Source organism: Acanthopagrus latus, chromosome 14, assembly GCF_904848185.1.
Source record: "Acanthopagrus latus isolate v.2019 chromosome 14, fAcaLat1.1, whole genome shotgun sequence".
In the NCBI taxonomy this organism is placed as follows: Eukaryota; Metazoa; Chordata; class Actinopteri; order Spariformes; family Sparidae; genus Acanthopagrus; species Acanthopagrus latus.
In genome coordinates, this window is record NC_051052.1 from 7,834,121 (window position 1) to 7,955,298 (window position 121,178).

The window sequence follows — 121,178 nt, forward strand, 5'->3', positions numbered from 1 at the left end:
TTTTTGATTGAGTTGTCTAAATTTGTCCCAAACGTTTCCAGTAACGTTCAAAGACAATCCTTCTTTTAAGCGTTATCTCATCTGGGGACATTGGATCGATTTCTATCAGCAGTGGAGGTTGTTAAAGGGATGTTCTTGTTTACGTTGCTTGTGTGAGTGTTCGTTTGAAACCAAACAGCCAGATTACTTCGCTGTGCATTTCAGGGTGTGTGTTTAACTTCAGGTCAACTCTCACTAAACTCAGCACTCACCAGAGACTCTGGTTCTCTCTTTTCGTTCCCCCTCCCCTCTCTGTACTGTTGTTTGTGTAGGGAAGAATGGTTTCGCTCCATGAAACAACTGACAGTGGAGGTCAGCTCCGCAGATCGCTGCTGCAGTCAGGTTGATAAACAGCAGCGGCGTGATTCCGGGTGTTAACTCCTCCAGGAGGTCTGGCTCTACGCTCCACTCCCTCCTCGCTGGCCGACTCTGTAGACAACTCTTGGTAAACTCTTTTGATTGTTTGTCTGTTGTTTGTTTTTGATAGAGAGACCCATTGTGGCAGATATTCCACTTTGTGTGTTTGAAAGACAGGTCAAATGTGCTGTTACCCAAGACATAGTCCAAATCATGCGACAAAATGCGACAATTACTCTTGTTTGAGAAAAAAAAATTACAGCTCCCAGCTGTGTTAGCAAATCACCCAGTCAGTTTTAATGAATTTATTTTTAGAACAAACAGCAGACTAGCTAACAGAGAGATGCCTCATGGATAACAGCAGGGGGGGTCATTCAGTGTCAGATCGCCCATATTCACAGTTAACCTGTTATCATCAGGCAACACTTGTTGTTTGGAGGTGTGGGCGACATCATGCTCAAGAAAGAAACGTGATGTTATATAACTTACATGAACACACAAACTTGAACTCGAGCTGCAGATATTATCGTCTTCCGTAATGAGATTCTCACTGTGCTGTCCATGTTTTTCTCTCTCTCCTCCTCCTCATCCTCTCCCCCACCTCCATCCTTTCTCCTCCTAATTATCTTTCTGCTGCCGCAGCTCCCTCTATAACCCCGGTGAATGATTAAGTAACTCTGATTGCATTTTAAAAACAAATCTATCTCGGTGACTTTCCGTGTTGTCATGTCCTCACCTCTGGCTCCAGAAAAAAAAAACATAGAACAAATGTCTCTCTCTCGAAGCTCCTCTTCAGATGAATTGCTCCGAGCCTCGGATGTTTGCGTGAGCTGAAGCCTGGGAGAGGAAGAGCTGCTCCGGCGGTGTGCGGCGCTGTCTGCAGCCGCCTGGAACGTGCAAATACACACCGAGGGACGGTGTTGATGAGCGGAAAGGTCGAGGACACAGAAAACGCGAAAACAATGCGGTTCCGTAACGAGCAAATCAGGAACAAACGTGCCTTTAAAAGACTTTTAACTAGTGCGGCACATGTTGCATGGAAGCTCATTACTGACAAAACTATAACCCCCATTACAGTGGTTAAGCTCAGTGCAAATTTTCATGCCGCCCAAAATCAGCATTAACATTCTTGATATTTCTTCCCTTAATTAATACAAATACAAACCTATTAACAATTAAATGTGATGCTGACTTTTTCCTCTGTAAAAGCTAACTGTGTTTCCAGTTTAACTTAACCACAAGAATGAAGTTGCTCACCCCCTTGGATTTGTCAAATGTTGCCTTTAAAGGGTACCTCCACCAATTTTAGACATGTGTATATAATGTATATCTGAAAAAAGTAGTATAAAGCCTTTTGTGGTGTCACTCTGTGGCGAAGAGAAGAAGAATACGTGGAATAAAAAATGTGATCGTTACTCAAACAACTCATCAAAGTTGAGCAAAACTGTATTAAAGGAATGTGATGCCAGACCAGTAGGCTGCTCTCCAAAACCCGTTGCGTACATTACCCACAATGCCACAATCCCACAATTCATACATGCAGTAGTACTCCCCGGGACTGCGCAACATTGGTGGTGTTACCCTTTAAAGAACTTCCTTGTTCTCCAGGCAAATCAGTGTAATCCTCGAACTTGAGTGGGGATCCATCATTTTACTGTTTTTTTTTTTCCCAAATGTGCTGCATCATGAAATAAAACACCTCTCTGATGGATGGCAGCGCCTCCCTCTTAAGGCTGTAACTTTTCAGAACGCCCGAGCACATCGGGGAGAAGGACTAATTGGTACTTTCATCACCCCCGAAGTGGAAATCAATGAGACAGTGGAAAAGGGAAAAAGACGTATCGGGGAGGTTGAGAAAAGCCGGGATACAAAATAAATGACATGTTGCAAGTCCAGGTGATTCTCGCCCTAAACGCTCTCTACAAAAGCCAACAGCAGGTTTATCTGCAACAGCTCGAGATGTCCAATCAACGTCTGTGTAATCATCCCAGTTTGATTCTATTAAAGTCTCTCCTGTGGGCCGGCCTCGCACTGCTTGACGTTTTCGGAGCGCAGTGGCAGGAAAAAAGAAGGTTTCGACTTCAAAGTAAAGACGACCGCTGTGAAATTACCAGAGCCGTCGATGTCAGAACGCTCTGATCGAATCTGGCTGTTTCTTCTTTGTTTGTCTCTGTCGGCCTGTAGTTTAATTTCACCTGAGAGCGCCGGCCTCAGAGCTGAGAGCAGCTGATGATTTGGAACAATATGAAAGGAAAGTGTCCTCCAGGCTTAATGAGGCATTACATTTATCTGCTGCTCAGCTGTGAGAGCATCAGTCAGGGCTACAGTGTTGAATTTAGAACGCGTTTTGATTTATTCGCTTCATCTTCAAGTAGTAACTCTGTTTTTAGGAATGTGTAGCTTTGTCTTACAGCGCCCCCTAGTGTCTGAGCTGTTGACTAGGACAGTTGCATCAAAACTCTCCTCATCATCTGCAGAATATTTACAGCCAAATCCTTTTATTTCCTTGCTGACACTGTTTCTGGATACAAAAGGTAACTCGATAAACACCATTAATACTCCATACTCCAATTTATAGTTAATCAGATTATAATTATATCACTGTTAGGAAACGATGAAATTCTTTATAAAACATTATAATGCAACTGTTGCAATGTCACAAATGATGTTCATAGACTTAGAGTTAATGAATACACGCCTTAATTAAATGTTGTTTTAAAGCATTTACGGGAGATGGGTAAAATTACTGCAGTCTAAAGTTAACATAACGCAACATAAAAGTCGGATAAAAGCAGATACAACGAGCTCCACAAACCTGAAAACGAATACTTCTTGATTTGATCAAAATCTGTTGGTATACGGCCGATGTAACTGGTCTGTCCATGCAAATCTCATTCTCTATCAATCATTTTATTATGCTCTTCATACTCTTGTTGTATATACTATATATCTGCACTCAAAACAAACTTGACGTGAGACTTTATTTTCACAAGAATCATTTTATTCAAAAGGTGCACACACGATTGAGACGGCAGAGGAGCAGTAAACAGCTGGATGGACACTGAGTTTGTAACATAAGCGAGACAAGGACACTCTTGCAGACTGATACAAGTGGACAGGACCTCCTCGTGATGAATAAAGTCCGTATATGTTGAATTACAGAATCGCATGAACTTAAACAAAGTTCTTCAGCTCTGAGTAAAAAGCAAACCTGTGATGGGAGCGAGATTAACTTTGTGATTCGATTTGTATGGATCTACACACAGACGCATCAGGCACAGTCATATAAACAACAGAAGGGGGAAACATACAAATAGGCAGGATTACATCAATCTGTTACAGTTAAAAACACAAAGAGCACAAAATACACTTAATGAAAAACAGACATTTTTGAATCACATCCAGTTGATCTTTATGGCTTTGATCAAAGTAAAAAAAAAAAAGAAGTTTATCTTTAATTTAGTCCCACGATTCTTAAGTTGTCGTTGGTTCAAGTTGTTACAAAAAACATTCCATACCGCACAAACTGTGAGCGTTTACAATATGGCTGTCATTTTTGGTCTCTTTAAATCACATTTACAGCTCATGTCAATGATCCGCCAATGATCCGTTCATCGGACTGTGTACAGTATTTACATTTAAAGTACAAAAACAGCTGGCCGTAGAAAAAAACCCCCAAACACAACGCTTTGTCAACCTGCAGAAAATGTCGCAATACACAATTATTTTTCCACCCTGGAACAGGAAAAAACACTTCCCCCGAAAAAGGTTTATCTACAGTAGAAACAGCTTTTATATACAATCAATTTGAATCAAAACAGACCATTATAATTCAGACCATTACCACTGATTTACAACACTGACGCCACCACTCTATTATCTAAGCCAAAAACTGTAAGAATCTTTACATAATGATTTGTATTTTGTGGGCTGACTCACAGTAACCTGACGACCCCTTTGTGCTGCAGAACTCAACCCTGAACACCTTCAACATCAACATCAGGTTTAAAGGTGCAGTGTGTAGGATTCAGAGGGGTCTAGGTTAGGTGAGGGGTATTCAGTTGGCTGCAATCTCTGATCTCACCACTAGAAGCCACTAAAAACACTACACACTGGACCTTTAAAAGAGATTGTTTGCAGAATATCACCAGAGTAACAGACACCTCCTGCACTTTGCTAGCCATCCTTGGCTGAAACTAGCTAATGTTAGCTAATAGGCTCATGGAACAGGTAGCTGTGTGGCTGGCTGAGAGTTTGTCTGGACCGGGTCCTCGAATCATAAGGGGAGTCACTATGGGTGACAGGGCCCTCAGTGAATTAATGATTAATTTCAACCAAACCAGAGTTGATTGTAGAAAAACCAACCAAGGCTGTGGTGGTCAGTTTTATTGTGTTTCCCAATGAGTTAACAAGACATCTAAGCTTGTCTTAGTTAAGTAAACAAGAGAAAGTTGAATTCAGAAGGTGTAAGGTTCAATTGAATTAAGAATTACATTTATTTTTTGTTCATTTATTACACCAACAGCTGGCATGTATCGTCCAGCTGAAACTAGTCTCTCCTCTTGCCTGTTCAAAGTGATACAATGAGACAGCATCTGAAAGGGCTAGCTGGTTAGCATGCTAACTTCAGTAGACATCTCTGTAACACAGTACGTGGACGTCTGTGACATGAGGTCCACTCTGTTGTTTCTTCACATTCTGTTGATAATCTTAATTCTTTTTTTTTTTTTATCTTATAAATTGCTCTTTCACCGCCACCTGTCACATTAACGGCCTGTTTTCAGTCTGGGAACACCTCATATCAGACTCTTCCCTTCTGTCTTTTGTTCACCACATGAACCTCTGTGTGGCTGTGCTGTCCGGCCAGTGGAAGGTCTTACTGATGAAGATGTAAAGTGTGGCGGCGTTGACCGCCGTGTACAGAAGAAACTCCACAATGAGTCTGGTGAGAGAGGGGAGAGGCATGTGCAGGCGGTACATCAGGTAGGGGACGATGAAGTACCTGAACTCCAGCAGCTTCTGGGGCACGGTGGCAGCCAGGAGGCACGCCAGGAACGCCAGACTCCAGAACAGTGAGCGCGACTTGAAGGAGTCGAGAAAATTCCACCCAGCGAACACGTACGCCGGGACGAGGAGGAAGCGCACCAGCTCGTGCCTCTGGAAGAGCCTTTTCCACACGTAGAAGGGGAAATGGCGGTTATCGGCGAGGAGGTACTTGTGGACGAAGGTGAACTTCCACACCAGGAGCAAGGCGGCGCAAGTGAGGAAGAGGAAGAACAGCGGCTGTTTCTTCAGAGCCTGGAGGAAGCGAAGAACGCGGTGGTAGCACAGCGAGACGGGGAGGGAGAAGAAGAGGGCGAAGGAGAAGAAATAGAAGAGCTGGGGGAAGTTAAGGCAGGCCTCGTGGCTCGTCCTGTCGCCCACCACTATCCCATCATTCAACACTACGAACACCAGGAAACCCACACCGACTGCTGCGTAAGGCCAGGCCACCAGCAGCACCGCCTTCACGTGACTGGGTGACGTGAGGAACTCCAGCGTGAAGAGCAGCACCTTCTTAGCGCCGCTGATCGACAGAGGGACCTGGGACGGAGGGGACTTCTCGTCCCTCTTCTTCGAATGCTCCACCTTCCAGGCCTCGTCCATTTTGGCGGCCACCAACGTGCCCGCGCAGAAGGCCACCCAGATGATGTTGGTCTGGCGGAAGAGCACTGAGCAGACGCCGAGGAACGCCGAGGCCTTGTGGCAGCCGTAGAGCGTCATGAGGTAGGTGAAGAGGATGAAGAAAGTAGATCCGGCATCGGTGTAGTAGAGGAAGTTGAAGAAGTAGAGCACGGGGAAGGTGGACAGAGAGAGCGCTGAGAGGACTCGGCGTGAGGTTGTTCGTGTCTGGAAGAGAGAAAACGTGATGTCAGAGGACAGGAAACTGACAAGCCAAACCACGCGTGATCGTCTCCAGCGTCTGGAAATACCTTCTCCCTGAGGTGCAGCTTGCAGATGAGCAGATAGAGCAGGTAAAGGTTGCCGCAGTTGAAGAGCAGGTTGATGAAGCGCAGCATGGCCGTGGAGCACACCACCGCGCCTGTCAGGTCAGCGAGCCACACCACGGGCTTGATGACTCCCACGGAGACAAGGTAGAGGCCTGGCAGAGTGGTGATCATTGGATCCCACTGTGCAAAAAAATCAAAACCATGTTAAAGGGGCACTCCACTAATTTAACACAGAGAAAAGCTTACTAGTGTCGGTTAGTGCTTATCAGTAGGGTTGAGCGATTGGATGGATATATCGATTATCAGCTATTGGAATTGTATTTGTTTTTTGTGTGGATTTTCTCATTTTAGTTTAGTTAGTTAGTTTGTTAAATTTAGTGATCTGCGTCTGGAGACGATAATGTATTCTGTGTTTCAGAATCAGAGTCCCTTTATTGTCCCACAAAGGCGGGAGGATCTTTCTCAAGTCTAATAAATTAGCCCTGATGATGTCATGGTGACATCATCATAGTTGCCTCTGATACTTGAGGAAAGTCTGTATCACAAACTGGGGGCAATGTTTATAAGGTAGGGAAGGTCTAAATGCTTCCAAAGTGCATCATGGGAAATAAAGTAGAACAGAGCTTGACCCCATGCTAGCAAGTTAAATTCAGTATATCTTGGCTTCTGTATATTCTTAATTTAACAATTACTGCACCAATATAGCTAGTTTCGTGCCATACCTGAAAGGTATATTTAAAAAAATAAAACATGGTTTACTTTGAAAGAAAACGAAAATAAAATATAAAAACAACGTGAGCAGTACAATATTTGGATAAAATAAAATTTAAAAAATAACCGATATTAATGACCCTTTAATCTCTTTCCTTGATAAAGCTAGCTGACATGGATACTACAATACTTCTATGCTCATAAACCTCCGCTAAAGCCACTCTATATGTCCGACATCGAGATTAAAAGGTCAGCAAGCTGCTACATCATTTTAAATGACAAAAGCTCCGCTGTTAGCTAACCCTAATCCGCTAAACAACAACGGGACGCTCTCTTTCATGGCCACCCCGTCCAACAACTCCCATTTTACCTCGTTGAATTTCCCACTGCAGTACTTCTGAGCTTGTGGGACGTGAAAAACCTCGTCCATGTACGGCTCCCTTTGCTCCCGAGTGACTCTGGAGAACAGCAGGCAAGATATCAAAAAGTTGGTGCTGCAGAGAGCAGTGAAGATGTAGCCCTCAAATTTCTCCATGTTTGATGATGAAATCCGATGTAAAAGTGGAATCGGTTCAAAGCTAGCCTCGATAATGTCGTGAGAATCGCATTACGGTGGGATCCGCGTTTTAAAACCGCCGTAAAATCTCAAATTCGAGTGAAACTGATTGAACTCTGTGCAGTTTCAATAAACGGAAGAGTTTTTAATTTTGACAGCTGGCGGTCCGTTACAGAAACATGCCCGGTACGAAAACTCTTGTACTTTTGAGAGTTCCTGGGTTGGACTAAATTGTGTATCACCATATTTCTAGCAAATAGCTATCATCAAAATGACACAGATGGTAATTATTTAAATACTAATGCCTTAAGGTGCCATTTTATTGCTTTATTCAAACAGTGTAACAAAAAGGAACTTTACTCCTGAGTGGTGTCACCGTGTTATGGTTCCCCTTGTGTGGACGTTCACGTGAAGCGCGGTTAATCGTGATTTCTTATTTGTTCGTTAACCAATTGTCCAACATGCATTTAACTCACGAGCTAGAGCTTTTTCCCGACCAAAAAGTGACACAAATGCTTTTCAAGGAGGTGAAAAATGCCGCAGAGTTGAGACAGAGCGCTATGGAGGGTAAAATAAACGGTGCCTTGATCAACCCGACGATGGTGAGACATTTTCATTCATCTTTAGTGACATTTTATTCGAGTTAATCTACATAAGGGACATTCTTGTGTATATCTTTTTAGCTATCATGTGTTTTATATCAAATGGGAAGTACGGTAAATAGCGTGAAACATGAAGGTCATTTTGGTTTTCATTTGCAGCTGGTGGATCCTTTCCAAGTGCTAGTCGCTGCCAACAAGGCTGTCCACTTACAGAAAACTGGGAAAATGAAGACCAGAAGTCTATATTCAGAAATAATCTTCAACCTGTCACCTAACAATAATGTGAGTTCACAAAATCTCATTTCATTGTCTTCATCTGAAATTCTTATTTTAGTTAGGAAAACAAACTTATATTTGGAAAAAAAATAATGCATACAATGCACATGCATAAACTCGGAGCAGAAATGTATCGTACGTGTATGAACTGTCCTCTCTGATACAGATCTCTGAGGCGTTTAAAAAGTTTGGAATCTCTGACGGCGACAGCTCTGTCATGGTGGTCCTGGTTCACAGCGAAGACGAGTCCCAGCTCCTGTCAGACATTACTGCCAGGGTGAACGGACGGCAGGTTCCAGTCGAAGATGTTTCCTCTCTGTCTGACCAGGCAAAGATCAAAAAGGTTCTTCTTCTCTTTCATTTTAATGGACTCATTCTATATCATTGCATGAGCATGTGTGTGTGTATTTTGCTTTACAACTAATATAGTGAAATCTAGGACATGTGCGACTATAACATAGGTACTTCATTGCCTGAATGGGTGTCCATAAGCTGTTGATCAAAAAGGATATTTTTTAGATGCTCATTGAAAAATGATGAGTGATTCCAAAATGACATTTCTTGCTTTTTGAAAGACCTAACACCTTTCATGAGCTTGTTTTGCTCACCTTCTGCCCTTTTTATCTCTGTTTCAGCTGTATAAAGTCACTCCCCAGGAGGAGAAGAGCGGGACTCTGCTCGATGCAGTTGTATGCAGGATGGCCATCAAGGACGTCATGTAGCCACAGCAGGAAAAAGGACCAGCACTGGACTTTTCTAAAAGAAATAGTGGCCTTTTTCCCACAAGATGTGGAGTTTTCTGCTTTTGTGCTGATGTTATTCCACCATATTGTGAATTCCCAAAACTATAGACATTGTCTTTTGTGCACTCCAAGCCCAAATCAAAGTAAAAGTCACATTTTAAGTACATCAAGCTTATTTTTTTTATGTATCTTTTCCCCCCTGCTTGAATTTTCTATGATAATTGGACTCCGACATGTGTGGAGGAAGTTTGACAGGCAGTTGGAGAAGTCCTGTCACTTTATTTTGCATCAGCATTGAGTTCCTGCAGCAACTTTGAATGCCTCTCAGTCTGTCCTTTGAACCTTTTTGGTGACATTTATTTTTGTCCCTTAACATTTAAGGCATGCTTTTTTTGTCGGAAGTAGGGGACAGTGATGTAAAGCTACTCTCGTGCCAGCAGTTGGTGAATAATGATTTCAAAGTGCTCACGGCCAGATATCAAGGTAGATCTCAAGAGGATTAAAAGCATCCACAAACACTGACATGAAAGGTGTCAAGCCAAATTTCAGTCAAACTCTGTCAGACCAAAAACACAAGAATATTAAATGTACTGGTTTTCTAAAACTTTCAGCTTGGTTCTTCGCCTTTCTATCACCTTTAATGACTTTGTTCATCCAAATCAGAAGACCTGAATGTGTTTTCATCTTCACAGCATGTTAACCAGAGACAAGGGACAACATGTACAGTACATGAAGAAAAGGAGAGACGTATAAGAAAAGTCACATTATTGTAAAGTAGTGTACATTTTTCAGTCTTTGAAGTTGGCAAGCTCATCTTTTCCGATGTTCCCCCCGCTGAGGATGCACACCACATTCTTCTCCTCCAGGTCGGGTATCTTGTTGTTCACAATGGCGGCGAAGGCGGCAGAGCCCGACGGCTCCACCACGAGTCCGGACCTGTAGAGGGTAGACACGGCTGCCTTGATCTCCTCGTCGTTTATAAGGACGATCCCCTCCACGTACCGCTGGCACAAGTCGAAAGGCAGTTTGCCTGAGGTGTCAAATAAGGGAGCGTGACAAACATAAAACGGGTAAAAAAGGAATAATTTTTGTGGTCAATTATGCCACTGAATTCTGCCAGAGAAATTAAATCCTCTGGTGTTTTACCAGAAAAAACAACACTGCCAAACTAGAGTCTTATCCGAAGCAATGGAGCAGCAGGAAGAGCTTGAATCATACCTGTAAAGGGTGGTGCAAGTCCTGAGGCAATGCTCTTTGTGTTCATGCCCACCGGCTTCTTCTCGATGAAACTCCTGTACATGGTGCAGGCTGAAACAAAAAACGCACACTCACAACAAGTCCACTGAGCTGACAGGATGTGTGGTGGATCTTCATGTCAAGTTTTGTTTAGTTTTACCTCCTTCTGGTTCCACACCGTAGATTCTGGTCTTATCGCAGCCCGACAGTTTGATGGCAGCCGCCACGCCAGCCAGCAGCCCCCCTCCACCGCAGCACACCACCACCACATCAGGCTCGGGCACCACCTCCAGCACCTCCATACCTAGACTGAACACACACACAGTTGCTCAGCTTAAATAAAGTTAAGCCCTGAATCTGACTGCTTCTTTTACCTGACATGTTATTGTTTTGTTCTAAAAGTTTGAATTATGAAATAGTAATCCACCATCAGCCCTCAGTGCACCTGGCGTGTCCTGCTATCAGATCCAAGTCGTCGTAGGAGTGCAGGAAGGTCATGTTGTCCTCCTGAACGCAGCGGTTCACCACATTCATCAGACAGGTGGTGGGAACACGCTCCACCTCCACCCCAAAACTCTGAGGATGAGAGCAACACCTTCATTACCAAATACAGCTCCAGATAAACAGAGCTGAATGCATCTGTGTCCTCTGACCTGTATGAGGATCGATCTGGACACCGGGGCAGTTTCAGGCATCACCACCTTCCCTTTTGTCCCGTAGTGTTTTGAGGCATACGCAAAAGACTTCCCATAGTTCCCAGCAGACATGGTGACAAAATGTCCACCCTTCGGTCTCCTGGCAAACTGATTGGCCACTCCTCTGATCTTAAATGACCCTGTCAATGAACATTAGCACAACGATCAAGCTGGAGAACTGCAAGGTGTGGTCCTGTGATGTGATGTGAAATGAAATGCGTCGTACCCGTTCTCTGCATGTTCTCCAGTTTGATGTGGATGTTGCAGCGGATGTCTAGGGGAAGGGTCGTCTGGCACCAGGGGATCATGGGAGTGTTGATGACAGCAAGGGGGCTGCCTCTCACTGTCTCCCTGGCTTCTCTCAGCAGATCCATGGTGATGGCGTCTGCAGACACCTCACCCATCTGTGTCAGGAGACAGTTTAATGTTTAATGTTTGTGTTGTGTAGCCACCATCTTAAGCTGGTTAAAAATATAGCTTTCTTACATTAATGCTCTATATCAGAGCTGCCCAACGTATCAAATATATATGAGTCACTGTTTATGCTAACATAACTGAATAAACAAGCTGTTATCAGAGGAAAATAAGGTCCCCAGAACACTGTTTGAAGGTAGAAAGGTGGCAGGGTCCGCCACATATAAAGAAAGTAAAACAGTATGAAATTTTGTTGTCCTTTAAGGTCAGTTTGTTTATTTGGTTTGTTTAGGCATAAAACAAGATTTTTTCTTCTCTTCTGATTAAAATTTCTTGTCTAAAACTTCATTGTGCATCTTTAAAATATATCTTACATACATTACAAGGTAATGTATGGTATTTTGTTTTATTTTTTTACAATATATGAAAAATAAGCAAAAATTGGCAAATTTGTCGATATGTACTCATACACTTACTCAGTGTATTCATTTATATGTTGCGAATATATTACTAAATATTTATAGACACACACACACATAAATTTGACACTGATTTCAAACATCACCTGTCAGCTTTTCATGACAGTGTAATATGTAACTGCAGGGTGGAATTATTGTCTTAAAAATCTTTGGTTGACACAAATAATACAAAAAAAAGAGTTAATATTGTAGATACAGGTACTTATGTGGAAGACATGATTCCGCTGCATAAAGAGGTTTTAATGATTATTTAGAGGATTTCAAATCAGCCATGAACGCCACTAGTACTGACATTCATCTTGAGCTCAAATTACAAAATTAAATGGCATATAGTTATGACGTTAGCGAGCAATTATTTATAAAATGACAATAAAAAGGCTTCAGCAGGTCTGCTGATACTGGACATGAGGTCAGTCCACGCAGCTCTTACAGATTTAAGCAGAAAAAAATCAAAAACGTCGAATTACAAAACATACTTTGAACTAAAGAGTCGTTAAGTTATCCAAAAAGATATGTTTCGCACTTTAGGCGTATTTTCCCCACTAACCTTATTATGTGTTTGTTTTCTTCAGTTACTCTAAAGACTGACAGCCCCGTGATGTTTACCGTCTTACATTTTTTTGCTCCTCCCAGCAGAATAGTTCTTCCTGTTTGAAACGCGTTTCCAGTCGGACTGTTTATGAAACGGACCGCAGACATGGCTGCCCGTGCAGGTGGCACTGAAGTACATTCAGTACAGTGAGCGAACTTTTCTTCGTCGTACAAGAAAAACAGTAACAGTAGATAGAACTATAATTTTAAGCCATGGGTTTTATTCGACACGTCGTGTGCGCCATGTCAGGCGGCGTCGACAGTTCCGTCGCAGCGCTGTTACTGAAGAGAAGAGGTGAGAAAACGCAGGAACACACCTGAACTGACCCGACACTGATGAATGTTGAGCTAATGCTACATTAATAAAAGTCCTGACATACACCTTTTTCCCTCGCGCATGTCCTGCTTCCGGTGCTAAATCTGCTAGCATAAGCACACCTTCGCCTTGTTTTGGTGTCTTTTCTGTGTGAAGGTTACAGTGTCACAGGGGTTTTTATGAAAAACTGGGACCTGGTTGATGAGACAGGGGTGTGTACGACAGAGAGAGATTGTGAGGACGCCTACAGAGTGTGTCAGAGCCTGGACATCCCCTTCCATCAAGTGTCTTTTATCAAAGAGTACTGGAACGAAGTCTTTAGGTATGTATGGCTGCTGTGCATTAACCATGAATATAATGTTTAATCTAAAATGTTTTTGTTTTTTATCTGTCTCTTGCCTCTGTCAGCAACCTACTGAATGAATATGAGAAGGGCCGGACACCAGTCCCTGACATACTATGCAACAAGCTCATTAAATTCAACCATTTCCACAAGTATGCTGTCAAAACTCTGGGTATGTCCTCATGATGTGGTCATACACTAACATAAACTAATTAAAAGCTGATTGATATTGGTTTACCCGGGACACAATACAAATGTCTTATTAAGCAGGACTTGTAATTAGTGGTTCTGTTGTTGACCAAGGTGCTGATGCCATGGCAACAGGCCACTACGCCAGGACGTCACAGGAAGACGAAGAGGTTTTCCAACAGACGCACGCGGCTCCGCCTACCACGCTCTTCAGAGATCGGTTTGAAATCAGAAATCGTAAGAGTTTGACTCCTTTACTCCCAAATGTGTGATCATAGTGCACCTCCATGCTACCTTCGGGATTGAATTTGGACCACAAAACTGTCTTCCTCATCACTTTTCTCTTCCCTCTGCCCAGCGGTGAGGTTGTACAAAGGAGCCGACCTCCTCAAAGACCAAACCTTCTTCCTCAGTCAGATCCCCCAGGATGCCTTGCGACAAACCATGTTCCCACTGGCCGGACTCACCAAAGACTTTGTCAAAAAGATTGCTGCAGAGGCTGGGTTTCACCATGTGCTGAAGAAGAAAGAGGTAGCGCCATAAACACACACACACACACACACACACACACACACTCTAAAGATAGACATTAACTTCTTGTTTAAGTGACATCAGAAGAGCAACAGTATGCTGTGGTAATGTTTTCCAGAGCATGGGCATCTGCTTCATTGGAGAGAGACACTTTGAAGAGTTTATTTTGGAGGTAAGAATACAAACTTGGAGTATTTGCTCCACATACTTTGGGTGGTTTTCTGTACTTTTCCAGTGTTTATAGCTATCATTTATTTAGAGATACATATGAACTTAAATTGTGTTCTTCTGTTTCCAGTATCTGGAACCTAAACCAGGGAACTTTGTCTCCATTGAGGATGGATCTGTGAGGGGAACACACAAAGGTAAGTTTCTGCTTTTTCCTCTGATGATGTTCCTTTATTACATTCTCTTACAGACAGATTGTAATGTTATATGTGAGAATTGAAAGTACCAAACGTTACTATTTTTTGTTTATTGTCAACTCTCATCCTCATGAATCCTTCAAACCAACACTTAAGACAACTCATGGTGTACTTCCTGTTTTCGTCTCTGCGTGTGTCTGTCCATCCAGGCTGGTTCACTCTGACGCTGGGTCAGAGGGCGAGGATCAGAGGGCAGAGACATGCGTGGTACGTGGTGGACAAAGACATCGCTACCGGAGACGTGTTTGTGGTGAGAAAGTCTGTCTCTGTTGTTAAAGTTGAAGCATCTTTCTAATCTTATGTCTTATCTGGAATTATGACTGCCCTTATTTAAAGTTACTTCTTAGAAGGCTACCTCAAATGTCCCGCAAAGAGTATACGCAACCACTTTTAGGTCTTAACATTATGTTAACTAATCTTTTCAGGGTAGTTAATCATGTTACACAGTTTGAAACTCGACTTATTTTTTGCTGTTACTTTATTCCTTACATTCTCTCCGATCAGGCTCCAACTACCAATCACCCGTCTCTTTTCCGCGACACGGTGCGGACCGACCGTTTCCACTGGGTGACAGTCGACCCACCTCCTGAACTCGCCAGGACGCAGATGATGGAGTGTCACTTCCGCTTCATCCATCAGATGCCGCTCAGTGAGTTCAAATTCATCAGTGCCTGAATGATGAATGAGAAAAGGTGAAATGCAGCGAGTGCAATAAACACTGAAACTGTGTGTTACAGTTCCCTGTACAGTGACACTGAACATGGACGGCTCTGTGTGGATCTCACTCTCCCAGCCAGTCAGAGCTCTGACACCTGGACAGGTAATGTCTTACACACTACAACAACCTATAATTCAACTGCATTGGCCTGTTCTGACACACATAATGAGTATTTGTATGTCCTTCTCTTCCCACTCCTCCCCCAGTTTGCTGTGCTCTACAAAGGAGACGAGTGTCTGGGTAGTGGGAAGATGATCCAACTGGGGCCCAGTGAATACACACTCCAGCGAGGAAGGGAGCGACTGATAGCAGCCACTCAGCACAAAGAGCAGCAGACGCCTGAACCAACGACCTGAGGCGATGCAGAAACAAGCTCTGTCCGGTACAATAGGTAGAGCACTCTGTGATTGAAAGTTAACTGTGTTTCCTGATCTAGAGGCCATATTGGAGGCTGTAAACAGTTGATTTTTAAACCTCTCCATGTCAATAGCACTGATGACACAAGGACAAAAGGGTTTAATTTCAGTGTTTTTATGATCTATTAGCTGCTCAGTTTAACCATCAGCATCCAAACCAAAGTGTGTTTTAAAGTGGAGACTAGATAATAATTAGATGGTTTACTGAGTAACAGTAACCTGATTTTGAAAAGGTTTTCTGACAGTTCATTTTTCAGGAACAGTCTGTTTTATTCTGCTTGTAATATAAACAGTTTACAACTGAAGGCTCATGATGACATCAGGTTATTAAGGCAAAAACATCAGAAAAGATAATCTGGTGCATGTTTTTAAGAAGGGCTGGATGTCTCTGTTTTGTCATGTAAGAAAACAAATCAAGCTCATCAAGCTGAAAAAAGTATTCCATTTTAAAATGTGTCATCATGTATTTGCCGAGTTTTTGTACTCACACAGTCAGTCAGTACTCGATGCTATGGCCTGTGGTCTGGAACAAAGGCTGGCAGTCTGAGCCCTTCATTGTTGTTCTCTGTAATAGTAGGAAAACTGTCACTGACCCAGGGAGACTGAGGCATACAGTAGGAGGTTATGTTGGGATTTGATTCCAAGCTAGCAGAGTGAACTGCTCATGTCCATCTGAGATGGGATGCCACAAACATTTTACTGTCTTGACTGTGAATGAAAGGGACTCTAATATTTTCTTGTTTTTTTTTTTTCAGTATAAAAAATGTCTCATTGTTTTCCATGCATTTCTCTCCTGTCCTTGGCTATAAATCAACTGTCACTCAGAATCAGAATCCTTTTATTGTCATCACACAGTGTACAACAAAATTCTAGCAGCATCCGAGTCTTTCACACAACATAAACTAGATGTTTATGTTTTATGAACACTCATGTTCATCTTTCCTCTGTGCTGACTGCCGATGTACAGTACATTAGTAACGATGTTAATCTGTGACTGTACTTGGTTCTTTGAAGCATCATCAGAGAAGTTCTTTTTTGTTTATGCTTTGATAACTTAACGTAAATACTTTTGTACAAAAGAAAAAATAACTATTTGTGTTATTTTTCAGCTTTCTCCACTAAGGAGAAAATACATTTTAAAGCCATTTGATGGTGAACATTATTAGGGAAATGGTTTCCTTAAAGCATGCCAAGTTAGAGACTGCAAATAAATATGATGTAAAGAAACAAATACAGTGTTATTTGTTATTTTACACATTTTGAGACAGTTTGCCAGTTGGTTCAATGAACAATTAAACTGTTAGACTTGTCATTGCTCAACTGTTTCATACTTCCATATATGTTGTTCGAAAACATCCTATTGGAAAACTTGAAGTGCCTTTTCTTTTAAGAGGGCATTGTTGTTGGTTGTGGAACATGAGTTCTTCCTCATGCACAAACAGTAAATACTTGAACATTTATAAATGAGTGAATAAACCTAAGAAATTATGTGTTGACTTGTTTGTCTTTGGCCTGTAGAACAAATCTTAAATATCCCTGCAGGCAAGTTTAGTTTTACAGACAGTATACAAACACAAATACATTCGAAAATATCATGCAAAAGCACAGCACAAGATCCAGATCACATACACTTTTACCGTAGATCATGGCGGTTATAGTTTGTTTAAAAAGCCAGTAGCAGATGGAAGAAGTATCTGTTGGGGGAGACTGAACCTCTGCCATGATGAAACTCAAAGAATGTTGAGGATTTAAAACAAAAGCCTTGACCCTCAGATGGCCCTCCTGTCATACATGTGCTGTCATGAAGGGTAACACCAATAATCACCGGTTTAGAAATGAAGACTGCCAAACCAGCAAATCATACTAAAAAAAGGGGCAGAGTCAATAAAAGCACTCCTGAGTCAATTTGTCTGTTTTGCATTAGTTGTTCTACAGTTATTGATCCACAAGGGGGCGCTAATATACAAGATTAACCTCCAGGATGAACCTGTTACTCTACATTCTACATATTTTGTTGTTTTTTTACACACACACTACATTATTTTAATAAATCCTAATAACCGCCAAATGACCTTTAAGCCTAGTTACACAAATCTAATGTTTGTTTTCCTAGAAGAAATTTTATTTTTAGTATTTTTTAAGTTTCCAGTTCGGCATGAGACGGGTTATCTTGTTATCTTGTGTTCTAAAAGAACAAACTCTTTGTTTGTCATGACTGAATAAAGAAACTGACCTTAAAGGGGCGACACAACCTGTCGTTTACGTGTGGCGGACTCCGCCACTTTTCTGACTTCAAACAGTGTTTTCCTCTAACAACGGCTTGTCTAATAATTAATGGAAACAACATATAACTGAGTTTGTATTGTTACCTCATTAATATTGTAAATATTAAAACCCTGAGTTTCAATTTCTTCTGCAAACTACATAATGCCCCTTTAAGCTTATTTAGAAGAAGCCATACTTATTGTGTTTTTTAGAGGGACAACATGTCATCCTAAAATGATTGCAATGTAATGTCCATTTACCAGTGTTGCCATAAACAAAAGTAATAACCAATTGATAATCTTGCCTGTAACACTATAGTAAAGGTATGACTGGCTGGAAACGGTAACTGAAGATGCATTTAGATCAGCTGTCCAGCTTTATTACATTAACACATCAGTAGTGGCTGATTTAAGTTGTGTGACTCCAGAGCTGAACACCATTTTCTAAAAAAACTGAGCACTTGTGGTTTCAATTTGGCTCCCTGTAGTGTCTATTTATAACAGCCCATCACTGCCGACAACTACCTCAACAAACACAAGTTAAGGAGGGAGCGATACTGTAGACAGGCATCAGCAGTCCTCCCCAGCTCTCACCTTATTGTAATAACAATGCAATTGCGCGCATTGGTCAGAGAGCCACTTCCTAAATCTCCATGAGAAAAAAAAGCCCCCCCTGTGAAAGCGTCCCAGAGGGGGAACACAGCAGGTTTATGGTAATAAGCCTCTGAGGAGGAGGAGGAGGAGGAGGAGGAGGAGAGCCACGGAGCCATTTTGTACTCATTTTAAACTCAGTGTGGGTTAACGCAGCCGCTGCGCGCCGTGGATACACCGACACTATGGATACCGAGCGCCTTTCCCCACGTTAAAACTTCACCATGAGGGATAAAAGTAAAACGCGGTGCTGGGAGAGGGAGAGTTAATGCTTTTCTGGCGGACTTTCGGTGAAGTTGACTGGGATCTGGCAGGTTTAACAGCATGGATCTGTCGCTGTGCTGGATTTGGGTCTGTGTCCTGTTCGGCGTGCCGCTTGCGGGATGTTTGGAGATGCACCTTTCGGAGGCTTTACAGCCCGGGACCGTTTTGGCGAACCTGTCCCTCGGCCCCGGCTGGACTTATAAACTTGACAGGACTTTATCCGCTCAATCCATTCAGGGCTTTTTCCAAGTGGAGAGGCATGATGGAGTTATCCGTCTGAACCGCAAAGTTCAGTGTGCGCACACGCCGAGGAACCCAGCGCCTGTTTACTTCAGGACAGGTTCCGCCACATCTGGGGACGCTGTCCTGACACAGTTCAATGTGTTCGTGCACGGCCAGGACTGCTTTATTAAATACAGGAGAAAGAAGGCGTCAGGTGAGCCAGACATTCACATTAAACACCTCTCAAAACTGGAGGCGACTTCCTGCTTGCCCGCAGGTACGCTGCTTTTGAATGTAACAGAACTTTTGCCTGCCTTTACGCGGAGCACCAACTTGTTGGACAGCGTGTGCGTTGGAGAAGAGTTGATCGCGGTGTTCAGACGCGGGGATTTGTTCCTGGCCAGTGACTTATGTGTTGAGCGCGCAGGAGAGCCCGAGGTGAGTTTGCAGTGCGCGCTGCAGAGCTCTCCGGGCGGCAGGCTCTCCGTGCGGCTCAGCCTGACGCTTGTGAAAGTGCCCAAACATCACAGATCCCTCTCGGAAACTCAGAGAAAGTCTGGCAAGTTGATCCGCAGGGGTAAGCGGCAGGTGAACACGGCTCCCCAGTTCCAGCTCCCGAACTATCAGGTGTCTGTGCCCGAGAACGAGCCCGCGGGCACGCGGGTCATCACCCTGAAAGCCACTGACCCGGATGATGGAGAGGCAGGGAGGCTGGAGTACAGCATGGAGGCTCTGTTTGACAGCAGGTCCAATGACTTCTTCGACATCGACTCTCAGACAGGGAGCATCACGACCGTCCAGTCACTGGACAGAGAAGTCAAAGACACGCATGTTTTCAAAGTCACCGTGTCTGACAACGGCTCCCCCAGGAGAGTTGCCACTTCTTACCTCACCGTCACTGTGAGTGACACCAACGACCACAGCCCTGTGTTCGAGCAAACCGAGTACCGTGTGAGCATCCGGGAGAATGTAGAAGTGGGGTTTGAAGTGTTGACAATCCGGGCCACAGACGGAGACGCTCCCTCCAACGCCAACATGATTTATAAGATTGTGAACGGCGATGGAGTTAACTCCGTGTTCGAAATCGACCCCCGGAACGGCCTGGTGAGGATCAGGGAGCGCCCTGACAGGGAGACCTGGGCCAAGTACCAGCTGATTGTTGAGGCTAACGACCAGGGCAAAGACCCAGGTCCCCGCAGTGCCACCGCCACGGTCCACATCTCTGTGGAGGATGAGAATGACAACTACCCGCAGTTCAGTGAGAAGAGGTATGTCGTGCAGGTTCCAGAGAACGTGGCGGTCAACACCCAGGTCATCCAGGTGGAGGCTACAGACAGAGACGAGGGCAACAACGCCAAAGTTCATTACAGCATCATCAGTGGAAACGTTAAAGGACAGTTCTACATTCACTCCCCCACCGGTGTGATCGACGTCATCAATCCTCTGGACTATGAGATTATTCGGGAGTATAATTTGCGGATTAAAGCTCAGGATGGTGGCAGGCCTCCTCTGATAAACGGCACGGGGATGGTGGTGGTGCAAGTGGTGGACGTGAACGACAACTCCCCCATGTTTGTCAGCACACCTTTCCAGGCCACCGTGTTGGAAAATGTTGCGATTGGTTACTCCGTGATCCACATTCAAGCAATCGATGGTGATTCAGGGGAAAACGCCCGGTTGGAATACCGCTTGACCGACATCACTCCTGGTTTTCCTTTCACCATCAACAACAGCACGGGCTGGATTACAGTGAGTGAGGAGCTGGACAGGGAGACCACTGACTTCTACACCTTCGGCGTGCAGGCGAGAGATAACGGGATACCTGTGATGTCCTCCTCAGCCAGCGTCAGCATCACAGTGCTTGACGTGAACGACAACGTGCCTACATTTACGGAGAAGATCTACTCGCTGAAGATCAATGAAGACGCCGTTGTTGGGACCAGCGTACTGACAATGACGGCCGTGGATAGGGACGTTAACAGTGTGGTGACCTATCAGATCTCCAGTGGCAACACCAGGAACCGCTTTGCCATCACGAGCCAGAGCGGCGGCGGCCTGATCACCTTAGCCCTCCCTTTGGACTACAAGCAGGAGCGCCAGTATGTCCTGACGGTCACTGCCAGTGATGGAACGCGCTATGACACTGCCCAGGTGTTCATCAATGTGACGGACGCCAACACACACCGGCCCGTCTTCCAAAGTGCCAACTACCAGGTGATGCTAAGTGAAGAGAAACCAGTGGGCTCCACTGTGGTGGTGATCAGCGCGTCGGACGAGGATACGGGAGAAAATGCTCGCATCACATACGTGATGGAGGATAATGTTCCACAGTTTAAAATCGACCCGGATTCTGGCGCCATCACCACACAAATGGAGATTGATTACGAAGACCAAGCCTCCTACACGTTAGCCATCATTGCCAGAGACAATGGCATTCCTCAGAAATCTGACACCACCTATGTGGAGATAATCATCCTCGATGCCAACGATAATGCTCCCCAGTTTCTTCGGGATATGTACCAGGGGACTGTATTTGAAGATGCACCTCTCTACACGAGTGTTCTCCAGATCTCTGCCTCGGATAGAGATTCTGGCTCTAATGGCAGGGTGAGCTATACCTTTCAGGGTGGCGATGACGGAGAGGGGGACTTCATCATAGAGACTTACTCTGGCATCATCAGAACAGCTCGCAAACTGGACCGCGAGAATGTACCCGTTTACAACCTGAAGGCCTTCGCTGTCGATAGGGGGGTTCCGCCGCTGAAAGTAGCCGTTCCTATTCATGTGGTGGTCCAAGACATAAATGACAATGCGCCAGTGTTTGAGAAGGATGAGCTGTTCTATGACGTGGAGGAGAACAGCGCAGTGGGGTCCGTCGTGGCCCAGATCACTGCCACCGACCCTGACGAGGGCACCAACGCTCAGATCATGTACCAGATCGTGGAGGGGAATATTCCAGAGGTTTTCCAGCTTGACATTTTTAACGGCGACCTCACTGCCCTCACAGACCTGGATTATGAGACTAAAACAGAGTATGTGATTGTGGTCCAGGCCACCTCAGCGCCGCTGGTGAGTCGGGCCACCGTGCACATCCGCCTTGTAGACATGAATGACAACATGCCGGTGCTGCAGAACTTTGAGATCATTTTCAACAACTACATCACCAACAAGTCCAACAGCTTTCCATCAGGGATAATTGGAAAGGTACCGGCTCATGACCCAGATGTGTCGGATAAGCTGCGGTACAAGTTTGAATCTGGGAATGAGCTCAATCTGCTGCTGCTGAACGAGGACACGGGGGATCTGAGGCTGAGCAGGGACCTGGACAACGACAGGCCCCTGGAAGCACCCATGACCATTTCCGTCACAGGTGAGAAAATCTCCAAAAATACTCCTTTCGTCTCTTTCACGCTGTTTCTCTTTGAGGAAATTCTGACTTTTCGCGACAGTTACATGTGTCGGCACATGCACACGAGGTGACACATGCGCTAAAGACAGAGATCTGAGTCACCAGGTGCGATGCATCCTCACACTGCTGAGTCAGTGCAGAGTTGAACAGAGACGGAGAGCAGGTTTGCGCTGTGGTGTTGACTGTATGTTCAGTAGGTGTTTGCTGCAGGCTCTGTGCAGGATCCGGTTGTGCTGCTTCTGTGCCATTTGGGTGATGAATGTATTGTGTGTAAGTGGTCGGGTGAGGTGATAAAAAGGTGCTATTAGAAGGGCACCCACATAACCAGGGTGCTTTGTTGTTGCAGATATGTGGGTTTCTGTCACAGGTAGGAACACACACATGCATAGAGTGCAGGCTCATGCACACACATGATTTCCTTCGAGCATATACAGTCTAGACTGCACTCTTTGAAGTGCGGCGGCTGAAGGTTTTTCTGTAGGTGATCGAACATCTTGTGGCAAGATGTCTCACAGGATCTCACCAAAGTCTGCACAAGTTCTGTCCGCAAGTTCACACTTGAACTGCTTCGACTTTGGGTGAAAGAGAAGTTTCATATCTGAGGTTTTGGGTTTTGGGGAGGAAACTGTCAAAAAGGACAAAATGCAGGTTTCGATCTCAGTGCTTGGGCGTTACATATCACAAGGTCATGCACAAAGAATTTGCGTGAAGTTGCCTTTTTTTCTTTTTCTTTTTTTCCTCTTTTCCACGACAGAAGCAGACTTTGTTCTTTCAAGTTAAAGATTAGACAAATGCAAACACTTGGACATTCACACCTAAATTGGCAGGGTGCAGGCTACACTGGAGGAAAGCGCGTGCGCATGCACACACACACACGCACACACGCACACACACACACACACACACTTTGCAAGAAAGCACTGTGACATTAATCAGGCAGTTGGGCAGGCAGGATAAATCTAATACCCTGACAGAGTAACTACCCTGTCACCTATTGACAGCTGGTTGCTCAACCCTCTCGCTTTCTTTCTTTTTCTCTTTTTTCTCTTTTTCTTATTCTTCTCTCCCTCTCCCTTCCCTGCTCTCTCTGTTTGTTGATCTCTTATAGCACATTAAGCCCTGAAATGGGCAAACAGCCCAACGCAGCCAGATTTTTTTCAGCTCGCCCTCACTCTGTGTCACCCTGTCACCTCCCCGAGCTCTGAAATGCCGGCGTATCACACATACTGAGGGAATATTAATGAGCTGCTATGAACCAGGCTCCACCAGGGCAAGACCGCATTCCCAGTCCATCAATCTAATCAAATTTGTGGTTGTGGGAACTGTGAGCGCTGGAGCGTAGTGCTCGTAGCTTTTTGCACGAGAGCATTTGATCAGTTCATTTCGGGGGCATTTCTTCCTTTTTGGACATTGATAGGATAATAAAGTAGTTCTTTAGCTGGACTTAAACTTGGGATTGTCAAAAGTTAATAATACACACTGTGGTTCATCAGCTTTCCCCAGATGTTTCCCCAGATGTTTCTCCTCGTTTTCTTGTCTTTGTCCTGGACCAAAGGCAGACCGTCACCTTATCTAAGTGCTTTATTGCCATTATAGACGACCTGCAGAGCATCTGAGGAGGCAGCGACTGACCACAATAGTTAACAGCCGCCATTTATCGCTGCGGGATTCACAACGGCTGACAGCTCTTGCAGTATCCCTGACAACGATGACCTCATGATGGTCCCAAAGGGGACTGGACCTCACTTTATTACTTGTAGTCATGTGCACACACACTAATATAAGTAAGCATGTGTTCATGCACAATTAAACAGATGAACAAACTCCAACCCCCTCTTTTTTTAGAGGTCCACACTGATGTCAAGTGTTAGGTAACCATTGCGACTGATGTCTTGACCTTCTAACCCCGGGCTCTCAGGAGAGGAAGGCCTGAGGGGATTGGTGAGCTAATAGGACCTTTACAAGCACAAGACACAAGACTCTGATTGTGTCTCGCTCCTGAATTCAGTCTTTCTCCCATTCTGGTTTCCCATATTCTCTTTTGGAGTATTTAGTTTTATTCTGTTGTTTTGACCTCTTCTCTGTCACTTTCTTGTTTAGTGGTCACAATGTGTCCACAAAGATCCAAAACCCAACTGGGGGACACATGTCGTACCCGGCCAAAATCATGCTCAGTCTGGGATAGGGTCCGGTTTTACTTCCAAGGATCATGAGTCTCATTAATTCTTGCATTATGAAGCTACCTCTCCATGAGGGTGATTGACATACTCTGTCCACGATCGATGTGATTGAGCTGAGTGCTTTAGCTCTGTCCTGCCTGTTTAGCCCTGACTATTATGCCTGATCAATCAAACAAACGACAGTCGATATATCACAGTGGGTATTGATCTGTCGTGGCTGTAGAGGACCCACAACAAAATAGAGATGAAGATGTGCCATCTGTCGCAAAGAGAGACGCATTTTCTTCCTTACTTCCTCCCAATCAGGGCTCTTCTTTAAAGCTGTGATCGAGGTGTACCGGTGCTTCTACAGTGGCCAACAGAAGACCTGAGAATGTTTCTTTGGCCCTCTGCTGAAACACAAGAATGTCCTGATAACTCTCCTGAGATACACTCGCTTAACACACTCTGCTAGTCACAACACTGTTCCATCTGTCCTCGTTCTCTCTCCTTCTGTGCTTGTGTGTGTGTGTGTGTGTGTGTGTGTGTGTGTGTGTGTGTGTGTGTGTGAGACTGTTGCGCCGGGGCACGGTGTTGTCATTGTAAGAGCTCTCAACCTAGCTTGTCAAATTTCACTTGAACCTTTGGGGTTTCCACTCTGTTCTCTCAAAGATGTGTATCTGTCAATTTTCTGACCGTCACAAAGGCTGAGTCGTACAGTATTTCAGCGTAATGCACCTTTATCCCTGCTCTGTTTACTGAGCCCCAGCGTCTGCTGACTGGTCTGTGATTTCTCACAAATGAAAGCATGCCTGCAGTGGTTCAGTGGAAACATTTCAATCACAGTTTCACCAATTTGTTACACTAGTTAGTACATAATAAGACTCTCAGCTGGTTTGTATCCAGAACTGACAGTCAGACCAACCATCTTAAGCCAAGATTTGCCAGCGTTTGGCTGGCTCGTGTTGTTAAAAGTGCCGCGGCTGTCAGCAATCAGTGTAATTAGTCATTTCCTAAAGTGGCATGGAAAGGAATGCTTGATTTGAACCACACGTGATTCGGCTTTTGCCCGTTGGGAGCGACAGAAGTTTGAATTGATCTCAAGGAACCAATCTGAGCCGACGCAATTCACGGCTTCTGACCGAGCGTTCGTTGTCAAAATGATGTTTTGGTAGCAAAAAAAGGAACAATGTGTGGCATGTGACGGGAAGAACTGTGTGCCTCCTCCATTCATCCTGGGGCACAATTTTTTTGCGATGTGTCAGGCACAGGTGGCATTAGTTGGCCCTTGTTAGCGACCGACTAAGCTTTTAGAAATGAAAATGAATCGAAAAATTGTGTAATTGTGTGTTTCCGTATTCCCTCTTTGAATGACAAATACAAACTATTGTCTCCTTGTTTTATGGAGAGGTATCATCTCCCCCTCGTCATCCGTAGTCTATGTGGTGTGTTGGAGTGCAGCCTTCTGGCTAGGACACAGGTGATGCAAGGTGACACAACAATTAACTTTCATCGCCGCTGGTTCTTTGATGCTGCTTTGTGAGCATCTGGGCAGGAAGGGCATTGATCGGACAGGTTACTGTCACTGTTTCTGGCTTATCTGTCCACGTAGCCGCCACTCTCTCCATTCGCTTCCTGATATGCAAAAAGACATTACCTAACGTGCCACCTAATGGAAACCTCTGCCTGTCAGGGGTTGAAGTTTAAGCCTGCTCAGACTAGCTATAGGTGGAGTTGTGTGATATCATTCACTGATGCGGCATAGCAAATGTTACTTAAATGATTAGAAATGATTGATGCTTAATCGTCTTTTTCCACCCTGGCTCTGATCTTTCTCCTTACCTTGTGCGAGCGGGACGGCATGCAGCTACACGCACCCACGCACACACACACACACAGACACACACCTTCTCCCTCCCCCCTTCTCCCTGTCCTCCCTCGCCTTTTCCCCATGGGGCTTTTGCTGAGCTTCCATGCCTTTGCTCTGGCTCTGACGATCCCGTTGGAGGAGTTGCATAGCTCAGCTTTTTAACATTTCTGTTCCCGTCCGCCCGCCCCCTTCTAACACACACTTTCTCTTTCTTTCTCCCGCTTCTCTCCTCCCTCTCTCATGTACACATAATTAGATTTTCTGCTGTGACACAAGAACCTCAGCTCTGTGCTTATTTTATCAGATCAAATCCAATCTTCGGACGAACTCGCTGAACTTCCACAATAGACGTTGTGGTGTGATGTCCTTTTATTGTGAGGCGCAATTAGACTTGTGCAACACTCAGCAGACTATAGGGCGTGATCTGGATTAATTTTGTGGCCTTTTCATTCATTCTCTTGTGCGGAGAGGTTAAGAAATATTCCCCTGTTCTGTCGGCCGTGGCATTCTTTTGGTTTCTAATCATTATTCGGCCGTGAAGTGTTGCTTCACAGGGGGAGACAGGAACGCATATTGAGAAAGACAAATTACCCGTCGTGTGAGTCAAGGGGCAGCCATCTTCCTGTCAGGCTTCTGTTCCCGCTTTCCCGTATTTTTCCAGGCCGTTTGCGTCTGACGGGAGAAACGCGACTCCTCTCTTGAGTGCAGGTGTGTCAGTGACGCACACACACGGCGATGACCTCTCGACCCCTGAGATCAAAGCGGGACATGGGCTTTTAAACACACACTCAGTGGTGAGAAATGACCCTGTGCTCGTCTACACATGACTTCTGACCTCTCGACATGATGGATGCGTGGGGAGACGGCGGGAGCCCGAGGAATAACCTGCATAGCCCAGGGATGTCAGTGCTGGCTTTATTAAGGCGGCTGGTATCAGATGAGCAACCTCACTCCCAGGCAACAGAGTCTGAGGTGTGCTCAGACGGAGCCTGTGCACTTCAGTCCTGTCTGCGGCAGCTCATATGTTTTTCGTGCAGTCGTGTTTGAGATACGCTGCCATTCCCAGGCTTGGCACCCTCGGTAACTGATATTAGGAGATCCCATTCATTCCTAAGATATCTCACACTCCTGGCTTTAAACTCTCCCTCCCCACCAGATTCCTCCTCCTCCTCCTCCTCCTATCTCACTGTTCTTTCCTCTCACCTTCGGTCTCATTGTCTCCCCGCTCGTCTTCCTTTGTCTCGCTGTGCTTTTCTTAAGAGTGCACCCGTTGCGCGACCATGTGCCTGAAGAGTGTTGCCTCCCCTGGCACGTGGCCGTCGAGGCTAAATTTGTCTTGAGTGGTCATAGAAACTTATTAGATTACTGTCCTTTAGGGTTTCTCTATCTGTCTGCATGCCTGTCTGCCACCATGTGCCCCTCTTGTCGGTCTGCCTGTCCACATTTTTATGTGCTGTTAGTTGTAGTATGCTGGTTTGACAGGTATACAGCAGTATGCAAATTGATGATTATCACATTATTTAGTTTGCTTCTCCATAGTATTGACTACTACTGTCATACCATGCTAGGCTAACCCGAGCCGCTCTCCCACCAGCATTGTAGAAGTGTGTTTTAGCAAAAGTTAGCATACTAACTAAGATGGTCAATGTGGTAAACCTAATATCTGCTTAACATCGGCCTGTTAGCATGCTGATATTAGCATTTAGCTTAAAGTCCTGCTTTGCAGAGCCGCTAACAAGTCTGGTGTACTCACCATTTGCACACTGGCAAGCTAATATCCATCACCAGTCAATAAATAGGCATTAATGGCAGATGTTAGATATTAGATGATCATTCTTTTTCTCTTGTGGTCAGTCATGTTGCACCTGACCTCATTTTGGTCCCTAGTCTAACCTAATGGAAAGATCTTATGGTGCATTCATTAACAGTCATTAAATGTTGCCTCTTTTGTAATTCAAACTTAAAACAAAAAAGTATCTATGGCCTAACTTCTGCATTTGAAACACAAAGGTTGGCCTTTTTCCAAAATAAGTCATTGTGAAGAGGCTTGTCTGCAAAATCTGTTATCCCACTTTTCACTGTCTGCAAAATGTTTGTGGCACCTCCTGTATCAGCACTGATAAACTTAATTGAATGACATGATCCTCTTTTGTCCTGAGGCAGGGTAGAGAGGACGATCCTGTGCAGGTGTAATAACAGTGTTCACGTCTCCATGTCTCTGTTTGTGTGTCCGATGAGCAGGAAAGAAATCCCATTCGTGCTTAATCTTGCACATCCACAACTGGGCTTTAATGTTTGGCTGTGTGTGTGTGTGTGTGTGTGTGTGTGTGTGTGTGTGTGTGTGTGTGTGTGTGTGTGTGTGCCTCCAGGCTGGAGGCAAGAGTTTGAAGTGTAAATACCAGTGGATCAGGACCGGTCACTGTTTGACTCCACTGATGTCTGAACACTCAATTACAGGTTAGAAAGACAAGTAATGTTTAGGGACCCAAGGCTACCTGCAGATGCCGTCACCACTCCCTTTGACTTTTAAGAGTATAAGATGCTAGAATCATCCTTTATTCCGAGAAAAGATGGTTATATTTACACCCATTTTGTTTGGCACTGTCCGTATTTTCCAAATTCATCCACCCTTTGTTACTTGGGCTGTCGTTCCTCCTGCACTCTTCATCCATTTGCTGCTTTTTCAAAATTGGTGTTTAGTTCTCTCTTGGGAAATCTCTGTGTTGCTGGCTTTGAGAGTGAGCTAGTAAGTGAGGTGTCTTCCCATGATGCAAGTGTGTTTGCTGTGGGATTTCAAAGAGGGGCCATTTCTTTACAAACACCTATGTTTCCAGCCCGGGTTGAATAAGATAGTGTAAGTGTAAAGATGGGGGTATTCGGTGGAGGTTGTAATGTTGATCTTGCATGGTTGCTTTACACATGTGATCGATAATTGTATTTTCAGTGTGTGTTGATGTGCTGTTTGGTGACAGCATCCTACTGCCATCCAGATGATCCACACCCCCCTGACAGGAAGGGTTATCTCTCGTTTACATGCTGCAGGACAGCCATTTCACCACTCAGACTCCCAACAGGTTTTGGGTGGTGGTGGGGTCGTATTTGATTGTAACCCGACACACCTCTCCCAGTCTTTCTCATTCTCTCTCCCTCAGACGACACAATACTCGCCTTTGTCTCGCCGGGCCGAGGAGGCAGGGAGAGCATCGCGGCTCGCCGACGGCTCACGAGTGTGACATTACATGCGTCATGATGTGCGATGACCAGCTGCAGGAATGTTAAGTGGCGCTGGGGTGGGGGCAGGTGGGGGGGGGGGTGTATATACAGTTTCTCGCCAGAGTGAATGACGTGTGACAGTGAAGAAGAAGGTGGCAAAAGAAGAGGAGAAGGAGGAGATGATATGGGGGATAATAGCTGGAGCCTCCCTCCACTTGTTGCCTGTGGCTCATGTCTGCTTTTGTGGGATGTATTTTAGGGTTCCTGTAGGAACCTGCAAGGAGTCTAACGATGCATTAGTAACAACAACACGAGACATCATCTTTTTGTTCCTGATAGTCTGGTTTATGTGTGTCTAAGCTTTTGGATTTGTCTCCATTGTTGCGTTCTGGCTCTGACAGGCCTCTCCTGGTGCCAAGTTATGGCAACAGCCTCGTGTGAATGACGTGACATTTACTTGTTGTCACAGCAACACTGACAAATTTAGATTTGAGCCTTCGAATGCCAGTCATGTGTAGGTTGCATGCCATGAGGTCAGATTTTTTTCTTTTACTGATATACTGTTTCTGCTCATGGTGAACGTGGGAACTTAACTCATGTGACTCCATTCAACTATGAATCTTTCACGACAAATTGTCGCATTATATAACTCCTTCAGTTGAATGTATGCAACCCTAGTTTTAGAATATTTTTTTTAGGTTACTTAGAGAGCACAGTTTGGTCTTTGGCTGCACTGTTGACCTTTTAACTCTTTAACTCAAAGATTTAAGGTGTCTTTATGTTGAAAACTAAAATCTTAAATCTTACACTAATGTTAAAGGGGCAATATGTAAGAATTGGTCATGTATCGAATTAGTTCTCAAAATGAAAATCATATTAGCAGAGTAGCCGCTAATTGCTTCCAACTGCTGTTGTTGCTGCCATTACCTGGTTGGCTCATTTAGCCATGCAGTCAGTGGTCCAGACTATGAGCTTGGAGTACTGAGGGAGTGTTGGTGCTCTGCCGCTTGCATAAGAGCTTTGGATTGAGACAGGACAAACGCTGGTTAGCATGCTAACGTGCTAACTTCAGTAAATGGCTCTTCAACATAATACATAGACCCCACAATGTCAAAACTGTTACTTCTTTATGTTCTGTTGATAATTTTAGTTGATTTTTCAACCAGGCTAGCCATTTAAAACTGCTCTTGGTCTTCATGCTAGGCTAAGCTAACCATCTGATTTGGCATACAGTTGTGAGAGTCGTGTCAATCTTCTGATGGAACTTTTGGCAAGAAATTGAATAAGAGCATGTCCCACAGTGTGAACTATTCTTTTGAGACGGAAGACATTTTAGCTAAAATTAGCCTTTCTTTGAGTGCATATCTCAATCTGTTATGAGTTTGAATATCAATTTGCTTCCATTTTAAAAGTTTAAAAACACCACTGTTGGCAGTGTCCTCTGCTCCCTATGGCCTAATCCGGTCCTATGTCACTACTTCCATCACGCACCGTAACTTCATATCTTTCCCATTACGAAGGATCAACCCTTGCTCCCTGTGTAATAGTCCTTTATGTAAAGCTCTGGGCTACGATCCTCACAGCTATTAAGACTGGGCACTGGCACTGACAATGCAGATGAAATGTCAAACGGCTTAAATGGATTCAGTTCACTGGCACAAACAGACCAATATCTGTTCAACGGTGACGTCGGTTGCGTAATCCCGAGCTAAACAAAAAGGTTCCCTTCTGCGGAAACCCTTTTCATGGAGGTATCCTTAAAGGACCAACATAGCTTTTAAAACAAATAATGGCACTTTGCGATCGGGAAAATATGTGTCTAATAGACTTTTTTGGCACAGTTTTGATCAAAACATTTCTGTTAACGCCTTTCTTGAAAACTGACACCATCTGTAATTGCCCTTTTATAAGAACTCCTTGATTGGGGCTTGAACCCCCTGTGAGTGCTGAAGTTTGCCTCCGCAGAGGTGTCAGTTTTAGTCATTTCCCCATCAGCCGGGGAAGGAGCTGGTGACAGGTATAATCTTGACAGTTAATAGCTTGTGTGTGGGAACTTGCTGATGCACGCTTAGCTCCCAAACTGTTGTCCCTTTGTTTCTCACTGCCTGTCAGGCAGCACTTGACTTCCCCCGAAATGTTATCTTTTCGATTAACTCGCTGCCGTGTATAGGTAACAGGTGGTGTTGATGCATCTATAGTTTCCTGCCGTACAAGTGGCTGGCAGCATGATAGACAGCCCATGCTAGCAGTCTAATTTCGAAGCCTTTAATTATACACTGGCTAGTTGTCCTACCTGAGGACTGAGTGGAAACAACCTCTCCTCACCAGGTAAATTGCTGTGTACCCTCCAGATTTTTAGTGACAGTAATTTTAGTGTACGGCTATTTTAATACTGAAATAGCCCAATAACTGTGAGATGTATTGCTATGACATTTTGAATGTTTAATACTTGAATGCTCGAGCTGGATCAAGCTTCAGGCTGCGCACTTGTGGCCGAACCACAGTGGTTTGAACTAAACGGCATCTGTTTTATTAGGTGTGTTGTCCAGCAGGGAAACTCTTGGATAGATTGCGGTCTTGATTATGACAAATATAACTTTATAACACATTATAGATTATATATAGCGAGTTCGTCCGAAGATTATATATAATGTGTTATGACTTTTGTGACTCTGTTCCCAGGGAGGATAAACATGTTTCCTTCTGATGAGGTCAGCCCCAGAGAGATTTAATATCTCGCTCTGGGCCACTTCAGGAGCCTGGATGTTTACCGGATTTAAACCCTGAAGTGAGGAAAACAAGATTTTTGCGAATACCCCCATAGCGACGTTTTTTTTTTTTTTTCTGTCTTTCAGTCAGACATCGCTGTCATCACGGGTGTCACCTTACAACCCCCTGACAAGCTTCTGCTCTGCTCTGACAGCAGCTTTCTTTTGTCAGGTTTGAGGGTAAATACATGTGCGCAAAGTGAGCGCCTTGTGTATGCATCAACACACAAACATGAGAGCGCCACGGCGTTAGCAGGGCGAAGCGCTCACCACACCCTGGGTCACACTTGGCTCCTACAGGCGGAGCGGCTTAGGCCTCTGTAAGCATTTCAAAGGAAGAGACTAAGACGTGCGGATTGAAGCTCTGTGTGTTTTCTCCGACGCTCCAGGCCTCGTCTTTTAGCAGAGAGTTAGAGACGGATACGTGGATGCAGACAGAGGGAGCTCCGAGGCGTATTGGGTTTGCTCTGCCTTTTTGATAGGGTGTCAAGGCGCTTCTTTGAACTGAAACGTCCTCCTGTTACATTTTGGACGGGGTAGCTCACACACGCACAGAAACTCAGCCGTAACCCACATATAAGCAGGCATTTGCATACCTGCGCATGCACGCAACAGTTACAGTCGCACACCATCCGCAGAGCTGGCAGCGGCCGACCTTCCCCTGGAGTGTCAAGGCCAAGTTTCACACAAGGATCCCTTCCACCTTTTATACGGCACACAAACAAAGTGCCTCACCCCTCACACAATGTCTTCAGTTACATGTGTATCAAAGTAGAGGCAACTTTATTAACAGTTTGGTTAGGTGTTTTTAACGTGTGTGTGTGTGTGTGTGTGTGTGTGCTGATCCAGCACATTGAGCTGATACCAGGCAACACTTTATTTTAAGCTTCCCATTAATCAACTATATGCCAACATATAGTAAGTTGTTTGTATCACATTATGATGTAAGTATAATCAGCTCAAGTGACTATTCATACAATAATAGTTCCTCCTATGAAGAGGATAAAGCATCCATTTATTGATGGTAGTATATATGTATGTTATTATATTGTATTTATGTACTGTATACGTTCTTATATCTGCTTACAGCTGCATTATCATGTTTTATGAACCGCGTGTTAAAGGAGAATTTTATCCAAACACAAAAATTCAGTCATTGTATATTCATCCCCCTGCCAACAGAAAGTGAGGTGAAGTTTCTTGGTCCACATTAAACATTCTGGAGCCTCACAGCAAAACAGTGTTGTAGCATTCACTTAAACAACTGAAGTAGATGGGGACTTGTTTTAAAAACTGAAATAAACAACTAAAATAAATAAATAAATTAAAAAACATATGTGTGTATATATATATGTATATATATATGTATATATATATGTATATATATATGTTTTTTAATTTATTTATTTATTTTAGTTGTTTATTTCAGTTTTTAAAACAAGTCCCCATCTACTATAGTCCCCATCTATATATATATATATATATATATATATATATATATATATATATATATATGTTTTATATTTTATTTATTTTTTGCATCAGCATCTGCGCCAGTTCAGGAAAATGCTGTGAGACTGTTTTGCTGTGAAGCTCCAGAAATGTTTTGCGGACTATGAAATTTCCCCAGACTTTTCCATCAAGTTTCATTTTTGGGTGATTTTTTGGGTGATTTGAGAGCGTCTAAAAAAGGAAATTGTTTTGATCCACATAAATCCAGATGATCCCGCCCGTCTTCCTGCCTTTGCTAAATTTAATTAGTTTGGAAAGTGGGGCATTCGTGTTGTCGTATTTCCGACGAAGAAGAAGTTCTTTGAGACGCTCGGCTGCACTCCTGACACCTCCATTATGGGCCAGAACCGGGACCCACAATGCCTCTCTGTGTCCCGGCTCATCCCATGTGATGTTAGAAAATGACATACGTGCTGCTGTCTACCTTCAGCGGCGCCTTATCAAATTACACACTGTGTTAACGTTGAGGAGCTGTTTGCGAGAAGTGTGTGTGCGTGAGGTAGCGTGTATAGAGTGTGTGCTACCTAAGCTGATTTAAAAAAAAAATGCCCCTGAATCAAGTGGATGCCAAGAATCAGCTCATTAAGTCTCCTCAGTGATAGAAGGTGTAATAAGGAGACTTTGTGATCGGGGGTAGAAAACTAAAGACGGACTAAAGATGCAACTTGAGGAACTTGGACTTCTGTGACCTCCACTTGTTCGGCTCCCTCTCGCTCAAAGTGTCGATACAGATGCACCGCAGCAAAGTGGGATGCCTTCTAATGCTGCTTCCGCTTGTACTTGTGTGTTACAAGGCCGTTTGCCAGCTCCTAATCCTCCCTGAATGCTGTTAGACACTGATAGCAGGGCTTCGCTTGTCCGACCACAGACGGTCCTGACAGCAAACTGACAGGCTGCTGGGCGGGCGCCCCACACTCTGCTCAAGATCCTCTAAAACGCCGCCAGAATCGATTTCCATGTTGTTTCAGCTGCGTCGATAATGTAGCCATTAGGTTCTTAACGGCCTCTTACGCTGCTTTGATGCCCGTGCGTGAACTGTGTTTGCCACAAAGTGCAATGAGGCAAGACAGGCCGAAGTCATTTTCAGATCGGAGATGTGAGTGTATTGCGGTGACTGGTCAGGCGCAGTATTATTTGCGGTATTTCGTTCTCACACACGTTCTTTTTGTCAGGCAAGCTGAGCCTCTGTTCAGCGTCTGCTGTCCGTCAGGGACGATGAAATGACCTGATGAGGCAGCGCAGGTTCAGGGGCCGCGACCTCTGAATGTGGTCACTTCACCTCTGGGCCCCCCAGACAAAGTAGAGGGCTCAGTGGCTCTAAACACAGGCCTTATCTGAGTAAACCTCCACTTACCGCAGGGTCGTCTGGACTGTCACTCTGTCTTACCTCCTGTGGGTCGCAGATAATGTTCGTCTTTCGCGGGAAACATGGGAAGAGACAGAAGCCCCTTCTTGTCATATGGAGAATAAGTAACATGGGTGGTTTCACGTCCTCTTCTCACCCGGACATGAGTAACGTAAATGGTGGTTATTGTTTCAAGCTAAGCAACAATGCTCGCATGATGTTTTGACACCTGTTGTGCATGAGAGGTGGCGGTACCTTTAATACGATTCGATACGATACAACTTTATTTAAATTGGAGAGCAATTGTAAGTTAAAAGGCTAAAGGCATCATTTGTGGAATACGCCCAGAATTTTATTAAGACAAACTGTGTTTTTCCAGAAGTTAACAAGGCAGTCTAGCTCGTCTTAACTCAGACAAAATACAGAAACTTGAATTCTGACAGTGTGCGGTTGTATTCGGCGAAGAAAATAGAAGTAAGGGTATTTCATTTCTTGACATTTTGTTCATTAAAGATGCTACAGCTAGCATATATCTCCCAGCTGAAGCTACAAGGGCTGTCGGACTATCGCTTCTTGCAGGTCCTCACTGGGGCTAGCTGGTTAGCATGCTAACTTATGTGGGCATCTCTGCACTCAACACACAGACGTCTTTGTCATAAAGCCTATTCGCACTTTTGTTTCTCCACATTGATAAGGTTGACACTTTTTTAAAAAAAAAAAATGTTTGTTTAAATGACACGAAGGAAGAAAAGTTTCTTCTGTTCTCTTACAGGCGGCATCAGTGATGGATTTAGACTTGACTAAAGCAGACTTGCTGTGCTCACGGATTACAGATTTAAATTCTAACCGCACAAAAACAATTAATGGTTAGACAAAGATAATGATTTACGCATCGGGATAATGATTCACAGGCTCGTGTTTCTCTCTCTCTGTCTGAATGAGGAAATTCATGTTCAGGGATTTTTGCCAAAGCAAGCGGAGAATTCACATTTCAGTCTGAGGCGACCACGCCTCAGAGGCTTCACACAAACAAAAGGTCACAGAGCCGGCAGCCGATCCTCCAGGCCTTCGTTTGCATTTTATCTCGTCGTACACAACCCTGCTTTCCCTCTATACAATGCGCTCCCCCCTAAGCTAACATGAGCTGCTTTAGCATGAAAAGCGCAGGTGAGGAACAGGCTTAGTTTTTAACACGTCAAAAGTGTGGATCTGTGTGAGTGTGTCTTCAGATGCTGATGTGACGCCAGCCGCGAGCTTTGTGTCGCATGTGTGAAGTGATTGTCTCGACGTGTCGAGAGTCACACAGGTTATAATGGGCTCGCAGGACGAGGCATTTCAATGTGGACCTCAATGGAAGCCTCTTTTGAGTACAGAGTACTTTTAAGCACATGTCTTTGGGGCAGAGGTGGGTTGTGACACTTCCAACCTTTGTATTCACCCATATAAGCTTTTAACATGATTCTGTTGTGCTTTATATGTGGAATAAATCTTATAGTTCTAGGATTTTCACTCCCTTTTCATCTCAGCTTGTTTGTTGGTCTTCAGTCAAGTCTGGTATCTTGTGACATGAGATCTTGGTGCTGCAGGATCAGGAGTCCTCCATCTTTGAAGGTTTTGAGACCCTGAGCGCCCCCCACGCCGCCGGTCATGTATCCTGAGTGCTTCGCGTCTGCATGAGTCTGGGTTCTTAGGTATTCGACGGTTGATGTTTTGGAGCGGTTTTCCAGTCCGCAGCCATACATCTGACACCGCATGTGGATTACGGACTGTTGGGTTGTAGAGCTCCGATACCGCGGGGGGGCCCGAGAGAAGCCATGTGTGTGATGCGAGGAATGAGTTGGTTCAGCTCCAGAGTCTGGTGCGCCGCGGTTCCTCTTACCGAGGGTCCGGGGTCGACAGCTGGCCCTCCATGCCTGGCATACTGATGCTCCCCGACACATTCATCACACATACACACACGTAGGCCTTCACATTGCTCGGCTGCTGGAGAATAGCTGCCACACTGAGCCTAATAGTTAGGGACGATAGCATTGATTAATTGATTATTCTTAATGTGGGTAAAATGTATTTGGCAATTAAAGTGATTGTGCTTTTGCTCTGATGTGAAACTGCATGTGCACAAATAGACATATTGTACACTAGAGCTGAAACTGTTAGTCAAACAATAGATCCTCTAACAGAAATTGAAACAGCAACAAAAATAAAGTAATATTCTCTTAATTGTTTATAGGTTACATAGGTGCTGTGTTCTGTCTAGGTTCTGGATTCTATGACAGTTAACTGAGTACATTTTAGGAATAAATTACAACCCAACTAATGGCGGGGTGCTGATGCCCATGCTGATTTTACCTACAAATATTCTTCCACACCCAGAATATGTACATAAACACACATTTCTTGCAATGGTCCCGCAAATGTGGTTAGCAAACACTTAAAGATAATGATATTTTACAGCTTCACAATAAGCTTCATCGTCCGCAGTGGGAGGAGAGGTGAAAGGAGAGATTCAGTACGTACCATAAGCTTAGCTCTTAATAATCTGTATCCTTCTTTGACCTTCGCTGTCATTTGCCTAAAAGTTACACACAGTGACGACTGCAGAAGCTGATCTGAACGACACTTTCCTACGCTGTCCTGCGAGCTTTCGAGGTTTCCAGACAATCAGGCTAAGTTTGGCTGATTGCTCAGCTCTATAGGAAATGAATAGATTTCCTGTGACTGTGTGTTGTGCGTTGCTCCTTTCTAGTATTTACTATCGAAAGGTGTGTTTCAAGGTCAGGGGCAGGCATCTTTAAGCAGACTTTAGCATTTCCTACTCCGCCCTGTTTCCCTTTGTGCGCTCTTCCATTACTAACTTTACACCCAAACAAACCATGTTTGCGCTCGTGACGCGTCTCTCCCCTAAACGCTGCGAGTGCAGAGGACACACTGATATGAGTCAGGGCCTGTCAGACTTGTAAGACAGAATCAATAAAAAAATTTTTTTAAAAAGACGAAAGAGGAGAGCTGTGGTTGGCTGTGGTTTGGCCCCGGGGCGTCCTTTGCCACACATACACGATCGCATGCGCGCAACATATAAACAGTGTTGTGTTCCCCCGTCCATACCTGCTCTCTGTAGTCACTCAGTCAGTGGGGTCCAGGAGGCTGCAGGGCTCTATGAAGTAGAAATGGCCTGTTATTACTAAAGCGATGACAGTGTCTGAGGGCAGGCATCAAAACGCTGGCATTCCTCTGGCGGTGCGTAACCAGCGCTGCTTTGTGTTGCGCGTAAATACTCCATATTTTACACTTATTCTCATCTATTTATGTCTTTTTTTTCTACCTCTGTGGATGTTATGCATGCTTTGTGTGATCTATTATCCATATTTATCCATATCAACTCTCTTGTTTTTCTCTTGTTTTCTCTTGATGCTTTGCTGAGATAACAAATCGTCACTTTATCTAATCTTTGTACCCTTATTTTTTAGCTGTTCACAGGTAACAAACGAAAGAGAGAGAAAGAGAATCAGTATCTAAGCTACGGAGAGGAAAACGTGCCTCACATTTTGATTTCTATTTAACACGCACTCAGTTTGCTGGAAGTAAATCACTGCATGTTGATGATGTTGATTCTAGCCTTGCTAGCGGCGCGGCTCCCTGGACGGTCCCTCAAATGTCCTCCGACTTTTCATCTCTAGGTTTTTTGTTTATGACTTCGTTTTATGACCAAATATGAAACCACGAAACTAATTACATTCCCATCAGCCTCAGCCATTACTTTAATGATCATAATTACAATGTAGATACACAAAGAGCATCGCTGGCTAAATAGCGTCGTCATAGCTGGTGTGGATTACAGCAGTTTTCTTTCACATGCACGCACACATGCTCGCTGTGAGCGTTCAAACTACACACACTCGCAAGTATCATCATTCCCTCTTCTTGTCTGGAAAACTGCAGACCCCCCAGCAGGATTAAACCGCATCTTGTTAACCAGCACAGATTGAGGATCGATAACACACACTTTGTTTCTCTGACAGACACACACACACACACACACACACACACACACACACACACACACACACACACACACGCTCGGTCTCGTTTGTGTCTTATGAGAACTCTCATCTCTTCCTATTTAATAGTCTCCACATTCCAGCCTCCGCCGCAGGAATGGCTTCACCTGCGAGCAAAACCAAGAAACATCCCTATAATTGAGTAAGACTGAGAGCTGCTTATAAATGTGTGTGTGTGTGTGTTTGTGTGTGTGTGTGTACTTCTATGCCACCTGTTGGTCGTTAAATTCACACTCCAGATACGTAACATTGAGCAAATTGGCCTGCAGAAATTACTGAGGCACCTGATAAAGCCATCACAACCTCCTCAACACACACATGCACACACACACACACACACACGTACAAATGCACTGATCCAGTAGAGCTAATGGTCCTTTATTACTGTGACCCCGCTCCTCCTCTCGTTCCCGCCCTTCTTAAAGCATCGAAACGTGTCATGACACAACCCCAAACTTCAGTAACCTCAGTATTCTTTTTCTTTTCTTTTTCATATTCTGTATATTTGAGTGATTGATGTAAAGTGCTGAGACAGTAACTCATGGCACTATTAAAAATTTGTCTCTCTGGGGGTGGTTTAAATATCTGTGTGATGTCGGGGCGTGTACCTGCAGGTCGAGCTGAAGTCATAATTTACCGTTTGCCCCGCCCTGATAAATCCCCCTTTAAGAGAGGAGGGAACGGGGCGAGAGAGTAGCGGGATTGAAGAGGGAGAGAGAGAGTAATTTAAGGTGACAGGATTCATGTGGTCTCCTAAAAAGCTCTATGATTTTTTTTAAAGATGCTGGAAGACATTTGCCAAGATGTGGCTGTTTGTTGTTGCAGCCTTCAGGGTGAATGGAAGAGACAGGAGAATCCCTTCAACTTAACTTATGCAACTTATGTTGTAACCTATGTTGCGAAGATATGCATGTTACAGACATAAGTTACATTATGTTCTGGTATATTTGAACTATGTCTGTAAGTAGACATAACTTGAACCCGTTTGTCCACCTCAGCTCACTTCCTCTGCTGACTTCTTCGCACTTTTTCCTGCTTCACCTGACTTCCTCCTTTGCTGCCGTAATAGTTGCTACTGCTGAGGTCGCCACCTAACAAGAGTCGTAAACATGGGTCATGATTAATTAATTCGTAATTAGTCGTCTCTCTTATGAGGATGGCCTCCATCCTCAACGAGGCCCCCCTAGATTCCACCGGGCCGATCTTTACTGCAGTACAGCTGCTAGGATCGAGTGCATCCCATCAGTTTTCAAAATAAAACACAGTGCGCGTATTTGGTATCTATATCAAGACAAAGTGGCAACGATGAACACACATAAAACAGACACATAATGAATACAGTTTAACTATGTAGATGACCCAGCCACAGTAGAAGAATTAAAATGAAAATAAAATTATTATGTATCTACGTGTTAAATGTACAATAACATCTTTGTTCGAGTTGAGGATTTTGTTGAAGGACGTTCAGTAGGTACAGCCCCCAGAGTCTGAAGATGGCCTGAAGTCCTTCATAATGAGAAGCTAGACGTGCTTTTATCAGCCAGTCTGCGTGCTGACAGTAATTGCTACCTTAATTTCAGCCAGGAATGCTGTCAATTTGTCAACGCTGGTGAGAACTAGCAGGACCACCCATGCTAAAAATCTTCAGTAGTGTGAGTAGGGACAAATTTCTTATATGGTTCCCCTCAGAGGGCCTGTTTAGGTTTGATGCCGGACAACTGACCTGTTCTGTTTGTGTTTTTCAAACTGATGCAGGCAACAATAACTTTGGATTTAATCAGGATCGGTAGAGTGAAGGTTAGTGGACTAGGCAGGTTTGGCCTCCTTCCCTCATAAGGTAAATGCACGGAGATGGTGTCTAGGAGGAAAGTAAGAAACTGGTAAGTTGTTGGAATCTGATACCTCTCCCTGCCTCCCTCCTTTTCTTCTCCTGAAGCTGACTCATTATCACACACCATTCTTGTCAGCCGTGTCACCAAGCACAATACGTTGACATTTAACTGACCCTCCGGAGGAGGAGAGGAGGAGAGGAGGAGAGAAGCAAACAGGAGAGAAGAGGGAAGAGGGCGATACAGGGCGAGGGGATGCCAGTTCTGGCTATGATAAGAGCTTGAGTCGGGGGAGATAGACGAATCTTGAGAGGAAAGGCGTAAACCGAGGTAGAGGAATAAGGAGAAAGGAAGGAAGGGGAGAGGATGGAGGAAAGAGGTGGAGGGGGGCATCTTCCCTTTTTTCTACCCTCGCGTTCCCTCTTTTTCTGACTTCAAAGAACCTCCCGGTGAGAAGGAATTATTCCCCTCCGCTCAACCATACCGCTTTGTTACACCGCTGTTTTCTTCCCACTGGTCCTCCACCTCTACAACCCCCGTCGAGACCTTATTTATTTATAGCTTCCAAAGAGAATAGGTCTTGTAAATGGGTTGTTTAGGGGCTCTATTTAAATAGTGGTGCCATTAGCTGATGCATTCAGGGTATGAGTTCTACTGTGTCGTTTCCTTCTGATTATGAAAGCGTAGTTTTCTACTCTCCCTTTAGCTTTAGGCACTAGTTTTCTGTCTTAATTTTCCCGTCTCAGAAGCACACAAGCCACGTAGGGAGTTACTGGGAACCCTGGAGATTAACATGATGAAGGCCCAGACCGGTAAAACCCAGTAAGGGCCCATAAAACTCAAACACATGTGGAGCACAAACAGTCTTTGTCAAATGCACCTGAGCCTACTTTGTAATTGTAAAGTAAGTAAGTAAGGTCGTTCAAATGTGGCTCATCCGGGCCGAACCGGTGACTGCCAGGGACGGATAGAAACATCAAGCGGTCAGCTGGCAGCCAGCAGCTCCAGGTGGGCCGAGTCCGCCCAACATTCAGACATCTGTGTCAGTATCAGCACGGTTCAATCTGCTGACTAACCAACGGACCGAATGCATGAATGAATCAATGAATCTGACTGCCTGAGTGACTGCCTGGCTGACTGAATTAATGACTCGGTGATTGAACAAATGTTTGGCTGGGCGACCAACTGGCCAACAGCATCTGAACAGCTGATACGCTACATGTGCTAACACGGTGCGTCAGGCAGGGCAATCAGCCAAACGTTTGGAATGCAGTCTCAGCCTCCCGGTTTGTCGTTGTTCGTTTGTCATTGCTGTTCGTAAATGAAGCGTCTTTAGGTTTAGGGTCCTTTTTTTGGACAAAAGAAGCAACTTAAAGGGGCATTATGTTAGGATTTTTGCTTTAAATACTCAAAAATGAACTAAAAGTATCGACAGAATGTGAATAATAATATGACCTCTAGCTGTACAGTTAACTGAGCTACCTAGCTTACGGCAGCTACTGTTTGCAGCGGTTAGCGGTAACGTCTGGGATATGCTGCCTCCTACTTGTTTGGAGTACAACTTTGATACGTGGCCAATTCTTACTGCACTTTTAAATGCATCAGTTTCAGCTCTGACAAATTGTAATTTGCCATTTTTTGCCATTTGTTAGACGAAAAGGTTCATCGGTTAATGGTGCTAATTGTCAGATTATCAATAATGAAAACATTAGTTGCACCTCAGCAGTCATTGATGAGAGTTTGATGGGAATGTTTTTTAAGTTTTATCCATTTAAAAGACTTAAAATGTCAGAATATACTAACAAATTAAGTTCAGAGTTTCCTGTTGCTCACAAAAAATATGGCACAAAAGCACAGAACATGGCGGACAGACTGTAAAAACATTGAATGACAGTTGCCTAAATACCAAACACAGATATGACCAGAACCTGTGAATTTATTTAATGAAAGTCGTCAGGGTTGTGACTTTACGGAACGCCACACTCGCTCAGTGAAGCTCGATTTCAGTTGAAGACGCCCCCATTTATTAAAGAAAACATCTTTAAAGACAGCTTACAAGCCACGGTGTATGAATGTGTCCGCTCAGCGTTTACTGTGCCATCATCCTCTCATAATTGTTAGCTTTCACTCCCCCACTGACAGCCTCAAAGTTCCGGCTACCACATTAACAATTTATAGTGTTTCTTCTAGACTTCCTGAAGTTGACAGCAGGTCTGAAAGCGAGCCTCCAGGCCTCGAACACTCGACAGGAGAATAGAGGGTGAGGTAGCCGAGGTAGCGTGGCTAATTAGGACTGAAAACTAACAATTATAGCAGGCTGCTTTTGTGGAAATCGTTCTCGTCCTCCCGTTTGATTCGCTTTTTACAGCCGCGGTGGGCTGACAGGAGGCATAAAGTGAGAAATGGCAGGTATTCTTTACATCCAGTGGCTAACTTTGTGTCTAGCAGACCTGCCACTTACTGAGGGGAAGTCAACCAGCAAAGGGGAGGATCTGTCTGACGTCACTACTGTCTGAATAATGAGAAAGTGGAGATGAGTTCGCATGCTGGACTGAGGAGCGTGATTACAAATGCTCCTGCAGCCCTTTATTTAACTTTTAATGTTATTGAATTATTTTTGCCCGACACCTTTTAATTAAAATTACTTGGTCAAAGGCACATTGCCAATGTAATGTCAGTGTATTCACTGCATGTAGATACTTTACATTAATTGTCCATTTAAACCTTAAAGGTGCAACATGTCAAAATTTCAGTTTTAAACAAAAATTGAAAAAAGAAAAGTGAAGATTTAACAGTTTTGTCCACATGTCAAAGACAATTAGATATTGTATTGGAGAGATATCTACTCATGTAGCATGCTAACCAGCTAGCCACCTTGTACGTAGTAGTACTGAATGTAACAGCTGGCAAATTCTTACATACTGCACCTTTAAAATGATAGAAGGGAAGATTTACATCGCTAAAGTTTTGCTTCATGATTTGAAACATAGCAATTTATTTACAAAACAATATTAATCATTATTACATTTTATTAATCTTTTGTGTGATACTAGACGTGATATTTTTTTCTTCAATTTACATTATGATATAATAACATTATGATTGTTTTGAGCTTGAGTGACAAAACTTAAATGTTAAATTGCACATGCACTGTTTTCCACTTGAAGTAGGACCATTTAGTGTGATGATGAGATCATATCCAGCCCAGCTCTCTCTCTCCCTGTGGAGCCCAGGTCTTTGTGGGGAGGCGGAGTTTTGGCAGAGCGCCGATTTAATGCCAGCAGGGGTGCAAGCGGGATGGGGGTATTCAGCGGGCATTCAGCTGGTGTCGGCGGGGTATTCAGGGGGGTGTCGGAAGGGTCGGTGTCTCCCGAGCTTTGTGTGAGCAAAGCGACCGCGAAAAACAAACCCAATGCATGCATGCATCCGCACACTTGAGCACACACGCACAAACGTCTTGAAGATTTGCCCAAATCTCTATTTGAATTGACACAAGTCTCATGGTTTCCCAGGGCGACCTCACTACACCACCGCCGCCCCTCCTCTCCCCTCTTTTTTTTTTTTTCTCCCTCTTTTGTTGAGAGGAGCCAATCGTGCCTCGGCTGGTAACTAGGCACCCTATTTATCAGTAACCAGCACCAACAATAACTGTAACCCGACACCTCCTCGGAGAGAAAGAGACGGAGGAAAGTAAAGAGCTGGAATGAGACGGAGAAAGACGGGTAAACAGGATGTCGGGAAACACAGGAAAAAGAACAAGTTAAAGTTTTTGTTTACAATATTCCTTTTATAATGGACTATATATTTTATATTCGCATTTATATATAGTTCAATCAGATTTGTTACTTTTGTAAACTAACTTTACTACAATCATAAAAATTGGCCAAACACCGTTATGGTGTAGAACCAAATAAAAAGAATACAAATGTGCAAGCGAGGGCGAGGATGAGCGAGCGAAGAGAGCAGCTAACGACGGAGGCAGGCAGAGGATCCAGTGTCGCTGTAATGGATCCTCCGGTCCTATTAGGCCATTCATGGCTGGGTAGCTCTTAAGAGAGCGGTGCAGGCCGACCTGTGAGGAGGCTTTTGATCAGCGCGCGCCCCCACCGACCCAACTATTTGTCCACTGTTGGCTTATCAAGAGGGGATCAATGCCGGAGGGTGCAGGGTTTGGAGGAGGAGCAGTGTGTGCATATGTTGCATGTATATATGGGTCAGCGTTTATACATTTGAATGTGTGTGTGTGTACACATGTTTGTTTGTATGGGCAGCTGTGAATGTGAACCCTCGCCTGTATCTGAGGATGTTGTGTGCTGGGAGCAGCAGAGCGTGACCAACTGTTGACGAAGCCGGCCGGCCTTTAAATTGTGTGTGTGTGTATGTGTGTGTGCATGTGTGTGTGTGTGTGTGCATTCCTGGTTATAGTTGAGTGATTTGCCCCAGCGAAACCGTGAATGGCTCATTTGACTCTTCACCTCCCCCGTGATCTCTTGAATAAAGATCTAATGGTGCTAATACTAATCAGACGACCACACGCGCGCGACTCCCATGCACCACGCTGACATCAGACGTCAGCTGTCCTGCATTTAGGTGTTTGTGTGCGTGTACATCTAAAAAAAAAAAAAAGTCCAAACCTACATATGCATCATGATTTAATGTGTAGTTTGATGATATATATTTCATCTACACCTGTAGATTGGGTCATTTGGTTCAGACCAAGGAGAAAAAAAGATGCCCTGTTGTCTTAAAGTACTTGTGTCTCATTCATTGGCCAGCTGTCATCCTGCATCATCGTGATAAATAGACTAGCAAGACGTCACACTTCTTACCACATTTTCACTGCCACGAAGAGCTCATGGTCAAATTAATCAATCATATGTCAATAATGAGGAACTGGAGAAGAACAAAAGCGAAATACAAAAATTGTTTGAACTCTTCTTCACTCACTGATTGTTTGATTTGAAACCCTCTATTTGAAAAAAATAAAAAGTTTTTTGTCTCTTGTTATTCTGCAAATTAGATCCGCTTAACTAACTTCAGTGATTGAATAGATTGCTTATGGCTTCCCTGGAAGTTTCCCATAACCGGGAGGAGAATTAATAAATCATATTTATTATAAATCACATATCTACTGTCGTCAAATCCTGTGGTTGGTCAGCTTTGCTTTCACACCACAAATGAATCGCCGCCAAAACGGAGGAGGACTGACGCCTTCCTTTTCAGGCTGGTCTCAGTTCAGCTGACAGCACCCATAGTTTGTCTCTGTCCATCCCGCCGCTCTGACAGGCTGGACTGATGTTGTTCTAGTTTTGTAGCTGAAGTCACGGGCTAATGAGTTGGATTGATCCTGGCTGTTTTTCTTTCCTCATCCTGTGGGTTCCGTCCCACCTGTGGAGGTTTAAGTGTCTCTTAGTGTCTGGTGAACTCCTCTGTCAGCCGTTCTTCTTCAGCCTGTCCTCGTCCATCCTCAAGACAAAGGAAGCTTTAAGTTCTTAAATTACAGATATCACTCAAAACAAATCGGAGGAATCTGTTGAAGGTCTCTTAAGGAAAACATGATGACACTTTTCCCACTGGATCTTTGAGAAATACTTAATTAAAATTGACGGTTAAATTACATTGTTGCAATAGACGTCTTCAATTAGACTGTCTCCTGGTTGTCAAACCGGGACTGAGGAGCGGTTCCCGGATCGTTGTTTTTCTGTCTCATTAAATTACCTTTTCGGAGCGCGTGGGGTAAAACCGGGCCCTCATCTTTGCCTGAAAGGGAAATGTTTTCTCTCAAAGTCTTAACTTGAAAACAGAGCCAGACAACACCTGGAAGCTGTGACCTTTGAGCCTTTAATGGGAAGAAGTGGAGGGCTTTAAGTTCAAAAGAGAGAGGGAGTGAGAGGGCTGACGCAGCCAAAGAGGCCGAGTGCCGGGGCGGAACAGCTGAGTGAGTTTAGTAGCGTTTCAAAATCAATTATGAAAGCGCCGCTGCGGTGATAGAGATGCGATAGTGCCTCCGATCGCCTGCACATTCAGAGAGCGCTCGATCGAGCTTCTCCTCGGGCCTGCTGCTGTCCCGAACAAGCGGTGTTGTGTGAGTCGAGCACAGTAGGCATCGCATGACACTCGGCTAATTTAGTGGAATTTACTTCTCATTGATTCACAAAGCTCGGATTGCTTAATCCACTTTCACGCAACTTTCACCCCCCTCTCTCTTTCTCTCTTTCTCACTTCCCTGTTTCTCCTTCTCCCTTCTCCGACTTCCCGACAACGGAATGTGATGTTCGCCACCGGTTGCTCCGTCTACCGTCAGAAATCCTGTCACAACAACAAGCCCGACGGCCTCCCCTCCCTCCATCTCCGTTTTCAATCTCGTGTCCACATCTGTCTCTCTTGTATCTCCGTGATTAATTGCCTTCTTTGGCAAAGGCCTGGCAGGCAATGAGCTAACAAGTGCACTAATACTAGTCCACCCTCAGGCACTAAAACAAGCCAGGCGTTTCTTTTTCTTTTTTTTTTTTGCATTGTCTGGCCTCCTCATCCGGGCTCGTTTAGTATTGTCTGGGCACGAACAGTGCCTCTATTCTTCGCGGCCGTCTCTCCCAGGGATCCTAAATGGGACGTAGATATTCTAGCCGGGTCGGTTCTTGGCCTGGCACTCGATGCCCCTGAGTGCTCTGCTTAAGTACAGCCACTAAGGGCACTTGTGGAGGCCTTGTGAAAGTCCATTCTGCTTAAAGGTGAAGGTGGAGGAGAAGTCGATACAGCAGCGGAGGCTTCTGAACTCCCTCGTGTGCCAAGCCAAAGGTTTCGGGTTATCGCGGTGTGTGGATTGTTTCTAACCGCTTGCCTACACCAGATTAGACTCACAACGATTAGGTGATTAATTGATTTAGTTGGTCGACAGTGAAGTTTCAATAGTTGATTTATCATTTAAGTCATTTCCAAGCAAAAATCTGAAACATTTGCTGGTTCCAGCTTCTTAAATACAAGGATTTGCTCCTTTTCTTTGTCATTTATGGTAGCAAGTGAAAAGTTGTTGGGTTCTGGACGGTTGGCTGGACAAATAAGCCTAATTTTGACGTCATTTTAACAATTTTCTATTTGTTTTGACATTTCATGGACCAAATGACTGATCCATTAATTGTGACTGTGATAAGCAGATTAATCTATATTAGCTGCAGCCCTATGCCAGATGGGTTTGCCCAAATTTGGTCTGATGGAAAAGATATATCACAATTCTGATTCCTACTGCTGTCCATACTAATAGTGTAGCAGCTTGCAGTGTTTCCCACACGTAGACTTTACCTGTGCAGGCCCCCGTGTTATATTAACAGCCTGCTCATTTTGTCATGTTCTACCTTTTATTTTTATATCTGTCTGAGAGAACAACACAAACCCCTGTCCATCACAGGATCTGGATCTGCCCTCGCTCCACTTTTTCCCGTTTACAGATATTCCCATGCAGCTACCAGTGAGAGAGGGAAGTGTGATCGAGGACGGCGGGTTTTAGCAATAGATCCCCGAGTCGGAAGGCTTCTCTGACGCCGCAACACGGTTGTCAACAATACTACAAGGAGAGGATTTAATAACCCCGCAGCTCTGCCAGTTGAGATCCAGCGTTCATGTTACAGTACGTAACCTGCTGCCAGGAATGTGCACCTCCATGTGTTGAGCAGTGGCAAAAGTGGAGCCAGGTTCAACTTATTCGCAGATGTTTCCGCATTTGTTTGCCTCTGTGCCAGCAGTCCAGCTAAGCCAACGCAGCTGTCCAATCCAAATGAACAAGGGGGTTACTGCAGGTTTTTATATATAATGCTGATGTGTGTGTGTGCGTGTGTGTGAACATGGCCTAAGGCAAAGTCCAAAGTGGAGTCCACCCTCGCAAAGGGCTTGTGGTAATAAGATGATTTCTCGAATATGGTGTGCATCGACATGGTTGAGCTCATGCAGTGATTGTACGATAAGTCTTGCAAAACCAGCCTAAATCTCTTCAGTATTGTTGGGTTTTGCTAAAATATGAACTCTGAAAGACATCAAGTGAGATCTGGATGAGCCCTGTACCTGGAAACTGAACTGTGGTGACTGGTCTGCAACCACTTGGGCCTTTCAAACTACCAGAACATTATAAAATGAAGCACGTTCAGCATTTACATGGTTCATTTCTCAGCTTAAACTCATTCAAAACGTGTGTTCCAGCTGCAGTTGTCTGACGTGAGATGTTCTCAAATCGTTGAGAGAGCGAAGGGTTTTTGGTTTGACCGAGGAGCAGCCGCCCCACCTGTTCCCGGGGCTGTTTGACTGCTCCAGTCTCTGATCCCGGTTCACTCAGAGTGTCTGTGTGTAATCCCACCTGTTCTCGGGGATGTTATCCTTCTGACAACCCCCCACCCCACCGGCCCACGTGCACCCACCCGGCACCCAGAACTCACCGACCAACACTCCCTCTTCCCTCCTCTAACCACTCACTCTGAGGGTGAAAGGAGCCTTTTGTGTGCCTGCTGCCACTTTTTTTTTTTTTTTTTACCCCGCATGAAGGCTCGAAAAGAGAATGAGAAAGGAGAGTGAGCTAATCCCGCCGGTGTGGTCACTCCAGTGAGAGGAGGATGAAGAGGGGAAGAAGGGGAAAAGAGGGGAGGTCTTCGGTTTATTTAGCCTCCCTGAAGGGCTGCAGGTGTTGCGGGGAAATTGGACTGCAACAGCTGTGTGTTGAAGTGTGTGTGTAGGCTTGATGATAGTCGGTCACACACTGTTTGCAACTCCTGAACTACAGTTAATCAGCCTCCTGTATTATCAGATGGAGGAGAAATACACACACACACACACACACACACACTGATTTGTTGGCCCTCCGTGTCTCCTTCCAGTTCTTTACTGCTGTTTTCATTCCCCGTATCTCACTCACACCACATATTAGATAACCAACAGTATATAACTTCCATCCACTGGCTGTCAACCTCCATAGTTTCCCCTCCCTTTTTCCAAAATTTCACCCTCATCCGACTGGCCGGCGCTCCTCACGTCGGTCAAGTTAATCTCCATGTGTCTGGATGAGTGTTCAAAGCTTAGCCTGCCTCCCTCAGGAAGTGGGGGGGGGGAATACCTGAGAAAAAATATGGCCAGCAGCTTGTGGAAGGAGTTGAGAGGGTCTTTCGATGAGTGCTTCCAGATATGAGCAAACACATGCATCAGCAGATGGGCGCCAGCAGATAGGAGCTCTCCGGTGTTGAGTGTAAGCCGACAGAGGTCGTACGGTAGAATCGTGCCTCTGTCAGTCCCTGTGGATATCGAGGCGCTCCAAGCTGCCGTCGCGCCTGTGCGACGTCTTGACGTTTTGCGCTACCGCTCCTTCAGAAATTGGATTTTTCTGATTGCTGGAACTGCTTGATGTGGAAAGAGATGCCATGGAACGTAACACAGCGGGAGTCCGCTCCGTTTATTTCGGAGAACCTTGTCAATCTCTTTCTTCTCTCTCGTCTTTATCTGTTAACCTGTCGCCTCTGGCATTCCTGTGGTTAATCATCTACCTTCGGTTAGCCTTTGTTTGCTCTTGAAATCGGCACTGAGTCGTGGCCAAACAAGCTCAAGAATTAACACGCAGGCGTTATGATGGGACTATGTGAAGCAGTGTTGCACTGAACGCTGTTACACCCCACAATCTGAATGTTTTCACTCCTGCTTGACAGTTCAGCTCCAGACCAACTGGAGGATGGGATTCATTACCGACTGATTAATTTCCTATCAACAGTGTTGACAAGGGATAAAATAGACGAATAATAAACCCTGCAGCTCCTCAACACACAAGCACTTCTGTTGGAGTGAGCCCTATCGCGATCCCGGATCCACACTATCGCTATTGCACATCCCCCAGGAGGCTAATTCTGACTGTCACTCTCTAACTATTCACTATTGTAATCTGCTTCCCGGTCCCTGAGACAGTTCTCCCTCATTTCCTGCTCTCATTAATCACCTCTGTTCTGTCCATCTTCCACTTCTGCAGAGATAGCTGTACGACTTTTGATTGATGATGCTTTGATTGAGCTGATTTCAGTGTGATTCCTGCGGGGTGGTTTCCCCTCAGCTCTCAGCGCACAGGATGTCTGTCAGTGTGTCTGCAGGCTGCTGATACGTGAGGGGAAGAAGGGGAAAAAAAAGGGAAAGAAAAGGGAGATGAGGACTTGACGTTTTGTTGGACCCCGAACAGAACAGTAGGAATTACTATTGGGGGGCAATGCTTCCTTTGAGGAAAGCTGAAATGTTTAAATGGTGTCTGGGCTCACAAAAGGGAGATTAAAGAGACGGGAAAGAAAGTTTTTTTGTTTTTTTTTATTGAAGTCAGCTCAGATCGGTTGACAGTTATTGTTTTGGGCAGAGTTGGGTTGTTGAGGAAGGAAAAAAAAAGGAGCAAGAGAAGGAAAAATGTTGCCAGGTTGTACTTCTCAAAGAGAGGTTGTGTTTGATCACCTCTAAAGTCAAGTCCTCTGTTTGTTTGCCTGTCCTGATAGGCTCGAGGTGCTCAGGTGTGTCCAATAAGGTGGAGCTGGCAGTTGAGTTTCTGCCCGGGGATTGGCTGGAAGCCAGGGCTTTGTATTGATTCAAACATTCGAAACCTTTCCCCCTTCAAAAGAGGTAGAGAGAGGGGGGGGAGTTGTCTGCTTCCGTCCAGGATTCACCGTGCAGCCTGTTTTCACCGGCTGCTCCGCTGTAAAACTTTTAACTGTGCAGTAAAAAGTGTTGCGGGGTGAAAAAAGGCAGAGAAATTATTTTTACAATGCCCCGCCGTATAGGCTTCCTGCCTTTATAACGGCAGACCTCCCTTTAGGTTGTAACATTTTCAGCTCTCAATTACCCCGCTCTTTAGTCATGATGAATGTCAACAGGATGGAAATCAGTTGGTCAGCTGAGGAAGGGCTGCTGAAGGAAGGGATGGTTCCAGGATCTGAGAAAAAAACTGGGGTTTTCTGTGGATCCCTTGCACATAAAAAAAAAAAAATCTAGGATGGTCTGAAAACATGAAGATGGACACGATTAGAGAAGGTTGGTCAGCCTGGGTTTTACCTCAAAGTAGGGCAGTAGGAGGGCGTGAAAGGATTGAAGTGTCTCTCTCTCTGGTGGGCTCGTCACCTCCCTGAAACCTGTCACAGATACAAATGCCTCGTTTGTTTTGCCGTCCCTCTCGCTAACTGACTAAACAGTGCTGTTGACGTTACACAGTGGAGTCGGGCCACCAGAGTTGTCTCCCATGTGTTGGGCTACAGGCCGGTACAAATACATTACAAAAGGGAGCTCAAATTTGAATTGTGACGGTTGTATTTTCAGAGATGTGGATGACCAATTACTATTTTTGTTCTTATTATTTTCTTTTTTTTTACATTTTTGTAAGGACCTAGGCCATGTAGGATGTTAGTAGGGGGCTTGTTCTCAAAGGAACTATGAGGAGATTTAATTAGAAGTCCTTTGAGGGGCACCATGTTGTTTTGGAGAAGAAATTCCAACACAGAATTTTAATGTTTACAATATTAATGAGGTAAAAATCCATTGCCACAACTAAATGAACAACTGAATGAAAGATTTTCTCAGAGCAAAACAAGGTCCCCAGGATACTGAAGCTGGTGTGCCGTTGGGAGCTGTGTGTGCTTGTCACTCACAGTGACAGCTGGACGCAGTGTGTGTGTGGGTGTGTGTGTGTGTGTGTGTCAACGATTTTAAGTCAGTTACGACGAGCGCAAACCACAGACCTCTGTGTGTTTGTGTGTGTTCTCTGTTTGTGTGTGTGTGTGTGTGATAGAACTATGTGGTCAGCAGAGCACAGTGAAGGTTGATAGAGAAATGTATTAGCTGTGTGTGTGTGTGTGGTCATTTGTCCTCATGCAGAAACGCGAGCGTGTCGTTGGCGTGTCTTGCTTCACAGCTCATTAACAGCTCTTATCACCTCTGCGGCCCTCGCCACCTACAAGGCAGGACTCTAAATGTGTGGCCTATTCTCATATCTCCTTTTATTATACATCTTTCACAACTCAATCAGTACAAATCACCTGATTCTAATGAATGTGTGACAGATCTAATTCACAAGATTAATTTATCAGCACTTTAGGGCCGTAAAAGTGCAATCACCGAATCTTAACGTGCTATAAAGTACTACAGATCTTTACAACGGCCATCCAGCGAGTGTGCGTGCTTGTAAATATGTTGAATAAACTGAGATAAGGGAATAAGCGATCTACCCTTCATACTTCTAAAGTGTTGAGATTACACTGCAGCTTTGATGGCTCCGCTTCTTGTTTTTGCTCACAGGGTCGTCCATTTAACATTCCTAGTTGTAATAAGTCCTGTTGGTGCCTATATGTGTGTGTGTGGGTGCACGTGTGTGTAATGGCATTACTTACACGCATAGAATGTTTTTTTTTCCGCGGCGTCCGCCTGTGACGCACCCTTTCCACGGTTCAACCCATCCTCTGCACGTATGTGTGATCCCATGTTAGCAGCTGGTGGGCTCTATAAATAGTAATGGTCTGGATGCCCCCAGAAAGAGAAAGACAAACAAACAACTATCTTTTTAACAGTCTCTGAGAACTAAGATATTAATGATTTTATTCATTTTTTTTTGTTTGGTTATTCATGAGTGATAAATATAAGAGATATGCCTTCCTCTTGCAGTGTTTAAAAAATTGAAAGGACACTTCTTTGGTTGTACTCGGCACCACATGATTGGATATCCGATATAATCGCAATTGGATTTTCCCTGCACCGTCCTGGTCTTTTTCTATTTCTTCACCCTATGATCATTTCAGTTACGGTCCTCCATTTTTGGATCCAGCAGCAGTCCGTGTCTCTCAGTGTACTTTTCCCACCGTCCTATCCACTGCCAATTAGACTGTCCCGACGGTGCAAGGCCTTCCCAGTCTGAGTGCTAATCTGCTGTAGTTTATTTAGTCGCGAAATAGCTCCACTTGGGTGCAGAATAGGTGCTGATGTCTGATGTCAGTCATCGTGTGAGCGCCATGCTCTGCGCGATGCTTTCATCATGTAGTCTGTGTGTTTGGGTGTGAAACGGCAAGGAATAAATGTGAATGAAAGGGGCTATGCTGTGGTGTTTTATATAGGCTGAGTGGTAAGAGATTGTGTCAGGACCTACTCAGTTACAGAAGTTATGATGTGACTTTTTGTCTCCTATACTACATGTAGGATGTGTGTGTGAGTGTATGTAGTGAGTAGGATCACATTGTTTCCCCCCCGACCTGCAGGGAGAGACAGGTGCAGAGTGCTGCAGGGAAGTAAACACACAGTAGCCGACAGATCCGTCTGTTAGCGCTGCGTTGAATGAGCACCTCCATTGCCACATATTACGGCGGCCCATCGTGCCGCAGCTGCTGCTTAATGTCACCGTCCTGCGGAGTGACTTGTTAATGTGCGTCTGCATTTCTATGTGCGCGCCCTGATTTATGTCCCCGGCAGCAGTAGCCTGGCTTGCACTGAGCTAATTGACCTTCTTGCCATGTCCCATTGTGAGTGATTTGTCCCAAGTGCTGTTGGAGATGACCTCCAGCCTGCTTAGCAGTTAGCTTGAGGCTAGCCCGATGAGCCGGCCTGTCCACACCCTGCTGTGATTGACTGTGCGTCTGTGTTTGTGTGTATGTGTGTGTGTGTGTGTGAGGCGACTTGAGGGTCCTGAGAAATGACCTCATCTGGGTCTGAGAGTGACAGGGCACCTGTGACCGAACCTCACCGTGACTCTTTCACCCCGCACCCCACCCACGCACGCTTGAAGATGTGCTCAGTATGGTGCGGTAAAGCTGTGCAACCTGACCCATCACCCAGCTCTGCTTCAACGGTATTATCCCCCCCTGCGAATTTCATCTGGCCTCACCACCTGTTGTCAGCTGTATTTCAGCCAGGCCATGCCCTCTGCAGCGTATAGCCTTCTGTTTCCCTCCATAGGCACCAGAGCTTACAGTTGTGCCAGAAGTAGCTATGAGACCAGACCCAACCCGCCGTCGGGGGCAGAAATCCTAGACTGATCCAATTACTCCCAGTCGGGGCTTGAATCACACCGAATCCACTCCGACTGGCAACCACTTAATTCAATCTTGTGGCAAAAGTGTTGCAAAATAAACAAGTCGAGCTGTTAAGCTGCAGCGTAGAAAGGGTAGATGAGATAGGACAGGGTCCAACAAGTATGTGTACCACTGGTGCTGGGTTGTACCGGTGATGTTAGGTGCTATTAAGCTCTGTTTTAGAGCGGAGGGTGTGGTGAGTGGCTGTCGCCTGCACTGAGATTACTTTATGATGATGCATTTGCAAGAATAAGTCTGTTTTATTCTTATAATGGACCACAATACAACAGCTAGCCTCTGTCGTGTGCTTCAAAAACAATGCTGCTCATTTATTTCCATGTCTTGTAAATGAATCTGGTGATGATGCTAATGTTTTGCCCACAATGTGCACCTGCAGCGTCAACCCTTTTGTTTGAATCGTTCATCGGTACGACACTGGAATTAAATGAATATATTTAAGAACCTTTTGCAGGTTTTATTTTCATCCAAATTAGCCAGTGTTTTCTACCAACTCATTAAGCTAATGCTAACTAGCTGGCTAAAGGCAGCTAATAGAGTTTTCCTGCAGCAGAATGAGCAGCCTGCTTTAAGAGTCATCAGCTGGTGAGGATGCTAACATTTTGCCTGGTACATGCAGCTATAGAGTCACTCTTCTTTGTATCATTAACTAGTGCTAAATTAGCATGATAGCTTGTATTTAGCCATCAGTTAAATATCAAAAGAGTCTGTTCTCATTTGACACTAGTCTGTCATTTGAATAGTTATCCAAAGCCAGGGTTTTCAACTAACTCATGGAGCTAATGCTAACTCGCTAGCTATGGCTAATACTATCCCATAGAACATAAAATGAACACTTTTGCACTGATTCATGGTTTGTGTCTGCTTTCGTATTGTTGAGGTGCTTATTCTGTGATTTAACAAAAACAACTTTTCAACTTTTTCTCACAATTTTCAGGCAAATAAATTAAGATACAAAAAAATGTTTTTCTACTACAATATTTAGACCATTTTGAAACTATCTACCAAAAATAAATATGTTAGTAATATATATTCGATGAAAAAGAAAACAAATACACTGGATTGATAGACTGAGTGACAGAGAAGAAAGACAATGTGAGCGGAGGAGACAGAGGCAGTTCTTCTAGAGACATACAGTCAGAGTAGTTTGGCAGTAAATCAAGTGTCTGTCACATAGCTTTAAGTCTTAGTGTAACATGATATTAGCTGGGAAATACGTGGGAGAAATATATACACACACCATTACAGGAAATAAATCATTGCTGTCTTATTGTGGTGCAGGTCACAATCATTACCATGTTTTTGGTCTTCAGTTTGACATGAAACCAGATGCCAAACTGTTTGACACTTTCTTGCTTGAAAAACACCTTTGGTCTGCAGTGGTGTGTTGCTGTTGGCTTACGTGACCCTCCTCTACTCCGCTGATAAGGCAAGCGCTCACCTTGCTGTAACCTGGCCTCGTGTCGCAGAGTACACAACCTGGTTTGCGTTGTTTGATCTTTGTCAGCGATTTAGCTTAGCCTTTTGAATTTATCAGACGGGTTATCTAAAGCTGTGTTAAGTTTGATCCCCCCCTCCAACTTCTCAGTAGTTTCTTTAAAACTCTTGTGTGTTTAACAGTCAGATATCTGCTCTCCTCCTTCCAGATGGCATCCATCGTGTCGTGGCCCTCTGCACGCTGCGTGTCACCATCATCACCGACGACATGTTGACCAACAGCATCACGGTGCGTCTGGAGAACATGTCCCAGGAGCGCTTCCTTTCTCCTCTGCTCAGCCTCTTCCTGGAGGGCGTGGCGGCGGTGCTCTCCACCAAACGGGAGGCGGTGTTCGTGTTCAACATCCAAAACGACACTGACGTGCAGGGCTCGATCCTCAATGTAACCTTTTCGGCGATGCAGCCCGGAGGCATCCCGGGGAAAGGGGCGTTCTTTCCCTCCGAGGAGCTGCAGGAGCAGATCTACCTCAACAGGACCCTGCTCAGGCTGATATCCTCTCAGGAGGTAACATATGAAGACAAAAACCTGAACTATCACTTTAAGGCTTGAAAGTTTAGTAGAAGAAATATCATTAACAAATCCATTAATGTGACTGACGCTTCTTCTTCTCTCCAGGTGCTGCCGTTTGATGACAACATCTGTCTGCGGGAGCCCTGTGAGAACTACATGAAGTGCGTGTCTGTGCTGAAGTTCGACAGCTCCCCTCCCTTCATCGCCTCTGACACGGTTCTGTTCCGGCCCATCCACCCCATCAACGGGCTGCGCTGCCGCTGTCCGGTCGGTTTCACCGGCGACTACTGCGAGACAGAGATCGACCTCTGCTACTCCGGACCCTGCAAGAACAACGGGCGGTGCCGCAGCCGAGAAGGAGGGTACATCTGCGAGTGCCTGGATGACTTTACGGGTGAGCTGTCCGCCTTGTCATTTGGAAAGTATCTCTGATTGTTAGAAATATCTGACTGTGCCTAAACTAAACTATGCTGTATATTTAAGTAACCACCAAAGATACATTTCTCCAAATAAAAACAACAGAAGTCTTTTATAAGCAGGCGCAGGGCCTCATATTCTTTCTGACAAAGGCTTTAATGACTCGTACAAAACTGCAAAACCGCATTGACAGGATTGTAAAAGCTCTCAATGCCTATTGTTGTAGCTTGAGGTCGACCCCAGTTCATTTAGTGAAGACATGCAGCAGGTATGGCCACCTCCACACACACACACACACACACACACACACACACACAGTAGATTTATGCTGTATAGAGGTGTACAGAATGCTGACTGTACTGGTTTAGCCAGATGGGTCTCAAATATCACTCAACCCATTCACAGAAACAACTTTGGCTTAAGGAATAGTTTTGCTTCAAAACGTAATCTTAATATTGTGAAATACGGTATGAGCACCATTTGAAGGCAGTACAATGCAAAGGGGTGGCTCTTGCTCTCTAATTTAACCAGTCATGGGAACTTAGGCCACGATAATCCAGATTGTTTCCGTGCTACCTGAGAGTAATCGTGCCCACGCTTTTTGTTTCAGCTACTAGTATAGCAGCAAGACACGTTTGTGCACGAGCAGACAGGCGGGTTTGAGATCGCCCTGGTCAACATTAGGTGATGGTAATACATAAAAAAAAAAAAAAACATGCTGTGTGCTAGCAAAACGGAAATAAGAAGGAGCCTGCTAGCTTGCAAGGGGTTTCAGGTTTACAGGAGCAATATGTAAGAATTGCTATCAAATTCACAATCAAAACAAATAGGGGGCAGCATTCACCAGAATCACGGCTAAATACTGCTTACTGTAGCTACTGTTAGCCAGTTGGCTCAGTTAGCCGTGCAGCTCGCAGCACATAGTGGGGGCTTGGAGTCCAAGGGGACTGCTGGTGTTTACGCTGCTAGCACAGGGGCTTTGGACCTAAAGGCACCAAGGCTAGCAGGTTAGCATGCTAACCTCAGTAGATATCTCTGCAGCACAGTAGACTCATGAGATGCATTCAACATTTGGTCAGACAGAAACACTAAACGTGACTCTAAAATTAACAGGTAATGTAAGTAGTGTGGGACCATGGGAGTTGTGTTCAATATCACCTACCATTGCTAATAAACATCTATCTATGATGTTAATGAATTAAGTAATACTTTAAAGTTTCATTCATTCACATTATGTTTAGTTTCGTTTACCTCCCTCACTCTGACTCTCTCCCTGGAGTGAAAATGAAAGACAACCGAATGAACCACACCTTTACCTTTGAGTTTGAGTTTGAATATTGTTGGAAACATTTAGTACACAACTCAACAAAAGACATTTTTTAGACATTTTAATGAGAAATAACCCTGAGATTCTCCTTGAAGCTGGTGTTTTACGGTCACTCCGCGCAGTGTTCACATGGTAGACGAGCTATGGGAACGGGGCTACGGGGAGCTTTCATCATTCCCATTGAAATCACTTTCCGAAATATTTCCCGTTGTCAGTGATCTTCCTCCCATACTTCCCCCTTGTACATCTGATACCTTACTGGCTGTCTCCCCCTAATAGAGCATAGAGGGCCTCTGACAGCAGTCATCCCTCCTCTCCCTCCGTCTCTCCCGACACTCTACCTCTCCTCCCCTTCTCTTCCTCTATCTTATCTGATGTAATTATCTGATTATACCCGACTTTGTCACTCACTGGCCCCGTCTCGCCTTCGCCTCCGACTCCCCTTGTCCATCTTCCCCACTCACCCGTCATATTTCTCCTTACCTACATCTCAGTGTCCCATCTTTGAAGGTCACAGTTCAACTCAAGATAGTCAGGGCCCATCAGGGGCCATTATGGGGCTGATGACAGGGGCCCCGCTCTGTCCTCCTTGGGTTTCCTACATTACAGGGAAACAGATCCTTATAATTCGCCCTCGGAAAAAGGGATTACGCTGAGGAGAGAAGGGCCATTAGCTGGTTCCAGGCTGTGGGTGTTGGGGGGTCTGTGTGTGTCCTGGGTGGACAGATCTTGTCTGGACATTGGGTTGACACACAACACTGCATGGGACACAAGGAGCAGCTATCACAAATAATATTACAGTCAATAAGCCTGCTGGTATATTAGCAGAGGAATTTTCATGAGCCAAGCCAGGAGGCTGTACTCAACCCGCTGATTTTGGACAAAGCTAGAGCCACATGGTCATTTAGGAGGAATTTCCCATGATGAGACCAACCACAGTAAGTAACTCAATTAGATGATATGGTATAATAGTTCTGATATCAAGATGCAGCCTTCATGTTATTCGCTAGAGTTCAAACAGCAGCTTTCAAGATCCAAAGCCAATTCAAAGTCTTCCCTGTTTGCCTGGTTAGTTTGGTTGGTCTCCTGGGGGGTTGGACCGTGCCGAAGCCAACTCCCAATAGGACGCCAGGCAGAACACAGTCTGGGCTGGTTTAGAGCCAAGATGGTGGGTCTAGGTCCCTCACTAGAAAATAGGATTTACTCACTTCAATTGAGACTCCTTGTCTGTGTCTGAATGGATCCGTCTGGTATTTTCTTCGGTTCCATTGGTGACTGCCGCATGCACAGTTGACAAACTTTTTATTCCATTAGTTTTAAAGTTGTTTGGACCGTTCGATCTGTCCTTGAGGATGTACAATCCTTCCTTATACATGTAAAGGCGAATGCTAACATATTTTAAATTGTGCATTGTCTTCATCCATGCTTCTTTGCTCGCATTAGTTACCTGCATCAAGGATGCTATGTTTCCTTCTGTGCCTGTTTGTCAGTTGGTTGGTTTGTTAGCAGGATTACAAAAAAAAACTACGGAGCAAATTTTCCATGAACCTCTCTTTCTTTAACATTTCAAGATAAAGCTTTTATTATTATTATTATTATTATTATTATTATTATTATTATTATTATTATTATTATTATTTCTCAGGGAATTATGCATAGATTATGATGGGAAAGAAATCAGGCGGACTTAAGTGGCTGGTATCTATGAGTAACTACAATTTGATGCCGATCCAAATTAAAATCTGGATCCCGTGGATTGAAATATGTTTTGTTTGTGCTTTGGATTAGGCTTGATTCAAAAGAAGGGGAATGTTGGGCCTTGGCAGAGGTATGCACTCTACTGAGGCCCATTCTAGTTGAGAGCTGCGACCCCCTGGACAACGCATGATACATAAGAAACACTAACGGTGGTCAAAAGCATCAGTTTAAGAAAAGAAGACGATCTTAAATGTACCCTTTGGGGTCCAATATTTAGTATCAGTCCCTTCTTATTTTTTAATCTATATCCATTTTGATTATAATTTGAAAGTTGCCTAAAGTAATTCTGGTAAACGTTGGACATGGTTGGTTAACATTGATGTAGAAGTGGATTAGGGCAATTCAGACTTGCAATCTGAAGTCACTGTAGGAATGTTGTGTATTCCTTCAAGAGCGAATGTTTTCTGTAACTCCACAAATCCAAGTTAGAGTGACATTAAGCAGGATTTATCTGGTCAGCCATTATCTGATGTTTATGCGGTTCAAGAGTATCAGCAAGAGTTCAGCTACAGATTTGAATTAAAGGAGGAAGTGTTTTCTTTTTTTTCTTTCTTTCTTTCTTTCTTTCTTTCTTTCTTTCTTTCTTTCTTTCTTTCTTTCTTTCTTTCTTTCTTTCTTTCTTTCTTTCACCCACTCTCCATTAACATTCTCTCTTTCCATGCCCCTTGCTTATCTTTATCTCCTCTGTCTGCCTCTTCTCTCCATATATGGCCAAATTGTTGGATCAGCTTGTAGCTAGGTCTTGTGCTTCCCAGAAAAGGCTTATAAACAGGGTCTTGTCCTTATTGCTAATGTTTAGATGGAAATAGGCTTTTCTTGAACTAGTGTTTTATCAGGAGCCTCAACAGTATAAAGTCAACTCAGTTGAACGTTAGCCTGATCCAAAATCAAAGGCGTCTTGTAAAAACAACTGGATTCCAAACGGATGACACAGCCAATATCTCAGTCAACGGTGGACAGCATGCTTCACAGGAGAAATAAAATGATAACAAACTGATGAGGTGATGGGATGACAGGTCATTTATCATTCACCTTGTGTTGTGCTGCTGCTGCAGTACACACCTAACATCTACAGACAGCATAGTGTTGACTTCAGTGCACAGTACAGGGTTTCATGCCAAGGCAGCAGTTGAATATTTTGTTTAACCAAAGTCTTGTCCCCTCCTCGTAGGCGAGCACTGTGAGCTGAACGCATCATCGGGCCGGTGTATACCCGGCGTGTGCAAAAACGGCGGCAAGTGCGTCAACCGGCTCGCAGGTGGCTTCATGTGCCAGTGTCCGCCAGGGGAGTACGAGAAACCCTACTGTGAGATGACCACCCGCAGCTTCCCCGGACAGTCCTTCATCACCTTCAGAGGCCTGAGGCAGAGGTTCCACTTCACCATCTCCTTCACGTGAGTACCCATCTTCCTTCCTTCCTCCCTTCCTTCCTTGCTTCGTGCCTTCTTTCTCACAAAGTGCCACCCAATTCTTCCAAGTAACTGAGTGGAGGAAATTCAGTTCAAGATGAAGACAACTGGCCTTTTATTGAGTCTTGCTCCTCTTACTGTTGCGTCAGTTCTCTTACGTCACATATTTTCAATCTGTGTCCATCCAAGTAATTTGAAACAGCTGGTTCTTGATTTCAGTCAGAGGCAGACAAAAGCGGGCTTCTGACTTGCTCTGCTTTATCGCCGGCAACCATCAGTTTTTGAGGCTGTAACTATCACTGGAAGATTTCATTAGCTAATGCTAGCTAAATGGGCTATCTCCAGTTGTCTGTAAATCTTTCTTGTACATTATTGGGGCTAAAAGACTTAGGCTAAATTTAACAGTTAGGCAACCGAAAGACATGGCAACAAAGAATATGTTTTGCAGTGTTAAGCTGGTTAATGACTGTTGACTTCTATGGCGTCAACTCAGTGTGTAAATACGACACATTACATGTATAAATGTACTAATGTCATCTGGTCACTTTAATAGTCACCGTTAATAATCTGCTAATTGGAATTAACGCCAGGTTACTGCTGCAGGTAGTGAGCTAGTTAGCCGGACATGCTAACAATTGTTGCTAACATTAGAGCAGGAAGACATACTATTAATTTCATACCTTAGAGTTTTAGTGTGTTTTTGGAAAGACTACCACAACTATTGCTGTTTGGCACAAAATTCAAGTCATATATTTGCCTTGGAAGACATTTTGGATTTAAATATTTTAGGGTTCCTTTTTCACTAACCACAGTCAGCTTTTCAGGCTGGAACCTTGACAAGTAGCTTGTATTGGCTGATGTTAGCTGATTTAGCTAACGCTTGCAGTTTCCAGCTATCATTTAAATATTTCTGGCACTTAATATTTTTATGAAAGCTTGAGGCTAGTGCTGACATGTGTAATGTGTAAATACTACCTTAGATGAACAAATGCACTAATGTAATGTAGTCACTGTAGGTGACAGTGTGCTTGTTGGAATAAACACTTGGTTACAACTGTAGGTATTAAAGCCAATTAGCTGGACATGCTAACGATTGCAGCCAACATTCCAACAGATGAACGTACAGTGTAATCCATTTTTACACTTTTACTGTTTGTATTTTGTAAAGAATAACAAAAAATACATTGCTCCCCAACTCTTTAAGTTGCTCTGAGATATTAAACTATCTTGTGAGAATGTATGTGGTATTAACCATCAAGTTAAAGTTATACATTCCCATTAAAGAGTACTCTACAAATGTATTGCGGGGGTTATTCCCACTGGGGATTGCTGCGGCACCTTTTTCGACAGCGGTGCATGTGATATTCGTAGCAGTGTGTGCAGCAAACGGTAATTTAGGGAGTGCGAGGAGCCGCGCTAGTAAACACACTGGAGTTCGGTGAGCTAAACTGTGTCAGCCGGGGCGTGCCGAGACATGTACACACTTTTCCCATTGTGTCTCAGTTCCCTCCTGTCAATACACACATGCGCACACATACATTGAACAGAAGGCACACAGACACACTGCACCTGAATGTGCGACTTTATGAGGCGCTCTTGTCAAATGTGCTGGAGGAAAAAAGGCCCGGTTCAGCAAGTTTTCCACATAGTAAATATTATGTAAAGACATTTTTTTTGATTGCGTGTTTTGTTACCAGTAATAGGTGAGATAAGTTTGAAAAAAAAAAAAACGAGACACGGTGACGGTGAGAAAGCTTTGCATGTGTGGTGAAAACAGGAAAGGCTGTGTGATGAGTTTCCCTTATCAGTGTTTGGCTACGGCCGTCCTGACTTCCTGCCCCGCTGGCCTCGCTGGCATCTGCCGGCTGACTCCTGTGCCCTCACCTTACACTCCAAACACACACACACACACACACACACAGATACGCAAAGAGCCGCACGTGTGATCTCACGGAGCACATTCATTGGCAGGTGCTGGCTCGCTTACCAGCCTTTCTCCCTCTGTCACACACAGACACACAGTCGTGCATCATCTAGAGGTGGGAGGGCCGTTTCCTCTCCGCGGTCCACCGGCTCTACACATCCTGCCTTTCCTTTCCAAGTGACTTTTCCTCAAGAGCTCCTCGGGCCTTTCATCGTAAAGCTATCCGCGAGGCCTTCAAACCGCTCCGTCTCGGTCTGTTTGAGTTGGATGGGTGCTTAGAAAATGTGACGGGAAACATGAGCTAGAGCTGGAAAAGCAGTTGGCATCCACTCAGCCCTTTCTATGCGACAAGTCTGAATATCATTTTGCATACACCTAATCTCAATTTTGGTTTGATTTCATCGGTTAGTCACGCTGTTCCTGCTTGTATTTATTAAAGAATAAAGTAAATCTAACAGATGATCTAAAATCCTTTCTGTTTCTGCAGGTTTGCCACCAGGGAGAGGAACGCTCTGCTCCTCTACAACGGCCGATTCAACGAAAAACACGACTTCATCGCCGTGGAGATCATCGACGAGCAGATTCAGCTCACCTTCTCCGGCGGTAAGGCCTTCAAATGTGTGTGTGTGTGTGTGTGTGTGTGTATGTTTTTACGCCAGTGTGTGTGTGGTGAGCACTTAAAGCGATTGTCAATATCGGCTCCATTATAAGTACATTACCGCAGGTGTAAGTGCACTTTATCTGAACTGGCTCCCACAAAGAGCCTGCTGAATAACTCTTATCGACAGGCACTTTCTTTTTGACAAGGGTGCGTGTGTGTGTTCTCAGTGCATGTATGCATCCAGATTGTAGAGTTTGAACACGTTCATTTGTGTGTGTACAAGCATGCAGGCAACAGAGTTGGGTGTGTTTTTACAGTTTTCAAAACAGCTGCTTCTTCAGAGAGGAGAACCTGCCAGGCTGATTGATGATGGCACAGACACCAGAAAAAAAGAAAAAACATGTACTTAATACCCAGAAGCATGTGCACACACACATACACACACACACACACACACGCACGCACACGCACACACACACACACAGACCACAAACCCATGATCACTGTACGACTCCAAACTTTACCTTTTCGCACAAGCAACAAGCAATGCAAGTTTTCAAAGCACACACGTGTACGTTCAATAAACATGCACACTTAAACACATGATTGTTAACATGCACTCAAACACACCCACAGTCATTATCAAAACTGGTAACTGTTGGATTGCAGATCAAACAGGTATTCTCATTCGCGGTTACTGTTGTTCTCAGAGTTAGTCGACTTTCCCATGGTGCCGCACGGGGAGGAATCCAGTCCAATATGATTATGTTGGGTGAAGCCTGTTTGGGAGGCGAGCCAGGACCTTGTGCCCTGCTACAAATATGAAATATGGCTAAATGTTGTCTGCATGACTCATCAAATTAAATTATGACTCATGGTAAGGAGAGAAGTTGGGGAAAGAAGGCTTTGGTTTCCTCGCATGGTTTTTTCTCTGACAACGCCATGTGCCATCTTTGTACACAGTCGTTTGGTAAATACCTGATTCGAATAGGATACACAGTCACGTCTTTACACAAACTTGGCTCTCTTTTTTGTTTCTCACGTGCCACTGCCAGAAAAACTACAACATCACTTATTAACTCCCCCTCTCACATGCTCACACACAAAGATGCACGCATACACATTACATTTCAGTGTTGCTATAGTGTTTACTGATTTTCCAGAGCGGTGGATTCCTGCCCAGGCTGCTCCTGCCCTTGACAAACAGAGTAAACCCCCCTGTAAACCCGGTGCCATTGTGCTCTACAATCTTCACACTGAGAGCCATTGATACTGCAGAGTAATACTGGCTTTCCCAACACTTGATTTATGATCATTGTGTGTGTGTGTGTGTGTGTGTGTGTGTGTGTGTGTGTGTGTGTGTGTGTGTGTGTGTGTCTGTGTTTAGCTGCGTGCATGGGTCTGTGTATGTCATGTCAAGCCGCAGAGTTTGACTCTGATGCTAACTGATCAGTCTGCGGCACACGTTAACAGAAGCAGATATTTCTGTTTGCTCTCGCGTGAATATTGATCTCTTTAAAGCCATCAAGCATAATAGTACTCAAATAAATGAAAAGGTGAATTGATAAAAGAATAAAATGCACTTGTTAGTTTGGCTGCTACCATCTTGCTCTGTCTAGTATGATCAGGAGCTAATGTTAGCCAGCGTTAGCAAGTGTGCAGACTTTATGACTTGTCATTATTGGTGCTAGTTTTGCAACATATTAAAACACATCACAGTAAACATTGCAATGGCGGTATCTTAAAAGTAAGTTTCAAGGTGCCACAAAGTTTGCCTTTGATTTAAAATGATAGTCATTAGAATATGTTAAAAGATATTTTAACTTTGGAATGACCATAAAGAAAATATAACTGTTAATTAAATACTGTCCCAGATTTTGCTGCTGCTAGCTTACTCAGTCTGGTATGACCGGGAGCTAATGTTAGCTAACGTTAGCTCTCATTAGCCACCTTCAGATGAATTTTGAATTTGCAGTCTTTATGACTCTTCTCTGCCTTTGCTACTTTTACGTGTTAAAACTTTAGCTAATGGAATTGACAAGTCAAGTCATCAGAAGACAGCTGTGCTCTCTTGTTTCCTCTCCTCTACCCTGCTTCCTTCCTCTCTTCATTCCTATCCATATTCCTGCCCCGGAATTGTCCAACCTCCACCTCACCGTTCTCTTCCTTTTGCCTCCCTTCTCCCCTCTTCATCCAGGTGAGACAAAGACCACAGTGTCTCCCTACATCCCAGGAGGGGTCAGCGACGGCCAGTGGCATTCTGTCCAGCTCCATTACTACAACAAGGTAAGAAACTGAAGCACCTAACCAGCAGCTGCGATTTCCTTATCTGATAGACTTTTTCCCCCCTCTTTAAAACCACAGGTTGCCATAAAACAAGAGATACTGACCCTTCTGAAGAGTATGCTGGAAAGTTTGAAATAGTGAAAAATCTAGTTGAATATTTCATTCATTCACCCATAAAATACAAATTCCGTTGACAATTAGCCAAAGTTTAGAGTTTACACGTTCAGGAGTTATATTGTGGGAGTACAGTGTGCAAAAATATGGCTGTCTTTGAGTCTACCAAGGCCGTCGACCTTGACGGCTGATGCTGGAGATTATCTAAACGGTGCAAGTTTGTTTAGTGACGTTAGCCTTTGACTCTGAATTATGGCGTAGCTTTCTGGCCGCCTTCAAGGGTCAAAAGTTCAGCAACTGTGTATATATATATATATATATATATATATATATATATATATATATATATATATATATATATATATATATATATATATATATATATATATATATAGCCTTTGGATACTTCCATAATGATGTGATCTCAATTTAATCACAATCACTGACAAGGATTTCGCCTCGCAGTTTGTCTCACTTGGTGTCTAAGAAAGTCGTTTTCCGAGACGTTCCCACGATGGTCTTCTTGCCCCTTCACTCAGTCCAATCTCAGAAAAGAGACAGCGATCATTTCAGGGAGTAGCTCATGTATCCACTTCAGTTGTTATATTATATCAGAAGGGCTAAGACTGCAGTCAATTGCTGGTGTTAATTTCTAAAAAAAACATCCGCAGCCTGCAGGCAGTGTCCTTATAACATTAAACCAGAAAGGAAATAAGATAACACAAGACTTGTGAACACGTAGATCCCACCGTTTGTGTCTTGTTGTTTCCTGTATCATGTGTCAGAACTCAAAATTTTGAGAGCTGCAGAGGGATTTTTTCTTACATGGCCTAAGTTAAATCAATCTGTTCAGTGGTTTTACCGGAACTGCTAATTGGACAATAATCTATCTCTTATCTGGTTTAAGAGAAAGGTTATTACACGTTTAAAGTTGCAGCAGTGATTCATTTTCCAAAAATTCTTATCTGAAGCAGATCAATTGAAGCCTTGTGGACATGTCATGGAACATATACTATCCTTATTTCCTAACATTTGCAAGATAACATGCTAACAGGTTTGCATGTGCTGTGTCGTTTTCTGACAGAAAGCATCAGTCCATGTTTTCCTGCACTCTTTCGTCCCTGTCTCTTTTCTTCTCCTCCTTCATGTAGCCGACGCCGACAGCGTCACCGGCCTGTCCTAAGACTTCCAGCGTCGTGTGACTGTAAAGCACAATTGCGTTTTTGCCACTTGTTTGAGACAGTAACGTGCTCCTCGGCCCGATGCTAGCCCCACAGTGCACACCATCTCACATTTCACAGGTTGTTCGCCTCTTCAGTGTGTCTACCAGTGTACTCGGTAGCCCTGACAGGGAAGTATTCATCAAAGGTGATGAATCAGGCTACCATAATGTGAGCTGCAGGCTCATATCTATATCCATTGTTTAAGGTGTACTTTGGCAGTGTGCCTCTTCAACAGCACTGCCTTTATGATGCTAGAGACAATACGTTATACCTTGTAGTGCTTTGTTAACATGCTGCAAGCCTCCTAGCTTCTACAGGTATTATATGCAGGGCACAGTCTGTTGGTGCTGAGGACCTCTTTTTTTGTTTGTCCTTTGAGTTATCTAGTGTTTGTAGGGAGGTCTCCATGGAAACGAGAGATTAATTTCCACCTCGGACAGTTTACTTTTCTTCTTTTATTAGCTGTACTGATCCTATAGGCTTCCTCTTTGCTGCTGTAACGCGCAGACACAAGTAGCATTTGCAGACACATGTATGCTAGTGTTATTGGCATGTAAAGCAGGGGTTGTGTGAGCTCCACCAACGTCAGTCTTAATACAGACCAGTGATTTGCAAAGCAGGTGACACATTCCTTTGAATTAGCCCAAGGCCGACTGTGGCACTGACACAGGGTCGTCTTTTCTTTATGCGCTGAATGATCAGAAGTCAGATTGACTGATGGTAATTTAATCCTGCATCAGTTGCTGGAGGGATTAGGAGAAATGTATACTGCAGAAAGCAGTAATGTTCTCACAATAGATTAGACGTGCTGACATGTGAATGCGTGGAGGTGAATGAAGGCACATGTCTGCCGTGCATGAAAGAGAACTGGCTCTTTAGATTGTGTAGGTAGCGCTTCTCGCGTAGCCCGGAGAGACTAGAGAGAAGATCAGGGCCCAACACTGAAACTGTGATGTAATCCAGATTCATGTCACACACATGTTACACTCACACACGATTAATGCTCCCTGTCCGTACATATGTTATCTTTCCGGGAGCCTGTCATTGGTTTCATGAATCTATAGATTAGGGTTAGATTAGATTGGCTGCCGATGATTGATATGTTGGTTTGAGAAACTCATGCTTTTATTATTTCTAATACCGTTACAAGAATGTGAAAAATGTAGTGTATGCATTGGAGTGGGCTGTGAACACAAATACAGAACAAATCACATCCTGTACTTTGTTTTTTGTTAAAGTGGACGATCCCATATATAGGAGAAGAATACTTAAGTGTTTACAAAATTTAGATTTATGCATCATTCAATTAAAATGGGTTTCACTGTAGAAATAACTTCACATGTAGAGATTTGACGCATACTATTTACACCCAGTAATGGCAAGGTGCAAATGTTGCATCGCTGAAGTGTTTACTGACAAAGATAATGTTTGACAAGAGTTAAAGCTGTCAAAAAGCAAAGTATTACTTGACTAAAAATTTGCTATTGCTAATATTTTTAGCTAACTGTCAAAACTAATATTAGGTTGCTAATATATTACTAGTTTAGTCTGAAAAATAAGCAAGTTGACATCACATCTAACATGACACGTGATTAAAATGCTATTCAATAATCTTGTTGAATTAAGTTGAAAGATTTGAAATTGCAGTTTGTAAAAGATCACGATACAGTGTAAATTACCAAACACTATACCTCTAGCGTTAGCCAATATGACCAAATAGCTTCAGTCAGGTGAGCATGATAATTTTCCTTTGATTCTTCTAACTGCATGAATGTTATTGACTTTGAACATAATATTAGTTATATAAAAAGTTAAACTCTCCGTGTATGAACATCCTAATATAACAGAGATATTATAACTTTTAGCCGCCTACAACTGTTTCTCTTGGCAGCGATGTTGCCACTTGTTTTAGACTGAATGTGAGATGATAACAAGGCAACCGATTTATATATCCTAAGACATTTTTGGTGCAACCTGATTTAGCAGTTCACTAGTATTATTAGGAAGTAGTTAACCCACAGACCTAGTAAGATTCCCAAGTAGCTGGCCCAACCCATTCCAGAGTTGTTCCTATGCACGGGCCCCTTGGTTGTTTCTTAACGGTCCTAACAGCGCGCTCACACAATACACACATGCACGCACAGACGGTGATTTATTGGGTCAAATGATGAGGCGGTTGAAGGTGCCCCCTTTTTAAAGCCACCGTTGCTCTCTTCAGAAGAACCAGGGTGCTTCTGCTTAAAAAAACAGAGGTGAAAGGTCGGGAGGGTTGGCATGACAACAGACATGGACCTGCCATTGTTGCAATGATCTAGGTCGGTTGGAAAGCTGTGTGGGTGCGTGTGTTTGCATCTGCGGGGGGCAGACAAATAGAGAGCTTCTGCGGGTGTGCGTGTCTGTGTGTGTGTGTGTTTTTGAATTTGTGCATATGTCCGTACTGCTATTAGAGATGTTACACAATAGAAGTGGAAGGATAAAGACATGTTTGAAATTCCACAGTTCAGAGTCTCAAGGACAGTCGTGTGTGTGTCTGTGTGTGTGTGTGTGTGTGTGTGTGTGTGTGTGTGTGTGTGTGTGTGTGTGTGTGTGTGTGTGTGCGTGTGTGTGCGTGCGTGTGTGTGTGTCAGCAAGGGGAACCCTAAACAGGAAACGCACGCAAACACAGATAAATTGCAGAGATGTGCAGCAGGAGGTTTGGTCTCAGGTGTGGATGTGTGTGGAGTACAGGAAATGATGTCTCTGGTTGCAGGAAATGATGTTATTCAGCTGGACACTGGTCAGGATGTCAACTGTATCATGAGTTTATCTTCCGGGCCACCTGTGTGGAATACATCAGGGTACAATAACTGTGAATAGACGAGGAATGCTTGATTTATTTCATTTCCGTTGAATTTGATTAGAAACGCAACCACAATCACGCTGTAAAAAATGATAATTTTTTTTAAGAGAGGTTTTGCCTTGAAAGAAACATTTTAATGTTCTAGCTTTTCAAGTAGCTTTCAACAGAGCAACACCTCCCTCCACTGATACAGACAGCTAAAATAAATGAACCATGAGCTATAATTGTTTTGTGTGAAATTCTAAATCACTTCAAGTTCTCCATTTTCAGCATCTAGCACACACTGTAATCCAGAGACGTCCACAGTAATTACATTGCAAGACAAACTCTTTTTATGTGTCCTAATTTAATGATGCCCATAAGTGCTAACCCCAAAATCCATTGCGGTCATATGTCAATTCATGTTTTTTCCTTGTGGATTTAAAGCTGTCATTACTGGATGAGAATCTCAACGATGACTTTCACTTACTTTGGTTCCCAGTGGTGACAAAAATATGACTTCTGTTAGTACGAGTTCACACTGGAAGCAGAAAAAACCCAAAACGCTTCATCAGCTATCTTTAAACCCGAATCAAGAATGAAGAAATGCTTAAAAAGTGAAACACCAATTAACTGACAACCGCAAGTGAGAATAAACTATAATTAGGTTCCATGTGATCCGTCTGCATAGTGCCAAAGTCTGTGAGGCAGAGCGCGGCTGCAGATGCAACATGCCTGCGTGTTTGCAGTGTGTTTGCAATGCTGAGTGAAGGCTTGATGCTAGACATGTTAATAGTGTTACACTGGCTAATACGGGCTATGATGATTTCACCTAGGGTGTGTGAATGGCGTTCCCAGACAGGCTTAGCGGGCTCTCATCGCCAGCGAGTACCAAAAGTTCACTGTTTCTGCTTCTGCCCTCCCTCCCTCCCTCCCTCGCTCTCACTCTGGTGCTGTTTACATGGCAGCACTTTAATCATCAGAGCATAAGTGCAAATTACTTCACAACATAGTCTGAAGTGCTTTTGGATATACTGTGTGTGTATTTTTGGATTCCACCTCTGCCGCTCTGAACCACTTGATGTAACTCAGCCACTCAGCTGCATTTAGATCTGGTGGATTAAGTCAAACAAGGACGGGTCCTGCTGCAGTATTGTCACTGATTTTGCATCAGTGATAGTATTGAAAACCAGACTTTGACACCAAAATGCCATTACATGTCCCTTCGGCGATTAATCTAGACAATGTTTTGAAGGATCTACAACACCTTTAGACTGAACAAGTGATATAGATAGATATGTAGTGAGGCATCCTGTTTTTAAAGTTGCTATGTTCGATATTTTTCTACCATATTACAGCATAGTATTTGATTAGTTCACTCTTACCTGTCTCATCAGTGTTGTTTCCAGCTCTTGCATGCAGCTGTTGGCTCTTAGCTGACAGATTTACTTTACACTAGCTTGCCCAGCACAGTTAGCAACTAACTGGTGGACCAAGTGGAGCATCTGGAGTTGGTGGTGACCAAAAACGGAGCAAAAAGAAATCAGTATATTAGACTTAATATTAGAAAGACAACTGCAAATGAATGTTGTGCTGTGCCTGCACAATGTGTGAATAAGCTACTGTTGACTAACACATTAGCTATACTGACTTAAATGTCACTATGTCGTGTTTATAGCTTTTTTTCTGGAGCTACTAAGTGGCCAAAAGATCAGTTGCATGGGTGGTACATGTGTTAGCATTTAGCAGCAGGTAAAGTAACAGGAAAAGATTTCCAGAACCAGCATGAATGGAGACAGAAGGAAAAGTATTTGCATGTCACAGGATTGTGCTGGAAGAGCGACAACACTTTGTGATGTTTCCATAACAGCTGATAGAAAGCTGGAGTCGATAAATAGCCGTCGGTACTGCAGAATCATTTTAGCATGGAGTGAGTGCGGATTTGATACTTTCACACTTTTCTCAAAATTAAGCCAATTGTTAGTGAGTGCTAGTGGGCTTTTTTCCAGTGTGAAAGGGGTATAAGTGGACCAGTAAGATGGAGTCAAAACCAAAATAATCCAAGACATTTGCTCTCTTATCCATTGTTACAAACGTAGATTTTTTTCACCCGGCTTTGTCAGGGGAGATGCCCCGAACAGTTATCTGTGCTATGATATAAATAGCTGCTACACTACACTTTGAATTTTCCATCTGGCTCTTTGTTGATGTTTCAGGGTTTATTGGGTTTCCAGGATGAGATGACACACACACACACACACACACACACACACACACACACACACACACACACACACACACACACACACACACTCACACACACACACACACACACACACAGCAGACGGGATAATTGTCCTTTAAATACATCCACTTCTTGTGAGTGGTTTTGGAGTTAACATCCATCTCCTTGTGATGTCGTTTTATTGCTAATAGACGAGGTCGCATGTTGCTCCTCACGGTGGCCGTAATGACTTTGAAGGACAGCCGCGTGCCTTATTAGGTGGTGGACTGTGTCATGGCAACAGAAAACACACACTCACACACACTCAGACACTTCGTTCAGCTGTGATGAACAATGTGCCCTATGTGTTTGTTCTGATGAGGGACTGAGACATCTCTTGATTTCTGCGCAGGATTGTGTTTTCTCTCTGACCGCTTTGTGAAAAAGGTTAAGTGGTTATTTTTTCGAGGTGAAGCCCCAGACTCTGCATTCCCCGGCAGGGTGTGCTTTCAAAGGAAGAGGCCGTGTTATTCTTTGTTCTTCTTGACGCAGGTTTCCCCAGACCTTAAACGGTTAAGGTTATCATCACACATAAACACACACACATTGCAGTCAGATCCCAGGGACAAGTCTTTTGCTAATTATAATGCATCAAACAGCATCTGTGGCTATTGAAACAACACAGATTAATAAGAAACTTAATATCAGAGGAGACATGATGTTTGGTGCTTTTAATCACTTATCGTTATTCTAACATTTAGTCATCCAGTACAGCTGCATGTAAAATCATGTTTTGTGTCAGTGTAGATCGACACGTGGAAGCCGGCTTCAGGTTTTTTCTCACTCCAAAAGGAATATTCCGCGCGCTCTCTTCCTGCTGTAAATTTCACCTGCTCTGAGCGTGGCACAGTATTTCACAGTGTGAGATAAATCTGCCAGAGACATCTTTGTGTCGAGGCGGCAGTGCATGAGTTGTGGCCTATTGTGTGAGTTTGTGGGAGAGCTGCTTTTGAAGTGGGCACAAAAGGAATTATGTTTTACTGTGGGTGTCGTCATTGTCTGCAAATTGGCTGGTGGCTGATCCAACCGCAGGCTCTTCAGTATGCAGTACGTTACACAATGTATGCATTTCACGTGTTTTTAAGTGTGATGGATAGTTTTTTTTTTTCCTTTCTGTGTACTCAAAAGAAGTCAAACGTCCCCCAAACTGAACACGGACGCCCATCACACACACACACAGATAGTGACGTGGCTTGGTTGTGGGCTGCAGCTCTAACGCGGTGTCTCTCTCTCACGGTGTCTCTCTCCCAGGAAGGGGGGAGTCTGATGGACTCCAGTGGGGCTCTGCGCCTCCCGCTCTATACTGCCTGGCTGGAGCTCAATCAGAAGGAGGTAACCTCTGACCTCTAGCCTAGTCCCCACTGGTGGCTTTTTTCCCCCCCTGGGTCTATTTTAGTCCCTTGCTCTGCTTCTAGTACAGTCTACTGGACTAACTCTACTGTGCATGCTTACCTCAGATGGGCAGAGGTAACATGATCTCGGTAATGGCTGTAGTAGATTTTGGGGGTTTTTCTGGTTTTGGTTTGGCTGTAGAAGGTGTGTGGATTTGATAGATGGTAGTTCGATGTAACCTGTCTTCTGTCTTTTTTTTTTTGGTCCCTCCTCCTTGGTGAAAAAAACCAGAGACCTAGGGTACCTTTAATAGATACAAAACCCGGAGCTCACCTTCATCTTTTTCTGCTTCATCATTATGTTGCATGTTCGTGCGCTCTGACATTCTTCTTTTAAAACATTTAGCAGGGACACTGGCAGGAAACACAAGAAAGACAAGTTAGAAGGAAAGACAAGAAAGACACATTGAGGTATTAAAGCAAGTGCAACATGCGTCTATTGCACTTACAGTCTCCCAGTTGAGGAACAGCTCACTAGCTATGATTGAGGATTTGCTCCCTTGCATCACTGCTGCATCTTTCTTGCTCCTATTCAACAGTTTTGCATGTGCACACGTGTTTTTTTTTTCTCATCCATGTATCACTGTCCAGCTCCACTGAGTTATCTGCTGTCCTCTATTTCTCCAATCCCGCTGGAGAAGCTGCCCGTATGTGTCACACAAGCAGACCTGACACAGTAACAACCTTCTTTCTTGCCTGTCATCTCTCACTGGCTTCCTCCATTGAGGTTTGTTCAGGTGAGATAAACTTATCCGAGCTTTGGCAGGCAGGCGGACAGGTAGGTAGGCAGGCTCGCAGCGAGCAGTGATTGTGCTTTCCTTGGCAACAGCAGCGTTCCAGGCCGAACGTGATTCTGTCAGGGAGGATTATTGACAGAAGTTGTTGTAGATGGCTCCTGTAATGAGCAGGGACAGCAAATATCTCTTGGCTCACACGCCTCTGTTTAGACTGTTATTCCAGACTGGATCATATCCTTGATCTCTTCTTTTGTTACACTAAGATCGCTACAAGTCAAGTTGGTTTTAATTAGAGTCAACTAAATAATAGTGAGATATCAGTTGAGTAGAGCGAATGTCTACACCCAGTTTCAGGTTGGTTCACTTGGTGCTGTTGTTGACACCTTCCTCTACAACCTATTGTGTTAATGTTTGAAATGAGGTGTGGCAGGCTTAAAATGATCTTTAAACTGATGCAGTCTGTTGAAGTAAATGTAAATTTAAAAAAGGGTTAAATTTAGTCACCTTTTCAAATTCTTCCACGATGATAGACGCTGGTGAGCAAAATCTTAAGGTTATTTGCGTAACTGTGGTTCTCTGAGAAGCAGGAGTGAGCTGTTTTATTACACAAACACCCCATTTCAGCTAAACTGTCCTCCAGTTGGCGGGGGCTAACTGCCTGGGCTACCAGTCCAACCAGTCCTTCTATATTTGTGGTTTTTGACAGGTTTTTAAACATTTACGTATTGTACAGCTTTTCTACTTGATAGCATACGTTGGTGGAGCTATACCTTGCAAGCTAAAAGCACCTAGCACCCAGGGATGGAGCTGTCCATTCCAGTCCAAGGACAGTTTAGCTAGCCAGCCTGGAGACAGAGGTGGATGATAGCTTTGTCTCTGAAGCCATACATCAAGAAAAGGTCTCAGTGCAGATGTTATGACTGCCAGCCACACAGTCTTAAAACACCCACATCGGTTGAACCTATATATGCTGACATTTATGGGTGTGTTTGTCTAGATGAGTGAGCTTCCAGTCAGTAGGAACAGCAGATGTGTACAGTATTGTGTCATCAAGGACTGAGGATGAATCTGATAAATCTGTCACTGCAGACCGCCTTCAAACACGACTGCCCAGCCCCATCGACATCTCTCTCTCTCTCTCCCCCTCTCTCATTTCTTTTCACCCTCGCTCATTTTTACATTCCTTCCTCACTCCCCTGTGATGTGAGGGAGTGTGTGTGTGTGTCACAAAGGAGGAAATTTCACACACCTCACCTAGCATGACCTAAGCCTCTTATTAAAATTGAGAGAGACAGACAGTGGAATTTGGGGGGGTGGAGAGAAAAGGATGTGTAAAAATGAGGTTGAGATAAAACATCCATATTGTTTATTGCTGCTACATAGTTTCTGGCACTAATGCTCCTCCTCCTCCTCTTGAGTCCGTCCGTCTCGACATCTGTCTCTCTTATCTTTTTCCACTTACGTACGTGTCTTATCTCTTATATGATCCCTATCAAGTTCAGCTTTATTGTCCCACTGCTCTTACTGCGAATCATAAGCATCACTCCTGGTGATCCTTAACTGGTTTATGCTCACTGTGAGTTTAGATAAAGATCTGGATTTACAGCAGCTGCTGCCTCAGAGATTAGATCGGTTAGACGCGTCTTGTGCATTTTAAATTTTTCGGAATTAAAGTGGCTGTGGTTCTTGCCAGGAGTGCTTTATTGCAACAGGAAGGACTGCTTTCTGTATTAAAGATACAACTCCTCACTTCCCTTGAGAGGATTGATATCACTCTCATGTCTGTGAGGTAAATATGAAGCTAGAGCCAAGTGATGGTTAGCATATTTTAGCTGTCCACATTATGCTAGCTAGCTTAAAAATGGTGCAAAATCATACTCCTGTTTGATTATCAGCCATTTTTTAAAATTTTCTTTTAAAGCAAAACTGCAAGTTAAAACAGATTTCACCACAAATCAAGACTAAACATATCCAAATCTAGAGGAGGGGCGGAAGAGATTAATCATGCAGAATGAGTCAAAGAGACAAACGCTGCCTGTAAAATATGCTTTAACAAGCCGTTAAAAACAACCTCAATTACAAGGTAATGCCCCTGATGTCAGTGCACGGGGCAGGTGGCCATGCTTGTCGACTTGCAAAAGGAATTTTCTCAAGCCGTTCCAAGCGGTTTACAGTTACATTTACCTCAGTGTCCGTGTCGTCCGCACATTTGTTTTGCTGCTTGAAAGCTACACGGCAACAATGGCCGCCGTCCATCTGTTACACTGATGGATGGAAGAGGTGCGATGATACAATGAAGACGGCAGTAACATATAGGCTTGAACACGGGACATCGTAGCCTTGTGTAAAAGCCTCTGGGAACTGTGTGTGTCTGAGTGTGTGTGTGTGTGTGTTTGTGTTTGAATAATTCACACTTCTAGGTTTACATAGCCAGAGGGCAGGTGAGGTAATGTGGACATGACAGAGTCTGTTGCTGCCACAGGGAAGGTGGGACACACTAGCCCGAGCATGACAGGGCCAAAAAAAAATACAAAAAAAAATCAACTCTATACACACACTCACCACACACACATCAAACAAACATATTGGTTTTGGTCCGATGCCCGTCTTTATTTTGGCTCCAGTTTATTCTGAAGCACTAAAAACTTCTGTGTTATTATATTTGAAACATGTTTGTTTTTTTCTTGTGTTTACCTCAATTTAACTCTGGGAAACACACACACACACACACTCACACACACACACAAGGAGATCACATCCATTGTAACTTTCATCCAGCAGTCGGAGAAACAATGGTATTTCCTCAGGCGAGCCCAAATAAAATAAAAGAGTGTGTGTCCTTTTTCCTTTATTATCGAAATGAACCGTGCTGCCGTCTGCTCCTGCACTATAGCCACTTCCTGCCTCACACGCACACACACATGCAAGCTTGCCGCGTGCTCACTCAGCACACACGCCTAAACACATTCTACAGACATCCTTCCCACAGTCCCCAAACACACGCACAACAACACTTAATCACCACCGGGTATTCCCTCTATCCCACCCTGTACACACACACACATTTCCTGGTCATAAGTGGCTCAGTCTGACAGTGTTAAAGGTGTTTTCTGACTAAGTTGTCAAACCGTGTTTTGCTTGTAACTCAATCTGTGGAGCATGGATCTTTATCCCAGCCGCAGGGTTGGTTGAATCATCATGTCAGCTCTGACAGGTAGACCAGTGGTAATAGAGGTGTAGAGTGTGTCCGTTGCTCGAGGGAACATGGGGTGTGTGTGTGTAGATTTGGAAAATAGGTGTGCATATAGTAGTTTTTTAGCTTATATTGGACTGTCCACAAATCTGTGTGTGTGTGTGTGTGTGTGCGCGCGCACGCACACTCCCCCATCCACTCGTGTCCTCTGCCCTCCTTGTGACTCCTTTGTGGCTAGCCGCGGGGATCAAGTGCATTGCCATGGCTGCGGCAAGCCTATCGCCCCTGGAGACGACACCTTAGAGAGAGGGAATCTTCAACGGTCCCCGAGTCGGGCAGAGGGTAAATAAGAGACTCTCATGGGGCCCCTCAAAGCAGGGGGGCCAAGAGCTCTTTAAAACCAGGGGTCAGAGAGAAGCCTGAAACCATATACAGTTCTACAAGCCGTGGTCACACAGCCAACAGACACACTCAGCTAAATGAACGCTAAGGATTTAGGACAAGATTTAAAAGTAACTTCTGAAATGCCTCTTAATTGAAAAACAACATTTTAAAAAGGTTTTTTGTGTGTTTGCCAATTAACAGTTTTTACATAATGTTGAACACATCTGTGTTTGATGCTTTAGCAGTTAGCATGCTACCCACCTAGCCACTAGCCAGCTTGTGCCTCAAGGGTGGATACTTCGATAACAAGCGATACAAACACTCACCCGGTGCTCCCAGCTCCGGGCAGAGTGCTAGCTGCACTGCTAACTGAGCTTACAAAGCTACCGGCTGCTAGCTGCTAATATTCCAGCTTCTTCATCTTTGCATTGAACAGGTGGCCAGCTCTTACATATTGCCCCTTTAAGAGTGGCTTTGCAAGTGTTTGTTTTGTCGAGCATCGTTTACATTATCACACTTCAGAAACCTGGTTTTAATATTGTTTGCTGTCCAGTCACTGTTTGTGAATGTGTGGGTCAGGATCTTGTACCCATGAGCAGTCCTGTACTAACAGCTGCAGTAATCCTCCTGTATCCTCTGCACATTATCCACACATTTCACAGATACCCAAAGTACATGTAGTTTGGTGCCTTCACAGTGGGTACATGCATGTATGTGTATGTGTCGGCATGAATTGTCAGCACATGTAACAGCTGCACCCTGTGCGATTTTGGGTTGCGGGTCCATTATGTCTACGGGTGTCTCTCTTTCTCTCCCGTGTTTTTGCTTCCTGTCTTTATCTCGCCCACCCCCCTTCCTCGCCTGACTTAACTCAAAAGAGATGATAAGATTATGATCGTCCTCACTGCAGATTCCTGTGTAAGTGGAGTCACTGAGTGAGTCAGTTTATCTGTGAGACAAATTACCTTTTGTCGCCCTCCTCATACTTTCCCTCTTGTTATCATTTCGCTACCGGGTTTGAAAAATGTATTTGTTCAACGTTTTATCAGTGGTGAGCATGTGAGACTGATCTCCGTCTCACCACCTCATCCTTGGAAAAAAAGCAAAAAAAGCGTATTTGCAAAACTTTCTGCTTCATCATAGTTCTCAGCAGCTTGCATATTACCACTCTTTATGTGTTTTGTAGCTCCTGTTTTCTGCTGAATACGCACTTACAGAAGAGGATGATGGCTGTTATTTCCTCCTCTTCTGCCCCCTTTCCTTTCTCCTTTGCTTCATCACTGTTGAGCTCCTTTGAACATGTCGATTGTTCGTATTAGGGTCTTTATTGTTCTGCCGCTGTCGGCTGCGTGGTGCCAACATTTTTCACACTGTCGGGCTGCAGGCTTCGCTACTTTTGGAACAGAACCAGAGCGCTCTGGAGCAGGACCCTTTATCACAGGCCGCCCACAGGGGACATTCATGCGTATTTCACAGCAGGCTAATGCATTAAAGGTAATTATAATTATCAGGGATGTTTTTAATTAAACAGGCGTTTCTGCCACAGCCGCAGCAGACAGATTTCCCCGGCGCGCAGCGTTCCAACCACAGGCTGCCGTCGTGTCAGGTCAGGAAGTAGAATCCACGTTACGTAACGACACATTAAATCATGACAGCTGAAGATTTTTTTTTTTAGCACAGACTCGATCTACATTTGATTCGATTTGATTTACGCCCCAGCAGCCAAGAGTGGGACGCCCCAACAAGAGTTTTAGTTCCATCGAAGGCGGATGTCTGCAGATATCATGGTGATGTCAGGAGGTGAGGGTGGGAGGGCTCAACACAAGTAGGCACCTGTGCTGTACTGTACAGTGCAGAGGGGCGATTGGCTGGTTGCCAGTGACAGGGGTGTGGTTTCCTGCTATCATGATTGCTATACATGCTCCACGTAAAATGTGATTATAGGTTAGTGACACACAGAGGCATGTAAAACTAGGTGAGAGGTTAGGGTTTCATTTTCAATACAGTAATCATAAAGTTGGTCTATTGAGAGAAAATAAATCAGCAACTACTCTGATAATGTAACAATATCTCTAAGTCATTTTAATGGTCAGGTTTTCGAGTATAGAGATAATATGTAACTATTTTGCACCTGGTGCCTACATTACCCACAATGCAACTTAGCCACTGAGTGACATCACTGGAGCCAACATATAACAATACTTTTTTTTTTTTTTTTTACATATGCAGTAGTACTCACCAAGACCTGTAAACACACTTTAATATGTAAAATTGGTGAACTTACCTTTTAAGGATACACACATCAAGTTACAGTTATGGACACTGGTTGTAGGCAGGACTGTCGAATCTCCAGCATCCCACAGATGCTTTTGTGCTGTGAGTGAATTAACAAAATGAAGGGCAGTCCAGATGGGATTAGAAGTGAAAGAGAAAGGAGACAGCGGTGGCGTCAGAGGCCGTCCGTCTCTGTGGAAAAGTGTGAAAGTGTTTTTCAGAGGAATCAGTCGAAAACAGGGCACGGTGAAAGGGAGTGGCAGCGACAAAACTCCCCGGGGGGGCTGGAAAATATGCCCAGACCGGAGCCCACCTGAGCCAAAATAGGAGACAAGTGCGCCCCTGTGTTGCTCATTTTCTACCCGTCTGCCAGTTTCCCTTTTGTCTGTCTCTCTCAGGCTCTTATTTCTCTTCAGTCCACCTCCCTATTTTTGTCCGTCGCTCATTCTTTTCTATTTGTCGCCCTCCTTTTTTTTTCCTCCCTTTTCCTTTGTTTGCTGTTTCTGCCCCACCAGTATCTCATTACACTAATCCTATTTATGAAGCAGACAAACACATGCCTACACATTGTGTTTCTATGCGTGCCTCTCTTTTTTTCTTCCTCCATCTCTTCCGTTTCTTTCATCAGCGTTTCCCCTCTAATTCATTTGGTAGAGGGCAGTAAACAAAATCTCTGGCATGGGCTGTCAAGAGCAAAATATTCATGAATTCAGGAAATTGATTCATAACTTCGTCTCGTGTTGGTGCGCTACCGCGGTGGTTTGAAAGTCTCCGTCGCTGTCGCTCAAACTGTCAGCCTCTTAACAGCCTGGGTGACTCGTGTAAACACCGCGCTGCGATCAGATCTGGGATCTGTAGTCCCATTGTCGTGTTGTTGTTGTAGCTATGAGATTTTCCATTCTCCGGGGAGAGAAAGCAGAGAGAGGGATAACCTATCATTTGGATCTGTTGTAAGCCACTCACAGCCAGGCTCTGTCATTTTACTGTACATGCGTTTGTCATATCACCTTTGTTGGCCTTGAGAATGTCTTTTTATTCGTTGATATCTCAAAAATGCTTCGTATCTTCAGCAGCATCTTGTCTTGTGCTTCACTTTTACGTCAGTAAGACAGAAAGGGTTTTTATTTAATTGGTGGAAGCATTTATTTTAGTGAACTCCTCAAATTCCCTCTGCTTCCTGTTCCAAGGCCACTATTGTTTATGGAACGCTCCAGTGAACTTCGGTCTCAGGTTAGATATTACCGCAAAAAAACTAAAGGGATTTGGTGGCCTGATATTCTAAGCTGATCCACATTTTCTCAGATCAACATTTGCCGGCCACAGGCCTTGATGGAGGAATTAGCCTACTTTGTAATCATTAGGTGTGAGCGAAGGCACAATGGGGCTTTTTGTCACCTTAAGCCAAGACGGGCCTGTGTGCTTCCACTCCAAGGCGGCTAAAGTCAGCTAGACATTGTTTGTGTAGAGCTGATCAGGCACCAAAGCTGCATCCTGGCCAATTTTCTCACATTGAATAAAAAATAAAGTAAGGGAGAAACCAACCATTAAATGTTTTAACTAAATTCAGTCAGCTGAAGTTATTTACATAACAATGCACCGTAAAAAAAACAGAATATTGGAAATCTGGCAAGAGCAGTGTTCCCAGTCTTTCTTGTCAGACCCCCCCAACAGCCCTGACAGATACCACACTACCCCATAATGTTACATGTGTTCACTTGCGCTTAGACTGGACTGAACTGGACATTCTTTAACTAATACTGACAGATATGTTAGCGCTAACAATGTTGCTTTGGGCATGAAATTGAACTTCAAGGTTCTTTTTCATTTTAACTTTAGCTTTTAGCTTTCTGTTTAAACAGTTTATCCTTTACTTTGAGCTATTTCAACTGTTTATCCATTGTTAAGCCATATTTAACAATTAATTAATTATGTTTGATAACTATTTCTATAATTAAGCAATATATTCCAACCAAATATTGATGACTTTTAGCTAACTATTTCTATTTATTCATGACTTTAGTTTATAGCTAACTTCCTTATTTTTAGCTAGCTATTTCCATGTATCCATGACTTTTTCCTAGCCAAACCATAATCCATTCCTTTGAACTATTTCTGCCATTTATCCATCAATGTTAGTTAGCTATTTTAACTGTCTATCAATTCCTTTTACATATATAGTTTAACCATTTATCAATTAGCCTTGCCTTTTATTATGGTTAGATATTTGTAATAGTGTTATTTATCCATCAGCAAACTATTTCAACATCCATTACCATTACATTTGCAGTTTAGAAATTTATCCATCAACTCACTGTTTGTCTTTACTTCTCTGCCTACTATTTTTTACACCTAAATGTTCCCAAATTGTTCTTGTTCAGGTGATATAGCTGTCTCATCGTGTCAACCCATGATTCAATTGGATGCCTCTTTTTTTTTTCAGCCGAACATCGGGCGTCTCGGCATCCCTCATGGACCCTCTGGAGAAAAGGTGGCTGTGGTCGCCGTGGACGACTGTGACATCTCTATGGCGATTCGCTTCGGGAAGCAGATTGGCAACTACTCCTGCGCCGCCCAGGGCACCCAGACCGGACAGAAGAAGTAAGCTCCAGTCTCTCTTTGTCTTTCACCTTTTCTTTTTTTGACCTCACTTTAGGTCGTCACATTTATTATCTCCAGTTCAACCCATGCGCGCTCCACACACGAACTAGTCAGATTTATAGTTGTTGTGCCTCGGGGTCTACGTCAGATTGCCTTTATTACAACAGTTTACTCTTCTCTCATCCCGCAATCCTCTCCTCCTTTTGTCTCCTAATCTCTGTGTTCATCCTCGCGTCCTCTCTGCGGCCTCAGAGACGAAGATAAACCCTCACCTCAACACGAGCCTAATACGATTCATTCTGTGTTTTACCGCTAATTAGTTTTAATTTTTATAGTGTGAGTTGTTTTTTTCCTGAGAGCATGTAAGCATGCTGAAACACATTTAGTATGCAAAGGGTGGGGACGGACGGAGAGAAAGGGAGCGAGAGAGAGGAGCTCGATGAGGTTACATTCTTTCGGGAAACTTGCCACACAGGTCACAGAAGCTGAGAGGCGTTCATTGGGTGGCACAATTTTTTAAAGAAGTAATTCAAAAATGACCTATGTGTCATTTTTGACCAGCGCATTTTAGAGGGCGTGTAAAACCCTAAAAATCTCATGAAAGCAGAAACAGTCAGTCAGGTTTTAAGCCCGGCACGTCCTTTTCCTAATCGTGCTCAGTCCCCTTCAAAGACATATTTCAAGAACTTTTGTGATGTCCATTCATTCAGGCATATTCCTTCATCGCACATCTTACGTCGCGTTACGGCTTACTAACATAAGGTCGATATATGTCTAGCGAATGTGAATTGCTGCACTGACTGGGCATGAAAATGTTCTTAAGACTAAGTTCACGTATAAATCTTTTTTTGTGTGTGCAGCATTGCATTACATTAAATCTCTCAAAGCGCTTTGCCGTTTGATGTCGAGTGTAAGCAGCTTCCTACATGACCCAGTACGTGGGACCTGACTCGGTCATGGTGATGGTAGCGGTTAGCCTTGTGACGGCTTAAAACTTTGGACACAATAACCTTTTTATTTCCGGAGATGTCAATCACACCGAAGGGCTGATGTTTCACCCCAGTCGCCCTTTCTGGTGTGAACTCGGTACATCGACGAACGGTCGCTAATTTGCTTGTTACACGTTTCCAAACAAAAAGGAACAAAAATGAAGATTCCTGAACATCATAGTTAAAATATGGCTTTATTCTGAGTGGGCTCAGTGTGTGTTTGTGTCCACATCTGACTCTGGTTGTTTACATCAACACATATTTAAGTACAGGCTAGCAGATTTGGATTTTGCGCTGATCTATGCTCTATCCGTTTCCTCTGCAGGTCTCTGGACTTGACGGGGCCCCTGTTGCTTGGCGGAGTTCCCAACCTACCTGAGGACTTCCCGGTCAGAAACAGAGACTTCGTGGGCTGCATGAGAAACCTCCGGATCGACAGCCAACCCATCGACATGGCCAGCTTCATCGCCAACAACGGCACCGCAGAAGGTTGTCCCGCAAAGAAGAATTTTTGCACAAAGGTCGTGTGCCAGAACGGAGGCGTGTGCGTCAGCAAGTGGAACACCTACAACTGCGACTGCCCGACAGGTTACGGAGGCAAGAACTGTGAGCAAGGTAAGAATCGTGTGCGCGACATACACTTCTAGCTGTTGTCGAGGAATTATGTCTTAAGTGCATCCATTTCTATAGAGGTGTGTCTCCGAATGTGCCTCTATCTACACGCTCCCGTGTGCACACACGTGCTTTGTGTGTGTGCATCTTGAGGATTTCCAGGAAGTAGTTCGGGAGATCAAACGGGATAAGAGACACTTTCCGTGACTCAGTCTGACTCATGCGGGAGGCACAATGAGAAGTCAGGGTGAAGCCTTTGCTCGCTCACCGTGCAGGTGCTGAACATGGCCTCAGGTTTGGATATTCAGGACAGGAACGCACCGTGACTCACTGTTCAGAACCCAGACTCAAAGGATGAAACAAAGGATGCACACTGGGCACATAAACGTCCTCTTTGTGTCTCTGTTGTCACCAGCAGAATTGTGAAGCACAGCTCATGTCACTAGAGTGCAGGCCTATATATAGCACATAAAGATATATGGATAAACAGAGGGAGTAGTTTAAGTGACTTCCTGTTAACCGCTGAAACCTAAAAGCATCACGGCTCGCCGGCAGTGTTGTTATTTACACTCCGTAACCCATCTCAAGTTCTTCTGCAGTAAGGAGAGAACTTTGATTTCCTCCTTCAGGGCGAGCTTCCAAACAATGTGCGAAAGGTGTGAATTCCTCTCTTTACCCTGTCGCCTATGAGGTAGCCGCCCGACCAGTGCCAGCCCCCAGTATCCCGTATCTGAACTGGGCTGGGATCACAGCAGGCCGGGAAGAGGCTTTTTGGCTGCTCAGCTGCTTGTTGACACATTTGGTTTGAGGCTTCACACACCTAGCTGCCACGCGAGAAACCGGAGACGTGTTATCGTTTATTTTACGCTGCCAAAGTCATCCAGACTGGACCGACATGAAACGACTAAAAATCCACTGGAAGTCACCGACCCGGTCAGACGTTTTTTTGCTAAGGTTTCAATCAGTTTCAGTGCAGACAGTTTATTAAAGATGAGGAATGACTGCTGACACACTAACTGAAAGCAGATTGCAGTCAGTCTAAATAATGAGCGTGCCAGAAACTGAAAAAAGACTTTGACATATCACGGGTGGTATTAGCTTGTTTTGACAAGTACAAGTCGAGTTTTAATCCCTTGACCGGTGTCAAACAGGCTGTTGCAGTAATTAAGGATTATTAAAGACAACATACGTGTTTCATATGTTCATATTTTTGAGATAAGGTGAAAAAGATCGGAGGTTTAGAATAGCTAGATAAAAATCATTCGGCCTGTTTTAAACTTTGACGTTATATAGTGAACTATCTTGACAACTGTCTGACGTATTGCAACAACGTTTTCATCCACAGCAGTACTTTGTGTTTAGCGCTGATTAGCAAATGTAACTAACTAGAAACGGGAGAACTTAGGCAATGAATATGATTGATTCTTTCACCCCATAGTCACCCAAATAAATATCGCAGCTATTTTTCACAAGCCGCTTCTCATCCAGACATTTTCACACTACAACGACATTTTATCAGAGAGACAAATCAGGAGAAATTTAGCTTTGTTGGAGGTCTGCCTCAGCAACACACAGGAAGCAGTTACCATTTCATACTGTTGCCACAGCTTGTAATGGGTCTTCTTTGTTATAGAGACTCTTTGGTTAATGTAGATGAACTAAACAGCAATGTTAGCATTGTCACCATAAGCCTACTGATGAAGCATGCTAACATGCACACAGGATAAAGTACCACGCAGCTTCTAGCCAGGCTGTCCACTCTTTAGTTGTATTCTTTAGAGCTGATTCTTGATCGAATGAATAAGAATATGAAAGAAGCTGTTGTTCTTACTTTTGGTGGACCGAGCTCTGCTGAAGTACTCCTACTAAAACCACCGTGGCTACTTGTTCGAGGAACAAATATGTGCTTTTGTCTGATAATTACAGCTTGTGTTTGAGTGTATTTGTGAAGTCCTCTGTTGAAATCTCTGCCCCGGGGACCTGAGAACGCACAGGGTTTATGCTGTAGATTATACAGGATGAAGCACTTACTGTACGTCGTGCTGAAAGGTGGACCCTCTGTGGTGCGTGGTGTGGGTGTGTTTGCCGCTGCGTTTTTTGATCTCTCTTCTCGACGCGTACAGGAGCTTACAGAATAGGCCTCGCGTCGTGTCTGTAGGATTTTCAGTGGATTTTCCAAATGTCTTCAGACACTGGATGTTTGCTTAGGAGTTACTGTGTAGTAATCCTAAAATATGAAGCAGGGATTATATCACATCAGATGAAATGAAAACTTTTTTTTTTTTATATTGAGTTGATTTGAAAGCTACCGTTAATATGTTTATTCAAATTAGAAATGTGACAAGACAGAGGTAGTGCTACTATTTCCAAATCTCTGAAGTCTAACCCTCATAAATGTATTGGAGTTACACAGATTTGTTTTGAACCTACTATTCAAAGCTCCTCTACACGCATCTTTATCATGTTTTGCCTACAACCCGACTTTACTCTTGTCCTTCTCCTCCTCAGTGATGCCATCCCCTCAGTTCTTCGACGGCCAGGCTCTGGTCTCCTGGAGCGAGCCGGAGATCACCGTCGCTGTCCCCTGGTACATTGGCCTCATGTTCCGCACCAGACAGCCTGCTGGCACCCTGATTCAGGCCAACGCCGGACCCTCCTCCACCATAAACCTCATGGTAAAGTCCTTTCCCACCGACAAATTATTGTCAACGAAAATGTCATCATCATCAACGTATAATAGCGACAGATCTTTCCGACCCTCCAGGTGAGTGAGCAGCAGGTGCGTATGGAGGTGTTGCTGAGACAGCAGCTGGTGGCGTCGCTGAGCTTCCCTCAAGTTCGGGTCAATGACGGGGAGTGGCACCACCTGCTGGTAGAACTTAGGAGCGTTAAAGACGGCAAGGACATTAAATACATGGCCGCTGTGTCGCTGGACTACGGCGTTTACCAGGTACAGGCAATTACTCCATAAATAGACAAGGATGGACATGTGGGTCGAGTTTTCAGGAGGAAATCAATCATCAATTCTGTGTTTTTAAGCAGAGATCGGTGGAGATCGGCCATGACCTCCCAGGACTGAAACTGCAAACCCTTCATGTTGGAGGTTTGCCTGGAGCGGACAACCACGTCAGCAAAGGATTCGTTGGCTGCATACAGGTAAGAGAACTTTTCCAAATTTCAAAAAATAGAAAAACTTCACGGCAGTTTTCTCCTGACCCCTCCTCCTTCTTCTTCTCCGCCAGGGTGTGCGTATGGGTGAGACGTCCAACAACGTGGCCAACGTGAACATGGCTCAGGGTCTGAAGATCCGCGTGGAGGACGGCTGTGACCTGGCCGACCCCTGCGACTCCAACATCTGCCCTGAGAACAGCCAATGCAGCGACGACTGGAGCACACACACCTGTGTCTGTGACCCAGGTAATACACACCGCCACAAGCTCGTACATTGGAACAACCCTAACTAAGGTATGAATGTCACTCATCATTCTGCTCTTTTTTTTTTTTTTTTATTTCTACGTGCCCTGCAGGTTATTTCGGTAACGAGTGTGTGGATGCTTGCCAGCTAAATCCTTGTGAGCATGTGTCCACCTGCGTCCGCAAACCGAGTTCCTCCCACGGCTACACGTGTGAATGTGGTCAGAATTACTACGGCCAGTACTGTGAAAACAAGTAAGGTCCCTTCCTCTCTGAGTGTGTGTGTGTGTGTGTGTGTGTGTGTGTGTGTGTGTGTGTGTGTGTGTGTGTGTGTGTGTTTAAATCTTTAAAGGGAGAGCATGGAGAGATTTTTAGTAGTACTCAGTGTGCTTGTAGGCTTACCAGTCAATATCTCCTCACAGCATCCTGTTTCACTAATAGTTTTAACTGAAACCTACATTATAATCCAGGAATACGTGGGATAGTGTATGGGATAGCAGAGTCCCACAGTACAAACTGACTTGCCTCACTTCATTCCATTTGGGAATCACTGCTCTACAGCAAATAGAAACAATCCAAAATGACCGCGCTGATGGTTTAGTGATATCAGAGGGCTAAAAGTTGTAGCTCAAGGTCTTTAGGATCACTTAAGCAGATTGCATCTCACACTGCAGTTTAGAGAAGTAAGCTCTGCACATCTAAGACCTGCAGACAGTCCTTCAGCATCCTGATGTTAGAATGGCTCAGACTAAAAATGGATCTTTCCTTCAACAGAGACAAAGTCCACTGATCTCTTTTGGGCTCTTGCTCTTTTTGCAATTTTGCCAACCTGCCGAATCCTTTTCCGAGCAGCGTTATTAGACAGTAATCTGAGCTCGACAGTGTTTGTGTGCATGAGGGAGAGGGAAGATCAGACCATCAAAAAAGAAATAACCAGAACCTCAATTGGGCACAGAAAGTTGTGTTGTGCAAGTGGTTTGCACTGTCAGCATTGTCTCAAGTGCTCACGTGAATTATCCTCCCCTGAGTGAGAACCAGCCGTTTCCCCCTGAACCCTGACCCCCATGACACGCATCGTTCCCCGTCTTAAGCAGGATGTGGGATTCCCCCTCCACGCCTCGCTGATCCTCCATAGGCATTTAGTCACCGCTGCCCTCATACTGCCGCTCGTCCCCGTATCAGATCGCATCGCTCAGTTGCAGATCGCATCTCCTGAGAGAGAAAGAAAGTCTGTGTGTGTTTGTATGAGTAGGTCACACTTGATTCGCCGACTTGAAAGCAGAGAGGAAGTTTATTTGAGATTCAGGTCGACAAGGAGCGTTTAGTTGGAGATAAATTTAGCAGATAGTCAGCTATCAGATTTGTAAAGTATTTTGTTCAAGCTGATAACATGTCGCTAACATGTCAAAAGCTAATCAACCATCACTTTACTTGAATGATATTTTAACTTTATTTAATTCCAAAGGTGTTGAAATTACAAAACAGTTTTGGGTTAGGTTAGGGTTAATATCTGGTATCATTAGCTGCTGAATACATTCTGTGTAATTATTAAGTTGAAGAAATATTCAATTTTAAGGTTGAATTTTAGGATTTTGTTATTTACTTGTTTTTGGTCGTTCAGAAATTGCATTGACTGTTTCTCATATCATCACCTTATAAATTCATATGATGAACAGTTAACAGCTAAGAGTTACTGAGCAACATTAGCATTCATTTGGAGTTGTGTTTCTGGCCACCTGGGGCATTTAAGTCCAATATTCACTGTCTTTTTTGCTCTGTTTTTGGTCTCCACCAACTCCTGAGTAAAATATTTGACTCTTTAGTTGCTAAATAGTTGCTAACTGTGCCTGTCTAGCTTTCGGTGCAGAGCAGGTAACGTGCAGCAGTGTGTTTCACTGAAACAGCTGCCTGCTGTGGCAAAAAAAAAGATGCTATGAGAGCTGTGAGAATGAACCAAAACAGTAAGACTGGACAGCTAAACAGTTAGCTGAAACTTGCTAGAAAGCTCCGTCAAGCCAAGGAGAGCTACAGATTCGCTATTGTTATTAAAAACAATATGAATTATAGTCGCTTTAATAAATGTGTTGTTGTCTTTGGTGTCAGAGTGGAGAAGCCGTGTCCTCAAGGCTGGTGGGGCAGTCCCATGTGTGGACCCTGTAACTGTGATACCAGCAGGGGATTCCATAAAGACTGCAACAAGACCTCTGGAGAGTGTCGCTGCAAGGTAAAAACATATCATTTGGTTAGTTAGGAGCAACCAACCAACTATGTGTAACTGACACATAGAATTTCGCACCATCCTGTCACCAATGTAAATTAAAACCTACATAGACTAACTCATGACCTTAAAGATGAACACCCAAATACCTAGCTTTCCTTCAGACTTACGTCCGATGAGCTAACTAAAACATCAGTCATCTATGTCTTCTCCTCTTCCTGCAGGAAAACCACTACCGTCCTGACGGCGAGGACACTTGCTATCCCTGCGAGTGTTTCTCCGTTGGCTCCGAGTCTCGAACCTGCGACCCCGTCACCGGGCAGTGCCCCTGTAAAGGAGGAGTCATCGGTCGTCAGTGTAACCGCTGCGATAACCCCTTCGCTGAGGTCACTCCATTGGGATGCGAGGGTGTGTGGATTTATATATTTTATAATTACGTCTTCAAAAGGGATTTTTCTGTGATTTCCAACAAAAGACTGATCTCGAGGCAAGAAACAGGGAGATGAACCTTCAACAGTGTAGCTCTGAAGGTTGGATGGATATGAATTCTGTAAATATACCGATATAAGCAAAAGAGCATTTATTACTTACATTAAATCAATTGATTTGATACAATGATAATAGGTAACAAGTCCGTAGTCTTTTTTAGATGAAGTGTTTGTGAGAAGTGAAACCATGAATTCAGATACATTTCCCTGAAGACAGGGACAGTAGCGAAAAAAATAATTTCACAAGTTGGGTGTATTATTCCTTTAGTGAGCCCCCCAATGAATTGATGAAGTGTCAAAGGGAGACAAATAGTGTCGCTCACATCTGCTGGTGCTGCAGTTGAGCTAACTTTGCGTCTTTGTCACCACCCAGTCAAGCAGAAGAGGCAAGTCTGGCTCACGCACTAAGTTGGCAGCGGGACTGAACACACACAATACAGTAGAGATGAATGGAAGACAAAACCACAAAGTCCCCTAACGGAGACCAATGTCAGCGTGTTTGCTGTTTGACCCGATATGAAGCTCTTCAAACTCTCAGGACGTGTTCGGACTTTTAATGGACGGAAGTTCTTTGTGGCGACATGCTTCTATTTGTTAGAAGCAAGATGGCCCAATCCTTCCTTTCCTTTATTTTTGGGTGAAGTGGATTTAAGACACTTTTGCGATGTAAAGAGTTGGATAGATTATGTTGCGAAGGAGGAGGGAGTGAGGGAGTGACGACGGAAGAGTGAAACGAGCGTGAGGTTTCTTTGGTCATCTCCCGCGGGTCACTGAGATGTGACCATCCGTGACAGGCTTCATACCGATCTGTCAGCTCTGCACCAAACTCAGTAGAGTCTCCAGGGAGACGTTCAGTAAGTCTGCGGTTAATGTCACCACGGCCCTTACTAATGATGGCATGTCCCATCTTTTAGTAGACGTGATCCTTAAAAAAGGGTAAGTATGATGAAAAAGACTGGAAAGTGAAAATAGCTGATAAATGAAGACTGAAAGCTGTAAATACATAATGAGCTTATTGAATCAGAAGTAAAAGATGTATCGCTTACGTGAAGTTGTCTGTCATAGCAGTGAGGTAGAACTTGAGAGTTAATGAAACACAGGGATTATAAGAGGAGCCACAAACAAGCCAACAGGCCTGGTTTGTCCCGGAGATTTATTAACCCAGACATGCTGAAATAAAAGCTTGTGTAATGGCTCTGCAGCCTGAATTTGGCTGAATGTCACTGTGCTGGTCTGTCTGGCTGTTTCATAAGGTGGAGTGGATTGGCTTGGTGGCGGAACCAAAGCAGACGTCTATCTTTTAAAGTGAAATTTTATGTGGTAAAAAGTCAAGTGGTGGTTTATAATTGCACTTCTTATCGAGTCAATTTAGACATAATGTAATGCTGTCTCAACTTGCTTTGTGCGCCCTCTCCTCCGCAGTTGTGTACGAGGGCTGTCCCAAGGCGTTCGACGCGGGCATCTGGTGGCCCAAGACCAAATTTGGACGCCCCGCCGCCATGAACTGTCCCAAAGGATCCATTGGTGAGTGCTTTCTAAATCCCTCTGATGACAAAAGTAACATGTGGAGTAATTATTCAGTTATGTAGAGAAAACAGTGTGTGGTCCACTTCATATTAAAAGAGAGCAAAAGAGTTTCAGGGGCCCCCAAAAGTTTAAATTGAGGTCAACGACATGATCGAGGTAAAGTTCTACCACGCCAGTACTGGAAAACATTTAAGTCACAGGAATAGTTTTGTTATGTACGTTAACACAAGTGCTATAATTTAAGATAGCTGACTCAGTGATGTTATAAAACAATATCGAAAAGTCACATAGTAAAAGTCTTTCTGTGCCAAAGCATTAAAGTTATTGAGTAGCAGTGGTTAGATTAAGCTGCACAGGTTTCTGTGTTCTTGTGAGTTGATGAACTTAAAGGCATATGAGCACACTCTCCCTGTGAAGCTCAACAACACGGTAATGAGGCTCTCCGATTGGTCCGTTGATCCAGCAGACCTTCCCCTATCCCCCAGTCACGTTTCTGTGGAAACTCTTGGAAAAATACCAGCCACTGTACATGCTCCAGCTATGTGTGTGTGTGTGTGTGTGTGTGTGTGTGTGTGTGTGTGTGTGTGTGTGTGTGCGCGAGGGAGCGAGACAGTCGAGCTGAACTCAAGATTCGAGTTCACTGACCTGCTCCCAGTAAAGCACTGCCACTTTTCCTGGTTACCCCCTTGGTTACTGCCGTCACCATGGTGGCCCCTTTTGTCGTCTCCCTAAGACTCAGAGGGGGAATTTGTTTGCTAACATTGGCCGTCGCCTTCTCTTTGCTCCAGCTGGCAAGTCCTTCAGCCATTGCTTCTTCTGCAACAATAGCATTTGAAAAGACCTTGCATTCGGATGAAGTCTTTCTCTCAAACTGAATCAGACTGGAACCAGTCGGTATAGCCTGAAATATTTAAAGAGAAGAGAAGTGTCTCTAAAGCAAGATTATTTAAAATGTAGACCTTAAAATAACAACATCAAAATGTACAGTTTCTTGTAATAGGGTGAATGGTGTCTGTAATGAGTTTTGTTTGTAGCCAGCACTCAGAAACTGTCGGGCGGGTTGTTGAAGCAGAGGATATCTCTGCAACACAACACATAGACATCATAATCATAAACCTGGTCCTGATTCACATTCTGTAAATTTGGGTTATTTCGTAATTTTTTTAACTTGCTATAAATAAAAATGTTTTACAGGTACTGCCATCCGCCACTGTAGCGATGAGAAAGGCTGGTTGATGCCCGAGCTCTTCAACTGCACCACCGTCACCTTCGCCCACCTGAAGAAACTGGTACCAGACAGAATAACAGCATTTCATACTGTTGTGTTCGGTTAAACATATCTTACTGAATAATTCAAATTTTCAAGGCTTACTTCTATTTTTGACAGAGTCAATGTTTGCTTAGGTACTCTTTGGTGTGTAACACCATTTCAGAACCACTTTAATACACTGAAAATGTTACTATTTCCATTTTTTGACTCCCAACCAGAAAAAGGTTACATATGAAGTTTTAATCGGACTATTGTTGCCTCTGTAATGAGTTGTATATTGCATAATTCCTTCTTAATATTTGAGAAACTCTGCATTATAAGGGAGCTGAAGTGTCTCTGACAAAGTGTAATTTCATAGGATGAACTCCACAGGAGAGTTACACAAAGTATTGCACCCGTTATGTTTGAACCTGAACCTAATACTCCAGGCCTGAGCTTCTCAAAGTCCCTCTAATCCTGGGATTGACCAATTTCTATTATGTTTCACCGCACTCACTCAGCTTTCCTTTGCCTTGACCCGCTCGTTCTCGTTCTCTTCCCGCCCCTCGACCCTCTAGAACGACGACCTGCGCCGCAACAGTTCAAGGATGAGCAGCGACCGCTCCAAGACCATTGTGCGAATGCTCCACAGCGCCACCAATAACACCCCGCATTACTACGGCGACGACGTGAAGACGGCCGCCCAGCTGCTGAATCACGTGCTGCAGTTCGAGAGCCGGCAGGCAGGATTCGACCTCACCGCCATGAAGGATGCAGAGTTCAATGAGGTAGAGAAGGAAAACAGGGTGGAAAGTTGATCAGTTTTTATAAAAAGGATTGATTTCAGTTTGTAAAAAGATCTTCAAACTTTAACGTTGGAGCACTGGTGGCACACTGCCCTCCACTGGTTGATCCATCACTGTTCCAACCTGATACTTCCTCCATTGCTTTATTACTCGTCTCTTTGATATTTGCTTCCCCATAATCTGCAATTTTTGTGGATTCTCCCAGAACTTGATCCGAGCGGGTAGCGCTATCCTGGATCCTGAAAACAAGGAGCATTGGGAGCAGATCCAGAGGACCGAAGGTGGCACCGCCCACCTGCTCCACAACTTCGAGGACTACGCCAACACCCTGGCACAGAATGTCAGGAAGACCTACCTGAAACCTTTCACCATCGTCACTGAGAACATGAGTGAGTAGAAGAGCTGTATTGACACTGTATGGCACTGGGGCACATGGTTACATCCTCAGCCTTTGCCTCTTCTTCCTGTCTGATATCTAGTTCTGACCGTGGACTATCTGGATGTGTCGGACCCGGAGAGGGCGACGTTGCCTCGCTTCCAGGACATCCAGGAAACCTACCCCCAAGAGCTGGGATCCTCCGTCCACTTCCCCCAGTTCAACCTCCGCACTCAGGCCCACAGAGGTAAGAACACTGCCAGTCAGAACTCCATTTGTGCTCCGAGTTATAAAACAAAAACCAAACACAACTCCAATCTTATCTACCAGCATCCCCTCCCACAGCAGAGCCCACTCCTGCGCCTCCAGCTCAGACCGATCCCCCGCAGGAGGAGGAGGAGCACACGGTGCCCGACAGGAGACGCCGCCATCTTGACCCAGGTTCCCCTCTGCCGGTTGCCGTGGTGATCGTGTACAAATCGCTGGGGAAGCTCCTCCCGGAGAGATATGACCCTGACCGCAGGAGTCTGAGGTAGACGACCGCCTGTTACGGTTTAGCATTCCAACTCAAACAGGACACATTTTTCTGGGATCAAAATATCAAGCGTAATGAAGAATGATGGAAAAAGGAGAGGTTTCACCCTATACCTTTATATGTGTATACCATTCATCACGTACTGTAAACCTTTGAAGAAAAACCCTACGTCACGTGAAAATATTTGATCTTTAATGTTCAGACCTGCCATAATATTTACTGTAGTTGTGTTTGAAGTAACCACCTTATAAGGATCTTCAAAGGTCTATGAGATGATGTTTAGTTTGATTCAGGGAGTATGATGTGTTCTCGACATGTGTTAAATAGAAAGTAACTAATATTTCTCTAAGATTAGAATAGGAAGTTAAATAAAGGATAAGAGAGAATATGAGGAAATGTAAACAAGCTTCGGTCTACTGTACGCGAGGCTGCGGCCGTGTGTGCAACTGTGGAACAAATCCATGAAAAGTAAATTAAATCTCACTGTAAGTCATGTTACTTAATTAATTATTTAAAGTCGTACTCAGTTATGTTTTTTTTAATGTCTTTCCAGGCTCCCTAACCGTCCGGTGATCAACACAGCCATAGTGAGCGCCACGGTGCACAGCGAGGGTCCGCCCCTCCCGTCCATCCTGGACCCGCCCATCACCTTGGAGTACACCTTGCTGGAGACGGAGGAGAGAACCAAACCTGTCTGCGTCTTCTGGAACCACTCCATCGCGTGAGTTGGACTTTTAGACACACGTGCAGGGGAAAGTGTTTTCTAGGACCTGACTTTTACGGATAAAGTATCATTCATAATCATTTTCATATCGGCGTGTTTAGGATCGGAGGCACAGGTGGCTGGTCCTCCAAAGGCTGCGAGGTGCTCAACAGGAACAACACCCACATCAGCTGTCAGTGTAACCACATGACCAGCTTCGCCGTGCTCATGGACATTTCCAAGAGAGAGGTAATGCAGAGGAGATGTGTCATTCCAGCTTGACATGAAAAACATCCCCATACGCCCGCTGATTTCTGCCTTCTGCCTTGTAACCGACTTGACGTCTCGATGTCTCCACAGCACGGTGACGTCCTCCCCCTGAAGATCGTCACCTACACCACAGTGTCGGTCTCCCTGTTCCTCCTCCTCCTCACCTTCATCTTGCTGTGCCTCTTGCGCCGCCTCCGCTCCAACCTCCACGCCATCCACAGGAACCTGGTAGCAGCGCTCTTCTTCTCCGAGCTTGTCTTCCTGCTCGGCATCAATCAGACGGACAACCCGGTGAGTGTATTTCCAACGTTGTACAGTGGAAGCCGCTTTATGTGCGACTACAACATATTTAGATTTTTTTCAGTGGCTTTCAACAGTTTTTGTCAGACATACCCCTACAGGCCTGTCAAATGAACTCAACTACACCAAACTTTCTACTTTCTACCATTTATCCATCATTTTGAGGAGACATTTTGCACTTTTTATCAAAACATTTAGCTCTTTTGCCATTTTGTTACCTTTGGTTCCCTATTTTAATCATTTATCCACCATGTCAAGCATTTACACATCACTTTTTTCAAACTATTTGAATAATTATTCATAACTTTTAGCTAATCATTTGAACTGTTTGGTTTTAGCTAATTAAAGAACACTCTGCTTTCTTGCTAGTTGGTTTTGGCACACTCTTGATGTGTTCAGGTGTTACAGCTGACTCATGGATACGTTTTTGTAATCCAATCATAATAGTTTGGTGGTGTTAAACAACCTTTGACATTGCAATAGAAAGTCACCCTTGCTTAGTAGTTCCTTACATGACAGACATTTCATCCTCTCTCTTCTCACCGGCCTGAGCTGCAGTAAATCAGGAGAAGAGGGTAACAAGTGCAATAGTTAGAAACAACATAAGAAGAATGACATCCTTGGCATTTAGATGGAAAACATTGCAGACCGCAAATGCATATGATATGGGAACACACAAGCTTATGGCAGAGGGGGAATCACGATGTGAAGAAAATCTGCCAGGCATCCTCCAGTATGTTTGGCCTGCGGGCGGCCGTCTAACTCAGTGCTGACAGGAGCTTTTCCGGGCTTATTGGGCCAAGTCCTACCTGAGAGTCTGTCTTTATTTGACAGATTATGTTTTTGTTCCTTGACTAGTGACTTTCATAGTAAGGAATGTGCTGGTTGCCGGAGCTTTCTCCAAAAATAACCACCGGTAAGTTGATTATCTTGATTCGACGGGCCCGGCTGGATGAAACTTAGCGTCACGGTAAACCTCTGTAATTAAAGAGGTGTGGGATATCAGCTGAAACACAGTCTGAAGTCAGAAGTCTAATGAGCTAATAAGATAATGTAGTCTGGATCACAGTAATGGCCAGAGACATGCGTGTGCACACACACGTAGACGTACAGTGAAGGATCAAAAAGGTGTGTGGATTCTTTGAAGTCTGCTGACACACACACACACACACACACACACACACACACACACACACACACACATGCACCTCTGTGTGCCAGTAGCGTAGACATGCTGTGACTGGTACCTGTCTCCAGAAGCACGCCTCGGGTCCGTCGTCCCTGGCAATGGTTTCCCATAACAGCCTCTTAGTTTTCACTTGATAAATCTCTCACATGTCTGTGGCACAGAGAACATCATTAAGCTGTTGGTTGGTTGGTCCTGACCCCTTTTTTTGGGGGGTGGGGGCGAACAAAAAAACACTGTTTACTCAAAAATCGGTGACATAAATGCTATATTAGCTTGTAGAGGATCATTATCGCTCATAATTCATCATTTGCTTTTTTAAAATGAATTAATTTTCTTTTTGCCAGCACTTTGTCTGATGCATACTGAGCGACGTCCTCACCCTTCCTTTCCCGACACATTTATTTCCAAGTCTTTCAAATAAATCATGTATAAAGCAGCTAATGTGACAAATGTAAGATAATATGATATAGTTCAGTGCTAAAACACTGCAACAGAAGCCAAAGCAGGTGAGTCACAAAGTGGCTCAGTAATGCCAGTTTAATAACTGGTTTTGCGAACATTAGCTTACAGTTAGCAACCAAAAACGACCTGCTCAACCCAGACCATGTCAGAGCGAAGCAGCTGAACTCCTGTATGGAATGAGCGGTGGCGCGTTTGATCACTTTAGAGTTTGACATTTCATATGTAAGAGGAGGAATGTGATCTTTCAAAGGTTTCGTGGTCTCTCTTTAGTCTGGCTGAACCAGATGTCTGCACAGCGACATCACAGGTTCATCAGGTCCACCTGTCAGTCCTGCCACAGAACAGCGGGAATTCCCGCAGCTGTCAGCCAGATGTCCTGCACATCACACCTCATCCCAGTAAAAGATGACAGCAACAAATCCACAGAACTGACGAACGGGAGAATTATAACAGACTTGTGTATCCAAAAACAAAATGTAAACAATTCGGCATCCCCTCCACATTTGGATCAATCGGAATGGACCTGAAAATCTTTTAGAAAATGGGCTTTGCCTCTTAAGAGTTGATTCCAGCTATTTTCGACCAATCAGATCTTGTCCGCTCATCTAATCGGAGGTGACTCACAGAACTGGCTCAAACCAAAGATATAAGATCCCGAGAATGGAAGTTTACAGGTTTCTGGATACGTTGTGGGAGTCTTTGTCTTCTTCCTCTAGTCGTGATGTTCTGACTCACGGTGTTTTGACTGGGATGACAAGGACCTGAGCGCTGACTAACAGCATGCTGCGTTATCTGCCCCTCTGTTGTTCTTTATAAAGTAGAAGCCCAGTCTGAGGAGAGAGTTTAGAGTTTAGTCCCTTTGTTTTTTTGTTGTTTAGTTCCCCCCTTGTTGGATCCATGTTCGTGTTGCACGCATGTCCTCCAATCTAGTGTTCGGGTGTTGAGGTGTGTTTCTGTCAGGACTGTGGAATGCTGTCAGTGTGTGTGTGTGTGTGTGTGCGTGTGTGTGTGTGTGCCCGGGGCCATCCTGGGGGATGATTTATAGTCCTGTCAAAGTAGTGTCTCTTTCTCCCTCTCTCTGATCTCCACGGCAATACACAGCGTTTACTAAAATACAGTATCTCAACTGCCAGGACATTCCCAGACATGCTGCGGTCCTCCGACACAGCAACAGACAGCGGAATAAAAGAAAGGCAGGAATGTGGGGATTAAATCATTACTGTAATATTGAATAGTCCATAATGTGCAGGAAAATTGCAATGATATGTGACATAAAAACACAGCAAATGTTTGTATTTAAGAGGCTTTTTTTTATAATAAACGGCACAAATGATTATCTTGATTTTCTTTGCAGCTAATGCATTGCCTTATAAAAAAAATCCTCATGCATCAGCACTTGGCTTCAAAAGTGTGTTAAATGCCAGAAGGGCAGATTGGAAGATGGATATGGATGCACACACGGATGGATGGATGGATTCACTGGGTGTTCATCTGATCGACTGATAGACGGCCGAGCGAAAGCGAGGACGACAGAAACCACACTCGAAAACAAAGACGCTGCTTGTGGATTAAACCAACTCATGTTTCCCTTCTCTCTCTCGTCTCCGTCCAGTTCGTGTGCACGGTGATCGCCATCCTCCTCCACTACTTCTACATGTGCACCTTCGCCTGGATGTTCGTCGAGGGGCTGCACATCTACCGCATGCTGACGGAGCTGCGCAACATCAACCACGGCCACATGAGGTTCTACTACGCCATCGGCTGGGGCATACCGGCTATCATCACCGGTGAGACACACACTCACACACACACACACACACAGACACACACACAAACAAACACATTAACTTAGAAACAGAGCCGCGGAAGATGGCAGACTGTCAGGGCGCGTTCCTGCTGTGACTTGTCTCTGCTGAGGAGGCTGTGATCCTCGTGGGAAAATTATGGAAAGAGAGGCAGAGGGAGACTGAGAGGGGTGAGGGGGCACAGGGAGAGAGAGACAGCCTCTATCTGGATGTCCACAGTGTGTCTTATTCAGACAATATCAAGTTTGAAAAAAGCATCGAGCTGCTGGAAATGCTATCTTGGCGTACAGCAAGCTGGTCCTCTGATCTCCTCTGGCACGGTTCAGGACAGACGGCAGCGTTCAGTGTCTGGCAAGTGGGTCACAAACCTGCTCGTCACGTTTTATTCGTCCCCCACACAAATTGTTTATCTGTGAGCGATTATCAGGTAACGAGAAAAGATTCAAGATAATCGTGGTGTTGAATGTAAGCCGTCTTGCCCTCAAACTAAGCAAACTGTGCAATACACAGCTGGAGCTACGCCGCCCAAATAAACAGTTACGCCGTTTACAGGATAACTCATATGTTTGTTTCCTTTTAGCCCATAAATCTTTATCTGGTGTAATTTTCTCACGAGTGCTTTGTTTGGTACTCCACACTCTCACTGAGATGAAAAGGAAGCGGAGTGACTCACTCCCATCGTCAGCTCCAGATAAATGAACATGTGACATTTGACTTGCCCTGGGCAGTCAGGCTATGCTTATTGTTTCAGCGAAGGTAAAAAAGCGAGCTAGATTGTGTAGCTGCCTAAAAAATGATTGTGTTTGTTTGACAGCTTCTTGATAGAAGCGTGGTGACTTGAAGTTTTAGCCTTCTCAGTATGGATCGAATAGCTGATAATGATATATCTAAGATACTAAATACAATTATGTAATGATTTGTGATCAGATTTGAAAATTTCGTACTGAGCAGCCCTATGTAAGTTTTTTTTTTTAAACTTTGGTTCACCGTATACAGGTCAAGTACACAACTTGATAATAAAATGAATATTTAATTGTAATACCCGTTCCCTCTTATGTTGTGTGTTATAACTACTTTAATTGTCTCTCTGTTTTTTTTGTACCACATATTTTACAGTTTCTGACGTAAAATAAGATGTCTGTTATAGATTAAATGCTCTGCGATGTACTGACATGCTCTGGCCGTACTGATGACAGCAACACTTACCTGATTGGAATTTGGATTGAGGCGCAGTCTGAGATAGATATAGAGTTACAGAGCATAGAGAGAGAGATTAAAAAAAAAAAAAAAAACGACAAACAGACAAGAAGCAAAAAAATGAAAAAAGGCAATGATGAGTGAGTCAGATGATAGCGGGAGAACTGAGATGCAGGTGGAGGGAAACCCTGAGTGCTCGCTGCCATGGCACTCGATCAAAAACTGCACCTGGACCGGGGAGGGAGATAAGAGATGATTTCTTATAAACAGGTGTAAAACTCACACTTTGTTGTGTTCCTTCTGTGTGTGTGTGTAGGTCTGGCAGTAGGTCTCGACCCTCAGGGTTACGGCAACCCAGACTTCTGCTGGCTCTCCGTCCACGACACCCTGATCTGGAGCTTCGCAGGTCCCATCTTTGTAGTCGTCCTGGTACGTACACGAGTTAAAATAGCAGGGCAGCTAATTGTTTTTGCCTCATGAGAAGAAATGTATCCGGACCATCACTGTTTAGGGTCACTGATCGACGCAAGGGCTTTCACAACTCTGCAGATCATAGAAATTATGTGGAATAACGAGTGAATTGTTCTCTCCCTCTAAAGGTGAACATAGTGATCTTTATTCTGGCTGCCAAGGCTTCGTGTGGGCGCAGGCAGAAGGCAATGGAGAAGTCAGGAGCCATGTGAGTTTTATGTGTCACATTAATAATTCAATATGGAGCACAATGTCCAAAAGTTAATGCACAGTAGATGTACATTTTTTGCACTGGTGAAGCTGACCTGTGTGAGTTTCTGCCTCCTCAGTCCTGCACTCCGAATGGCCTTCCTCCTGCTGCTGCTCATCAGCGCCACCTGGCTGCTCGGCTTGATGGCGGTCAACAGCGACGTGATGACCTTCCACTACCTGTTCGCCGTCTTCAGCTGTCTGCAGGTGATACAGCGTATATTCTTGTGCTGATCTATGTCAGTGATCATCAGCTGTTCAATAATCCTGACTCGTATGTTTTGATCTGTGTCTTTCTCGTCCTGGTGTTTATAATGCGTCTCTTCATCTCTTGTTTTTCTTTCACAGGGTGTCTTCATCTTCTTCTTCCACATAATCTTCAACAAAGAGGTGAGGAAGAACCTCAAGAACGTCTTGACGGGGAAGAAGAACGTCCCGGACGAGTCCAGCACCACGAGGGCCTCTTTGCTCACAGTGAGTAAACAGACATACACCATGCACTGTAGTGTTTGTTCTTTTTGTCACTTTATATGTAAACCTTTGTTGTCATTTCACCGTTTGCTCTCAAATATCAGACAAAACATTCTTGTGTCTTTGTTTCTTGTTTCCTTCCCCTTCCTCCATCCTTAAAACCCTCCACCCTCAGCGCTCCCTCAACTGCAACAACACATACACAGAAGACGGCGCTCTGTATCGCTCGGGCATCGGCGAGTCCACTGTCTCCCTGGATAGCACGCTCAGGTCAGCCAAGAGCCGCAGCAGCTACCTGGCTTACACACTCAGGTACATCACGCTCACTGACCGCATGGCTGCTTCTACTACAGTGCTGCATGACGAGTGTGTGTGTGTGTGTGTGTGTGTGTGTGTGTGTGTGTGTGTGTGTGTGTTCCTCCACTTCAGATTCTTTGGACTTTTGCTTATGTTGTCTTTTTTAGCTCTCCTCCCTGCATGTCTGCTGATGCATCAAATATCTCACGTACTAAAACACCCAAAGCCCCTATAAATATAAGTAGAGCCGGACAGACACACACTCTACAGTGACACACACACACCCTGTCACCTTGTCCTTATTCTCTTCTTAATAGGCAATAAATTAAATTGCTCATTTTTTTCCCCCACATTTTGAGGCTATTTCTTGCTATTCTTCCACTCATGCAAGCTGCCACAGAATGGCAGCTGCATTGTACAGTGCATGGCGCATGGCTTTTTTGCAAAACCCAACACACACATCATCAGGAAAACACAAACTCTGCCACACAGCACCTACTGTAGACCTATACACATGACACATACTGTGATGTTGTTCTGTGTTGTAGGCATTGACAGATTAAACTAACTTTGCTCACATGATATTTGAGAACAACTGTACATTATAACCACCATGAAGTTACCGTAGGATTTAAAAAAAAAAATGGCTTCCCTAGCCTATTAAACTGCATTAATTTAATATGGGTGCACCAAAACAAAATTGAGCTAATCCCGTTTTTTAGCTAATGCGGGTTTATTGAGATGTTCCTTTTTTGTAACTTGTTTTGTATTTTGAAGGAAATGATCACAGTCTGAGTTAAAGTAGCTGAAAATACAACAAAACGCTGAAATCTTCCATGTGTGCCTGGTTTATATACTGTAGTGTTGTGTCCACTGCCCCACACTCGCTCTTTAATATACCATTCAGCCTACCAGCAGTATCTCCTTTGTAAGAAAACATTTTTTATTTCTGTTTAATTTAACAATCAATTAAAGTTAGGCGCCTTTCTGGGAGTCTCACCACCTGCTGCATCACACGTTTTAGCTAATGCAGGTGTTAATAAACTGGCAGCTTAGTGTATTGAAGTTTTGCATTTTGGAAGAACTATGAATATATTGTATAACTTGTTTCTTACTGATATGGACAGCATTAGAGTTTTAGAGGCTAGTTGAATTTGTATATACAGTATTTAGCATTGTATCCACAGCTCCATGCTAGCTCCTCACAGCTAGGAATGTTGGGTCATTAGCAATTAGCAGTCTCTCAGAGATAAAATTTGTATCATACTTGCATTATTGTAAATGTTATGCAACTAAGTCTGGCAGTGCTTTAGAGAAAATTAGCAAGGACAGGTGTACATCTGATCGATGTCTCAAAGGTTTTGAGGTCTATCTCTTCCAGGCTTGTTCATCTGTGGCTGATCTCACCTGCAGCACCTTGTACTGTACCGTGTTTTCTGTGTGTTTGACCGACATGTTTTCATCGCAGCGGAGTAGAGTTACATATAGCTGGTGTTTTAAGAGACTTTTACAGAATCGAGGTTAGGTCTGACTGTATGCTGCCGATCGTAAAACTGTCATCTGGGTAATGCGAGCTGACGCTGGGTCAGTGTGAGCTAAAGGGCTGTGGGGAAGAGTCGGGATGGCGTGCCGTCTTTGGGAAAGGCAAAAGGAAGAAGTGGGGGAAAAAGGGGGGCAGAAAGAGAGACTTGGGAAATAGGGGGAGATGGGACTGTACCTGTTTGAGTGGGAATGTAATACAGACACACATATCTCGTCCCTGAGGCTGTTGGCATGTCTACAGACAGGTCAGAGTCTGTAGTAGCGTTTTTGTCTTCCAGCCAACGAATCAATGCAACCTGGAATGAACGACTACAGGTGGATCGAAAAAGGGAGGGAAGATTTTGTCTTTGTAATTTATTAGATAAAGAGAGCTGCCGCAACCTTTATTGCATTTTGGATTAAAGAACGATGAAGTATTTGCAGGTTTAACTACATTTAATTATCCGTCAGTGTTTTGTTTCTGTTGATGATTCGATTTTAATCGTTCTTTCTGTCTTCCTTGAAGCTGGCAACAGAAGTTTCGTAATTAGAGACGCCTGGTGCTTCAGCTGTCAAACATTAGCTGTCGCAGACCACGAGTTTGGGCTTGAATTAACTTAACCAGGGACGCTGTACTTCCCCTCTCTTAATCTCCGCCCCCACCTTTTCTCCCTCCCTTTCTCCTCTCTGCCTGCATTTATCCAGGGAGGAGTCTGGCCAGAAGCCCAGTGTCTCCTCAGGGACCGCTAAAGGACACACAGACCTGGATGGACCTCTATTCCACAGGAACGGCACCAAAGGAGATGGTGAGCGACGGTTCCTATTTAGTAACAGATATAAATAAACCCTGAAAATAAAGATGTATGCCTCTGTGCACTTTATTAATCTTCCTACCTTCCCTGCTTCGCTCCCATCAGACTCTGACTCAGACAGCGAGCTGTCGGTGGATGAACACAGCTCCTCCTACGCCTCCTCCCACTCCTCGGACAGCGAGGACGACGACATCGATGTCAAGCCCAAGTGGAACAATGAGAGGCAGCCCGTTCACAGCACACCAAAAGGTATACGGGTGGTCCTGTCCAGCTGAACATGAAGTATAATCACTTGTAGAATATAACTAATTACTAATTACTTGTACTTGAGTTTTCCCATTACATTCTGCCTGATACACACAGAGGAAAACACTTTGACAGTTGTGTAACTTTTCAGAGTGAAATTTTATTTTCAAAATATGTGACGAACTTAAAAAAAATTATGTATTGTTATATGATAAACCACCCCATAGTATATAAAGTGGCTGAAATTGCTGACAGAGGGTGAATAGAGGTGCTGCAGCAAAGTCTTTACATAATAGTATGTAAACATTTTCCAGTTGACACCCAACATAAAGATAGAAACCTAAGAAAATTGGCATAATATGAGAGGAACATGTAGTCAGGTATCTCCACTTTTGCTTAGTGTCTGATTGGAATTTCGTTTTGACATTCGCTGCTTCTGTGATCCCCCACAGTGGATGCAGTATCCAATCACGTGAGGCCTTACTGGCCAGCAGAGGCCACCACAGCCAGCGACAGCGAGGACCCCGGCGGGACAGACAAGCTGAGGGTGGAGACCAAAGTGAATGTGGAGCTGCACACGGAAAATAAGCTGAACCACGTCGGAGAGCGAGAGAGGGAGGCTGCTCAGGAGAGAGACAAGCAGACGCCCGGTAACGCCAGAGACACAGCCTCCCCGAGCCAACCCAACAGCAACAGCAACCACCAACCAGAGCAGAGAAAAGGTAAGAGAGGAGAATTCTTCTTGAAACTCAAATTGTTTGAGTGTATTGATCTTGCCTTAGATACATTGCGATCAACTCTTTGTCTGCCTCAGGTATTTTAAAGAACAAGATCAGCTACCCTCCTCCGCTGAGCGACAAGAACATGAAGAACCGTCTGAGGGAGAAGCTGAGTGACTACAACCCCCCCACCATCACCTCCCCACCCCCGCACAACAACAACACCTCCTCCCCGCCTCCCTCGTCGGTCAACATCATAACGCCTTCCTCCAGGCCGCCCTCGCTGGACTCCAACGACGGCGGTCGCCCCGGCAACCACGAAAACAGCTCCCTCATCAAGCCTCCCGTCGCCCCACGGCCGCAGCTTCCTGTCGGCCCTCCACCGGCGGGCATCTACCGGGAGACCAACGGGGGGGTGGCAATGCACTTGAAGTCAGGGACGGTCAACGGAGGCAACGAGTCGGACTCAGAGTGAGTAGTCTTGTAGAGAGCACTGGCATGTGATGATGTTACGATGGCAGTCCTTGTCCTTTTACTTGTAAGATTTGAATCACTTGAAAAATCATTCAAAATCAATATGATAGAGATTTTAAGAGTTGTGAAACACTTATTGTGAGGTAACATGTTTTAGTGGCCTTTATGTCAACTGGTGCAATAATGCATGTTCCATCAAAGATCCAAAGTTAAAGGAATAGTTTGACATTTTGGGAAAGTTTGGGGAGTTAGAGGAGAACATTAATACCACTCATATTTGTATGGTTCATATTAAGCTAGCGCAGCAGCTGGTTAGCTTAGCTTTGCTCACATAGCTGAGCACATTAAACAAAGACAGTCAAATATGTAAAAGATGCAATATGTAAGAATTTAATTTAAAAACATAAGATTATTGACAGAATGTGAAGGAATAAGATTTTTTAACGTTATATCAAAAACCTAAATGTATTGAGTGCAGAGGTATCCACTGAAGTTAGCATGCTAACCAGCTAGCACCGGCCTGTGCTGACATCCCTCTGAGCTCCCAGTCCTTTACCAATAGCATGAATGATATGACCACCCTGCTTAAATGCTGCATGATGACTTCCTGCATCCCTGCATCCATTTTGACATCGCACGTTCTCCCCTTCCTTCCCCTCTCCTTGCACCTACCCATCCTGCATCCTCCCTTTACCCCCCATCCCTCCCTCCCTCCGTTAACAGTGGCAGTAACGAGACTTCGATCTGACCTGTTAGGAAAAGCCAGACCAGCCCGCCCTTGTGAGAGGAGGAGCGAAGAACCTGCTGGGGGAGGAGAAGAAGGGAGGAGGGCCAAGAGGATGGGAACAAAAGGAAAACTGAAGACGGATGGGTGCTGATCTGTCCATCCAGCCCTCCTCTTGTGTTCCCTCTCTCTGGAGAGCAGTATTATTAGCAGGCTTTAAGACTGCCGCAGACAAGAATGAAAAAGATGTGAGAAATAATAAAGGGAATGCTGTTTCGGATTGTACCAAGAGAGGATGCAATGGAGCCACGTGTGCCAAAACCGCTGCAGTAAATGGGGACGGACAGATGAAGAATTCCCCCAGGATGCATTGCAAGCCCTGAAGATGCTGTGGTTATAAAGTTTGGCAAACGGAACAATACTTTTGGACCTCGTCTCTCTCGTGGAGAAAGGCAGATGTATAATCACTGTGCATGAGCTCAGACTCAAATACATGCTGGTACATTTGTATTCCAAGAGGATTTCAAGGACTACAAGTCCCTTAAAAACGTTGGACAATAACCTGACACAATGTGGTCTCACTTACTTTTTGAAACAGCGCTATCACACACACACACACACACACACACACACACACACACACACACACACACCAAGTGCTCTTCTTCTTCTTTTCCTTCTTTTGTTTTTTACTCAGAAAGGCTTCCCCAGCCTCTCAATGCAGTGCATTTAGAGTGTAATTAATGTGTAGATATTGTTAAAGGTGAAGAAGAAATAATCTATTTTGTACTTCAGCAGTAGCGAGAGCAAATTTCTAAACTAAAAATCACCTGGAACATTTTTCGATTGTGAAAATCACTTATGCTGGTTTAATCGACTGAGGACAACAATCCTTCAGTGTGCCTTCACCATCAAACTAACACCTTACACATGAGCCTGTAGTGGGCTTTCAGGTTTTTGTAACACACTCTCGGGCATACAGACACACATAATGCATGAAAGACTGTTATGTTTGTGTGTGTGAGCGACCCAGAATGGGCCTAAGTGAACATTAATGATGTGGAACGGGGAGGAGTTCACCCTCCCTGTAGGAGCACTATGAACCTGAAGCTTTCTTTTCCAGTGTCCATCCTGCCTGTTTGTCCAATAAGAAACACTCCTGGTTACCAAAGTCTTGACATACAGTAAAAGTGTGCAATCAGTTCACTTTTAACTCAGTATTGCAGAAAGAGTTGAAAAAAAAGAAGCATTTTTTGGTCTTTGGAGATGTAAAAGTAATGATTATCAATATAAAAGTCTGTCTTCATTGCTGAATATTTGTATCTTGAGTCCAAAGTGTTCAGTCATGCCAACTCTGATGCATTTTGCAGCTACTTTAATGCAACTTAAAAGTCTTGTTTACCACTCACTGAATGCTTTTGTACCACACAAACTGTACAATCCCTCCTGTAATCAGTGCTTTTGATACATGTCCTTGTTTTTTGTTTTTTTTTTGTTTTTTTTTTAATTGATCCGAGACACTGGAAATGTTTTGTAACATAATGTATATTTATTTTTTATGGTTTTAAGACACTGGAAAGAAAACATATGATTGTGACTGTAAAATTAAAGACAACATGATGAATTTTTAACCCCCCCGTGTGGCCTGTTATGTGCCCGGTGCCCAGAAGGAAGCGTGACCGGTAGAAACACGTACGCTACTTCCGGAGAACAAGGTAACTTTGACCTTTTTCTTGATCCATCAGAAATTCATGACACGGCTTCCTCACAGTTTCACACTGTAGCGTCCTGTACACATGTATACAGCTTACATGATCGACAGCCCAGAGGTCGAGGAGCTGGTTTAAGACTAAGACCAAATTTCTAAGATCAAATTTCACCTTACAGTGCAATCGTAACAAAATGTCGTTGCAGATGGCTCAACATGAAAAAAAACAGCAGCATACGTTCACATAAAAATGAATAAATGAATAAAAGGTGCAAACATAGTGACTATATAAAGTATACAACATACTGCACTTGTGTATTTTTTTTCATTGCACGATCAAGTGAAGCAGTCCTGAGTGGGTGTTTGTGGGTGTGTGGTACAACGTAGAGACAATGTGTCCCGGTCTGTGCACTCGAAGCAGTCCTGTAATGCTTCCACAGCTCCGCTGCGTCACTGTAGGTTTTTTACCTGATCAGCAGGGGCTTGTATGCAGGATCAGCATCACGGAGAGGTGCTAAGCGAGCCATGAGTGACGGAGGAGCTGCTTCAGAGATGGTCGCTGCTCAGGTTCCTCAGCCAGACAAAGAGTTAAAATGTCCTGACAGCTTGGAGACAGGTCCTCACAGATGGGGAGTTCACCGCCCAGGAAACTTTTTGTTTCGAATGTGGCGTCCTGGTACAGCATTTCATAAAGGACTATTCCCACCTGCCACACCGTCGTGGGACTGGCCGTGTAGGTCGAGCGGTCGTACCACTCTGGCGGGATGTGGTTTTCGGTGCCAGAGAAGAGCCTGTACGAGGCGTTCCTCTCGGTGAAGCAGCTGAGGCCGAAGTCGATCAGTCTCACCTGCGGGACCTCAGAGCCGGTCTCAATGAGAATGTTCTCCAGCTTGATGTCCCGGTGGAAAATGTTCTGCGACTGGAGCTCCAAGGCTCCCTCCACCAGCTGCTTCAGCAAGGAACTGGCCATCTCTTCCTGCAGGAAACCTCCAACTTGATTGACCAAGAGGTCCTGGCAGGGGTCAGGACGTTCCAGGACCAGGATGAGCTCCTGGTCCAAATCGTAGAAATCAAGCAGCCGCAGAGTTCCCCTCTGATCCCTTGACCATTTTCAGCATGATCGCCACCTCAAGAGGGAGTGTCTGCTCGTCACCGCCTCGCGAGGTGACCCTGTCCCTGTGGATGCGTTTGATCGCCACGGGGAAATGATCTTCTCTTCTGGTGCCAGCGAAGACAGACCCGAAGCCTCCCTCGCCCAGGAGCTGCAGCTGCTCGTATGTGGCGTGGAAATCCTGTCTGCTGGTTTCCTCTGATGTGCAAGTGGTGCCGTCAACCCAGTTCCACCCAGTCCACCCGTGATCCAGTTCTCGCGATCTTCTTCTTGGACTGTCTTCATTGTCAGATGTTTTTCCCTTAGCACCCCCTGAGTCAGGTGTCCTCTGACTCTTCCTGGTGTCTCGATCGTCTTCAGAGACTTTTCTTTTCAAGTCGTCTCCTCGTTCGGAGCTGGGATCAGTGACCTTCATCCTCCTCTCCGGTGGATTCCCACCAGCACAGCTCTTTTCTGTAAATGAGAAACATGGATGATTAAACAGTCTTGTTGTCTGCGTGTAGTCAGAAGGATGTGTACTACATTTCAAAGTACAAGTACCTAAAATGTGTACTTGAGTATAGTAGTGGATTAAATGTTACAGATTAAACCATCCAGACATCCAGAGCTACTTTGAAGTCAGTTCCACCTGATCCATTTCAAACCTAAATTCTGTTTAGATAGACCTATTAAGGCATCTATAATCCAATCATTCACATTGATATTTGTACTTTTACTTGATATTACTTTTAATATCAGAGTACCTCTTCTACCAGAGGGGACCAGAAGAAGAGCTCACTTACCGATTCTCCCAGGAGCTGAACGATGAAGATATCTGAACACTTGCGCTGTGTGGCGATCCATATCGAAGTTGAAGGCGGTTTCAATGCGTTCTCTCGACATGAACGAAGCTGAACCAACGGTTGTGACCTGTGTTGTCTTGAGTGTGATCGATCTGATCTGATATTTTTAAGATCAGCTCAAAATATTCTGACGTGTTCTGTTGTGAACACTCCACATCAAAGCTACATTCAGAATTCTGCAACGTTTCAAGATTTCTACTCTGTGTGTGTGTGTGTGTGAATGAATGGAGTTAAACTAAAAGTCAATTTTCATGTCAAATTTACCTATTTTATTATATTAAAGAAATTTAACTTCCCAAAATTCAGCTGAAACTCTTTAAAATGTACACTACACGTCCAAAAGTATTTGGACACCCTTGTTTATGTGTGTTTGTGTGTCTGAGACAACCCCAAATGAGCTAATTGAAGTGACTAAACGAATAAACTCAACGACAGTACACCAACAGAAAAACTATTAAACTATTACTATTACCCAGAATGCAATGGTAAATGCCATTTCTTTAAGCTTCAATGAACGACATTTGCTCTGTTTTCACTATTTGCACACAGACATATACTGTAAATGCATAATAGCTTGACTCTGCAAAATGTTCACTCCATTTAACATGTATTATATTACATGCCTCACACAGGACTTCTATCATATGAACCAGATTTGAAACAGGCATTTAACATTTTATTAACATAAATCTGAGTGTCAGTTAAAAGATCAGAAGTTTTTTCATGGCAGAGCCACAACAATGTTCATGCATAAGAATCGTCCTTAAACTTTCACTTGCATCTATCTCGTTTAATTAATCAGTTGTCAGATAATTAACTTGAAGTCAGACATCTCACACCTATCTTGTCATTATTATAACAGTTTCTGTGAGTTTTAACATTTTTTTCGGGGAGATACACATGGCAGATTTTCAGCTAATTTCCCCGGTTGAAGTGTGCCGGTCTCAGTCAGATATATAAGTGAGATCATGTACTTCTGTGCACCAATCTGAATGTACTAAGATGACGTGATTTGATTTTTACCTCTGAGTCATGAATACGCTATTGAAATAAATGTCATTTTATGGCTTTTCTTTTATTTACAGATTTTCCCTGTTTTTTGTGAATGCACAAAATATCCACAGGCTGTGAATTTACACATCCCATGTCAGACAACACACAAAATATGTGACTGTCAATAATCGTAACATTTGATTTTCCACTTATGCAAAGTTTATTTTAATCAAAAATGTTAAACTGAGCGTCAATACCGCACTAGCGTACACACAACTAATGCAGTGGGGTTATTCATGTTCAGCAAAGAACTGCTCTACAATTTAAATCCAGTTATTTGTATATAAAAATGGTTTACCATATTTAGAAGTAATTCATCATTTTTATATGTACGAATATCTATAAACATTTATAGACCAAAAAATAATCAAGATAACCAGTTTCTTTGCTATTTTTACAGTATGTCTGGCACCCCCTGCTGCCAGAATAATACAGTTTTATTCAGATTTTTTTTTTTAACCGTGTATTTCAGAAAACATGTGACTTAAGTTTTCAAGGTTTTTCATGCCATATATTTTTGACGTGGTGAAGTAGTCTTGTTTTCATAGCAGGGAATTAATAATACTGTAGATGAGAGAGGAGGATGGAGGGACAGACAGACAGATGGACAGAAGTGTAGCGTGAATCCACCACAGATGACAGATTTCAGACAGAGGTGCTCCCAGAAGGCTGTGCAGGCCATGGAGCAGCTCTCCATACAAGGTAATGCAAGGAGAGGGCAGCCTGGTCAGAGCCCGGCTGACTATCAGTGTGAGGCACGTTATTACTACAGTATTAGAGGGTGTGTGAGAGAGAAAGGTTAATGGCTCAGTGCTCCACTGGGGAGTTGAACCTAAAACACAGGAGGCGTGAGAGAGAGAGTGTGTGTGTGTGTGTGTGTGTGTGTGTGTGTGTGTGTGTGTGTGTGTGTGTGTGTGTGTGTGTGTGTGTGTGTATCAGAGAGTGCGGGTGGTTCGAGGTATGGCTGTATCTGTCTGACTGACCGTGTTAATCCTCATGGAACAATAGAGGCAGCCGGTCTGAATAAATCCACTCACTTTGATCCAAACCTTTGCTGGGCGCACACACACACACACACACACACACACACATCATGGAGACAAGTGTGTGTTCTCAAAGTGAGCTTTGTTCACCAGGCAAATCTTTTTTGTATATTCAAACAACTTTCATCCTGATTGTCTGTTGTTGTTGATCTTTAACTTTGCTCCCGGGTTCTTTCAGTGATCATCAGCTTGACTGACTAAGGAACAACAATGATTTAATCCCCCAGAGAGAACAGAGTTTTTGTCGATGTTTTTAAAAGTTTTCTCTCAGGTCGGTGCTGTCAGGACTGACGTGCCTTTGTGCTTCTGATCAACAGATTCTGCGTACTGTATCGTTGCCCGTCCAGTTGCCTGCCATACATGACAGTAATTCTACATACATTCGTACACTGATGGCGGTGGCTGCCGTGCAAGGTGCCGACCAGCACATCAGGCGCAGTTTGGAGTTCAGTATCTTGACATGCAGACAAGCAACTTTCCGATAACGAGACGCCGACTCTTCCTCTGAGACACAGCCGCCCATACTGCTCTGGAGTTGCATGAAAAATGAGAAGTCGCTTGTCAAATTTTAACAAATCATTTTAGTTATAAATCCCCCTCAGACCTGCTGCTTTAGATACCGTGTTGTTCTTAATAAGTGTGAGCTCGGTGCAAAGCCCGGCGCCAACCGTTTCCCCGGCATTATTTACATTTTTTCCACAGCTCAGGACACTTTAAGACCCGGCTCTTTGCTCTGGCATTCCTAGGTAAGCCGGCTACACTCTCGCCCCCTCACTTTAACGACTGTCTGCAGGAATTTGTCTTCAGCCATATGCAGCAGATTAGGGGAGATGCACTTTAAGTGTCGGAGGATCAAAGAGCTCAGTTGAGGTAGGAGGCTGCTGAGGTCAGGCACGCCCCTGTTACTTAAACTGGAGAGAGTTGTACGTGAAATATATCTCTACAACATGTGTGGAATCCTTCTTTTGTCTCTCCGTGCCTCAGTGCAGGTAAGACTGGTGTACTCAGGTCAGTATTTGGAGCGGTTGATGCCATGTCAGGGCCTGGAAGTGGCAGCTGTGCCAAGTCCATGGCCCGAGCAGCCTGCCACCATTGTGGGTATTGCCAAAGTGAATTATTGTGCGCAGGCAGAGTGGAAGGTTAGACGGGAGGGTCGGGTTTCACAAGCCTGTTCGGTGCTTAGTTGTCATGGCAACTTGAGCCAGTCTTCATGTGACATAAGGTACGAGGATGATGTAAGGAGGCGTATCAAAATATCACCAGAGGTCTGATCTGTCGAACTGTAATAGTGAGACATATAAGTGCAGTTTAGAGGTGCGGGCCCTTTTTCATATCTCTGTTACATTAATAAAAACTCTGAGAAAACAGGCACCAATTTGTCAGGTGGCCTTTATTCTAAATTGGAATAAAAGCTTTGAATTGAAACCTGAGGAGGTGAGTTGGTACAGGTAACTAGTTCCTATCGGTGACCCTCTGCCCTCCTCTTTATCTCTGTTCCATCCCGGCAGGGCACGCTAAATAATTCAGACCCTAGAACAGCCACAGGCCGACATCCTGAACAAACTACAGCGCTGAACAAGATCATGTAGGAGAGAAGAGGATGACTGATCTAATTGTGCCATCTAGTGGTGATGAGTGCAAAGTCACATGTTGCCCTCTGTACATATGTGTTTGTTTGAGGTCCCTTAAAGTAAGACTATGTGACTTTTACAAGGGAGGAACAACTTTGCCAGAGATCCTTTATTGATTTGCTCGGGATGATAGTTCACTCGGGACAGGTTTGAGAAACTGAACTTTGTGACAAACTGAATTTTCTATCATGTTTATTGTTGAATCACTATTTTTTTTTGTTGAACTAGGGTATCAGTATTTAAACATGCCTAACTCCAACCTGCAAAAAGCTGCTTGGATAAAGTCAAACTGTTGTTGTGAAATACCCCATTCTTTGTAAAGAAGAATTCAAAAATCTAAATTACGCTTGTGAGCGAACAAAACTAGTGATCTGTTAATACTGACAAATCCAGATGCAGATTTGGATAATGACACCACTATTCATAAACAATGATATGCATTCTCTCTTAAATCAACACACTCCTGTAGCTGATGGTTAATAATTGCTAATGTTAGATAATTTCAGGGAGATATTACTTGGTGCTCGACCACAGGCCTACAGACATCGTCTGACCGGCTCTTCTCTGCTTGTGCTCCTGTAAAAGCTGATTTTAGCAGTTACTTGTCATTGTCTCCGGTTCACTGCTCATCAATAATTTTATAGATGCGCTTAAAAGCCCTATAAACACTTAAGCGTTTATTTACAACCTCATAAACATTTAAATATTCATGACTAAATAAGCCATACGCAGAGCAAAGTTTGGTGGAATAACATCCATTCGTATTTCCTTTAAAGACTTTAATGTCTAAAATCAGGAAATGTGTGACATCACCTGTCCCCAGCTGAGCCCTGCTGCTTAAAAAGTTTCCTGTGTGAAATAATTGGAATTGCTCCAGCTTTGGCAGAAATGGTTGTATCTAGAGCCCATCTACAGCTCACAAACCCCCAAAGCCCCAAAAAACCCTCATGGTTCTTTGAGCTTGAGCTTGAACTAGTTTACTGTCGCTTTCGATTTGAGTCGACACTTAACGCTGTTGTTCTCCCGTCCACAGCCTAAGCAACGAAGCACAAGCACGTATTTCCCCCTACAAACAGTCAGTGTAGCGCTTGCCTCAGCAGTCTCCTTTAATTCAATGAAGCGTAATCCGAAATCCTATTTGTTACCAATAGATACTAGCCACCTAAACACCGACATTTTTTTCATCAAGATCCATGTATAATTCACTGAGAGACATGTCGACACTCATCCTCCAGCCACTGTTTTCGGAAATCTGTCCAATAATTTATGTGTAATCCTGTTCACAAACCAACAGACCCGACCGACAAACAAAAGGACACGGGCGAAAAATCTAACCTCCTTGGCAAAGGTAATAAGTACCACCAGAAAAGCCAGAAAAAGGACTGTACAGTAGGTAGCTAAAACCACGTTCTCTATTAGTACAATTATGCATGGGCTTTGGTTTACATAAGGCTTTAAAAAAAAACATAGTGTAGGCTAGAGACAGATTTCGTGGGTGAGTGCGGATTAATTGAGAGAAGAAGCAGCAGTGCTGACAGTATGCTGCACACACAGTTATCCAGGTCGCAGAGTGTGTTCGGTTAAAAAAAAAAAAAAAAAAAGCATCTGAACTGTAATCAAAACAAATAGTCAGTACTGTCACGCAAGTTGACTGAATAAGACAGGTAATTATGACTAAGATTTCTATTCAAATCCATCTGAAATCACATCCGCTTGATTTGTTGATGAAATAAAACCAAAACGACGTCATGTTTTTTTTAATCAGCCACCTCATCCCAATGTTTCCCCTCCGTGGCGTCGTCATCCGTCCCACCCCTTCCTCCCAACTGCTCTATAATTGACTCTGAATGCTCTGCCAGTTGCATAAGACACACGTGGTTGTGCAACCCTCTAGAAAATACGGGTTTGGGATTAAGAGGTTTATTACAGGGTTCCTAAATGAGCGCAGAGGGAGGATTTGGGAAATCTCCGCAGCGGTTATTTTGCTAGAAGACATCTGAAGAGGATCACAGGCCAAAAACCCCATTGGGTGTGTGTTTGTAAAGCGTGACTAAGGGGAATTGTGTCTAAAAGCATTAGTCTCCTTGTTTGCAGGACAATCTGTGATGACTACGCAAACCCTGAGTGCTTTCCATTTGGGCTTACAGTATTTACAGAGGAAGTAGTCTCCAGCGTAATGGCATCTGCTGCTGAAACAACTTGCACGAGACAAGTGACCTAAAACACAGAGAACACAGAGAAAGACAGCCAGATATCAGCTCTATGCAAGCAGACAAGCTGAATGGCTCAGCTGTTTCCTCACTTAGTCTGTACTGAATAAAATACCGCCACGACAAAATTGGTCTCCCGTGAAAAAGAAATCCTTAATCGCAACTGAACTTTGGGAAAATGTGTCAGTGTTGTCTCAGCTTACTATCAACAATCACCCAGTTTAAACAGATATTTAAAATAGATAAATGTATGTCGATTTTTCATGCTAACATCATGCTACTCACCACTGGGTATGGCCTGGAAAATGACAGCATGTCCATGAAATTAAATATCATAAGCTTATATAACATGCTCACACGTCGGCCATTTTCCTCTGGTAAAACCACAGATTTGCTAACCCATTAGCTAACGTTGGACAACAGCTTTTGCTAGCACTCAACAACTTGCCCAGTCGCAGGAGCGTAGGGATCGTGTGAATTGATTCCAGAAATATCAGCGCACATCTTGGACACATTCATTTAAGCCTCGGACTGTAATATTAGCTCAGGAGTGGTTGAATGCTAGCGTTAGCTGATGGCTACCCTGCTGGAAAATCCAGCATAGACCAGCACCAAAACACAACTGGTCTCGCTGGTGACACCTTATATACATAGTTGACTCAAGTATCCCACAATGCATCGTGAAAAATACTATGCAACTGATGGCCACTAAACAAGCATTATATACCATCAAGCTCTGCTCTGGAGGGCAGAAAAGACCTCAATGGTGCTAACAAACAAAACTGTTTTTTAATTTGACCAATGAGCTCACTACTGTATACAGCCCACTCTGTAGAACCCTCTAATTAGTGAGTAGTGTTGTGGAGTTGATTTTAGACACAGCCATGTTGTTTTACCTTGAAATTTGCACCAATGTCCCTCTGCTGAACAACCTTGAAGCGGTGAAATGGTAACAATTTACAATCTGGAAAACAGCCGTACAACATTCTGTCAGCATTTGAGCTTCCCACCCTGAGCGTCACATCTGAGGAAAATGGCCGTCACGGGGTTATGCTCTACTGCAATGGCATATTTTACCAAAATTGCATGACTGTAGAAGTATCTCTTAGAAAAAAAAGCTAAATCCCCATGTCCAGACTTTGAATTCACCAACTATGCCTTAGACATGCAAAAACTTTTTTTTTTTTTAACCACTTGGTGGCGGCAGAAACAAGCAGCGAACACGATATTCAACACCTTTTAAATTGATATGCTAAACCTGTTCACGTCCAGTAGATATGTAGCAACACAGTCTTTCATCTGGAGTCCAGTTTTTGTCCGTAGAGCTCCTTAGCTGCTAAATGCTCCACAGTGTTCAAGAACTAGGTGCTAACGTAATGTAAAAACCAAGACAATGGGCTGAAAGGTGCTACAGTGGTCAGCGCTGCTTAGTGAGTGATAATTCTCTACAAGCAACTCTTCTCACATTAAGAGACACTAACACATTTTTTTATCGACCCAAAATGATCAATTATATCTGCTTTCGTGGCCAGGTAGCATGGTCTGATATTGCCTGGAGAAAACTGTATGTTCATGTGAGCCAACAATAGTGCAAGAGCTCTTTAAGGACATAATGGTGATGACCCCGCCTGCCAGCGTACAGTACTTCAGTCAATTGGTTCACAGCAATTATTTAATTACCAGGCTGGATTAATACCTACATTAATGTGAAATCAAAGCTAATTACTCTAATGACTGGTATCAAAGGACTGCCTTATATGTTGTGCTTGAGTCAGACTCTTAACTGTGCCCATTTCACATCACCTGATCAGTAATGTAGTGCACTGTGCAGGGAATTCTCTAAAAGACTCGCAGTATCGGTTTTTCTGATCTCGAAAGGTATGCAGAAAGAACTCTAGGGCTGCACATGGAAAGTCATCCCTGTCAGTATGCCAGAGATTTGCTTATGCAAATGCAAAGGTGGAGCCTCCTGTTATCAGCCGTGTAACCCTCAGAAGCAGCTTAATCCGCACAAACATGGACTTCTTGTCAGCAGAAGCTGCACTTGGCCGATGGTAGGACACCATTTGACTTTTTCTGTCTGTTGAGTTTTTGAGAAGCAGCCGAGCACAGTGAATTAAGGAATGACAATGATGGAAAAGCTCAAAAGTCTGATCCGCTTTCATGCTGAAAGCATGTTGATTCCTTACGTAGGCTGCTCACAGGCTGTAAGTCTGCGGTGAGGAGGTGGTGGCAAAACGGCAGCCGCGGGACAAACCAGGCCAAAGCTCGAGTGAGGACAAGACTACACTGATCCTCACTGACCTCATTGGTAGTCTGACTGCAGACAGAGAAGGTACTTGTGATTACTTCCCCCCCCGTAATCTATGGTCTCATCTCAGGGGTCAGGAGTCAGGGGTCAGTCGACTCCTGTTTCTTCCTCTCTCACTTTCTACACATTCCACCTGTCAGCTCTTCGAACCTCTCTTCCTCGTCGGCCATTCGGTTACATTCGCAGTGTAAGAGCAGCGGCAAGGACAACATGAGAGGAATCCGTTAACTTAGACCACTTCATCACATGACTGCTGAAACAGGGGCACGAGCCGAACATAAGTGAAGACGACTGACTCGGATTCTGTTTCTTGAAGAAGACGCTCACAGGCAGACAAAAGGAAGATGCAAAGGTCAGTGCTTGAACGTGTCATGTTTTGGGGGTCTGAGGAGATACGACAGAGGAACCCACCTGTACACTCAAATACATTTCATCTACTCGTTTAAACTAGGTTTACGTGAATCTTTATCTATGTTTGGATCATAGGTTATGAGCTTATAGAAAGTAGTGAAAAAGATGTATCTTCTAAAACTGAAAACAAACTCTCAAAAAATGAACCCAATAGCTCGACTCCACAGTAGATTCTGCTATTTTAACAGGCCTTTCTGAGTCAGCACAACTGAGGACGATGAGGTCATTGCCTCAGTATTTTTGCTGGGAAATTGGGGGCATTTAACAACCTTAGGGGGATTATTTTCTACAGTAAATACTCACTTTTTAAAGCTAGTGACATTATTTTTAGACCCAGTACTTTTAAGTAGGATTCTGTATATCTGTGCCTGAAACAGTATCCCTCAAAGGGCAGAGAGGGCTTTGAGACAACACTTTCAATTGTGACCGTCCATGATAACCGCATACATTTTCATGTGGGTTTCCTGGAAAGACCTAAGATCTAATTTGGTACTAATTAAGAACAAAAAGACTGTCACAAAGTTGGTTCAGTGTTGTTTGATTTAATTATGCGTGTTGAAATCGGAAATGAAACTCCTTCACTTACGTAACTGTTCCATAAAAATTTAAACTTGCAGGAGATCGTATGTCAAACTAGGAACCAGGGCCACGGAACTCCAAAGCCCCCTCAGCATATCGAAATCCAAATAAATACTTATTAGAACCATTTCTAAAGGGTGGGAGCACAGTATGCA

At 44.1% G+C, this 121,178-nt stretch overlaps 6 protein-coding genes across 14 annotated transcripts; 3 read left to right on the forward strand and 3 right to left on the reverse strand.

Moving 5' to 3' along the window:
• Nucleotides 1-3,379: 3,379 nt before the first annotated feature.
• alg10 (ALG10 alpha-1,2-mannosyltransferase) lies at nucleotides 3,380-7,877 on the reverse strand. Its single transcript, XM_037121462.1, has 3 exons — nucleotides 7,468-7,877; nucleotides 6,369-6,566; nucleotides 3,380-6,285 (listed from the first exon to the last, which is right to left on the reverse strand). Exons 1-3 carry the CDS (start codon nucleotides 7,630-7,632, stop codon nucleotides 5,224-5,226), a joined length of 1,425 nt encoding a protein of 474 aa, XP_036977357.1. The 5' UTR covers nucleotides 7,633-7,877; the 3' UTR covers nucleotides 3,380-5,223.
• A 136-nt stretch (nucleotides 7,878-8,013) lies between these two features.
• tprkb (Tp53rk binding protein) lies at nucleotides 8,014-9,440 on the forward strand. Its single transcript, XM_037121468.1, has 4 exons — nucleotides 8,014-8,255; nucleotides 8,415-8,537; nucleotides 8,698-8,874; nucleotides 9,167-9,440. Exons 1-4 carry the CDS (start codon nucleotides 8,115-8,117, stop codon nucleotides 9,251-9,253), a joined length of 528 nt encoding a protein of 175 aa, XP_036977363.1. The 5' UTR covers nucleotides 8,014-8,114; the 3' UTR covers nucleotides 9,254-9,440.
• A 450-nt stretch (nucleotides 9,441-9,890) lies between these two features.
• srr (serine racemase) lies at nucleotides 9,891-12,852 on the reverse strand. 3 transcript variants are annotated; one of them, XM_037121467.1, is made up of 7 exons: nucleotides 12,713-12,852; nucleotides 11,432-11,609; nucleotides 11,164-11,345; nucleotides 10,956-11,086; nucleotides 10,671-10,819; nucleotides 10,493-10,582; nucleotides 9,891-10,304 (listed from the first exon to the last, which is right to left on the reverse strand). In XM_037121467.1, exons 2-7 carry the CDS (start codon nucleotides 11,607-11,609, stop codon nucleotides 10,063-10,065), a joined length of 972 nt encoding a protein of 323 aa, XP_036977362.1. In that variant the 5' UTR covers nucleotides 12,713-12,852; the 3' UTR covers nucleotides 9,891-10,062. The 3 variants fall into 3 exon arrangements, with proteins under 3 accessions (XP_036977362.1, XP_036977360.1, XP_036977361.1); XM_037121465.1 differs by having other exon boundaries at nucleotides 12,705-12,826; XM_037121466.1 differs by having other exon boundaries at nucleotides 12,646-12,765.
• Nucleotides 12,842-17,115, forward strand: trmu (tRNA 5-methylaminomethyl-2-thiouridylate methyltransferase). The gene is made up of 11 exons (XM_037121463.1): nucleotides 12,842-12,984; nucleotides 13,162-13,327; nucleotides 13,414-13,520; nucleotides 13,652-13,774; nucleotides 13,896-14,068; nucleotides 14,187-14,240; nucleotides 14,367-14,433; nucleotides 14,643-14,743; nucleotides 14,998-15,142; nucleotides 15,231-15,313; nucleotides 15,418-17,115. The coding sequence occupies exons 1-11, from the start codon at nucleotides 12,903-12,905 to the stop codon at nucleotides 15,565-15,567; spliced, it is 1,251 nt and encodes a 416-aa protein (XP_036977358.1). The 5' UTR covers nucleotides 12,842-12,902; the 3' UTR covers nucleotides 15,568-17,115.
• Nucleotides 17,116-18,665: 1,550 nt separating this feature from the next.
• celsr1a (cadherin EGF LAG seven-pass G-type receptor 1a) lies at nucleotides 18,666-109,755 on the forward strand. Of its 7 annotated transcripts, none has more exons than XM_037122166.1 (35): nucleotides 18,666-22,398; nucleotides 56,901-57,256; nucleotides 57,368-57,656; nucleotides 61,936-62,158; nucleotides 64,585-64,700; nucleotides 66,896-66,984; nucleotides 83,843-84,000; nucleotides 85,315-85,604; nucleotides 88,110-88,276; nucleotides 88,366-88,551; nucleotides 88,641-88,757; nucleotides 88,844-89,018; nucleotides 89,129-89,270; nucleotides 91,119-91,239; nucleotides 91,458-91,641; nucleotides 93,144-93,245; nucleotides 94,443-94,537; nucleotides 95,076-95,285; nucleotides 95,509-95,692; nucleotides 95,783-95,926; nucleotides 96,010-96,211; nucleotides 96,768-96,935; nucleotides 97,040-97,166; nucleotides 97,278-97,478; nucleotides 100,751-100,925; nucleotides 102,457-102,569; nucleotides 102,740-102,819; nucleotides 102,941-103,067; nucleotides 103,209-103,334; nucleotides 103,507-103,643; nucleotides 105,855-105,955; nucleotides 106,067-106,210; nucleotides 106,660-106,929; nucleotides 107,022-107,397; nucleotides 108,124-109,755. In XM_037122166.1, exons 1-35 carry the CDS (start codon nucleotides 18,867-18,869, stop codon nucleotides 108,146-108,148), a joined length of 9,252 nt encoding a protein of 3,083 aa, XP_036978061.1. In that variant the 5' UTR covers nucleotides 18,666-18,866; the 3' UTR covers nucleotides 108,149-109,755. The 7 variants fall into 7 exon arrangements, with proteins under 7 accessions (XP_036978061.1, XP_036978060.1, XP_036978065.1 ...); XM_037122165.1 differs by having other exon boundaries at nucleotides 108,157-109,755; XM_037122170.1 differs by having other exon boundaries at nucleotides 103,507-103,601; nucleotides 108,157-109,755.
• On the reverse strand, nucleotides 109,593-112,288 carry LOC119032700 (serine/threonine-protein kinase pim-1-like). Its single transcript, XM_037122172.1, is given in 3 exon segments — nucleotides 109,593-110,910; nucleotides 110,912-111,396; nucleotides 111,726-112,288. Coding segments are annotated over 3 exon segments (1,149 nt in total). The 5' UTR covers nucleotides 111,826-112,288; the 3' UTR covers nucleotides 109,593-110,346.
• Nucleotides 112,289-121,178: the final 8,890 nt, after the last annotated feature.

Coding starts and splice junctions, on each gene's coding strand:
- srr (XM_037121465.1), bottom strand. CDS start 12,797: ATGTCTGCGGTCCGTTTCATAAACAGTCCGACTGGAAACGCGTTTCAA. Junction 11,346..11,431: donor GGAGAACATGCAGAGAACGG/GTACGACGCATT, acceptor GTTCATTGACAG/GGTCATTTAAGATCAGAGGA. Junction 10,305..10,492: donor ACTTGCACCACCCTTTACAG/GTATGATTCAAG, acceptor TTGACACCTCAG/GCAAACTGCCTTTCGACTTG.
- alg10 (XM_037121462.1), bottom strand. CDS start 7,632: ATGGAGAAATTTGAGGGCTACATCTTCACTGCTCTCTGCAGCACCAAC. Junction 6,567..7,467: donor GCAGTGGGAAATTCAACGAG/GTAAAATGGGAG, acceptor TTTTTTGCACAG/TGGGATCCAATGATCACCAC. Junction 6,286..6,368: donor AGCTGCACCTCAGGGAGAAG/GTATTTCCAGAC, acceptor TCTCTCTTCCAG/ACACGAACAACCTCACGCCG.
- tprkb (XM_037121468.1), top strand. CDS start 8,115: ATGCATTTAACTCACGAGCTAGAGCTTTTTCCCGACCAAAAAGTGACA. Junction 8,538..8,697: donor ACCTGTCACCTAACAATAAT/GTGAGTTCACAA, acceptor TCTCTGATACAG/ATCTCTGAGGCGTTTAAAAA. Junction 8,875..9,166: donor ACCAGGCAAAGATCAAAAAG/GTTCTTCTTCTC, acceptor TCTCTGTTTCAG/CTGTATAAAGTCACTCCCCA.
- celsr1a (XM_037122165.1), top strand. CDS start 18,867: ATGGATCTGTCGCTGTGCTGGATTTGGGTCTGTGTCCTGTTCGGCGTG. Junction 66,985..83,842: donor AGCTCCATTACTACAACAAG/GTAAGAAACTGA, acceptor TTTTTTTTTCAG/CCGAACATCGGGCGTCTCGG. Junction 107,398..108,156: donor GGCAACGAGTCGGACTCAGA/GTGAGTAGTCTT, acceptor CTGACCTGTTAG/GAAAAGCCAGACCAGCCCGC.
- trmu (XM_037121463.1), top strand. CDS start 12,903: ATGGGTTTTATTCGACACGTCGTGTGCGCCATGTCAGGCGGCGTCGAC. Junction 13,775..13,895: donor TCGGTTTGAAATCAGAAATC/GTAAGAGTTTGA, acceptor CCCTCTGCCCAG/CGGTGAGGTTGTACAAAGGA. Junction 15,314..15,417: donor GAGCTCTGACACCTGGACAG/GTAATGTCTTAC, acceptor CTCCTCCCCCAG/TTTGCTGTGCTCTACAAAGG.